The 124,347-nt window shown below is 32.4% G+C and overlaps 12 protein-coding genes across 12 annotated transcripts; 4 read left to right on the top strand and 8 right to left on the bottom strand.

Annotated features, from left to right (window-relative positions):
- Positions 1–8,790: 8,790 nt before the first annotated feature.
- LOC132746966 (octopamine receptor-like) lies at positions 8,791–9,944 on the bottom strand. Its single transcript, XM_060736258.1, has one exon. The coding sequence runs from the start codon at positions 9,930–9,932 to the stop codon at positions 8,988–8,990; it is 945 nt and encodes a 314-aa protein (XP_060592241.1). The 5' UTR covers positions 9,933–9,944; the 3' UTR covers positions 8,791–8,987.
- Positions 9,945–13,625: 3,681 nt separating this feature from the next.
- On the top strand, positions 13,626–19,884 carry LOC132746976 (anaphase-promoting complex subunit 16-like). The gene is made up of 3 exons (XM_060736268.1): positions 13,626–13,790; positions 16,196–16,273; positions 17,228–19,884. The coding sequence occupies exons 1-3, from the start codon at positions 13,712–13,714 to the stop codon at positions 17,329–17,331; spliced, it is 261 nt and encodes an 86-aa protein (XP_060592251.1). The 5' UTR covers positions 13,626–13,711; the 3' UTR covers positions 17,332–19,884.
- Positions 19,885–21,365: 1,481 nt separating this feature from the next.
- Positions 21,366–42,424, bottom strand: LOC132746989 (uncharacterized). The gene is made up of 8 exons (XM_060736296.1): positions 42,413–42,424; positions 41,698–41,771; positions 41,422–41,611; positions 40,042–41,148; positions 32,030–32,237; positions 28,233–31,733; positions 27,271–27,923; positions 21,366–24,401 (listed from the first exon to the last, which is right to left on the bottom strand). The coding sequence occupies exons 1-8, from the start codon at positions 42,422–42,424 to the stop codon at positions 21,975–21,977; spliced, it is 8,172 nt and encodes a 2,723-aa protein (XP_060592279.1). The 3' UTR covers positions 21,366–21,974.
- Positions 42,425–42,687: 263 nt separating this feature from the next.
- On the top strand, positions 42,688–45,413 carry LOC132746974 (DNA ligase 1-like). The gene is made up of 2 exons (XM_060736265.1): positions 42,688–42,777; positions 44,105–45,413. Exon 2 carries the CDS (start codon positions 44,114–44,116, stop codon positions 45,170–45,172), a length of 1,059 nt encoding a protein of 352 aa, XP_060592248.1. The 5' UTR covers positions 42,688–42,777; positions 44,105–44,113; the 3' UTR covers positions 45,173–45,413.
- Positions 45,414–49,643: 4,230 nt separating this feature from the next.
- LOC132746973 (protein Daple-like) lies at positions 49,644–52,522 on the bottom strand. Its single transcript, XM_060736264.1, has 2 exons — positions 52,284–52,522; positions 49,644–51,661 (listed from the first exon to the last, which is right to left on the bottom strand). The coding sequence occupies exon 2, from the start codon at positions 51,637–51,639 to the stop codon at positions 50,137–50,139; it is 1,503 nt and encodes a 500-aa protein (XP_060592247.1). The 5' UTR covers positions 51,640–51,661; positions 52,284–52,522; the 3' UTR covers positions 49,644–50,136.
- A 1,263-nt stretch (positions 52,523–53,785) lies between these two features.
- Positions 53,786–56,010, bottom strand: LOC132746975 (RB1-inducible coiled-coil protein 1-like). The gene has a single exon (XM_060736267.1). The coding sequence runs from the start codon at positions 55,967–55,969 to the stop codon at positions 55,046–55,048; it is 924 nt and encodes a 307-aa protein (XP_060592250.1). The 5' UTR covers positions 55,970–56,010; the 3' UTR covers positions 53,786–55,045.
- Positions 56,011–59,377: 3,367 nt separating this feature from the next.
- On the top strand, positions 59,378–60,448 carry LOC132746988 (cilia- and flagella-associated protein 58-like). The gene has a single exon (XM_060736295.1). It carries the CDS (start codon positions 59,378–59,380, stop codon positions 60,446–60,448), a length of 1,071 nt encoding a protein of 356 aa, XP_060592278.1.
- Positions 60,449–64,439: 3,991 nt separating this feature from the next.
- Positions 64,440–67,018, bottom strand: LOC132746965 (uncharacterized). Its single transcript, XM_060736257.1, has 2 exons — positions 66,736–67,018; positions 64,440–66,305 (listed from the first exon to the last, which is right to left on the bottom strand). The coding sequence occupies exon 2, from the start codon at positions 66,263–66,265 to the stop codon at positions 64,541–64,543; it is 1,725 nt and encodes a 574-aa protein (XP_060592240.1). The 5' UTR covers positions 66,266–66,305; positions 66,736–67,018; the 3' UTR covers positions 64,440–64,540.
- A 1,059-nt stretch (positions 67,019–68,077) lies between these two features.
- Positions 68,078–70,435, bottom strand: LOC132746987 (probable DNA double-strand break repair Rad50 ATPase). Its single transcript, XM_060736294.1, has one exon. It carries the CDS (start codon positions 70,433–70,435, stop codon positions 68,078–68,080), a length of 2,358 nt encoding a protein of 785 aa, XP_060592277.1.
- Positions 70,436–73,641: 3,206 nt separating this feature from the next.
- On the bottom strand, positions 73,642–76,861 carry LOC132746964 (uncharacterized). Its single transcript, XM_060736256.1, has 2 exons — positions 76,732–76,861; positions 73,642–76,037 (listed from the first exon to the last, which is right to left on the bottom strand). Exon 2 carries the CDS (start codon positions 76,004–76,006, stop codon positions 73,670–73,672), a length of 2,337 nt encoding a protein of 778 aa, XP_060592239.1. The 5' UTR covers positions 76,007–76,037; positions 76,732–76,861; the 3' UTR covers positions 73,642–73,669.
- Positions 76,862–77,536: 675 nt separating this feature from the next.
- On the bottom strand, positions 77,537–81,269 carry LOC132746963 (serine/arginine-rich splicing factor 4-like). The gene is made up of 4 exons (XM_060736254.1): positions 81,084–81,269; positions 80,245–80,338; positions 78,439–78,834; positions 77,537–77,836 (listed from the first exon to the last, which is right to left on the bottom strand). Exons 2-4 carry the CDS (start codon positions 80,329–80,331, stop codon positions 77,558–77,560), a joined length of 762 nt encoding a protein of 253 aa, XP_060592237.1. The 5' UTR covers positions 80,332–80,338; positions 81,084–81,269; the 3' UTR covers positions 77,537–77,557.
- A 3,819-nt stretch (positions 81,270–85,088) lies between these two features.
- LOC132746972 (F-box/LRR-repeat protein 16-like) lies at positions 85,089–114,778 on the top strand. The gene is made up of 3 exons (XM_060736263.1): positions 85,089–86,904; positions 111,765–111,913; positions 113,904–114,778. The coding sequence occupies exons 1-3, from the start codon at positions 85,811–85,813 to the stop codon at positions 114,050–114,052; spliced, it is 1,392 nt and encodes a 463-aa protein (XP_060592246.1). The 5' UTR covers positions 85,089–85,810; the 3' UTR covers positions 114,053–114,778.
- Positions 114,779–124,347: the final 9,569 nt, after the last annotated feature.

Below are 124,347 nucleotides of genomic sequence, written 5' to 3'. Positions count from 1 at the left end.
GTTCCATATATTGCTACTTTGGTTCCATATACATGTATTGAATAATTGGTATAACCAACTCATATATTGCTACTTTGGTTCCATACATTGATAAAATGGTTTCATATATTGTAAAAATGAATAAATATATTGATAATTCGGTTTCATATAAGGATATCTGGTTCCATACATGGCCACTTTGGTACCATATATTGAATAATTGGAATCATATTTTGAGAAAATCAACTTATATATTGCTAACTCGGTTTCATACACTGACAGTACGGTTTCATATATTGTAACTGTGGATTAATATAATGGATTCCGGTTAAATAAGGAGGTGTTTTCAATTCATATATAGTCGAAGTGAACTCATATATTATCCAAATGGTTACATAAATTGAAAAAGAACAATATCAGACAGCCATGGCAATTATTTTATCACACACCCGTGCCCATTTTGCGACTCCGTAAATATGGTATTGCACGGCCGTGCATATATTTTGACGTGACGTCATTAGCGTTATACAAACATAGTGTAAAGACCCGCTAAATGTTGGCGTTATACTATAGGCGCGTCAATGAAAAATGACTATTATTTCACTTTAAACGGTCTTTATTTTGGGTATGTGATAAATAGAATATTAAATTCGTGTAAGGTCATAACTGAATTTATTGCACTCGTTGACTAAAATATATGTTATTTTGGTTTTGGAGTGATATATGTGGATATATTACCTGTTAAGATTTTATATCACCCGAGCCGTTAGGCGAGGGTGATATTTTATCTTAGCAGGTAATATATCCACATATATCACTCCAAAACCAAAATAATAATTTTATTACCCTTCCTCTGCCGAGTTTAGACGATTTGTTAAATAATCATTACTGTTTCAAATGAAACGTCGAAATAAGATTCCCTTTAGGATACCTCTTCGTCACAACATGACGTCACATAAATACATGACGTATTTTTCCCGTACCTTACGAAAGTAAACAAGAGAAAAGGAGTAGTCTATTGAACGCACTTTTTTGTAATTAATATCAAGCCTTCACAAGGTCATATTTGTTTCCGATACTGATGGTTATATGTATCATAACTCTACTTTGGTAAATATTTATCATTTGACAGTTAAAAAGTGCTTTTAAATCGGAATTTACACCGCGTAAGATCGAACCGTACGCGCATCATCTCCGCGCATGTTGTTTACAACGTTGGGTACCAAACGGGGAAATTTAGTGTGTATATTACCCGTCTGGCTCGGTTATATCAATTTCTTTCGGGTGATCAATATCCAATCAAAAAGGCGGAAAAAAATCTGGAAGGGTAATAATATATGTTATTTTGGTTTTAGAGTGATATATGTGGATATATTACCTGTTAAGATTTTATATCACCCGAGCCGTTAGGCGAGGGTGATATTTTATCTTGGCAGGTAATATATCCACATATATCACTCCAAAACCAAAATAATAATTTTATTACCCTTCCCCTGCCGAGTTTAGACGATTTTTTAAATAATCATTGCTGTTTCAAATGAAACGTCGAAATAAGATTCCCTTTAGGATACCTCTTCGTCACAACATGACGTCACATAAATACATGACGTATTTTTCCCGTACCTTACGAAAGTAAACAAGAGAAAAGGAGTAGTCTATTGAACGCACTTTTTTGTAATTAATATCAAGCTTTCACAAGGTCATATTTGTTTTCGATACTGATGGTTATATGTATCATATCTCTACTTTGGTAAATATTTATCATTTGACAGTTAAAAAGTGCTTTTAAATCGGAATTTACACCGCGTAAAATCGAACCGTACGCGCATCATCTCCGCGCATGTTGTTTACAACGTTGGGTACCAAACGGGGAAATTTAGTGTGTATATTACCCGTCTGGCTCGGTTATATCAGTTTCTTTCGGGTGATCAATATCCAATCAAAAAGGCGGAAAAAATCTGGAAGGGTAATAAAATTTTATTCAACTCGTGCAATAAATTCAGTATTGAACTTACACTCATTCAATATCCTCTATTTATCACATACCCGTGCCGATTTTGCGACTCCGTAAATATGGTATTGCACGGCCGTGTATATATTTTGACGTGACGTCATTAACGTTATACAGACGCGCTAAATGTTAGCGTTGTACTATAGGCGCGTCAATGAAAAATGACTCTTATTTCTCTTTAAACGGTCTTTATTTTGGGTATGTGATAAATAGAATATTAAATTCGTGTAATTTCATTACTGAAATTATTGCACTCGTTGAATAAAATAATATTATGCTCGCCAGAGGCTCGCATAATATAATTTTATTGAACTCGTGCAATAAATTCAGTTTCAGTTTCAGTTTTTATTAAACCAAGGCATATAATATGCAACTGGTTATAACAACAAACAAACAGTAAAATAACAGTCAAAAATCACTAATATCACAATATAAAAATACAAATATGACTAGCTTAATAAACAAAAAGGAGATCATATTGTTCATTTCAAGTTCTGGATTCAATACAACATGTATTTTATATTGTAACAAATGAGAACGGAGAATGAGAAGTATTACTTATCTAAATTTTAACATAATGTTTTTACAAAATAAAGATAATTTTAGAAGAATATTTTTATCACAACTGTTCATTAATGTGTCAAGTTTAAAAATATTGGGATGAGTGTAAAACCTGGGAAGAAGAGATTTACGTCTTATGTCATTAAAGTACGAACATTCAAATAAGTAGTGAAATTCATCACCAATAGCTTGATACGGACATAACGAACAGACCCTATTATTATGATCAATTGCCAAATGTCATATGTTATTCATTGTTCTAAATGTACATAAATATTTGCCTATGTCAAATGGAAGTACATCTATATATATTTTCCAAAACAATGAGTATTTTTATATGTACGATACACTCAACACTTAGAGGATGTATCAATAGTACTATGCCAATCTTGTAAAAATTGATCTTGTAGTCTAAGCTTCACAACATTTTTAAAGTGATTAATATTATCTACCTTCTGTAAATGAAAATATTCTGACATGCCAAGATTACTAAGTGTTTCTTTCACAAAATTTATCCATTTAGAATTAACAATATTCCTAGAGGACAAAGACAACATTGTTTTATAAAGAAGTTTACACATCTTATTTTCCTTAGCATTTATAATTTTACTCCAGAAACACAAAACTCTTGCTTTCACTTGTAAGGCTAATGGGAATATGCCTAACTCACCATAAACCATACAATTAGGTGTAGAAGCTTTTAAATTCAAAATAAATTTACAAAAAATACAACTGAAATTTCTCTAGAATTTGAACTTGTTCGAATCCCCAAACTTCACTTCCATAAAGAAGAATAGGTACAACCATAGAGTTAAATAAATGTAGTTGCAAAGAAATTGGTAAACACAATTTACGTGACTTTTGGATCACAGAAAACATTGCTCTTCTAGCATTATCAACAAGAATTTTCTTTGATTTCAAAAATTTACCATTATAATTAAAAAAGTACTCCAAGGTAAGTAAAGTTATCTACCAAATCAAGCTTTTTACCATTGTACATGAAATCAAAGTCATCCTTAGGTTTTGACTTACTAAAAACCACTACTTTAGTCTTAGCTTCATTTACAACAAGATTCCATATATTACAGTACTCACTCATAGCATTTAAGGCATCTTGCAAATCAGTTTTGCTTTCTACTAAAAGCACTGTATCATCAGCATATAACAGAAGAAACAAATTAACATAAACATCAATGACATCGTCACTAAGACATTCCCGAGTTGCGTTAGAGATATTTACAAGTCCTGTATATTTATTAGATACAAATTCTGACAAATCGTTCAAAAAGATATTGAACTTACACTCATTCAATATCCTATATATTCTAGCACCGTAGTAAACGGAAGATAATCCTGTCTGATATGCAAGAATAATGCACGGTTTGAGTTCAAATGCGTAGTAATATAATCACGAAGGCCGATGGTCTGGATCCATGCTGGTCGCAAAAGCATTATGTTGGTTTTGTCACCTTTACCACCCACTAACTATTTGACGTAAAGTGGAGAATGGACAAAATGTTCTTTTTCTTTAACAGGTAATGGAGCGGGAAGTATATATGTCCGATGGGGAAAATTTTCTTGTCCAGGAAAAACGCACAACCTCTATCTAATACAGGTAATCCATTAAGATGGTAAAAAATACTAAGTATATGAAGTAATTCGTAGATAAAACAAACAACAAACAAGATATCGTAAACAATAGCACTATACAAGTATGATTATCGCTGTCAATAATTCAAGACTTGCATTCATATATTAAACATTATATGTTTTTCTTCATCGCCCTATTCACACCGTAGGGAACGTGTTACAGTATCGCGCTTTCTGGTAACAGTATAGAATTTTTCAAGATGGTTTGATTTTTATTCCGGTCCATACTACAAGTAGTTCAGTTTCTAAAGGATGTGCTTGTGCTTTGCTTGTAAGGAACTGGATCCGGTATCTAGTCATATATTCTTCAGACCCTACACCGCAGATTTGTCTTTATATTTCCTCATAAATATGCAGATTTCGCAGTTTGAAAATTTGAGTCGAGAGACCAACGCACTTTTTTCCAATTCCGACATTATTTAAGCATGTCTACAAAAATAATCCTACAAAACGTTAGTCTTTTGTGTTTAGAAACGTTTATAAAAGTAAATGACCAGTTGAACGTTAAATGCGTTTGAAAATAAACAATGTTACAGTATACAGCGAGGTGAGTTTTGCAAGGTTACAGTATAGACCGAGCGACTTTGATTTGATTTTGTTACAGTATATACCCATATTTCGGTTACAGTTTAGATACTTGCCAAATTTCAAATAAAGTTTGTGAATCCATTATTTTTATAAAATAACCCATACCTTTCTATTTAATTAATATATTCTTGAAAGTTATGTTATTGCCATTTTTCTTCAGCAGAAAAGTTACAGTTTGAAATGCATATTTAATTTAGTTTTAAAATAGAGAAAAGGAAAGTACAACACAGCAAAATTGAAAATGTTGCAGACTCGATTTGTTTGAGCCTGTCCATAACTGCAAGCTACCGTCCACGCCTCCTACTACCAGCTAAAGCAGAATTTAACATGAACTGGTAAACTTAAGAATTATTTTAACATCTTTAGATGTGTTAATATGGGGCCTATCATGGAACCTTGATTTGGACACATTAGTGCCATTTCATGAAAAGCGGCATATTATCCCAAAGATTGAAAATTGCGTGTGCCCTAAATGAAAACACAATATAATTTTTGAAAGGGGATCTGAGGTTATGAAGCCTGCATACCACAGATAAGCTGTCAAAAGACACAATTAAAAAGCAGGAAACATACCCTAACTTAAGGGTGATTAAACAGTAATCAAGTGAGAAATACTGCAACCTTAAGTCATTTTAAGTATTTAAAAAGGGTGGTTACTTTTTTTTCACCGATATTAAGGTCATGTGAAAACATTCCTGCTTTACTGTATATTAATCCTTTGGGAAACATTTCAGACAAAAGCGGGCACCTGACTATAGCCACCGACCTTCCGTAAACTAGCATACAAGGAATCCAACGTCATCCACAGCAGTAAAAGAAAGATGATTTGAAGTTGGCGACCTTAACCCGACTCTGCCACTATTTTGTACCTCCATCAGGCTCTATGGAAAATATATTGTAATTGTCTGACCTTTTTTGCTCGATATCTTTCAATATTATTTTCCATTTCAGAAACATGAAAACTTCCATACAGAATGTCTGAAATAAAAAAATGACTTTTAATTCAACAATGACAAAATAATTCCCATTTCAACAAGGAAGCATTCGAAATCACGCCAGGGTCATGATTTGATCTTTCTTTGCAAAATGCTTCACAGCGAATGCTTTTGGTTCGGAAGAAGAATGATTTATATTGCCTTTTTTAAAAACCTATATTTTTGGTTTTCGTACCCAAGATTGCAACCGAAACCATATGAACAACTTTGGTAGAAATGCATGTGCATTTCATCAAATCTGGCCAAGTAGTTACTGAGCGGATGTCATTGAACACACATGTGTACGGCAGACGGACGAATAGTCATCGGGCCAATAAGCTTAGATTAAAAAGTCTATAATATCATTTATACATTTTACCTAGTATATATAGAAAAAATACCGAGGTCTAAACTGTAACCGAAATCTGCCATGGGTATCGCTAGGTCTGCACAATTCACCCCGCTCTATACTGTAACATTGTTTATTTTGACGAACAAGAAAACAGGTTCAACTGGTCATTTAATTTTATAAACGTTTCTAAACACAGAGGTCTAACGTTTTGTAGGATTACTTTTTGTAGACATGCTTAAATAATGTCGGAATTGGAGAAAAATGCGTTGGTATCTCGATTCAAATTTTCAATCTGTCAAATCAGCGCATTTATGAGACAATATAGAGATAAAACTGCGGTGCAGGGTCTGAAGAAATATATGACTAGATACCTGATCCAGTTCCTTAAATTACAAAAACATCTTTTAGAAACAAAACTACTTGTAGTATGGACCAGTATAAAATCACCTACCTGTCTTACCCACAAAAAATCCTCCATCTTGAAAATTATATACAGTAACCGGAAAGCGCGATACTGTAACCTTCCCTATGGGGGTTTTAAAAGGGAAAAAGGAGCATTCATTTAAAAAATATTTACGCTTTATATTTAAGGGTATTCTGCTGGTTCAATTACGTCTCTCGGCGGGGCTTCAAAATTTAATCTTTTTTCCATTTAGACCCCCGTGGGCGCACTATGATATGGAACGTCACAGGGGGTAAAAATTATGGGTGGAATACATTTGACAGCAGCCTCACGAGGTTAGCTTTTTTAGGGGGTGAACATTTTTTTGATAGGGCCTTTTCCCTTTCCGTCTTCGTTCCCAAACCGGAAATCCGATATTTCCCGGGGCGCCTTGACTGTTACCAGGGTGGACAAAGGGAAAAGCGGGATCTAGGTCCCAAAAGCTGGGCATGCGCTAATTTTGATAGGGTTTTAATTTTAGACCAGATGCATCATTGGGGGTCATGACAACAAAAATGGTCGCCTGTTTTATTTTGTAGAAGGCGTCTGCGGATCTCTGAAGTGTCCGCCTTACGTGGAAGGGCGTGAACTTACATGTGTTGTGTGCACGCGATAAATCTAAATAAAACGAATTAAGGAAATGAATATTATACTTTTTAATTATGTACCGATATTTGATAATTTATTATTTACAAAGGTATTTGAAGACAATACCGAAAATACAAATAAATCAAATGCTATTATCTAATAATCATAAATCATGGATGAAAACTCTTATATAACAGACATTTGTAAGCTGCCTCACACACAGGGGTGGGGTGGGTCAGGGGTTGGGCATAAGAGATGGGAGGATGGTGAGAGCAATATGACATATAAACATGTATATCTACAGTATAGTGATGAAATCACCTCGAAGTTTGCAGCGCTGAGATACAACGATTGCACATTTTGTATTACATAGCGGAAATTATTTCGAGAGAAATCATTGCAGACGATTGAGTGCAAATGGTAAGGAACACATAATTTGACAGCATTTCTATATAAATGAAAGGGTTAATTTAATTTCCTGTGAAATTGCATTTATTTTATTTCATTTTAAAGCTCCTCGATAAAAGTATCTTGTTCATAAATTTTGCAATGCTCCCAATATTATGATATCATTTTGTGTCACACGATAACATTTTCCAATACGGACTTTAAATAAACTAAGAAACTAACAAGGCTGACTCAATATGGTTGTTTTGATAAGAACTGGCATGACTCAATATTATAAAACATTTTGCAAACAAAAGCATTGATTGTAAGTATACTAATTTTGTCACAGTAATTTATAAATGCTTCATTATTTGACTTGTAAAGAATATCATGAACTTTTTGTTTAAAGAATACATGTAGTTTTTTAGCTCGACTTTTCTATGAAAAGGGGAGCTATCCTACTCGCCCCGGCGTCGGCGTCGGCGTCGGCGTTAGCGTTGGCGTCACACCTTGGTTAAGTTTTTCGTACCACCCCACTTTATTTCAGAAGTATTACAAGTATGGCTTTGAAACTTACCATACTTGTTCACCATCATAACCTCCATCTACAGACAAGAGTACATAACTCTGTCAAGGTTTTTGACAGAATTATGGCCCCTTTTTTGACTTAGAAAGTGTATTGAGCTTGGTTAAGTTTTTGTACCACCTCACTTTATTTCAAAACCATTGGAGGTATTGCTTTGAAACTGACCATACTTGTTTACCATCACGACCTTCATCAACAGACAAGAGGACATAACTCTGTCAAGGTTTTTTGACAGAATTATGCCCCTTTTTGACTTAGAAAATACATTGAATATGGGTAAAATCCACTTATTGCCTTAACCCTTTGAGATATTGCTTTGAAACTTTTAATGCTATTTCACATCATTACCCCCATCTGTACGCAAGAGAAGGTAACTCTGTCAGGGATTTGTTTTAAAAATTAAGGCCTTTTATCGACTTAGAATCTTGGTTAAGTTTTTTGTACCAGTCAACTTTTTGACTGAACTGGTTGAGATATTAAATTGAAAGTTGGAATACTTGTTTACCATCATGGTCCCAAACATGGGCAGGAGAAGGTAATTCTGTTAAGGATTTTATTTGAATTATGGCCCTTTTTGACTTAGAAACTCAGTTAAAATTTTCATTCTTGTCCACTTGTTGACCTAACCATTTGAGATATTACTTTGGAAGTTGGAGTTCTTATGTGCCATCATGAGACCTATCTGTAAGCAAGAGAAGATAACTCTGTGAAAATGTTTCTTGATTTGTACTTAGAAATTCCTAGTTAAAGTCTTGTGTGCCCTTAACTGTCAAAGTTTTGTTTTATAGGCAAGCACTAAAAAAGTCGAGCGCGCTGTCCTTCTGACAGCTCTTGTTTTATTACGTATCAATGAAAGCCGCCAGTGTTATCTACAGATTAGACAATGATCCTCTAAAATGAACAAGGCGGCGACCCTTAAGAACTGCCTTGAATGCTTCTCTGAAACTTCTGTTGGCAAGCCCGTATATTATCCAGTTTGTTGCAGAATTAATGATCCCAAGACATATACACCACTGTCTACTACATCTTATAGCGGGTTTATTTTCAAATGACAGGATCAACGACACTATCAAATATGGCGTCCAACTTAATGCAAACACGCCAAAAATTATCAAGGTCATTTTAGTTCTTTTGAAATTTCCAAGAATCCTTTGATTTTTGAAAGAATCGGATGAATTGTATCGAACTATTTTTCCTTTTTCCACAATTATTTTCATCATGTATCCGCACAGTAATCCATTTACAATAACAACTATTAAAAGTCCGGCAAAGAGTATAATGTCATACTCCCTTGTCCAGACTAAATCGGTGTCACATACTAAAACATCATCGTGGAAATTATTCCAGCCCAGTAGGGGCAACGACGCAAAAAGGGAATGGTAACTCCAACAAACAATAATCAAAATGTAGCTAGTGCGTCTTGTAAACATAATTCTATGTTTTAAAGGAAATTTCACCGCCAGGAATCTTTCTATAGATATTGTCAGCATATTGTAAGACGATGTTCCTAATGAAATCACAAATACTGCATTCTGTCCCAGACAAAAATATTTATTTGTTACTAACTCTTCCCGGAAGTTTCCAACAACCTGCAAGATTATTGACACAGCAATAATTAGGTCTGAGACTGCTAAATTTCCTATCAAAATGTGCATATTGGAGCGGAGATGCCGAAACTTACAAATGCTCACAATAATGAGTATATTTCCAAATATGGTCGGGAAGAAAATCACCGAAAATAAAACGTACGAAAATATAATAAATGCATTCTCGTCTGCACAGTTTTTCCATTCGAATGTTGTCCCGTTATCCATGTGTAATTGCTTTAATATCGTATGCCTGTCACTGCAGAAACAGCTTCCAAAAATCTTTAATATATTTATTTATTTATTCTAACATCTATTTTCACAATTGAATTCCATGCGCACAGTTAGATATCCTCCAGAAATATACTTTATTTCTCCTTGGGTAACCGACAAAGTTATTTTACGAGGAAATCTTTAAGGAAGTTTTTTTTATAAACCATATCATTTAGCGCTCATTTTTTATACATGATATTCTGAAACTATTACCCTCTAGTCTCTTCATTGTTAACAGAAAATATGTCTGTTTATGTTACAAATGTTCGTATGAATATTCCATTTATTTATCAGTTGCAGACGATGTCTTCCTTCACATGTATATAAATCGCTATCCGTCTTAACGCAAAACTCGCGACATCTCTCAAGCAAGAGACTTTGACGAAAGCTGTTATAAAATCAAATTACACAACAAAGAATGTAATGATGAAGTTGTAAATGTATTGTCACTTTACCCTGTAAATAACGGCAAATGTTCAGTCGTAAATATTTGTATTACCGAAATCACCAGATTCCTTTGATGAGAACACTCGGTTATTATCCTTGCCATACTAGAAGTGTTAAATTAACAGTACAGACGCACGTGCGCTCGTGAGCAGCTTATTTATAAACAGAATAAAATATTGATTATTCTCGAAGCAGTCTGGAAATAAATGAAAAGAGGAGCAAAAGTATGTTAAAAACTAAAGTGGGAATACAAGTACATCCGCCATGATATCGGTTAATTTATTATTAGAAATATTTTAAAAACTTGTTCATATTTGTTCAATTATGAAATATTTACAAACTTTATAATGGGCTCTTAGATTTCAAGAAGAGTGTTGATTGAAGCCAAATACAACGTAACTAGTGAAGACAATTAGAAAAAATATTGGAGACATTAGATTTAACCAGATATATAAATAATAAATCCTAATGATTTCAGTTAAAGTCTTCGATCATTGTTTGGTTTTCTTTTAAAATACAATATAGATTTTCAAAATCCAAGCGTAAATTATTTGTTTGTTTGTTTTTTGGGTTTTACGTCGCACCGACACAGTATAGGTCATTTGGCGACGTTCCAGCTTTACTGGTGGAGGAAGACCTCAGGTGCCCTTCCTTGCATTATTTCAGGCATGAACGGGCACCTGAGTAGAACCACCGACGTTCCGTAAGCTAGCTGGATAGCTTCCTCACATGAAAGAATCCAAAGTCCCTGTCGGGATTCGAACCCACAGCGGTGAGGGGTAAGTGGTTTAAAGTCAACGACCTTAACCACTCGGCCACGGACGCCCCTTAGCGTAAATTAAATAGTCAGTACAGGAATATAGAACATTGAGTTTACATATAACGCTTTAGATTTTTGTACCTGTTTATTGTCTCTATTTGAGATATTTCACATAACGCTAAAAAAACCATTTGCTGAATAAATTAGCTTATATTTACTCAAAGTTCTAAACAAATGACCAGCCGTAATATGTATGAAGCCTAAAGAAAATAAACGCTTTAGAGTGGAAAGGCAAGCTTATAGATTTTTGACTCTCCGGCAGAAACTCGTCGAGGTCAGTTTAAGTTTAACTTACAGAGTTAACGATATAGCTGTGATTCAAAAACGTTTCATCTGCACAAAGCTGCGTTTATACTCTTCAAATTGGATTGTTTGTTATCATCATTGTCAATAAAGATAATTGACTCGTTCCCGTATTTGAAGAGGGTGATTGAAAGACAAGTATGTAATTTAGTACTAAAAGTGACAAAGTTATTATACATCAATAAAAGACGTTGTCAATAGACTGACTTACATCGCAAATCTACCTAAGGTCATTTACCAAATTTGCGAAAATAAATAAATGTAACGTTACAAATGAAAATTGAAAAGCCGACAAAAATATGACGTCATACGCAATCAAAGGAAATATATATATGATAAATATTTCATTGCTGCGAGAATTTTTTTTGGAAATAAGTTCTTTTAAAATTAAATACGGGAACGAGTCAATAATCAATTATCCCATCACATAAGATAAATTTTGTGTATTTTTGTCTACTTTTTACTATACATATATAATTGCAATGCCATGTTTCAGAACGTTAAATTTCTTGTTTTTTTTTCCAGATAGATACTATGCATATACAAAATGTAGAACAATAACCTTATGGTATTTGATAAACAGATAAAAGAAAGCAATTTAAAAAGTGTGGAGTCCATGTTGATTTTTTTTTATTAATTTGCAATTTTGTTCCTTCATTAAGTGAACATGATTTCTATTTATTTATTTGTTTTTTATTTTTATTTATTTATTTATTATTTTTTTTTATGGGGGGGGGGGGGGGTATTCAAATTCTATATTCAGAATCTGGGACATCATATTAAGTCCCAGTCGGAATAAATATTATATTATAGAAACATTGAGTAACATCGAGTGCTGAAGTGTAGTTTTTTTAGTTGTGCGAAATCAAATATAAAAGAGACACAAGCCATTTGCTCCGAATATTACTTATACTTTAAGAATTTCAAAGCATTTTGTACTTGGTTGAAGTCCTCATAAGTCCTATCATGTGCTTTATTGCTTACATTTCTTTAAAGTTTTATGAAAAATGTTTCGTTATATATAAATAACCGTTGAGAGTTAGATCTAAATTATCAGTACAATTAGCCTGTGTTCCAGTCTGTTGACTTTTTATGTGCTTCTGTTCGGCAAATCGATACTATCAAAACCAGAAATGTTGTGCGTTATCTATGACGATCGAGTATGAAATAGCGCGTATGCTATAAATAAGCAAAAAATATCAACGCCTGAATCCCAGGCTACAGTACAATAACAATCTCTTATTTAATTTTACCCATGAAATATGGTGCTATATCAGTCATATATATTTCATATTTTTTAAAAATAAATATGAAATATAAATATGAAAGTAGGCGGAGTCAAAACTCATATTTATTTTGGGGGACTTCTTTCGCCAATTTTGTTTGAAAAATCTGATAAATACAAAACAACGTTTTGTTGAATTTTGTTTTGAAAACGGTCTAGAATGATAGAAAATGGTCTAACTAAGAAAATTAATCCGAACACCAATATCTTTTATTCAGTCATAAACGCTTTACAGACGTTTGAAGAGTTGTTTACGTGACGTCACAATCTAGCGCTAAATATCGCGTGCAAAAACAAGACAATAATTATATTTTTACGCGCTGTACAATTGCCGTTGCATAGCAAGCAATGGGGTTCGTAACTTTTTTTCTTTGATAATAAAATTAAATAAAAAGGTTATTTTTTCATTTTTCGTGAAATATGGTATATATTTTCACTTAACATGATAAAATGCCAAATATTTTCACTCGCCGTCCCGGCTCGTGAAAATATGTGGCATTTTATCATGTTTCGTGAAAATATATCCTATATTTCACTCAAACGAAAAAATATCCTCTTAGTAATTGCCTACATTTAGTGATCAATAAGGGTAAAATCACTCTCACACAAAATTGAATAATAAAAGATAAATATACACATGTCTAGCGACTTTTATATAATGCTCAATGACATGTCAGTGTTTATTGCAATTCAGAATGTTTTGGAACTCATTTCACTCAAATAATGCACGAGTAACGAGTTTTTGTAGAAATAGTGGTTTATGACCTTATGCATGAATGACATGAAATTAAGTTTTAATGCACCGTGTAAACAACAACAACAACAACTACTGAAAAAATCTGAAATCTTGACCTAGTCCTACAATAATTTCTTTTAAGAATGGCAAGTGGATTTGATTTGGTAGATATCAAAAAGGCTTTATTTACGTCTCCATGTGTTAATGCGAACGAAACAACAGGTATTTATAATTAAAGTTTTTAGTTTACTTTAATAGTAATCGGATAATGGAATATTTCGGATATATGACGTTGGAGATTCTGTAAATTAAACCAACATGATGAATGAATTAATAACTTTATTATATGGAAACATTTGTGCTCCCGTATTTTTCTTATTTTAATTTACGTTTTAACAATTGTTTAAAACAGAAACTTATGTTTAAAAGGGTGGTACATTTACCAGCTGTTTATCAGTATTAAAGAAAAGTTTCAACTTACAGTTAACTGTGCAGTGATACTGATAAATAATATGAAATTAGGCAAAGCCTATAAACGGGGAAGTCGTTAAAAAATTCCTTTCATTCTTTCCGTTTTAAAATTGTCATTCGGTATTACATGCACCGCTTCCGTTTTCACTCGGAACACTCGACATTTATTATTGATCCGAAAAGTTGAGATTTGTTCCGTTATCGGAATACCCCGCCTTTTATCATTGAGTTACATTGTAAATGGCGGCGCCCGACTAGAACTGACACTGAAAATTTCATTGATAGGTATAGAATTCTATATATTTTTTAATTGTTTTTTATTTGATTTTCTTTAAAATATACACGTGTAGTCTATAGCCGGGCAAGCCAAAGCCCGGACCCGCTTCGCGGGCCCGGTCTTTGACTTCCCCTTATAACAGTAGAACTCATTATACATAAGGGGACCATATACCAGGATAGTTCTGAACTGTATGTTGAGAAAAGGCAGACTGTGAAGGCGATGTAGACCTGTCACCATTAGAATATATCATATTTATAAGTGATTATCAGAAGTTGTAGATGGAAAACCAAATGTGTACTTTTCCATTCTTAAAAATGCAAATTATGCTAAATTTAGACTGGAGATTCCAAAAGTCATACTTTTGAGCCATTCGTGATTTTCTTGAGGCAATTTAATTATTTTGGAGCCAATGTGATCATTGGCTCCTGCCGGCGCGAGCCCTGTGATAAAGTCTTTCTTCAGCTATGTACTGGTCATTCCTTATACTTTTATAGGTTGTTTCTTGTTTGTTTGCATTGTCTGTACTTGTGTCTAACACAAGAAAAAATATTCCAGACATATGGATGCCTAGTGGCTTGTCTTCTAAGATAATGAAGCTGATAGCAGCTTGTAGTTCAGCAACACTTTTATTTATTTTGCAGCAGTTTTGCCCACTTGGTCAGAAGTGTACCATAGTCTGCTCCTACTGCGCTAACAAATTCTAAATGGTGCCTTAAAGCACCTCTTAAATTTACACAATTATATTCAACTCGATCTCAATGAGTTTTTTGTTCAATAATAAGACTTAGGTCATCCTTAAAAAAATGTTTGTTTGCAGTAACCCGACCCAGAATTTTCAAGGTGGGTAGGTAGGTCGATTTTTTTTTTTTTTTTTTTTTTTATTGAACTATACTCCCAAATAAACATGGAATTTCAAAATGCTGGACAATATATGCTTTGATAATCTGGTAATTATAAATTGATAACTGAATTCTAATTTAATAAGAACTACATTTTATTTCTTATATTAACCTTTAAAAGAAGGAAAACAAAACACAAGGCATAATTTTCTGATTCAAAAAAAATAATTTTTTATCCAGACCATGTAAAAAAATTTGAGTAGGGGCAAATTTTGTGAGTCGGTCGCGTTACTGCAAACGAACATTTTTTTAAGGATGGCCTTAGTGTCCAACTTTATTTGTCACCCAATGAAAACGCTGTATTTCTTAAAAATTCTGTGCGTTAATTTTCATAGAAGAACAAAAGTCGATACTATATCGAATTCCGTTCATAGTCGCCTTCTATTTTTCATAGTACTTCATAGAACCGCGTAGTGACGTAATAAAGTGGATAATAATGAGGCCAAATAAAGTTTGACACTAAGTATGTTAGTATTCATCCGTAGCTGTTCTACAGAAATTAGAAACATTCTCCTGTTGCTATCGCTCCCGTCGAAGTTTCTAATTTCTGTAGAACAGCACGGATGAACACTAACATATACTTAGAAAGACTATATTATAGTAATATGACATAAGTTTAAACTTCTGTTAATATTGATTTTTAATGAATTCTAGACTATATAAAATTGAGGTATAGAAATATAAAATTTATAGTAGGCTTTGTCCTAAGTCCATGTCTGCCCTGTGCCAAAAGATGGTCTATCATCTATGGTCAACCGTGGTAATTGGTCTGCCTTGTCACACTGTCCACCTTGACCTATCAGGGGGTTGAGAAGGGGATGGAGGCTCTTGGTTAAAATTTTCAATAGACTGTTGTATAATATTAATGCAAAAATTGAAAATTTAGAGTAGTCAGTACATATAATATTTATTGTAAATATGTGATTACACCAAATCTGACCAGTGCATTATATCATATGCTATATTTTATTTTTCAGATATGAATGCTACCACATTTAACAATCGACTTCAGATTGAACATGAAACAGATGACCAGTATAAAAAGTCCCAGAAAGGTTAATTGAATTATTGGATTATGTTGTTTTATTTTATATTATGTTACATAAACTGAATTTCTAAAGTTTATTATTTATTGTAATTTTTAGGCGCACATATCAGTGATAGACTTTGAATTAAATTGAAAATCGTATTTTTATGCTTTTTTAGCCGGATTTGAGTGAAAAGCATTTAAACGCTTTTCATTTTGAGTCATTTTTTTACAATTTGAATAATTATTCTGGAAAAACAAAGTGCACGAAAGATCTGAAATTTTGCACATAGATTAGTGGTCTTAACCTACATCAAAATTAATGGTACATTTATCTGGAAAATATATTTCCAGTCCCATCATTTCAAAAAAACCTCAGTGGAGTCCCTTTAAATGACTTAATTCATATTAACATTTTTTCTGGCACAACTGTATGTGCACAAGGGAGGCCATCATTGAATAAATTGGTTGAAAGATTGAAGCAGTTACTTGCCCTTGTATGATATTGAAAATTTCAGTGTTGTCACATGACCTGACATTGGTTGACTGTTACTTTAGCTAGATTGAGTATCAGAAAAATGTTGAAAATGTTTTTTGATAAATGTAAGACTAATGATATATTTTCATTGAGGTGTAAAGGTTCAATACTGAATTTATTAAACAAGTCCAATGAATTTAGTAATGAACCTACTCAATTCAAATATAATGTTCTATTTATCACATACAAAGAACTGTTTACAGTCAAAATAAGCCGCTTTTTATTGATCATATGGTGTCTCTTTAAACCATCTTTGTATAATGCAAATGCAAATGATGTCACATCAAAATTATTATATATGCACGGCCGTGCAATACTGTTTTTACATAGTAATAAAACTGGCACTGGTATGTGATAAACTATGATAAAATTTTTATTTAGAAAAAAAAGAAGAATTAGTCAGTATATGTTCTTGATAAGAAGGAAAATCTTGTCTGTTTTCAGATGCTCATGAGAAAAGGATGAAAAAGTTCAGGAAAATGGCTAAACAATTAGAGGAAGATGATTGGTTATATCCACCTGTAGAGAAGCTGATAGGTTTAAAGTGATATACTCTGACATAACTCGTATAATGTCACGATTTACCAGAATAAAGACTGGTAAAAAATGGTGATCTATTAGCTGAAATGCAAATGTTGGATAGACAGTGACTCAGAATCACAGCAGGGGAAGTGCTACAACAAGCAATTGATAAAATTTAATCAGGATTCAGTTGGTTGTTATTCATTTGAATAAACTGTATATATTATGTCGTTAATAACATATTTTAGGCATTTCCTGTTTTGGGTATTTAAATGTTAACCTCAGAAGGGATGCTGACAACAAGAACAACAGCAACAACAACAACAACACTTAAACCTAATCAATATTGTGACTTTGAGACTAGCTACTTAGCAAACAAATCTATCATTAGCTGGTTTCGGGAGAACAAAAATCAAGTGAAGACTGGGGAATTTGAAATAAATATTATTAACATACAACAGAAGTTATTAGTTTAAAACATGTGCTATTTCTTATCAACATACAACATGTTATTAGTTTAAAACATGTGCTATTTCTTATCAACATACAACATGTTAATAGTTTAAAACATGTGCTATTTCTTATCAACATACAACACGTTATTAGTTTAAAACATGTGCTATTTCTTATCAACATACAACATAAGTTATTAGTTCAAAACATGTGCTATTTCTTATCAACATACAACAAAGGTAATTAGTTTAAAACATGTGAAAGTGAAGCTTTCATTTTTGTGCGATTAATAGATCTAAGTAACTATTTAAGTGGGTGGATTAATGGCCACCTAAATATTCTTATAAAAGCTATGACCGGACAAAATTATTTCAAATTTTAATGTTTTGACCTGTGTACATTTTGTTTCAGAATAATTATTGATTATTGCTACCATGTTTACAATTCAAATACTAGTGTATATATAAATGATATGAAAATCCAAAACATTATAATTGCATTGTTCAAATAAGCTGACAAATGCTTTTAATTCATTTAATGAAGAAATACTCAAGTCATTTGACCCATTGCGATAATAATAATAAAACACTGGCTATGATCCCAGACTGGAATATCTAGCACTCCGGTAACTGTGTAGCAAAAAATCAGAGCAGAGCTTCGTTACCGATGTAAACAGTTACCCTCGAGCTAGATATTCCGGTCTGTACCGGCAGCCGGTGTAAGATCCTTATATACATTGTACTCAAATGTTTTAGCCGAAATGTAGTTAAGTTCAAAGCAGAGCTGACATTACTCACATTCAGCACAGTACTGTAATGGTTGTCAAACTGTCAGAATTCTTTTTAAAAAACGAAAAGAAAAAAAATCTTGTTACTCCATATATATAAGAATCTTACAATGGCTGCCAGGGCCTGGCTTACAAGGGGGTGTAAGACAAGTTTTTCATGCACTGGGGAAAATGAGAGAATTCTTTTCAGAATATCATTAATTTGTAATATGCAAGAAAAAGAATCAAATTGGGCAGAGCCTAGTTACCACGGTAAACAGTTACCCTGGAGCTAGATATTCCAGTCTGTACCGGCAGCCGGTATAAGATTCTTATAAACCTAGCTTTGGCATGTCAAAATATTTTGACTACTTCCCCTCTCTGAAGCTGTGGTCATATTGAAGACAATCACCTCTTTTTTCTTGTTTGCCTGCACTACATACAGAGAAGTAATACACTTTTTCATACAGTAACGCCAAAATGCTGCATCGAATCTCTTTTTAAATGGAGATATCATCGCCTTAGTGCCATAATGGAATAAGTACTAAATTTAATAGCAGTTAATCAATTATTGCACTAAGGGGACGATATGTCAAAAGATAATCTATCTAACATTGCGATATTAATACTGCCATATTCGATGCAATATTTAATTTATTAATAGCAATGGGGGGTTTTAATAGATATATTTCTTTACTATTGAACTTTTAACAATATTCTTCTTCTGACTTACCAAAGCTATGTCTCCTCTTTGATCTATTATTGTTTGTCTGGTATTCAGTAAGTTTTTCTTTTTTAGATTTATTTCTTGTCTGCTGGCTTTAGCTAATTTCTGTATTTTTGTTTAATTTGCTTTTAAACTGCCAGTAACACATATTAAAATGAATTCATTATTTCTTTTTCTTTATATTCAACTGATATTTGTCTTTTTATCAGTGCATTTGTACTTACTTCTAAATTGCTTTTATTTAAATGTTTACCTTTATACAATATTGCTTTTCTTTATAATTGAAATAAGAACAAAACCCCAAACTATTCTGCCATATATGTATGTGTAAATACTATTTGTTATACATGAAGAGGAACTATATATGTTCTCTATTTCTTATCCCTTTCAGTTATATGTGATAATTGTTTGAATGTATAAAATGTAAAAATTGATGAAATATTGAAATAAATATGTATTAATAACCAAAACAATTTTGCATGAATATGTTGCTTTCATTTTTTTTCATTGGCCTTATTTATTTCAATATTTATGTTATAAATGATAGATTATATTAAGTCATAAAGTTTCTTGAGACAATTTTATGTATTTTATTCATCTCCAGTTTTATTTTGATAAAAGTCTTAAAAATAAGATATGTCAAATTCTTTATTTGATTTACCAATAAGAAGATACATTTTAGATAAAAGAATGACTGAAGCTCTGGTCTTAATATTTTCCACTTTTAATAAATTGTCTAATAAATGTTAATCATTTGCCAAGTCACCTCCTGTGAATTGTTAATGTAAATCATTTGACCAGTCACTGCCTGTGACTAGTTAATGTAAATCAATTGTACAGTCATTGCCTGTGGTTAGTTAATGTAAAATTCCCCCTGTCACTGTGACTAGTTAATGTAGTTGACTAGTTGACCAGTCACTGCCTGTGACTAGTTAATGTAAATCATTCATACAGTCACGGCCTGTGGCTAGTTAATGTCAATCATTCCCCCAGTCACTGCATGTGGCTTGTTAATGTAAATTATTCACCCAGTCACTGCCTGTTGCTAGTTAAATGTAAATCATTCGTATAGTCACTGTCCTTGGCTAGATGATGTAAGTCATTCGTACAGTCAGTGCCTCTGACTTGTAAAAGTAAATCATTCACCCAGTCACTGCCTGTGACTAGTTGAGGTAAATCATTCACCATGTCACTGCCTGTGACTAGTTGATGTAAATCATTCACCATGTCACTGCCTGTGGCTAGTTAATGTAAATCATTCGCCCAGTTACTGCCTTTGACTAGTTAATGTAAGTCATTTGTACAGTCAGTGCCTGTGGCTAGTTAATGTAAATTACTCAGCCCAGTCACCTCCTGTGAATTGTTAATGTAAATCATTCATACAGTCACTGCCCGTGGCTAGTTAATGTAAATCATTCCCTCAGTCACTGCATGTGGCTTGTTAATGTAAATTATTCACCCAGTCACTGCCTGTGGCTTGTTAATGTAAATCATTCACCCAGTCACTGCCTGTGGCTAGATGATGTAAATCATTCACCCAGTCACTGCATGTGGCTTGTTTATGTAAAGTATTCACCAAGTCACTGCCTGTGACAAGTTAATGTAAGTCATTCGTACAGTCACTGCCTGTGGCTAGTTGATGTAAATCATTCACCCATTCAGTGCATGGGGCTTGTTAATGTAAATTATTCACCCAGTCACTGCATGTGACAAGTTAATGTAAATCATTCATACAGTCACTGCCTGTGGCTAGTTGATGTAAATCATTCACCATGTCACTGCCTGTGGCTAGTTAATGTAAATCATTCGCCCAATCACTGCCTGTGACTAGTTAATGTAAGTCATTCGTACGGTCAGTGCCTGTGGCTAGTTAATGTAAATTATTCACCAAGTCACTCCCTGTGTCCAGTTAGTGTTAATCGCCCAGTCACTGCCCGTTGTAAGTTAATGTTAATCGTTTAATATGTTCACAATAATCTTTAGTGAATGTTTTGTCATTGTCACATTATCCAGAAACGTTTAGTTCATATATCAATTAAACTAACTTTTAACGTAACTTGCTGAAAACTTAATAAAGGCATTCGGCGTTGAAATTATAACAATAGTAGCCAAGCCAAAAGTAATTATTTTATTAAGCTTTGTCATTCTATTCACATATGTTATTTTTTACAGTATAATGAAGCATTGCTGTCTTACAGTAAACATGGTAAAAGACTGAGAGGTACAACAAACAAATCTCAAATATGTAATATACGGTTGCAATGTTGTCTGTTTGAAGCAATAAAAATCGTTTACTTAGACTAACGAAATACTTTGTCAGCCCGCGTAGCTTTTAAAGGAATTTAGTTATCCAGGGAAGCCAGTTAGATCGATCGATTGTCATTAACCAAAATATGCAAAAAATAAAACCAACAGATCAAACAATTTATGCTTTAAACCTGTACTTTTCATACCTGAATCTTAGACCTAGTTATTCAAATGTCTATCTGTACCAAGTATGAACTTCATTGTATAACTAATTTAACCGCATAGCTTTTTTAAGTATTACAGTATTTTATATGGATAAACACTGAAAGTCATACAAATATGGGAAAGATGATATCCTTCAATAATTTAAATACAAAATAAATACGAGAAAATCGCAGACTATGTTTCAATGGTTCAGAGAAAATGGGTAGTGCAGTACCGGGTTCAGCAGTCATCAAGTCTGCATTCAAAACATACTAAAGTAATTCTAGAGTGGATGTTGGTTTGTATCTGTTTTTGTGCAATTCTCTATATCCTTTACCGAACATAAGTCCGGATTCTACCTCAACTTTTGGTAAAACTGGTTTCTTTGATCGCATTTTTGAAATGTCTTCCAAAGTTTTTGTTGATTTCCGTTCGAATTTTCGTCTTTCCTTGGGTTGTGTCAGTTGTATTTTCCTTGCTAAAGGAATGCCAACACTTCCATCAAGTGCATGCTTACTTTTTCTTAATTCTTCAATTGGCTTCAATGCATGTTTCTTTTTTTCTTTGTTTTCGTTAGACTTGATTTCTCCTCTTTTCTTGGCTACTAATCTGGGAGAACGCTTATCTGGCGTTTCAATATATGTTGCCCGCTGTATCGCCTTTTGGTCGTTTGGGTTATCCTCAACTTTGATATGCAGTTTCTTAAACCTCTTTTCCAGTGATTCGACTTTGAAGCTTGTACCATCCAGATCTCCTCTTATTCTTTTATTCTCTTCAACAAGTCGACGATTATTCATTTGCAAATCTGTATATTTCTCTTTCAGAATCTCCCACTGTCGCTTTTCTTGTATGTGAACCATTTTCTCTTTTTCAAATTCCCGTTGACGTTTTCTTAATTCTTTTATTTCATCCTTCTCTTCATCAATTTTAGCTTGTTTTGGTGGAAGCTTTCTAAGTCGATCAGACATTCGTAATCTATTCATTAATCGCCTTATCTCAGAATCCATGGTAGTGATTCGATGCTCATAGTCTTTTAACTTTTTTACTTCATCTCTCAGCCGCATTGTTTCTTGCCGCATTTGCTCTGTTTCTTCTTTTCTTTCGTCTCTGGCTGTTTGCATTTCGTTTTTCAAAGTATTAAAGTTACCGGCCTTTTCCTTTCTAAGATCGTCTAGCTCACGTTGTACAATATGTAGTTGTAATCTAGCTTCTCTAAGCTCTTCCTGGTTTTCCTTTTCAGTTTTTTTCATCTCCTGATATTTTTCACTTTTATCCTCAAGTATATTTTGAACTTGCTCAAGTTGAGCTTTCATATTTCTGAGCTCTATTGCCTGTGCTTCACTGACTTTTTGTAGCGTGTCATTTTCATTCTGTAATTTATTACTTTCACCTTCCGATTTCATTTTTACTTTTTCTGTCTCATTCAATTTATCTTTTGTTTTTTCTAAATCTTTGTTAAGTTCCATCATTTTTAACTTTGATATTTTTTTCTCCTGAATGAGCTCATTTTCTAATGCCTGCTTCATTGCGGTAATGTCCTTTATTTTATCCTGTAAAACTAAATAATCTTCATTGAGACTTTGTCCTCCTTGAGCTAGAACAGATAAATCTTCCACTTCCGCTCTTTTCGTCTTTAGCTCTTCTTGAATCTCGTTTAAGTTTAATTCCAAATTAGCAACCTTGCTTTCCAAATCAGCTGATTCTGTCTTTAACCGGTCATTGTCTTTGAGTAAGTTTATAGCTCTCTGGCGACTTTCTACAAGCTCGGCTTCAACCTCAGTGTACCTTACCAACTTCTGTCTTTCGTTTTCTTCTTCTTCCTCGTCAACTATAACACTTGATGCTCTATCTGTCATTTCAACTTTGACTCGTTTTTGTTTACTTAGTACTCGTATTTCATCCTTAAGCTTGTGGATTTCTTTGCTTGCATCTGTATTGCTGACTTGAAGCGCAACAACTTGTGCCTGTAAAGATAGAAATTGTTGTTCCTCTTTTGCTTTAACGTCTGGATCTGGAACCTTTTCTTCCAAGTCATTGACTTTCTCCTTTAACTTTTCTCTATCGGCTTGTAGAACATCACATCTAATATGCAATTCGTGTTTTTCTTCAGCGAGAAAATCATACTTGTTTTGCAATTCATTCCTTTCTTTGTCCATCTCAGAAATTCTATATTCATATTGTTCTCTTTCTTTTAAAAACATTTTAAGTCTTTTTGATATTTCTTCATGTTCTTTTTCCATTTCATTGATCTTCTCATCTCGGGTTTTCGTAGCAAATTCTGTTTCAAGTTGAGCTTTTTGCGTGACAAGTTGGTGGTTCTGGTAGAGTTGGTTATAGGACTTCTGTGCCTCCGCAGCGTCATCTTCAAGCTGATGAATTCGTCGTTTAAAAGCTCGATTTGCTTCCCTTAGATGTTCCCTGTCCTTATACACCGAGTTGTATGATTCAACACTATCCGCACCCACTCCATCAGGTGTGTCCAGTTTAGATCGAAGTATTTTGTTCTCATTGTATAAGATGTCAAAACTCTTTAGGGTATCACTATTTTCTTTTTCCAACTGCTCTATCCGCCTTTTATACCCTAATTCAGCTTCTAGTAAATCATCTCTTTCAGCAACTAAAAGTTGATATTCCACATTGATTACTTTCTGTGTTTCAACAAGGGTAACGTTTCCACTTCTGTCCTTTTTCCCCATGTTTATTTACCCTTTATATGCTTTTACCTTACAGACATCTGAAATGCATCAACTAACTGCATGGGCTTTTTTACAAGATAAATGACACGTAATTTTGATTTAAAAAATGTACTCTATATCTATGAGATGTCGTTTTAGTTAAAGAAGATATTTATGATATTTTACCGTGAAAAAATAAAATAGTCAGAAGATAAATTTTAAATGTATTATTGGAAAAAGAAAGATCATGGTCAACGTGGCTGACGGATATTATTCATATTAAGAATATTCATAGCAAATATGATATAATATTTACCTTACATATTCCCCTTATAAAACACACAAACTATTTTAAAATAGTCGCGTACGCTTTTCGGCCAGTTTAGATAAAAACATATGTTTATATTTGGGTAAATCTTATGCGTATCAGTTTCGCTCGTTTAAGCCAAAACATAAGTAGTATGTACTTACTAACTTATTGTTTTTTCTCGTCGTTAAGGAACAATGGCTGAGCGATTACTCTATTGTTTTACGTCTATCAGAAAATAAAGGTGTTTTAAAGGACACTTTGACATTGTGTAAATCAACTTTCTCTGGAGAATAGATATGTACCATCAATTAAAAAACATACAGTTACAAAATGGCTTTAATTCAAGATATAATGTTCAAATTTTATATTAAAAAAAACCCTCATAATTACTTAAAATGTAAATAAACATCTTTTGAATAAACACAGAAAAATATGGTACGTTTTAAACTCTACACACTTCAGATAATCACAATGTGATTACATAGTGTCATAAAAACAACAACAAAAACTGGCAGTTTTTATGAGAATAAGCAAAATTATTTTGTCAAGTAATAAGGAATGCATCTTCCATAATATAGTTTATACATTCACTTTTTCAAATGAAACATATTCAAGAAGAGTTTACAAGATATCAATACAATTATGCAATAAAAGTATTTTACCCAAAGATGAGAATAGTATATCTTAAATTTAACGTGTGGTTCCATAGAATTCAATATTTGAAAATGTAATTTAATCGTCTTGCCATTATCGGATGAGATGCTTCTAAAATGTGCATGCTAGTGCTACTAAACATGCTTTATAAAACGTTACTCTGATAATAACCAACATGTAAATGCTAAAAGCGCATGCTAGTGCTACTTAACATGCTTTATAAAACGTTACTTGTATAAACTTGAAATGATAAAAACTGCTTCTTTTTAACTTTTTACTACGGTATCTACAGTGTGACCGTTTAAATATATTATATATAAGATATGAATTGAATGTTAGTTTTATCTCTATATGTCGGTGCTCTGTATACATGTAAATCATTGTCTGCACGTGTAATTCGATGATGATGATGATGATAGTAATGATAATAACCAGCATGTAAATGCTAATAAAATACATTGGTATGGTATCATACAAAAAAAAAAAAAAAAAAAAAAAAAAAAAAAGAAAAGAAAATATGAAACCCCATAGTATCGACTTTTTCATCAGTTCTTATCAAATTTGCACTAAAATGTTTTCAGAATTTTGATATCGTTGTATTAGAGGCTAATCAGACAGTTGCAGCTTAAAGCACATGATTACTTGTTATACGAATATCCGCCAATTCCAGCTCATCCAAATAAAATAAACGGCATTTCCCAAGAGCATTTCGTTTAAAAGCGAATTTTATGATTTTCGTGCCTAATAAACGACTCCCTTCTTATGTCTTTATTTGTTGTGCTTATGAAATGTTCACGAGTCTGTTTAATGACATTTTGAATGTCATTTATACACTTCTCTTAAATGATGCCGCATTATATTTGAAGTGACACATCATTTGACAATATGACATAACGCACGCATAACATTGTGATATAGAATATAGTAAATTAAGAAGAAAAAATAGCGCGCATTTTTGTACTATCGTGTGGACATTTACATTGGCAAGTCAATATCAAGTTTTGAGTTTAATTGTCATACATGTTTGCCATGTCACATTTTCATGGGTCGAGTCTTATTGGCCTACAGGATGCCATGACACGTTTTTACGAGTTAATGTCATGCGTCTATTTTAAAAGGCGACACATGTCATTTGACAATTTGATATTATATCGACCAAATGTGCAATTGTCAAGCATCGTGTTTTATTTTTATTTAATGTCACGACTAAATATAGGTCACATGAGAATGCGACACATCATAATTATTAATGTGATACGATAATTGATAATGATTATGTCGTTGTTAATGGAAGGACAAAAACCCGCAATATTTTGATATTGTATTGTTATGCCAAGTATTATGCTTTACATTTGTTTGATCATATGTGTCGCTTTAAATATCATGCGTCGATCTCCAAAAGATACAAAATCAAAAATGCAAATTGAAAATTACGCTAATCGAATTATGTACCTTTGCTATTTATGCATCTGACATATAAATCTTCTTATGGAGTAAACTCTTTCGTACTACAACCATTCAATCAGGATATTAATAGATAACTTGAAAATTAAATTAACTCTTTTTTTTTGAAAACAAGATGAACAATACATATACAAACAACAACTATTTTACAACAAAATGTTTCACATAGTTCAGGTTTAAGTGCATCATATGAATTAAAAATGTAAGAACTGACACGTGCATTGTATAATGCCCGGATGCTTGAGATGTAAAAGTCTACAAAGTGTTAATATTTTTGTTCTTTTTTTGGCACATATAGTTTGAAATTCAAGAATGATTTTATAACCTTGATCATGTGATCCATGGCGGTAATTTTACAGAAGCAATAACAATCTCCTTCACATTCATTAACTTTAAAATTCATTTTTCATGTTTGAGGTGTGTTATAAATGTTTATAGCAACTTTGTTATTAATCAAGTGGCAACCTCTTCTAGCATCATCAATTTATTATCATCAGTCTCGTTGGAATTCTTCTTGATTGCTTCTTTCTTTTTCATCTTACCCCCTTTTTGCAGCGTTGCCCATCTTTTAGTTTTAGCGTCTTTAAATCCCTCAATCATTGAACCGGTAACTTCAGGATCTGTAAATCTACTTCCGGTATCATTCACGTGGGTTTCATCTAATGCCGCACGTAATCGGCCACATTCTTCGTGTAGTCGTCTGTTTTCAGCAATTGCAAGTTTTAGTTTCTCTTCAGTGGTTTTGCTTTCATTGTCAACATAAAATGCTTTATTGTATCCTGGCGCGCCTCGCTCACTGAGTTGTAAGTCTCTGACATTAATTTCCTCTCGCAGTCTCTGATTTTCTTGAACAAGACGCTTGTTCTGTTCTTGAAGTTGTGAAGTCCTATTCATACTGTCTTCTGCTGACTTTATTGCAAGTTCTTTTCTCATTCTCACGATATCTGATTTAAGACCGTCTCGTTCATTAACCAGACGTTGAAAATCGGGTTCTCGTGTGCTAAGTTCTTCCTTTGCAGCTCTGATTTCTTTGTCCTGATTTTGCAGTTTTGCCTTCAGCGCTTCTATCTCTTTGTTTTGGGCAATGATTAACGCTTCTCCTTTCAATCCTTTGGTTTCTGGAATAAGGTATAAACGTCTCTTAAGATGTAGTAAGTTTCAAATAAATGCTCTTTTCAAAATAATCAATAAAATGCCCTATCTTAGAAAAGTGTAAGGTTTGGAGTTCAGACGCGATATTTTTATCACGAAATCAAGATCGTAGCAGAGAGAACCAAAATCAACGTATCATTTAAACACCTAATTGAAAATATTTTAATAAAATACATATGTGATTTTAAGATTAAGATTAAGGGCTCACTTTGCTTTGCAGGAAATAAAATATCTATATGCATCAAACAAAATTCTTGTAAAACTGTTATACATACTTTGATGCATCTCTGAGTAGTTCAGTCCCGTCAGTAGCCCTGTTCCTTCCCTCTTCGTAATGTCTGGAAGCTTAGTTAATCTCTTAATCTTCAGATTTGAACTCGTTCTTGTGTCTTCATCATATGTCGGCGTAGTTCCAATCCCTCTTTCGTCAATGGTATCTGTTCTATCTTTAGAAAATCTAGTGTTTTTATCAGCAGAGTTTTTATTCTTGTTTGAGTCAACGTATACAGCAGCGGTTGGTCCTGATGCATCTGAAAACCTATTTGCCGAAAGTGTTTTAGCGTTTTGAAAATTACTTTTCCAGCCACCAGAATTATTTTCTAAAAGATTTCTCAGTCGCTGGTTCTCTTCATACAAGCGCAATGCATTTATAGAAGCATCTTTTAGTTTTCCTTCCGCTGTTTCAAGTGCCCTTAGTTTTATTATCAAATCATCCTTTTTCTTAATGCTTTCTTTTAGTTTTGCAACTTCCTCGGTAAGTCGTTTGTTCCGAGCTTGAATTTTATTGGCTCTTTCTTTATGAAGTTCTAGTTCGCGTTTAAATTCGGTTTCCTTTATATTTAGGGTGTTCTTTAAAAGTGTATTTTCTTCTTGGTACTTCACTGATGATGCTGCTGTTGCTTTTTCCTGGTCCCTGGCTTTCGCAAACTCTGTCTTGTAGTCTTTTGATTTTTCGATACTTTCCCTCAGCCGCTTATTTTCTTCATATAGTCTTTGATTATTTGCAGCAGAATCTATGTATTTTGCTTTTGTGGTCTCAAGTTCTTTGAGACTACTTATTATGTTATCTTTTTTCAACATATCATCTCTTAAGCGTTGGTTCTCCGTAACAAGTCTTCTATTCTCATGCTGGACTCGTGTAATTCTATCAACTTTCAAACCAATTCTTTTCAATTCATTCTCTTTTTCTTCCATAGCTTGTTTAAGATTTGCATTTTCTACAGTAAATTCTTGATATTTTGATTCTATCAGTTTCAGTTTTTCATTTTTGGCCTGTAAGTCTTTTCGCAAATGTTCAGTTTGACCACCTTCAGCTACAGCAAGAAGTCGAGTGTTTTCATCTTGTAATCGTTTGTTTTGTGCTAAGATCTCATTCATTTTATTTTTCTTCTTTGTCCATTCATCTTGTGCTTCTTCTGCGGCACGTTTATCTTCAAGCAAACTGAGTAATCTACCGTTTTCTTCTTTCAGTTTTCGTATTTCAGTAATCGCATCCTGCTTTATTTCTAATTCCATCTTATGCTTTTCAAGCTCGTTTTGTTCCCTCTCAGCTGCTCGTATACGGTTAGCCAGGTTTTCACTTTTCATTTCTTTTACTACCTGCTGTAAACTAAACAGTTTTTGGTTTGTGACATCCTTATTTCTTTCTTCTGATTCTCTCAGCTTTTGTACAAGTTCTTTTAAATTATGTTCCATATTTTGAATTCTTTCTTCAAATACTTTGAGACGAGCTACCTCTGAGCGTAAAGATTCGCTTTGAGTTTTTAGCTGTTGTGTCTCAATTTCTCGTTCTGATTTTAATTTATCCATTTGCGATAAAAGTTTGCTGACTTGATTCTCTCTTTCATTTTTAGCAATTTCTATTTCTTGTTTAGCTTGAATGAGTCCAGTTTCTGCTTCCTTTAATTGTTTTTTTGTTGTCTCTAATTCCTGTTTCAACGACGCTGTTTGTGAAGAGCCTTCTCCTGAAACTTTATCTATATCACTTTTTAAATCTGATATAGTTTTAGCTTGTCTTTCGTTAGCCTTAACTAATTTTACATTTTCAGTTTTATAGTCATTTTTCTCTTGTTGCAGCATATCCAGTCTTACTTTGTGCTCTGATAATGCAGTATTCATAAATTCTTGATTTTTCAAGAGTTCTTCCAAATCAGCCTCTAGTTTCAGCCTCTCTGTTTTAAATTTATCTTCCAGTCCGTCTAATTCTCTTTGTAAGGTCGCATTTTCTCTTTGGGCCTTTGACAGTTCATTGTAAACGTCTTTATTATTTCTTAGAGATTCCTTTAGTTTTTCGAGTTCTTGACCCTTTTCCTCATATTTTCCATTCAGAGATTTGTGTTCAGACTTAAGCTCCTCATGTAGCTTTTGAATGTCTTCGTATTTAGGTTTAAGTAATTTAAGATCTACTTGTAAAGAATTCAACTCATCTTGTAGGTCCTGTATTTTTCCTGAAGTAGTTGTAGTTGATTGGTCAATATTATTTTGAAGTGTTTCTTTTTCTTGTAATAATGCGTCTTTTTCTTTCTTTATGCTTTCTAGTTGATCTTGAAGCTTTTCTTCAATATTGTTAGAATCTGATTTAAGTTTGAGATTTTCTTCAGTTAAAATCTTAATTTCGTTATTTTGTGCAATAATTTTGTCATTTAGGTCTTTCATTTGAATATCCATCTGGTTTGCCTGACCTGAAGCAAGAGCTTTTGATGTTTGCTTTTGTGCTTTTGCCTCTACTTCCATTCTTTTTGTTTCTTCTTTCAAATCAGTGTTTTCGACCTCTAGACGCTTGATCTTGTCTTTGAAGTTTTCAATATGCATATTTAAATCTCTTATTTCTCTTTCTGTTTCCATTTTCCTACGGATAGATGATGCTGTCTCACGTTTGCTTGTTGAAGCTTCTTCTAGTCTTTGTTCAAAAGACTCCTTTTCTTTTTCCATTATCTGTGTTTTTGTTTTCAGTTCAACATTTTCATCTTTGAGCTCTTCAATTCTTCTCGCCATTTCTTCAATCTTTTTATCCTTTATATTAGATATTTCTTCATTTTTCCTCTTTACTCCAGACGGTGTTCTTCGTCCAGTCTCCCTTGCTAACTCAAACATACGTTTTTCAAATTCTGCTTTGTCATTTTCAAGCATATCGTTTTTAGTTTTCATTTCAACGTTTACCTTCTCTAGTTTATGCAGTTCTTTGTTTAATATGATTATTTCCTTTTTAAATTTAGCATGTTCTTCTCGCATAATTCTTTCTTCTTCCTCTTGCCGTCTCGTCTTTTGTTTCAATTCATCTTTCCATGAATCATCAACATTCTTTCCAATGGCCATGAACCCTCTTTTTAAGCCTTCAGTTTCTTTTTCAAGCAAGTTATTTCTTTTCCTTAGCTCCACAATTTCTTCTTTTTGTCTATATTTTTCATTGTCAAGCTCGTGATTTATACGTACCAGTTCTTCTCTTTCATATCCCATTGTCCTTACATTCTTTTCCAATGCTTTACACTTCTTTTCCATTTCATTCAATTTCTTGATTTCATCAAGTCTGTCTACAGAATTTAACCTTTCTTCCAATTTCTTTGCTTTATCCCTTAATACTTTGTTTTCACCGTATAAAGTTTCGAAGTTAGTAAGCATTTCTTTCGCATCTTGCTCAAGCTGGGTGATTCTTCGTTTATAAGCAGTCTCGGCTTCTCTAAGTATCTGCCTGTCTGCAAATACTCTTTGGTACGACTCAACATGGTTATCATCTCCTTTATCTAGTTTGTCTCTCAATATATTATTTTCTTTAAATTCTTGTAAATCTAAAAAAAAATTTGTGCTTTTCTTCCTCTACTGTTTGATTTTTTCCCCTATACCGACAGATTCTAGAAGAGGTCGCTTTCTGCATAAAGCTTTTCATATATTTATTTGAATTACAACCCCCTCCCCAAGATTTTGTAGTGAAAATTTTCGTCCGGTTTTTTCATTCGATGTGTTGTGAAACGTACACCTGGTCTTTTATTGTCATTTCCTACAGTCTTTTTAAGAATTCCTGGCTTTTCATTTTTCTTCTTAAATGTGTTTAAAGTCCTGCCCGTGAATATTGTACCTCCAGGTCGTGTCGGGTCATATTTAAGCGGTTGGGCTTGAAAAAGGTCAGGACTATTTTCACGCATGTCTCCATCTTCGTTTTTAAGTCCTGGCTGAGTGACATAATTGGGCGGTTTTGAAGAAACCCATGACCGCCCGGGCATAGTTGTACCGGCGCTACTCATATTCTGTGGTTTATACCTATTGCCATATGCCCTAAATACTCCCTAAAATGACAAAGGAGCAAATGAATAAATGTAAATTATCATTATATCTGCTCATTTTTAGCTCGACTATTCGAAGAATATGGAGAGCTATTGTAGTCGCCCCGGCGTCGGCGTCCGCGTCGGTGTCTGCGTTGGTTAAAGTCTTTTGTAAAGTCAAATATCGCAATTATTGCTTGAGATATTCAATTGAAATTTACAATACTTTTTATAGTCACAATGTACATCAGTTTGCAAAGTTGCATAACTCTGCCTACAATATTTATAGAATTATGCCCCTTTTTAACTTAGAAATTTTGGTTAAAGTTTTTTGTTAAGTCAAATATCTCAATTATTGCTTGAGATATTCAATTGAAACTTACAATACTTATTTATAGTAACAGTGTACATCAGATTGACAAGTTGGATAACTCTGCCTACAATATTTACAGAATTATGCTCTTTTTAACTTAGAAATTTTGGTTAAAGTTTTTTGTAAAGTCAAATATCTCAATTATTGCTTGAGATATTAAATTGAAACTTACAATACTTATTTATAGCAACAATGTACATCAGATTGACAAGTTATATAACTCTGCCTACAATATTTACAGAATTATGCCCCTTATTAACTTAGAAATTTTGGTTAAAGTTTTTTGTAAAGTCAAATATCTCAATTATTGCTTGAGATTTTCAATTGAAATTTACAATACTTTTTTACACCTTTGCAAGTAACAATGTACATCAGTTTGCAAAGTTGCATAACTCTGCCTGCAATATTTGCAGAATTATTTGCCCCTTTGAAACTTAGAAATTTTGGGTAAAGGTTAAAGGTCTTCAAAGATATTTACTTGAAGGTCACATCAAGATTCATTACTCTGCCATGTATTTTGACTGAATTATGCTCCCTTTTGTATTAAAAAATCTCCTTTTCTTGGTTAAGTTTAACATGCAAGTTTTGCATATCTCTGAAACTATTAAAGATACAAATGAAACTTCATATGTATATTTGTGGTCAGAAATAATGATCTCTGAACAGCACTCATAACTGTGTCATGTATTAAGGCTGATTTATCTCCCCCTTTTTTATTTAGTCTCTTGGTTAATGTTTACATGTAAGTTTTACATATCTCAATATAACTATCAGACATTTTGATTTAAAACTTCACATATGCATGAAGGGTCATAATTGTATGTCACTGAACAAGTTCCATAACTCTATCTTGCATTTAGGCTGATTTATCTCCCCTTTTCTACTTAGTCTCTTGGTTACATGCAAGTTTTACATATCTCAATAACTATTAAAGATATTTATTTAAAACTTCACATATGCATTTAGGGTCATAATTGTAGATCACTGACAAAGATCCATAATTCTATCTTGCATTTAGGCTGATTTTTCTCCCCTTTTTCAACTTAGAAATTCATGGTAAAGTTTTGCTTGTAAGCTGTTATCTCCATAACTGCTAAAGGGTTTGTGCCATTTTTGGATAATTTTATGCATTCATAATAAAAAAGCAGTGATTTACTTGATAAAACATCTTAATAACAAGCCTTTGTACATTTTCTGTCAATTTTATGTATTCATAGGTAAGCATTATTATACTCAATAAAACACCCTTGTGACAACTTTTTCGAATAGTCGAGCCTTCTGTCCTAATATTTAAATAAATCTATCACTTTAAAGGTGAATGGAAATATTGAATGAATATAAGATAATACAAATTTAAGTAATTTAAATGTAAATGTATTATTTACACTTACCTTTTACATCATAACTTTTACATCATAACTCACTACATCCGAAAGTTAAAACCCCCAACTATAACAAAAAATATAACTAAGTTGTATTTTTTAAAGCAATTATTTAATCGATATCTCAACAAATATTAAACATGGTCACGGTAATTTTTTTGTAATACAATATCCGATCTGATAGGAAATTTAAAAACAGAAGTGCCCCATTGTCTTAATGCAAGGCGCTTGAGTTGTTAGACAAATTTTAATTGTTTTTGAAATTCGGTAATCCTTCATACGACTTGTAGTTAGCTTTTCTTACTTTAAATAAAATAGATACAAGCATATGTATTAAAGGGACTCCACTGAGGATTTTAAACATGAAGGGACTGGAGATGTTTTTTTTCAAAACTTTACTATTTAATTAGATATCGAATAATAACGTGCACGCACAATTTCAGATCATTTCTTTAACTCCGTCTGCCCAGAATATTTACTTTCGCTGTGCAAATTTTTTTTAAAGCGTTGCAACGCTTACAACTCAAACATGGCTACAAATAGTTTTTAAATTAAATCTGAGGTAATTCCTGTTATTATGTTTTGCAGATTTTTCCATTTTAAGTGCACCACTCGATTTAAGCAATAATTTCAAATTGTATCTTTTTAGGCTTTTTGACCTCAGTGGAGCTCCTTTAATAAACAGCTAAACAATAATAAAACATTCTGTTTGCAAGTAATTCTGCATGGAATCAACCGTTAATAAAGCTTGTCCGGTTGGTAATTATTTAGTTAAGATGTACTTTAGTTTATTCTATGCATTAAAGTAACCGACCACATATTTTTGGATCATGATAGGTTGAATTTTTAAACATCACAGATACATTTTCTTGCTAAGCATTATAAGTTATAAACCGCTTAGCTTTAATTATATCATTCAGGTTTGCCGGCTATTAGATTTAAGTAAAACCTAAATTTGAATGCTACATCTTAAAATAACTTAAGAGGTTATTAACAGCTGTGTGCAGTTGTGTAAGTGAACATATTTTATAAAAACCAAAAAGAAGACGAACTTTCGAGCAAAATTTATTAAATGTAGTTTATATTTTTCACGGTGCACATTATAAATGATTTTTACTGGCTATATACATGTAGTGCACTGTAACACCGCACTTTGGGGGTCAAACGCACTTTGGGGTCCGACCCCAAAGTGCGTTACGTACTTTGGGGTCCGACCCATAGTGCGTTTACGCACTTTGGGGTCCAATTTCGACCCAAAGTGCGTTAAACAGGTACATATGCATTTTTTTTAACATCAGGCAACGACCGCACTTTGGGGTTCATAGAAAATTAAAGTTCATTATGTTTAAAAATAAGCCAATGGTAAACAAAAAATCAAGGCATTGAATAGACACAAACATGTGCCCTGAATTATAGTAGAATCAATAGGGATTTAAATGATCTTGATTAGTAAAGTGAAGAACTTTCACCAAATAAATCACTAAATAAAGAATTTGTATCAATTATTAAGCCTAAAATATTTTTTTAAATCAAAATTTCCATTTATTTTAAAAGAATGTACACCTTTTCATTAACTCCATTGTTTTTAGCTAAATGCATTATTTTCCCGATTTTTATTTACACATTTTTAAGAAATATGATAGTCTTAGCATAGACAAAGGTATAAATTCTGGGAAATCTAGGTAAGACATTTCAGTAAAAATGTGCCTGATAATATGGCTTTGAAATAGCCATTTAATTTAGCTAAATGTGAACATATAAGAAAACTTGGTGTAGATGCGGCTTTAAGTAGTAAGTCCGTACAGGCAGTACTAAAAATAAACTATTTAAGTAGTCGGCACATTAAGAGCGGAGCTTCAGAATAATGTAAAAAATTCCTCTTTGGGGGGTATAAGGGGATTGTGGGGTATTGATCCCCCGAGGGTTAAAAATAACGTTTTAAAGGCACATTATGCTTTTATTTGTTTTCTTAAAAGCTTTTTTATTATGATGTTTCTTCTAAATTATCTCAAAAAATACACATTGGCCAATTACCTGAACCATCTTTTTCATATGTTGCTTTTTGGCAATGATGAGTACAGTTATAGTGAATTAGTATTTTATATGGAAGTCAAATACTACAGTGTTCGTTTCTTTTATGACGAATAATATCACAGTTATCGCTACTTTATTCAGATAACAAGCATCTTACATTTCTCAGATACCATTATTTAAACATTATAAAATTCATGTTTGCTCTTTCTTAAGAAGCATGTAAGATTTCCCATAAAAAAGTCCCTGGCGAACGGTTGTTAACGGAGCTTACAAAAACCCTTACGTTTGTTGATAAGCTTAATAATGTTTTTGTAAAAATCACTATTTTTAGTCCGATCGAAAAAAAATTTCACCAGAACATTGCAATAGAGTATATTTATAGTTCTTTGGAAAAAGACATTAACTGCATTTTTTTTTCATTCCAAACATTTTTAAAATAGGGCTCAATATGGCCACCAAAAGTTATCAAGTAAAATGACCGACAGAACGGGAATACTTTTTTCGCGAGCATCTTTTTAATTCTAGGGAATACACAATTTCTGTACTAGAGTATTTTGAACGGTGGCAAAAAGTGACATTTGTATTTTTTATACTTTTTTTGTTTTTCGTACATATTTTTGTTTGTTTGTCGTAGATATTTTTTTACATGTAGTTTTGAATACATACTTTTTTTAGTTTTGCATACATATTCTTTTTTTAGTTTGCATACATATTTTTATTTTAGTTTTGCATATCATATTCTTTTTTAGTTTGCATACATATATTAAGTTTTTTGTACATATTTTATTTTTGTTTTTTCGCTACATATTTTTACATGACGCCATTTGCAAAGTAGAGGTTTTGATATTAACACCATTTGTTAAACACCATTTTCAAACATTTCGCCATTCTGTAAATTTACAGTACCCTCGCCATTTGCAAATGCCATTTGCAAATACCAACATTTTCATTTTTTAGTAGATCCGCGGTAACCCAAAGAAAGTTCTGCATATGGTCTCGTTGTGGTTAACATTTGTCACAAAGGTGCCTTAAAATCCTTCATGGGGGTTTCGGAGATAAGGAGCGGACATGAAAACCAAGTCTTTTATCCTTTGACCTGTAGCTTGTGACCCCGAGCTTTGGCTGGGCCGGCACACCTGGCATAAAGTTTCTGCACATTTATCTGGATTGTGCTAAGGAGATTGACCTAAGTTTCAAAATTCTCAATTTCTCAGGGGTGGGGTTGAGTGGTGCATATTCATGGAATAATAACTGATCACCAATCAACAGCCCTTTCCAATTAGACACTAATATAACAGTATATAATAATAAAAACAATAATTAAATAAAAACATATAATATAAAAAATGGGCCGAAAAGGGTCGGCCGAAACCAGACTTGCCCTGTCGAAAACGACTGGGCCGATTCCAAAAATGGGCCGAAATGTGACCTAACCACTCTGCTAGTTTTATACTCAACTATGGGCTGTTATGAGATTTGAAGGCTGTTTTGATTGGCTAAAATATGTATGAAAAACAAAAATAACATATGTACGAAAAACAAAAATAAAATATGAATGCAAAACTGAAAAAAAAAATATGTATACAAAACTAAAAACAAAAAAATGTAAATGTTACTTTTATGCCACCGTAATTTTGTTATATGAACACAATTTTTAGATATTACAAGTGGTAACATTAATGAAACTTTTATCACTTAAGCATCATAAAGTATTGACCGCCATCTTGGACTCCAATTCAAATATTCCAATGTCGCAGATAGAAAATAAGTCAGTACTCAGTATTTAAGCAGAACTCAGATGACACCTCTGAACCCAAAGTGCGTTGATATGTAGCATATTAACGCACTTTGGGGTCAATTTCTCGATTTTGATCCCAAAGTGCGTTTGACCCCAAAGTGCGGTGCGAAGTTTGACGCACTTTGGGGTCGGACCCCAAAGTGCGTTTGACCCCAAAGTGCGGTGTTACAGTGCACGATTGATAATCTGTAGTTTATACATGTATCTGATCTGAGCTTAGCTGCACAAACCCAAACGTCCGATTCACTGATATTAAAATTGTACATTGTAATTTAAAGTTACTCCTTTATAATTGTGTGATACTTTTTTTTTGTTTTAATAAAGTAAATTGTGAAGGGTTATTAGAGCTATCTCGTTGATACGTATATCAACCTACTTGATTATTCGGACATTTTCATTGCTTTTCCTTTCGCAGCTAAAAAGCTGTACCTAATAAAATTATAGTTATAAAAGGTTCTACAGATCTATATAAGTAAACGTTTATGAAAAAATAAAGGAAGGTGTTTATGTTTATACATATGTAGTTTAATTGTATTGACACTGCTAAACAAAATAAATAGCAAATAAACCGTAGAAACAGTAAAAACTTTTAGACAATGATTTATTTTTGCAACATGTAAGTAAATCTGTAATATTTGTAGGTTTGCGCTGCGAATGCAAATTAGCAGTGTTTCGGATAACCGAGTTATCCGCGAGAATTCGATGAAGTTATAAGTTGTTTCACTTTTTGTAATGTAACATTACATTCATATAACATTTATACAACATTCATCTTATTTTTTTCATATAAAATAATTTCCCAATAGATCGAAGTGTATATTTATAGAATAATTGCAGTCCGTGTTATGTATTGTTGTGATGGACACAGGCACAGTAATTTACAGTTTCACGAGCATAATGGCAGTTTAAACCCCAAAAACGCAGTCATATAAAGTTATAAATACTGCAAACACCTACTTGTGGTTTTGTCACTCTTCATATCATTTGTATCATAGTTTGGTTACTTTCTGTTGAAAATGAGTCAGGATTAAATCGTATGCATATACATGCACAGTGCGTTAACTGGAGTGCAGGTTTTAATTACCCGCACTCCAGAGTATGCCCATGGTTTGGCTCTTTTTTGCTGGGGTTTACTTATTTTGACGGCAGAGCAAGGGAAAGCGATAGAAATATCATATTCAGATGCTCGTTCATTGGTTACTTTTTTCTGGGGTTTAGTATTGTGACAACGGGGAACGTGTTTTTATGTTTGACTATGATACAAAAGAGAAAGAACATCAAAACACTCGGCAATCTGAATGATACTCGGGGGCTATGCCCCCTAGTACAAATCAGATAGCCTTGTGTTTCGATGCTCTTTCTATTACTTAACCTACTGCTGAACATTTTTCATAGATTTACCTTCACTGGTTGCATTTTTGACTTAATCAGGTTAAGGGTTATCGTTGTTATGCATAGAATTTGTAGTTTATAATTTACAAATGAAGAAAAGGAATTTTGACTATTTATTTTATGTGTGTTTTATTTTTCTTAAAGTTATGATGCAAATACACATTGATATGTCAAACATCTTACACCGATGATCTTTTTCGTTGTAAGATTAAGAAGAGTTCACAACTTTGAAAGCAGTCAAAGAAGTTTTTGATCTTTTACATGTCTATAACGGTTCTTTTAAAATATCTTATTTATCCATACTCTTGAGTTACTGTTATCAAACTGCATGTACCTTTTTAATTACTAACACACATATGCAAATAATTTTTGCGATATACAACATTTTGACACTAATTCTTGATATACAAAAAAGACAGGGTAGTTCAAATATAAGCATGTTTTAATTTTATGTAGATTTTGACTATACATATAAAACAAATAGATCCACTAATATAATATCAACACATGAGACGAATTTGTATCTAACAAAAATAACAAATATGACTGTATTTAACATGGAATGTTGTAACAGAATGAAGATAACAAAACAATTTACATGTCTTATGTACGAGTATAACTTGTTAAGAGTGGAGTGAGTATCTTTCACTATAACGACTATATAAATTTGATAACTTTTGAAGGATGTGTTGTTTAACTAATAAGTAAGTTCTAAAATTAAACTAAAAACATTCCATGTTATGAATGTTCAATACGACATTTATAATCAATTTTGTTTTGCTTAAAAGTTAATACATTCTTCGATGTTGTTTAGCAGAACTCTTAATGTCCATGTCTCGGGGAGCGGGCAGTCCGAGATCCTAGTGGAGGAAATGAAAACCTCGAGTCATGACCTTGCCCGGAATGTATGCTTGGAGGTGCCATCATACTTGGCTGTCTTGAAGGAGCGTTAGCGAACGGTGGCATGTTATTTTTGTAGTAATCGGGGCTTTTTGTTGGAACACCTGTTCCGTATTTTGATTTTTCTCTGTATTCGTGAAACGACATCATTTTTTCAGATGGTGGGCGCTGGTCAAGGTGTCTTCTTCCTCCTTGATCACGACCAGATAAACGATGCGGGTTTCTATCGCTAGGAGGCTCTCTTGTCCTATCGTTTACCCTTTCCCGGGAACGTGGAGTTTCTTTGTTATGATGATATTGTCCCCTTGCTGTGTCTCTATTTTCACGATCATGTGACCTTACGGTATCTCTATTATCTCGACCCCGGGACCACGGTTTCTCTATGTAACTGCTGTCTCTACTTCTATTAGATTCTGGAAATGTGGAATATTTGTCATACTTTTTTGAATAGTTGACAAGATCTGCTGACTGTCTTTCCAATTCTACAACTCTTGTTTCAATTTCATTATTTTCTTTCTCCAAAAACTTTACTCGTCTATGTAATGCGCTTTTCTCGCGTTCAAGCTTTTTAATCATCTCATTACCCATAAGAACTACATATGAACTTTTTTTATTTTCGTTTTCTTCATTTGTTCTGATCGCCATGTTCTGATAATATAAATCATCGATAGTCTTTTTTAAGTCTTTCATTTCATCCTCCTGTTCTTTCACTTTCCGTTTTAGAGCTGCTTCCACCTGAAGGAGCATCGATCTTTCTCCTATAATTTGGTCATACTTTGATTTCAAAGTTTTATTTTCAGCGAACAAAGTTGTTCCAGACCTGAAAAGTTCATCCTTGTCAATTTGGAGTTGCTTCACGCGTTTCTTAAGCTCATTCTCCTTTGCAATCATAGATTCTTTTTCCAGTTTAGCAGCTTCTAAAACTCCGACAACATGTTCATCCTCCGAGTCGTTTTCCTCCTTTAAAGATGATTCTAAACCCCTTTGGTGCCTCTTTTTAGCAGATTTGCTAACTAGTACAAATTCTGTCCTACTCTTTTCCTCATCCCATTCTTGCTTTATTTTATGATATCTGAGTTGTTCTAGTTGCAACTCTTTTTTTATACTGGCAACTTCTTTTTGAATTTCATTTATCTCGTCTTTCTTTGCTTCGTTAGCGCGGAATAAAGACTCATTTTCAGACTTCAATGCTTCACTTTCTAATAAGCATTCCAATCGGAGTTTGGTTTCGATTTTCGTTTTTTTTCGATGCCCTTAAAGATCCTTCAATGTTATTGCCCTGTTTCCGTTTCAATTTGGTCATTATTTTCTCTTCTTTTTAATGTTTACTAAAACATCTTCCTTCTCAGCCTTTATTTTGGCAAAATCTTCTCTCATTTTGATAAATTCATCTTCAAATTCGTCATTTTTCTTTTGTAGCTCGTCTTTCTGAGTTTCGAGTTCTTCTCTCTCAGTTTCAAGTTCCTTTATTTTTTCTTCTTGCTTTTCTCTCTTGTCAGTTTCAAGTTTTTTTAATTTTATCTTTTTTGTGTTTTCTATGTCTTTAAGAAGGTCTTCTCCTTCCTTCTGTCTCTACTTTTTCGCTTCAAGCATTTCTGATCATTTTTTTCCCTCTTTTCTCTTCTCAATAGTTCGTTTTCAAGGTGTTTAATTTTTTTAAAGTGTTTTTCCGCGTTTTCCTGACATAAGCTTGTTTTCTTTCATTGTAAATTTTCTCATATGGTTCTTCTGTATCAAGTTGATTTTTAAAAAAGCTTGATTTTTTTTAAAGTAAGTTTGGGAAAACAGATTTTTTTTAAATAAAATTAAAATTATGCTCAAATTTTCCCTGTTTTTTCCCCCTTTTTTCGGGCATACTTTTGTTTAAAAATTTTTTCTTTTTCTTGTTTTAAAAAATCTCAATTTTGGGCTTCGATTTTGGGGCTTTCTTTCCTTCCCAAAAAACCTTTTTTCTTAATTTTTTATTTTCGAAGAAACCCTGAAAATGCAAATAAAATAAAACAGAAAATGAATTTTCCATTTAGTGAAAAACAATAATAATGCATGATTTTTTTTTATACTTTAGACGATGGTTGACAATCACAAAATTTCTTTTCGTATGACATCCTTTACGAGTTCCACCTGTATTTTTTACAAGATACTTATATATAAAAACGTTAAATGTAAATACCTAAAAAGTTAGAAGAAAACAAGAAAAAAATGCATATGATAAATCCACAATTATATATTAGCTGTTATATCTTAATAGTTATACAAAATCATGTTAAAAATACGATATATATTATAAAATTGCTTTACATATATATCAAAGTAAACTTACCCAAATTTCCATTAGTAATAAGATAACAACTTATGAGGTTTTATATCTTAAGATTTAAACTTTAAACTTAAAAAATATTTGTCAAACATATCTCATTCTTTAACGATCATTCAGGTATTTTTATTTCTTAAGTTGTTTTGTCTTAAGGTTTTTCTTTTTTTTAAGATCGGTTTATTACAAAGAAAGTTTAACGAATCAGTAGCGTTCAATTAAAAGTATGATATCAAATTTCAAATTTAAAAGGAGAAGTATAACGATTTCATATATCAGTCGATAGTTTAAAAATAACTCAATGTTTCATTTTTACATTATTCCGCGAGAAAGTTAAACGGGCTGCCATTGTTGAGCTTGGATGTGAATATCAAGTAAGATTTTCATATGTAGCCTTACATTTGGTAAAAAAAATAACAATATACATATCTTTATTAAAGTCATTTTGTTCTGTAATTAGGTCGATTCTAGTTGATCAAACCTTACGAAATTCAAAAGAAAACACCAAATTACTAAACGTAAGATAGAAAACGAGATGTATGAACTACTTCAATAGCAGTATATTTAAAACCGCCTTTAGATACACGAAGTCATTTTATCATCAAATCTTTTTGTCAAGCGCTTGTCACGGTTCAGAACTGTTCACTTTATAGGGAAGAATATATGTAAGCCGCCGGATAGATCAGTCTGTAGAGCCGCGGAACGGTGTCTTGGGGGTGCCGGGGTTCGAGTCGAGGTCACGCATCACATTTACATTTGGCGCCCAACATTCGACCGTGACTGACTATAGCTCGGAGTTTAATTCTCATTGCTATGTAGCCGTAAAAAAATGAGGACGAATTTCGATATAGCAGGGGAGTGTGTCACGGTTCAATGGGTCCTAGTTTGAGTCCCGGTCTGGCTGCCCATTTTTCTCACCCTGTGACAGCTCTTTATAAAGTATACACCTTGTAGAAATCTTTATGTTTCAATTAATTTTTCATAACTTTGTAATAAAATAACCAATTAAGATACACCGATATTGTATACTCATTCATATAATACAGAAAAAGCTTTTGTCTTTACACTTGAATATTTGGAGGATGTTTGTTTGCTTTGCAGGTAAGATTGAATATATTTAACTGAGTGAACACCAGATGCAATATTTTCACGAGTGCGTAGTCACGAGTGAAAATAGAATAGCTGGTGTTCACGAATGAAATATATTTCAACCTTATATGTAAAATAAATTGTTGCGTCTATTTCACCCTTTTTAGTGTTTTTAAGTATTTTTTTACTGATTTTGACGCGTAACGTCGCGCATTCTCCTTTATGTCGTCATCACTTTATGACGTCACATCATCAGTTCTGTTAATTCTCTCTAATTTTGTTACATTTATAACATGATATATAGATCTAATGACATCGACTTTCTTTTCCTAAAGAAGCAAAATTTACGTATGACTGCATTTACTTTAGCCTGTTATTCCAATTAGTTATGATATTCTTTTCATCCGCATTCGTCCGGCTACAGTGAAAATTATATTTTATAAAATTCACAAATGGTATGTCAGAATATAATCATCTGATATATTACAGTAAAACACTGGAAAGAATAAAATAAACTATTATCTGTGATTTCGCTTTGATACTGTCGAAGAATTGTTAGCATTCTTAAACTCATATTGCCTTTTCAAATTGTCGTCACTTTTTGAATTTCAGATCGTAAAAATGAGCAATGCTGCAAGCACCATACCTGCAAAGAGCAAAGTATTTCGGGCAAAGTTTAATAAAATACCCTCTTTAGAAGACAACAAATTAAAAACACAACCGAAGTCTAAAAGAAAACCGATACCAAAAGATGTAGATGTTTTAGTGATTAAGCATAAACACGAGGAAAACAATACTTCACACGATAAACATGAGTCAAACAATTTTGAAGACGAAAAGACTTGGATGGAAAAATCAAAAGATCTCGAATCAGGGAAAGTTAAAAAGAACCAAATAGCTTTAAGTAATCTGAGGCAGAAGAATGTGAAAAAACAAACTTTAGAGAACGGGGCTGAGTCAAATAAACCAACAATCAAGATCATGAACGTGCAGCAATATGAAGGGTTTATGGATGAGAGGGCGCATCTTCTAGAACTAAATGAAAAATACGAGAAACGTATAGCAGAGCTGGAACAAGAAGTTGAACGAGTACTTGGAGAGTTTACAAAGTTGTACGAGGATAATGAAAGATTAAGACGGAAAATGGATACAGGTAATGACCCGCTTCTTGAACCATACAGTAGAGTTTTCGAAGATCGAAGGATACTAAGGGAGGCAGAAGGCGGTTATAAGAAAAGAATTATAAGGCTGGAAAAAGAAATAATTGAAAAGCAAAATGAAAGTGATAAGTTTCAAGACAAACTTAAAGCTCTTCAAGAAAAATTTAAACCTACAAGTCAAGCTGAAGAAAAAGATAGAATTACAAAAGAAAAGAGGTCTAAAGCAGAATTAAAGAAACTTAGGACAGAAAATGAATCTCTGAAACACACTCTTCGAGAATTTGAAAATTCGAATGAAAGAGAAGCGGTGAAAAAAGTTCAAGCTGAAAATGATACATTGAAGAAAGTAATCAAGAAATTAGAACATCAAATTGCACGTAAAAATGTCAAAAGTATGGGACTCACAAAGGATTTTAAAAGTATTCCAAAGGGAAATAAACAACAACATGTAAATTTTGAAGAGAGGCCTGTTAAATTTGACTATGAATATTTGCTTCCTGATTCACAAGTCTATGACTAAGGGCAAAACTTTAGGTCTTTATCTAACGGAATTGCGACCAACCAGATACGTACGTTGATCCTTGATTTTACTACATACAGAAGTCTTTCAGTAGAATGCGATACCATCTATACGCCGACAAAATTGATTAAATATACGCACATGTATATTTAAATGTTTTAATATTATATAGTTCAATCATTTTCATGTGATATGACCAAGTATAAACTGTTATGACAAAACATATATGACCCGTGCTGCTACGATTTATATACTGCACACTTGTTTACAGTTTCGTAATAATATTTCATTACATAAGAAATAAATTCATGATTTCTTAAACGTTTCGATTGTCCAATAAAAATCGGCGTTACAAACGTGCAGTTTTATTGTATCTAATCTTATCAATCTTCTATATTTAGATGAAGGTGTGTTGTCAATTCTTTTTCTTTCATTGATAGCGCAACTGATATATAATGAACGAGAGGTCATACAAAAGATCGTAGACAATGTCTATACAACCGATGTAAGATAATTGAATTCAATACAAATTTGAATTTGAAATGTCATACCGAAATCAGTTAACACGGAACGGATACGAATGGTGTCTGGTGACCTGAGAAAGTTTACAATAACATAACTTTTTAAATTAAATGAAATTTTACACCTCTCTCGCCAATCAAGGCGACGCTGGACCCACCCTTGTATCCGAGTTATCCCGTTTTATAAGTAGCCAAAATGACACTTCTAAGAAGAGAGAATAGGAAAGAAGCTATATCAATATAAAGTATAAAAATAATGTTGATTTGGTTGTATTATTTTTTAGTGCAAGGGAGACAACACATAGGTAGATATAAAAGAAAATATGCAAAGTAATAAGCAAAACATGTCGTTTCGTAAAATTGATGTAAGTAAAAAAATTGTATGTAATCAGACACTTAATTATTAGACACTTAATTTGAGCGCAGCATTTTTAAAACAAAGAAGTATAATATGTTAATTTTGTAGTTTTATTTTCGAAAAATCAAAGTTAGACCCTGAACTTAATTAAAGCACAGGCGTTGGCGTTCATCAGAACGATTGCAGTATAAAAAATTGTCATTTCGGTATATCTTTTGCTTTATGCGGAAAACGGCGAAATCATTCAAATTGCAGCCTTTAGATCAATATCACTTTTGGGATATGAAGTATATTTTCATCCTTAAATAACAATTCACAATACATTTTACCGCTGTAAAGCAAAACTTTCAGTAACAACCCAAATATCTACCCCCCCCCCCCCAATGTTTTTGGTTGGGTTTTACGTCGCACTAACACAGTATAGGCAATAAAGCTATTTTCCAGCTTAACTGGTTGAGGAACCAGTGCATTATTTCAGGCACGAACGGGCACCTGAGTAGAACCACCGAAGTTACTTAGGCTAGCTGGATAGCTTCCTCTCATGAAAGAATCAAAAGCCCCTTTGAGATTTGAACGTAGTAAATATATTTAAAAAGGCATTAGAATTGATAACCTATAAGTATAAATATTACTTTTGTGAGCTTTCTTTTGACCACAAGTTTAGAAACACATATAATACATTACAAATATGTTTTTGTTTTTAGAAAGTTAGATTATTAAGTTTTAGCACTTTTATACCACTGTCGTGACAAACCGTCGCAAACTTTGATCTCACATTAAATCTATCTACAAATTGGACATTCAACAAATTATCTTCACTCGTTTCACGTGACGTTAGAAAGGAACGTATTGCGGAATTCCGTGGAATGTAAAGCCCGTGATTCTTTTCCAGCGTTGAAGGATGTACAGTATAACCTTTGATGAAATACCTTCTATAGAGCAACTACCTCTTTACAACAACAGTGTGTTTTCTCACGAAATTGGCAATGCCTAAAACATTTACCTTTGTAGAGCAAAATTTTAACAACCAAACTCCATGCCCTCCCCCACACGTGTTTTCGGGTTGGATTTTACGTCGCACCAAAGGAGTAAAGATCATATAGTCAACGTTTCGTAAGCTTTCTGGAAAGCTTACTAACACGAAAGAATCCAAAGTCCCTGTCGGGATTTGAACCCACATCAGTGACGGGCAAATGGTTTGAATTCAACGACCTTAACCACTCGGATGCCCAACAATGTATATACTGTACGTGTTTCATCATATTTTGTTTAAATAAAGGATATACCTGGGTATATAAGTGATATTCATCTTTGAAATACAGATGTTTCCTCTGATCTATTTTGATATCTTTTGAAAAAAGCAAAAATCAACAACGCGCGCGCGTGTGTGTAAGAAGATGTTTTGCGATACTTTAAAGAGAATGAAAAACATTTAGATTATACAAAATTTATTTCATGCTTTCCAGTGTTTTATTGTAATATATCAGGTGATTATATTCTGATAAACCACTAGTGAAATTTATAAAATATAATTTTCACTGTAGCCGGACTATATCTGAATGCGGATGAAAAGAAAATCATAACTAATTGGAATAACAGGCAAAGATAAATGCTGTCATGCGTAAATTTTGCTTCTTTAGCAAAAGTAAGTCGATGTCATCATACATCATGTTAAAAATGTAACAAAATTAGAGAAATTTAACACAACTATATTTCAAAAGGATTTAGCTCAATACAGGATTTGAGCAGTACCTGTAGACGCTTGCAGAAATCATGATCACAAAATAGACAAATATTGTTTTTTTGCCGAATTTTACATTTTTCCTTGATTATCGTACTTGATTCGATGTGAAAAGATGAATTAGACCTGTTAAAGTTCATTCCGTTGGGTAAAAAGACAAGATTTAAGCATTTTATCACTCAAGCGCCTTGTCCGGTAAATACCGGAATACGGTATTTAGTGTGGTACTCCAATCCTTTTTTTAGTCACAGCCATTTCAAAATTGATGATGTGACGACATGATGTGATGACGTCACAAAGGAGAATGCGCGACGTTACGCGGCGAAATCAGTAAAAAAATCACTTAAAAAGCATGAAATGAAAAGAAAAATTTATTTGTTTTACATATAAGATTGAAATATATTTCATTCGTGAACACAAGCTATTATATTTTCACTCGTGGCTACGTCACTCGTGAAAATATTGCATCTGGTGTTCACTCAGTGAAATTATATTTCAATCTTACATGCAAAACAAACAAAAATCCTCTATTTATTTACTTCGTTTGTGTAGGAGGCTACATATTTATTAACATGCTCTTCTGACTTGAATTGATAATGCCATCATGATTGTAGTATTATCGTTTGTTAAATCAAATATCAACAAGTAGAGAATTTGATGCTTTATAACATCAAGTCGCCGGATAGAAAAATGATTGTAGATCTATTATCATAAATATAAGAAAATATAAGTTTAATTGTTCAAGTATAAAAATAAGATGAACAACGAGTTGAGGAGGCTTGTAAGGCAAGCGCTATGCTTGTAATTCTTCTTGAAATTGTACTTTATACATATACTTTTGTACCATACATTGAAATCTGTATAGGTTACTAGTTCTGATTCAGATAATTACCGACAAATAATTACCGATCATCGAATATTTGCAAAGTGACTATGAAAATATAGATCTATATGTTTAATTATTTCATGAAACAATACAATTTTACTGTAAAAGTGTTGCACATCATTATTATAAGCTATAGAAAAATATATAATTTAGTTGAAATCAATACATGTATTTCCATTGTTACATACGATATATCAATTGCCTTTCAGTGCTATAAACTATCAACACAAAGATAGTTTATTATTTTCTTTATATGTATCTAATACGATTCGGACCCCCAACGTCAAACCTGCGTGACGTAAACCGACGGAATATACCGAAATCAACTATTTCAATAATGTGCCTCTTAGGCATAAAATTGTTTTGGGATGATCAACCTTAACTAAACTTTTGAACTTTCTTGTCGAAAGTTTGACAGAAAGGGCCAAGTTTAACCCTTTACCAAGAAGAAAGGAAAAGGTTTTGAAAATTTATTTTTAATGTGTAAATTATGAGTAAACAGGTTTTTCTAATGATATAAAGTATGAAACTGATTAATGAAAAATTACTTATGTAATAGAATTTGTTTACAATTAGATAAAATAATGTAATATAATAGGTCTCATAAAATATAAACAACCAAATAATTTTAAAGTGTCATTTCAAATATCGTTCATGATTTATATATTATAAAGTAGCAATGCTTGACACATAGAAAAAAGTAAAAGTAACCCTAATATTCAATGACTGATCCTTGGGGATACGTTATTGATTCATTTTATGAAAATTGTAATGTTGCTTTTTAAGATGTTAATATGTACATATTTCATTTCACTGAGCAAAGTTACCATATTTTTGAATTTGTGAGATTACTGAAAAATAATTTTTGTCTTTAATTGTTCAATGATTGATATGCTGTTGTTTTCAGATTTTAAGGGCTTCTCCTACCATAGGTATAATATTAAACTGCTACAAATATATTCGCCGGTTTCTACCGGCGACTAATAAAGCGTAAATCCCAAACACCAAGGCATTTCGGTGTCTTTAATTCATTGGATGGCAATCTAACTTTCGTATTGTTTTATATTGTGAAGAAAATGTCAGGTTAACGCCCGTTCGAGTACTTTTTCATGCTCTTTTTGGTAACAAAAAATATACTTTTATTTTCAAATCATATGTCAAATTTTGCAATATCAGTTAAAGATAATTATAAACGAAGAATTCGCCAGACATTGCGTGATAAAATATATGAATTATGCATAAATAGATAAACAAATTGATATATTTTAATTTATTCGACAGTTTGGCTAATGCAATCTCTTCAATTCACTTTTGTTGAATATTGCATTCCGGATGATTCAAAAGCTTAAAAACTACAAAAAACATTGTTTGTAGATTCGGGTCAGAGCAACGTGACGCCAAAATATAAAACATAATGATATCATTACAAGTGTAATAACAATGAACGATAATATATGTTCAAACAGAAGGAGCTGGAAGTGATCTAGGGAGTTTGGCTTTTCGTCGATATGATGATTTTGGATCTCTATTGGACAAAGTTGGCATATCGGCATGAAGCACGTGGTCCGATGTTACTCTCGATTTGAAAAGACGAGATGCATTTTCATTATCAAAGTCATCAATTTCCATTCCATTTTCTAGTTCTTTGATACGCCTTGCATAACGCCTATTCTGTGTCTCGAGGTATCGACATTTTGCAAATAGAGAAGCCTTTTCTTTCTCCAAGTTCTTGATATTCTCGTCTGGCATTTTAACAACCAGTCCCGTTTTGCTTTTGCTAGACATAAACTTTGTTCGCCTGTCCAGATCAATATTTGCATTTTCTAATACTTCTATTCTTCGTTTTAAAGTTGTCTCTGCAAAAAGGAGATTTTCCCTTTCAATGATTGCTGCTTCCATTTTACGCCTGTATTCGTTTGCTTCTTTTTCTAAGTCATTATTTTCCCTAGTTAATTCTTCTACTTGCAATTCTAAATCATCGATACGTTTAAATTGCTTTCTTTCTTTCTTTTTCAGGTTTCTTCTTTCGTCAATGACAGATTCAAAGCCGAAATTCCTTGCGTCAACAAGCATTTCTTCAACTGATTGTAGCTCTTCTTTCATTGAGTTGTATTCACGTTCAGATATTTTCACGTTCCTATGCAAAAGTTGAGATTGGGTTCTAAAAACATCTAATTCTTTATTTTGATAATCTATTTGTTTCTCGGCCGCCTGGTAATCCAACTTTACTGAATTAAATTCTGCCTGCAGTTTAGCTTGTCTTGTTTTAAGCACAATTATTTCTTTAGCCATTTCTTTGTTTAACTCTTTCGTTTCACGAATTTCTTCTTCTGCCATATCCTTTTGTTTCTTGAATTTCGTCTCCATCTTAAGATTGTCTCGTTTAAGTTCTTTGTATCTACTAAGTAGCCCTTCAGATTCCTCGTCATAGTTCTTTACTCTTCTTTCATATTCTTCTTGTTGTCTTTCTAATCTCTCTATCTTTGCGTATAAATCTTTATTTTCTTCCTCAGCGTTAGTCGTTTTCTCAATATGCAACGATCTTTCCATCTTAAAGGCATCATCAATTCTTTTCTTTTCCTCAGATATGATATTAAATTGTTTTTGCAACGATGCAATTTCTTCACTTAACATATTATTTTCAGTTCTTTGTGCTGAAACCTTTTCCTCTAATCGTTTAATTTCATTTCGGAAATTGCGAATTTTCTGTGCATTTGGACCATGCTCAACTTTACTACGCAGTACTCTGTTTTCATCATATATTCCTTGGTAGGAGGATAGCAAGTCCGCAGTCTCTTTTTCAAGAGCTTCTATTCTACGTTTAGAGGTTTTTTCAATCTCCTTTAGAGCATCTCTTTCGGATTTAACGGCTTCATAAGCAGCATAGGCAGCCTTATCAAATGTACTGCCATCTCCGAATTTTTTAATTGGGGGTGGATAATGGCTGTATGAGGTAGTCATACTTTAATCTCTGTTAACAATCCTGAAATATAACAAGAAAAAACACGAGATACAATACATGCATAAAGTTCTATAAAACACATTTTTCATTTAGTTCAGATAATGCCAAAATTACGCTGACATTCACCACTTTATATCACAGGAATATAATACCGTTTTGAAAGCGACTTTTATATGTAAGTCGTTACTAAGTATTAACAAGTTCTGCCAACCAAATGTATATTCATATGTTTTGTATACAACATAAAAATTCTTCTAATTAAAAATTAACTCACCGTAATTTTTAACATATTCAAGTACATGTACATACATTTACACACTGCCATTATTTAGCAAATTAATATTAGGATAAGATCTATGTAAGTACCACCTAACGGTTCTGTGAATGTGTATACTTGTTTGAAATAAACGATGTTTAAACTAAACTACTAATTAGCAAGGAATGCAATAATGCATTATAAAACTTTTAGCGAAAATTTATACGAATTAATATCATATGCGCGTATTCATTTCTTTCCATTTAACTTACTGATTTTTTTTGCTTTTTGTGTATCATAGCATCATTTTAAAAAAGTAAAATATCATAAATTTATTTTATCAAATTGAATAATTCAATTTGTTATTTACTAAGTGTTTTCACTTACGATATTTAGCGATCCTTTATGGTCAGCGACTACTGTAACATTGTGGCAGTATCCGTGGCTTGAATAATTCCCTAATGTTTCGGCTTTTGATGAACAAGTTCATTATGAGGTAATCATTCTAATTGATAATTAAGTATATTGTCGACAAACCTTGAATTAAGAATCCTTGTAAAATTTTAAAATATAAATAAAAGGAAAACTTCATGAAGCAAAATTAAAATCAAGTGCATGACGCCATTTTGTTTAAAAAATTGAAACATGACTCCTTTCATTTAGACAAAATGTCAGCAAACAATTTGAATGGAATCACTCTTTCGATCTTTGATTGCATTGTATTTTTTTCTGTTCAATTTTGAAACGTATCTGTTGAGTGTATTATATTTATTTATTCAAGTTTATAGTGCTACTCTTTAAAACAATATACCGATCATGTTTGTAAATAAGTGAAATAAAAAGTGGTGAAAACTGATTAATAGTAAACATTGAATACATTAAAATGTTCAAAGGGAAATAACTTGATTTTTTCCCGAGGAATCGAAATTACCATTTATTTTCATCAAGAGCGTATCATGCTTTGCAAACAAATTATTGAAGCAGTTATTTCTATATTTATTCAAGGTAACATAATAAGTAAAACTGTAAAGCAAAGCAGTACAAAGCAAATACAAATAACACACATACTAGGCATATAATCGCAAACTGACGTGATGGAAGACTTATGTTTTTTCTTTCATCATATTTAGCTCTGAAAGGAATGTTGTATTTTGTTCAAATAACTTTTGAATCAGCTTCTGTCATACCAGCACTGGTTTCAAATAAGAAATATTATTGTGACCCACTGATGACTCCAACTCAGATTTCAAAATTGCTTTTTTAAGTACTTCAGATATATAATTTAGTTAAGGCCACACAACAGTCATGTTATAGAGCTTATTTCTAAGATATTTATTTATTCAAGAAAATGATTTTTCTAATCATCTTTAATTTTTATATCAAAGAATGACATGAGGTCGAAGAAAAGATAATATCTATGCATGGGAGATAGTATGTACTTGCCGGTATTAACCGGATTTATGTATATTTTACAAAGTATTTGATATAAATCAGTAAGCATCCTAAATTAATTTATACTTGTTTCTGAACTGTTCCGAGTAGGGCTCGAAACCACTATCCCTAGTATCAAAATGGAGTTTTACCTTACCAATAGATTGTGGGCTGTAGTGGCATTCGACGTTTTATGCACGTTTTGCATTTTTTAAATGTTTTATAAACTTTATTCAACATTGCATTGATGAACAAATATGCAGCGTACGTAAAACGTTTTTATTACATTTACGTTAATGTCTGAAAATATTTAACATTGAAATTTAACGAAATCACTGATATAAAGATTTTAATTCACAGAAAATTATTGCAAACAACTCAAACAATCAAAAGTTGCTTTGAATTTCAAGCGACAAATGAATTAATTATGAATCAATTTTACAAAATCCTCTCTTTTTAAAACTACCAAAGGCGTATTCTCAAATATTTATAGTCAATTTATCTGTAACAGAGCTCCTAATCACCACGTCAATCCCTCATTTAAAAATCATTGTACGTCTATATCAGTGCTCTATTCAATATTTTTTATTGGCTCCATTGATTTAGATAAAATAGCTCTACAGGCTCCTGCCACCAGCGGTTTTAACATTTATTGTCAGGCATGTAATCGGTTGTTTTCATAGACTCGTCTGAATTATTAATACTTTTTAACATTATTTGAACAATGTGCTATAAACCATTTACATATACAATGGGAAACAGATTTATGTATCTGATATCATACTGGGAGAAGTGTTTCGATTATTTTTTAAACAAAACCTTTTTGTTCAGCTTTTTATTCTTTTATCATTCGTGTCAAATAAAAAAAAAACAAGTTTTAAAAACAAAATAAAATTAAATATATCTGTATGAAATAATAGCATCTCTAGGGTTTGTTGAGCTTATAACCTATAGCAGCTTTTTCAACCAGTACATGTATAAAGCTAGGCCAAAAGCCATAACCATAAAGTCTAATTGAAGATATTCTTAGGATCATCTAGTTTGATATAATAATAGTGTCTAATACTAACATTTACCACACTCCCTAGTAATCAGAAAAATATTCATTTTACATTACCATGTAATCGGCTAACAGCTTTATTGGCATGTTTATTCTATTTTGTCTTAAAGATATAATGATTGATTAATAATGAAGTTATTGAACGAGTCCAATAGAATTATATCATGCGAGCCCCTGGCGAGCAGAAGAATCTTTAATTCAACGAGTTCAATAAATTTTAGTAATGAAGCTACACGGTAGTATTCTGTTTATCACATATCCAAAATGATGAAAATGTATAACTTTATTATTGATGTGATTATAGAATGACGCTAACATTTAGCGCGTCTTTACGCTATGTTTTTGCACGTCAAATCAAAATATATGCAGGGTCGTTAAAACCCGTTTTATACGGAGCCGTATATATGTGATCAAGATGAATAGAAATCGAATGACATACATGCTTTATTGTAGAATCACTTATCCCTAGCCAGTAGGACGATTTTTTGCTAAATGTATGTCTATCTAAAAGTTATTTCCAGGCTAGTATGGGTTCATATACAACAAAACCATGAACACTTTTTTTTCAAATTGATATCACACTGATTTTTTTGTCAGGTTCAGTTGTTATCTCCCTTATGGACATAAATCTTTTTTCATATTTGTTTTGTCAATATCTTTAATATCTCCACATCATGTGATCTGGCTTCTGTCGTATATCTGGAAAATAAATCGGTTCACTTTCTTTGTTTCTTTGCCGATTTCTCCTAACGTTATTTTCAATAACCTGCTCCCTTCTTTCTTTTCCCTGTACTTTTTCGTTTGAATACGAGGCTGAATAAGTAAAGTTTGCTTTAGATCTGACAATTTGTCCTCCTCCAAATTGTTTCGCTTCACTAACTTGATGTTTCAGGAGAGTGTTATTTCCATCAGTTTCAGTTTTGACACTCTGTGAGTAATGTGTTGGAAACTTGTCCATTTTTGTTTGAGTTGAAACGCTTCGAAGTGCAGGGTTTCTTGCATGATTTGAATTTAACCTCGTTCTCATAGTAAGCATTTCCTTTTTAAGCTTTTTGATCGTGTCACTATTTTCACGAGAAGATATAATTAAATTTTCTCTTTCAGCAGACAGGGATATATAAGATTCCACGAATTCCTTATCATCTGAAGGCAGCATGTTCTTTTTTCTTAGCACTTTGATTTCAATTAACGCCTTAGAGTATCTCTGTTGTAATTTTTCATCATTGTTTTTTAAAGTTGCAATTGTTTGTTTATATTTTTCCTCAAGTTTTTCCAATTCTTCAATTCGTCTTTTGTACCATTCCTCCCTACGTTGTATGCCTTCATACCAAAGCAAAAATCTAGTCTCCGCTTCCTTTCCGCTTATTGTTTCAATGTTTTCTTCTTCGCTTGATTGACATTCAACATCCGAATCATGCAACACTTTCATATTTTGCTGCGATATCTTATCATCTGTTCCGTTATTGTGTTCGTTGTCATCTTTATTCAATTTTTCTGTATTATCTTTCTTATTATTTTGAACAATATTTTCATTATCTTCTACACTGTTTTCTTTTGATTTTACATTTGAAACAATGTCCATCTTGATCAATATCTCTGTTAGAGAAACAACTTTAACTGCACATATCTTATAGGATTTATACGTGGTTAAACAAACACAATCTACATTGCTCCTTGTTTTATCATATCGTATCTTATATCTTCAGTAAATCTATCCGCGCGAAATAACACAATAACAAGAGACTCGCAAAATTCCCTATCATATATCTCGTGATGGCTATTAAATTCAACAATAGAATAATAGAACACTGTTATTTTACTATTTAACTATTCATTACTTTTATTGTAGGCATATTATAGATATGAAACTGAGTCTAGTTTACAATAAGTTATTCTAGAAAGGGATGGTCTATATGTAACTTCAAACATTTTCTGTTTTATTGGCTTTAAGTTCTAAATCATACAGACGCTGTCAATGTCATATGGCGACTTTCAAGCTTAAGAGGAAAAAGAAGACGCATGTACCTCTTTTTCTTCCATTATTTAAGACAGAAGCATGTACCTGAGTAGACCACTGACCTTCTAACACCCAAACATAAACTCAAACAAATGATCCTTGGGAGACAAAGACAATTACAACTTGATACTTTACCCCTTTGGTTTTATAAGAAGTTATGAACATTTGATTAAGTGAATAAGATGCAAACTATCATTAGAGTATTCAAATACAATTTATCAATTACAATGATATTATGTATAAATTCATTTCCCGGTTTAATCAATCCAAATTAAACAGAACAAAGAAACTCGAAGAAGAACCAAGAAAAAAAAATATATTGATAAACAATGTAATTATGTCAGCTAAAAACCATTAAAATATATGCGCTAATCAATTAAAAAACCAGTTTCCAACCCGATGGAAGTGAATGGGAAGTGAAGTGAAGTAGGGAAAATAAGCCGAATTTTTTTTTATCCCTTAAGCCCGAAATGACGTGTCAATGAGACAGTTTTGTTTCTGTATCTGGCATTGGAATAGTCGGGAATATGAGGATTGATTTAGGGAAGATTTAACTTTCCGCTTGGCTTTGCAGTGCAGATCCCCTACTAGGGGTTAAGCAATGCATATGTCAAAGTCCCACTAGGATTGGTGTCGTTGTGACAATTGTCTGGACAATTAACATGTATTTAGTTATGTTTATATTTTCATAGTGTTTATTGATCTTATTATCGTACATAACGAAGAATATCGTTTAGCAAATGATTCTGGATAATTTATATATGATCAATTTATTGGTTAGACGACCCTCACTGTACCGGGTATTGTATGTTTTACACCGCTATTATTGCTAAAACAAATTATTTCTCAAATCACTTTAAACTTCTTTATAGATGTATAACGATCAATGAGATAAATTAAACTGTGACAATTGTTACTAGACTCGAACTAACGACGTAAAACCATCAACTTTTGTAATTAAAGGCCTATTTTTTCCTAATTTGCAATATATTCTGTTGTGATTCTTTGTTTGCGCCTATCATGTGAGATATAAACATGTTTTTTTCCATATTTATTCTCGCAAAATAAATGTATTTTATCAAAGTTTTCTGAGCGCTTTATGATGCATGCGTAATTAACAGGTCATTAAAATTGAACAATGAGTTAAATACATAAAACAATTATGGAATGGATGTATAAAACGCCGCACTCGCTATCTAAAATCCTCTATAAGTGGTTTCTATTCATTCTACGTCAATGGTGTCCTTAAGATATAAGTTGACTCATTCAGAGAAAGGAAACATTGCGTGCGAAATAAAACAAAACTATTTGACAATGGCCTTTAAACTAAATTATATCAACACTAAATCGTTACTTATATTTGAAAAATATACCACTTAGATTTTCAAGGCCCCAAATTAACATAATGATGTAGGTTAACATTTTGTTAGCTACAGCGGAACAAAAACTGTTTTGTTTATTTTACAAATTTTGACCCACTATGTTCACTAGAGGTATATATAAGTTTTTCCAGACGGGATTTCATATTTTCACAAAAGGATAATAACAATAATGTTATTGTTTGATTAAAATAGTGTTTGGCTTTGTTCACATAATGTTTTACTGCTTTTTTTTATCATGTTCTACTATGTTTTACGGCAACGATATTGCATTTTTCACAGTAGTGTTATTGTTATACTCATGGGAGTTAATTGTTATATTCACATGTCTGGAGGGAATTGTTACATTCAGAAGAAGGTATTGCTATGTTCACATAAAGTTTTGTTATATTATCTTCGGTGCTATTGTTATATTCACAGGAGGAGTTAGTGCTATATTCACAAGAGTGTGATTGTCATATTCAGAGTAGTGTTATTGATATGTCCACGAGAACGTTATTCTTATATTCAAAGTAGTTTTTTTGCTTAATACACAGGAGGGGGTAGTGTGGTATTCACGGGAGTGTTGTTGTTAGATTTACAGGCGTGTTATACTAGTTATCTCGACAGAAGGGTGTAGTATAATCTTCACAGGAGTGTTATCATTACATTTACAGGAATTTTACAATGATTATATTCATAGAAGGGGGTAGTGACAAATTCACAAATGTGAAATTCTCACATTCACAGGAATGTCATTGAAATGTTCTCGGGAATGTTAATGTTAATATTCACAGTTGGGTATTCCCTTATTCACAACAGGGGGTAGTGTTATATTCACAGGAGTGTTATTGTCATATTTACAGGCGTGTTAATATGCTCACAGGAGGGTTACTAATATATTTATCAGAATTTCTATTATTTCTATCACAAAAGTTATTGTTGTATTAACAAAAGATTTTACAATTAACGCATGCAAGCTAAGAGGACAAAATATTCGCAAGAAATTGGGTCATCTACATAGTTTAGCCTTGTTGTTGATATGAATTGGTCAACGAATTGAAAGCATGCTGAAATTTAAACAATCACAATAGCGCTATTGATTCCAGTTAATCGAGTGTCCGTGACTTTAGACTGTTTCCGTAAATTATTGTTTTTTTGCTATTGGTAAATAGACCGATAGGAAGCGACTTTAAAGGGCAAATAGCACACTTTGTTAAAATTAACGGATTTTACATCAATACAACATTCTCCTACATAAATAGATATAATGCAAATATTTTTTGTTTTTGCAAGGTTTAAGGTGTATTCAAATTGTTATCATTTTATTCATAAAATCAAATGATTTTATCAGTTAATTGAGAAATTTTAAATTATATCAAAATATTTGTAAAAGCAAAACATTAATCCTTATTATAAAACAGTCTTTAGTTGAACGATGAACAGAAACGGTATACCCATTTTACAACAAGGGACATGTATTAATATGCGTGTATTTTTTTAACAGGCATATAACAAACAGAAGAAATTGATTGGAGTTAAAACTTGTGCTTTATTAAAATATCGAATAAGTTCGAAACTACAGGGTAGACAGACCTATTCTAGAAGGAAGAAAATGGAACAGGATTATAATGATAGCACAGATGATCTTCATCGTGAACTTGATATGCTTGAAACGAGAACTGGACTCTCTGACAAAGAAGCGGAAGAAAGATTTATATTGTGGTATGAGGATATATGCAAGGAACGTTTGGAAATGCTTAACTTGGAGGAAGAGTACAAACGTAAGATCGAGGAACTAGAAATATCGGAGGATGGTTACAGAAAGCGCATTAAGGAGTTAGAAAATGGTACTATTTCTTTACTTAAAACATTTGAGGAATCACAGTCGGAAATAGAAGGGTTGCGGGATAAATACGAAAGAAATGGAAGTGACGTTGATATTTATAACGAACCTTATGATATAGTTTCTAAAGAGAGAAATAGACTTAAAGAAGAGGATATTCGGAATAAAGAGAAAATAAGAAAATTAACAGATGAGAATAAAGAGCTAAGAATTTATGAAAATAATAGAGAAAGTAATCGAAATATAAAGAAAGAAGTAAAGACGTATAAGGATCGGATTAAAAGGTTGGAAGATGAAGTTAAAATGTTAAGACATTATGTAAAAGATGTAGATTGTTTTCGAAATGTCAAAACAGATAAAGTAAAATACAAAGACCCATTAGACAAGCTGGTGGTCATAACCAGTTCTGAGAGACTTAAAACTCTCGAAAGTGAAAATGCAAGGCTTAAAACTTTACTAGATAAATTAAAAAATAAAAACAAATGGCTTATTTCTAAGTTGGAGGTTTTAGAAACACAAGTACAAGCCAGAGACCCGGAGATAGCTAAAACATCTACTTGTGTAAAGTCCAAAACAGAAACAATAGTGATAAATAAGAAAAGTATTCCAACTTTTCTCCCAAAGATTGAGAGTGATTCTTTTGTTCATGTGACAGAGAAAAAGCGTTCGGGGTTCATTTCATCATTTTCAAAAGAGTCGCCAGAGATTCCATTTTTAAGATACGGTCTCGGGTACAGAGAATTGTACAAGCGTATGTTGAAAAGGCAGCAATCAAAAGATAAGGATATGCAATCTCTGTCATCCAGTCATTTGGAAAGTCTTTCAAAATATATAGTTTGATAAAAAACTATAAATATACGGAGATCAAGCACATACCGGAATAATGTCGAACATGTTTGCAATAAATTTTTTTATGTATGTGATTATTTTTCAAGTAAAGTGTAGTATTGGTATCATTTTAAGATGTTAGTCATGACTCCATTCAACGAATAAATATTATAACGCTTCTGTTTCATCCCCTTATGATTCCAGTTAATTGTCTTGAAAAAACTTCAATTAGCGAAAAATGAAATAATTGAATAAACTAGTTGATCTAAATTTGTTTTAAAAGACTTAGAAATTGTGTACCGACTGTATAATTTTACATAAAAGTAGAAATGTCATGGATACTTAGTCAAAATGTATAATAACGAAACATTTTCTCCGTACAATAATAAGTAAGTATGTCTTAAAGACTGTAAAATTTATTTTGAATGGGTTAAGTATATATTTTTTTAACATTACTAGAAGCTATATTGTGTAATTCAGGTAGAGTGTTTGGAATGTTAAAAGATTAAAAAGAATGCCTTCTTAATAAATTTGCAAAGAAAACACTGCATTCAAAATAATGATAGTCATCTAATACATTATGACCCATACGGATATTGAAGTAAAGTTGTCATCAAAGTTCATCAAGATACAGGATCTTTGGTTTCTCTTTATTACGTGATGTTTTAATATGATTGCAAATGATAATATAGTCATTTCACTTGTAATGGGAACGGCAATTGCATGAATGTGGGCGTGTAATAATTCAACATTCATTTGCAGTAGTCCTCGTGTATATAATAAAGATCAATTTAATTTATAAACGAGTCAATATTTTGCACGACAACTCAGCTATTTTATACATGATAAACAATTCACCTCTTGCTGTTCTTAAATGGACATGTCCATTATCCATTTTATCAAGTTGGTCAGCCAACAGTTTACATTCTAGCCAGGCAAGACTGCATGACTCTAATCTGGCGGAATAAAATAATCTCTTTCATATCTTTTTATATCTTTTTAGATCCTTGATTGTGTAATAAAAGTAAATACATTTTTTATCTGGTTATTATATACTATTGTGCAACAAAGTTGTTAGAGTCGATGACTTCCAATCCAGTTACCTCTCTTGCGTGGGTTCGATCCCCGGGAGATGCTTTGGTAGTTTAGCGCGGAGGAAGGTAGTCTAGTACTGGTGTTACTCTCCGGAAACTATACCCGCCTATATGACTGAAATACTGTTGGGAAAAGGCGTAAAATGAATCAAACAAACAAACAAACAAACAAACAAACAAACAAACAAAAGTTGTGTTCTTGTAATGCTAATCATAACAAACAGTAAAATAAAAGAAAATGTCTATTTCTTTAAAATACCATAATCTTAGAATTTTAAGTATTACTATTTACATGTCTTTAAATATTTACTAGATAATTCAAGTTTATGGGAGATAACTTGAAAAAGTGATCGATGAACTCCATTTTTCGCTCAAAATACTCAGAATTGATATCATTTTTATTTTTGAAAACAAACAGCGTATTTTTGGTATCTTGTTACAGTTTCAAAAAACATGCTCATTTGCGATATACATGAACTATCTTTTGTACTATTAGTTCTGTTGGTAATAATTATAGTGAAATAGTATTTTGTATGAGAGTCAAAATACTAGCACTTTATTTACGTTTTGCTACCAATACGACACATAACTGCATGTTAAGCACTACTTTTTTCAGTTGTAAATCATCTAACATGCACTTAATTCATTATTTGAACATTATTAAACACTTGTTTGACATTTCAAAAGAGTTAAAAAATGTGAATTTTGAAATTAAGATCAAGTAGAATTAAATTAAATTGTAAAATACAGTTTTCATTCTGTCTGCATTCCTATATGTTATTATAACATACGTCTTTCACTTCGTTTATCGATCGAAATTTAGTTCTTAAAGATAAAAGAAAGTCAACTCTGCAATGAACATTGATATCTTCCAGTCATGTAAAATGTAAATAATATTTAATATGAAACAGCAACATACAAAAACTACGCTTCAACATACACATTCTGGTCATTCTGTTTAATACGTAAATGAAAATTTGGCAGACGAACAATTTTACTATAAATGATTAACACTTTTGTTGTTATTGATTTGTTGTTGTTTATTTAATCGTGAAATTCAAAATTTCACCTTTTTTCACTCAAGCTGGTCTATAATTTTCAGTTTTTCTGTTTTTTAATTATCTCCAATGATACGAATTACACGAATTACAACAACAAATGCATCAATATCAAGGTATTCAAGAGGCGTGCAGATAAAATTTGTAATGAATTAATTCTAACGACATTGAAGTATTTAACTATAATAATTCGTTTATGTTGTTTAACAAATAAATAGAACAATATGAAAAAATGAAGGTTTTATCAAATGAAATGCTGACATTTTATTACATGGTTTCAGATTCAGATACATAATTCAAGTAACTATTGTAATAATAATTGCGCATTTTTGTTTCAATATTTGTTTTCACTTTATAGCTTTGTTAAACCGTGCTTATATAAAGAACTTTGTTCTATAAATAATATTTTAGTCTTGCTGTATTGAACATATCAGAACGTGCAAATAATTTGTACCAATTTAACATTAGTACAAACGCAAAAGAATGTGGCAATTCCCCCTCCTACCTACTTACGATTTATATAAATTATATGCGGCATCGATCAACACTTACAGTAGATTTCCTGTTATTGCAATTTCAAATATGAAAAAAGCAATTGTATAGAAAAAAGTCACACCATAACAATGTATATGTCTGGTGTAAGTGTTAGTAGTTTTCACTCCAGGTCACGGCAGTAAGCCACATTGAATTTACCAGAGAGTATTTCAGCCACCACATCGTTCATGGGCAGACTGTCCACTAATTGCCTTTACCTCCGCAAGGAACTGATAACTTAAGTTTATGCCAGAGCAGAGAGGTACAGTGGGAATGGCCGTAGAATTTTTTTTTTATGATCAATCACACTGAAAGTAACCTCTTATATATGCATGAAAAAGAGAAGATTTTTTTATGCATGTAAAATCATAATAGAGATTATAAAAAGCTTATATCTCGTGTCGCATACCGGTCATCTTGCACAATTATGCTGGCAATAGTATACAGCTAGCTGATCATTTTCACGGCTTCATGTATAAAAAACACTTCATATATTTTATTTACTTATGCTATTTTCCAACAATATATATTTTGTATTTAGCGGTTGACAAGCTTGTATCTGCTTCGTAAAAGGTACAAAAGTTTATTATGGCGACTCTAAAATTCCTATACGATATTACACTTAAAGTAATAATAATGGCATATTATATATTTTTACTATATTACAAAAATGACAATAACGTACTCAGTGATTATCGTATACGCTTAATTAACTTTTAATTAAATACTATATACGAAGGAAACTAGAATTTAATTATTGTAACAACACTTGATTTTTCAATCAACCAAAAATTCTGTCGTCACATTGCATTTTATTAATACAAAAATGCATATTTCTGAATAAACAAAAATCTTCGTCTCATGTCAAACTAAATTTTTTAAATTGAAGCTTTTTATGTTGTAATTGGTGATTAGCAAAGGTACGTACCTTTTAAAATATTTACAATATAATACTGTGAACTTTGAAAAATGACTTATAGATATATCTTCTTCCATATACAAGATGTACATGCAGTTAGATCTATTTTGAAAACGTGTCTCTTAGTTGAAGGGAAACAACTCAAGTCTTACCAAGATATATGAGATAAATATTACGTAAATAAAGTAAACAGATGAAGTTGTACTTCTAACGTTAAGTAACTTATAACATCTTGATACTTTCTCGAATATTCTTTTCAACTTTAATAAATTCTGAAAGTTACTTAACGACGTGTATTTAACTACATGTACTAGTAATTAAATCAGACCTTTAAGCGATGATAAAAATGAATTTTTGGCTGCTGTCGGTATTTTGGTACATTTAAAATCACATACGAATATGTAACACTCTTTGATAACATTTCTAACAATTCATATTTAATTAAGTGGAAAATCACGCACAACTGTAACATATTGTCATTAAATATAAATTCATTTCTTTACATAACAAATTTCACCGGTAAGAAGTTTTTGTCTCTTATCCCAGTATTCCCCATAGTATACATATCCCCTCGATGCACATTGCGCCCATCGCCGTTAAAGTCAATAGGTTCAGGAGATGCAAAATTTTGATCCATTTGTTCACGAACGGAATACGTCTGACTTTTTAACGATTCAAGCACATCGTCGTATGTCTCATTATCTTTAACTTCCGGTTTACGTTGTCGGTAGACAGGTCGGTTATTTGGGAAGGTTTTATTAGTCCTTGCTGTCAACTGAACTCTGTTGTTTGTCTCATCAAACCTCAGATTACTATCTACAGTCTTTGAACTGTTTCTTCTCTTAGCTGAATTATTGTTGTTGGTCTTTGGACCACCAGTTTTGTTTGAAGCATCCTTTGTTTTGACCCAGGAATCACGCATAGATTGAGCTTTTGTTGTTCGTATGAGACTTCCTTGGCTTGAAGTTTTTATTCTATGCCTTGGTTTTTGTATTCGCATGTCATCTCGGAAGTTAAGGTTTACTGTTTCTCCTTTGTCTAATGAGTCGTTGACATCGGATGAATTCAATGAAACATTTTGCGTAGCTTTTTGATCTAATGGCGGGCCAGATTTTTGATGGATTTTTGTATATGTTCCTGGTTTTTCAAACTGCTTTGGTGGTATCCAGTTATCTCTCTCAGGTACAGGCTGCTTTTTGTTTTCAGGGGGCGATAATTTCGTAGATAAAGACCAAGGAACTTTTTTCTCTTTAGGTGGCGTATCATCTTTCTTTTCATTTTCGTTCAAATTTGCAGAATCGGGTTTTAGCGGCGTTACTGGCTCAAGATATTTGACCTCTATCGGTAGACTTGCAAATGACCTTCTGATTGGATGTCCAAGGACAACTCTCACATCTTCTACGTACATCTTTGCACTTTTATGCTTAAGCTTAAGCTTTTCTAGGCGTATTGCATATTTATTCAAGTCCCTGTTTAATTTTTCACTTATTGCATTTGCAACAACAGCATTTCTAACTACATGTCCTTTACCCATAATCAGCGAATAATCGATTTGTTCCTTTTCGCGTTTGAGTTGTTTTACTTTATTTAAAAGAATTTGTGTTTCTTTTTGAACAGAATCTAATTGTAGATCGTAGGTATCAAGTTCTACCTGGGCATCATCTATTGCAATGCGCTTCTTCTTAAAAAGTTTACCACCAGCAAATGGACCTTGCGTTGGAATAGCCTCCTCTTCCTCTCTCATCTTTCTCACTTTGTCCAACGCTTTCTTCCAATTTCTCTCAAGCATAATATTGCCTGGATCAGTTAGTTTTTCAATCTTTTCTAACCGCTTTAACCTCTCTCCCAATTCGTTGTTTTCTTCCTGAAGTTTTTCTATCAGACCTTTTTGCTCTTTTTTATCTTTATTTAGCTGCTTTAACTTCGCTGCATCTGGACCATGTTCAAGAATGCTTTTCAATTGTTTGTTTTCTTGATAAGCAGTCTCGTAGGTAGCAACGAGTTCATCCCGTTCCTTTTCCAACTCACGAATTGTCTTCTTGTATTTTATTTCTGATTCTAAAAGTGTATCACGGTGTTTTTTCAGTGTGTCGTATGGGAGTTGTTCCTTTCGGTGACGATTTTTCCACTTATCTCCCTTCCTATGATCAATTATCAATGGTAATGGTTCTCCCGGTTGTCGTTCATGTTCCTCCACCTCAGGACGATTTACCACCGTATACATGTTTCTTTAATTGACCTCAGTAAACATGAAGATGAGTTACCTAGAAATACAATAATTTAAAAACTATATTCGTCAATCATATTATGTGAGTGACACACTTTTGATTTTACAATCATATGTAATTATTGTTTTGTTATAGAGACGTTTTTTAATTACTCGTGTAACTACTATAATATAATCTTTCCACTTATCCGGTAATCTTTTCACAATATTGTGAATATAAATATATATGTTTATTCAAAAATAATTATTACCCAAACCCTACTAGTCTATAGTAAAATTAAGTATAAGGGAAATCTGATAAATTAGTCCGATGCATGAATATTTTGAACTTTAACCAAAGTCATTAAACAGTAATACATGTGCATGTTAGTAATTTAGTTAGATGACATGATTTATGTATTTACTGTTAAATGATTGAAAAATTTTGTCTTATGGCATAAAATATAACTAATATTGAAAAGTCTTACCAATTCTCAAAACAAAAATTTTCCGGCGTTAAGTCATTATTGTTATTCTTTAAATGTCCCATCTTAAAATGGAGTATTTAAATTTTGCGACAACTCAACCATATGATTGTGTTTTATTAAAAGAATGCCGCAAGTGAAGATCGAATGGAATCCGATATACCGCTATTGTTTAAATGAAAAGAAAATTGTTTGTTTAATTATATTAAAACGAGATTGGTAATTCAAGACTACCGCTACCAGGCAAATTAGTTCTTTTTGTTAAATTTTAAATACAACAAAGCGCATCTTTTAACATATGTCATATTCTGAGAGCTCATTTAATTTCTTATTTCATAGCGAGTGTTTGTGTAGCTACAAGGAGATACATAAAAATGCATACTTTCATGTCGTTATAGTAAGTGCCCGTAGTTATGTGCGATTTATAAAGCATCATTACCTAAAAGAATATTCAAGTCCAATTAAAAAAAAAAGAATTAAATGTAAACTGTAGTCTGTATCAGCAAGAGGAATTTCAAAAAGACGGGGGTGTACTACTAAACGATCCTCTCCGGTCTCCGGTCTTCGACAGTCACCGGTTACTCCAAAGACTTTCTTCTATTGATACTATATTTTTGATACAAACGTGTTTTTTTCCAAACATTTTAGAAAACACTTACACCAGATATCTTTAAATCATTTAAACTTATCCCCACAGGAAAACCTTTTAACTTGTTTGTTAATTTGTATGCGTGCGTGTTGATTCCGCTGACCAACTGGCTGCTCAGCCTTTTGGTTTTTAAAATAAATATATCAACAAATCATGACAGATATGTGTATATTTCTTTAAGTTATAAATATAGTTTTGACCTGAAATGAACTGTTCGAATATCAAAGTTGTATTACATTCCAAAAGATGACATTTACATGTCGTAGAGTATTCATATGCTAAAATTGTGAAAATATCTTCTGAAGACTAGAGGATAGTATCCCTTGAATCGGCCAATTCCAGACAAAATGAAAATCAAGACCATTTAATGGAAGTTTAAATTTAAAATTCATGTCAAAACGAGTAAATATCTAAGAAAACATAACATACACAGATTACATATTTTTTTTTTACATTTTATTTCTTTTTCCCCTGTAATATAAAAAATTGCTGAAACAATATATAATTTGATAAAAGAAATCTTAAAATATAGTTGAGATTTCGACCAAATGGAAAATGTATGCCAGTTTGATTCTTGATATTGATTTACAATTTTGAAACACTCACACGCACGCACGCACACCCGCGCGCACGCACACACACACACATCATCCCACGCACGCACGCATTCACACGTTTTTTATTCAATAGAAGTCATCATAACAGATCTAAATTGTAAATGTATTCACGGGATTTTCCACTGCTTACAGACGCGCCTCCTTGTCCCTTTTCAAATACTGTTTTCTCAACATGTTTAACCCCGTAGTTAGGCAAATCAACTCCGTGTTCATCATTTATATTTCTGGTTTGTTGCGTCCGGTCATAATCGTTTTTATCCTCGTTTTTATATTGTACTCTCGACTGAAACATTTGTCTTCTTTCATGATCTTTGTATTGCTTTGAAACATCGGCTAACACTTCGTCATACGCAGAAATGTTTCGTGAAGAAACCATTTCCTCATCCGGTGCCTCTCCTGCATGTCTTCGATTATCTTCTGTCAATCCCTTTGCCCTTGGAACTTTTGAATCTCTTGTGTTTCTATTTTTAAATCTAAGCTCAGAAGGCATCGCCTGTGTGTTTCGTTTTATTTTATCACCAGAATATGTCCTCTGCTTAAACCTTACATCTTTTGCTATTCCACTCTCATTAATTGCCTCACTTTGATCATCTGACGTACCTTTTTCATTTGAAATCATGGTTTTAGTTTCACCTTCAATAAGTTTAGCATCATTAGACTTTTTGTTCGTTTTCCTATAGCGACTGATCGGTTCAAAACCGTTGGCGTATCTTCCATTTTGTTCATTATTACATCTTGCATTTCTCCCCGTTTCCCAGCTACGTTGCCTTGGTATAAACCGGATTTCTTCGCCCAAATTAGTTGTTTTTCTTTGTGCCTTCTCTAGTGACTCAACAATATTAATTTCCTTTTTAGTGTCCAACATATCGTCAGCACCACATTCATAATCTAGTTCGTCAATGTCAGACATTGATTCTAAATTGGCTGAAAGTTGCGGGGATAAATCTCTAGAACTAGATTTAGAAATTTCTGAATTTGCACTTCTGCGACTCTTTGCTGAGGCAGACAAGATTTCTTCAGAGTTCGGTCTAGTTGACGGTATTCTTTTCGGAACATAAGACATAGATTCTTGTCTTCTTGAACTACTTGACTGAACAGATGCCCTCCCTTTAGTCTTATCTCTGTATGCAAAGGGTGTTTTACCGCCAAACTTTTCCACTTCATTTAGCTTTATGGTTAGATGGCGCCAATGTTCCGCAATAGGTGAACCAAAACCTTCAGTTTCATCCGGAGTTCGTCTTATATTCCTTGACCCCTGTTTCGTTGCACTTTGATCTTCATACGATTCATGAGTAACTTCTTTCGCGTGAGGTCTAGTAAATGTACGTATATCATCAGATGCATGATATTTATCATGAACTATGTCATAATCTGGAGTATTTCTTTTAATCATCAACTGTCTTTTCTTGCTCTCCTTTGTCGAAATGTTTCGTGTTTCCGCAATCGGCTTTGATATGCCTTGTTTATCACCTAAATTATTATTGTTAGAGGGAGGATTCGTTCGTATTTGTTCATCAACTAAATTAGTTTGTGTTTGTCGTGTTCGAAAATATTTGTTCCCAGTTTGTTTAATTTGTGCTGTCTCAACTGGTACTTCCAAATCCTCTGAAGAAATATCCTTAAGCTGTTTAGTTTTCTGTCTCAAATTTTCTAGGCGGTTTTCGAATTCCTCCAGATCTTTATCTAGTTTTTCGTTGATGGCCTTAGCTACTGATGAATTTCTGGTAATTGCTCCTTTTCCGATAAAATAAGCATAATCTATGCTTCCTTTATTTTGCTTCATTCTTCTTATTTTATTCAAAAGTATCTGTGTTTCTTTCTCAAGTGTGTCGATGTGTAAATCATGAGCATCCTGCTTTTCGAACTCTTCGTCAGTAACAGATTTCAAATCTCTCTTATTCGGTTTTCTTGAAGAGGCAAACGGCCCTTGTGTTGACAGTAAGGTATCTTTTTCTTCGCGTCTCTTTCGTCCCTTTTCGATTGCTTCCCGCCATTTCTTTTCACGATAATAATCTTTTTCGGAAAGGAACATTTTTTCTAGTTCCTTTACTCTGTCTTGTAATTCAGCATTTTCTGTGTTCACTATTTCTAATTCGCTCAAGATTTTCTTCTTCTCTTGTTTTAACTTTTTTATATTTTGTGATTCTGGTCCGTGCATCAAATGACTTTTGAGCTGTTTGTTTTCTTTGTAAGTTGGTTCGTACAGCTTAAGTAGGTCTTCTTTCTCTTTTTCAAGTTCTTTTATTCTCTTGATATACTTCATTTCGGATTCAAGTAAACTATCTCTTTGTTCCTTTATATCTTCGTATGTTGCCTTTTTCTTTTTATGAGTTTGATTTTCTTGGCGGTGGTTTATTATTTGTGGTGCCGGTTCCCCTTTAGCAGGCTGGTAATCTTCAATATCAGGAGCCTCGGGTTTCGGCACGACTGTGAACATCTTGTACACTTTAAACTGGAATGTTGAAAAATATAAATAATTATTGACTTTATATAGATTTAAAGTCGTGCTGTTTCGTTTCTTCAAAGTGAATCTTTCTATGATCACTTCTTTTATTCCATTGACATTTAAATTTAATATAAATAGGGCGTTGTTTTATTCTTCAAAGATAATGCAGTATATACGACCAGGTGAGCTGAAATACATGTAATCACTTCAGAATAAAAATTCAGAAACTTGTTATAAAATAATCCTGTAACGGATGATGACTAACAGTTTTCTCTGAAAGATTTTCATAAAAAAATCAATTTACATTTACGGTATCAACAGTATGAATATTTTTGACATCAAATCTGAATTTGTTCATTTGGTTTTCAAATAAACGTCGGTCATCATATAACATACAACACAAGTGATGTCAGCTTATAAACATGCTATATTTAAGAAACATTTCATAATAAAAAATAAAAACATGACTACAAAAATGTGCATATAAGATAATGATTACCTTTTCGCGTTTATTTCCGATTAAAATCAACGAATATTTGTTTTAACATACTAATTATACTATTTGCCTCAATGGTTCGATTGACACGATATCTGCTTTCATGCTGTTACAGTTAACACAAGTGTAACAGAACTTGATACTCTCCAATAGATATTCATACATGATTCCATTGTCTTCTGTAATGGGTAGTTACAAAGACGTAACAAAGATATTCCGAAATGGAAAACAACAGTTTTGATATATTGTTTTTATGTAGGTTTATATATGTCACCAGTTAATGTAGCAAATGGATTTGAAACTACTTAACTACATCACCCCTGTTCAAGATTTTTATATAAAATGATAACAAGGGTTTTATATCTAATTATACTAGACATGTTTTATGTTGAATGATAACTGATATATATAATAAATTAAGATAATATTGATAATAAAATTCCCGTTTAATACATTAGGAAGAAATACCCCTAATAAAAGATTGAAGAAAAGTTTAATATTTGCTATCCTATTGTAGCTTTGAATATATCGGGAAAAGGGAGATAAATGTGCAATGGATTGCACATACGACTGTTGATGATCTCCCTTGTAATAATTCAATCAATGACAGAAGAACAGGAAAAGATAGATAAAGAAAACGTGTTATTTGTTTCATTTTATTATATTTATTTGTATCAATCAATCAATCAATCAATCAATCAATATGCAATGAGATACACATGCATTGTACGTGTTACACAGTAGAAATATCAATTATAAATTTCAGAAGTCTTTTTTGCTATGAGTTTAATGTTCGCTAGCCTATGTAACGTACTATTGTTTAATACAGGAGTGGACACATGTGTTACGTATATGTGTGTTGTATACTGAACTTTTGTGGTGTGGTACGGTGTTGTGTTTTCAGTTTTGTTTTACATTAAGTCTCTCTTTCTTTTTTCATCCGAAAAAAAATCCAGCGTCTATAATTAGTGTCGAATGCTCTTACTATATTTAGCAGTGTATTGAATGTATGAGGTATACGATACTGCATTGTTTTGCGTTGTACATTAGTAGTATTCTTTTACATTATTTTTTTACATTGCATTCCATTGCAAAACAATGTATTACATTTTTTTGTAGTACCGAATGATAAGGTATACGGTATTGCATTATGTTGCGTTATGTTTAGTATTATTTTAAATTGCATTTCATTGTATTCCTTTCTATCAAATTGAATTGTTTTATACTGATTTCTATTGTATTGTATTGTATTGGAACAGAACAGAATATTATTTTATTTTTGACTTGTTTATAGTTATCATACATAATGTGATTTTGCATTGATCATAATGCATACACAATACATTTGAATAATAACAAACTTAAAAGACAATGTCACGTTACATTTTTAAGTCGTTAATAATCATTCTAGAACTTTACAATGTATTTAAATCAACAAAATTGATATCATAGTGTTGAGAATAAACTGTTTTAAACGTTATTTAATATACATATTTACATAACAGATATATGTCAGAAAAATTTACACTTTCCCCATAGATTTTACTGAATATCTAAAAAATGATTCACGTGACATCTATTGTATTGGATGTTGCATAAAGTTGTATGAAGTATTCGAGGGTTGATCTCTACATTCGTAAACTTTTCATGTATTTTTAATTATTTCTTGTTCTTGGCATAGTTTCAATCCGTTATCTTTTCCCTATGTTTATTGGAACAATTACTACAAAAAGAATTATCAAATAACCATAATTCGTATTTACATTCCATGGTAACGCGCCACCGTCCCGTCTGACTGAATGATTGAAACCCAGAGAATAACCTCTTTATACATTTCGATTTTCATTCAAAACACCGTTACATCAAGTAAGAATTTGACGTATTTTGATGTTATCTTTGACAGAATGAACATCATTTTAAAGAAGGCAGTTGTTAACGTCTATGGAACCATAATGAATTGTCTTGAACGACCTGAAAATCGCGCGGACAAACAGTTTGTTCAGGATTAAGGCAAAGGCCTAGGGAAACTTTTAAATGTTGAAGAAGAACAGATGCAATGTTTCAATGAGCCGCGCACTGGTACTTAAATGGCATAAAAAGGCTAATAAATGGAAGGACTGACCTAGAGGATGACTACAGGTATGGCCGAGAAAGAACAAAGAGGACATCATCTTTGGCGTCGATTCAACGAACTTTTAAAGTCGACCGAAGACTGACTTTTCGGAAGTGTCTGATATTATCGGCCTTGATTACGAAACTTTACTGCGCATAATTACAGATGATATATATGATAAAATATGATAATAATGTTTTGGTAAAAAAGCCACGAACCTTGCAATTTGATAGAATTAAATTTGTTTTGAAGAACTCCTCAAACTTTTGTGGGAAAGAATCTTTTTATTTATATGTGAAGACACCTTGGTATAGTGTGAGTCTACGAATATCTAGATTATTTAGTTTTAAGAACATAGTATCAAGTATTACATTGAATATTAAGTATTGTATTATATTATTTTGTACTAAATCACTTTAAATTACATGACATTGAATTGTTTTGCATTGTGTTGAAGTTATGGAAGTTTATAACTATATTTTTTTTTTCACTGCGTTCGTTCACTTTAATTGCTGTGTTATTAGTAGCATACACACTTACTGAATAAAATATCAAGATTTATATGGTGCTTAAAAAAAAAGTTTTATCAATTTATTGGTGTCTTTTTCTACTTCTACTATAATTCCCTTTCCAAAGATGGTCTTTCTATAAATGTTAATGGTGCCTGTTCTATGATATCTGAAGGAGGTTCGTGTCTTTTCTTCGTATGTTTTTGCTTCTCATTAGCGTTATATTTTTTATCGCGAAAATTATGCACCGTGTTATTAAATTCTTGATAAACATCCCTTGCAGACTGCTTTTGTTGGTTGTGCAGATCATGCAGCACCTCATCATACGCACTTTCGTCTCGTTTCTCAATAACCTCTCCGTCAAGCACACCTCTTAAATGCATTAAATTCTTCTTCTTTTTGATGACTAATTTGAAATCTTTTATCGGTTTGATTGAACCAGTTTCACTCTCTGAGAAGACGGGTAAGTCGCTTTCGCTTTTCCACGAGTCTACAGATCCTGACCTTATTGAAATCCTATCTATAGGTGGTAAAGTAACAGGTAGCCTATGTTTCCTAGCAGATGCTCTAGAATGTGTCGATGCTTGATTGATATCTAAACTACTTTTTGATTTAAATCTTGACTGTTTTATATTACCAAGCCGGTTTCGATCGAGTTTAGGTTTTTGCAGTCTTCCTGCTGGATTCGCAACATTTGCTTTTGGGTTCATAATCATGTTTTCATAATCATAGATATCCTGTTCCCTCTTCAACTGATCAACACTCTTTGGTTCAATCTTGGATTTTTGAAAATTTGATTGTGCATAGGACATGTTTGTATTTCTAAGTCTAGGCAAATGTTCAACATGCGTATTTCTGTTCATTTTACTTAGTTTCTGATTTGATTTCATTGGAACTGTTTCTTCTGTATGGCTTACGTCTTTAGTCGGTAGCTGCTGTTTATCTTTGATTTTCCCTTGACTGTTAATTTGTTTCACAACTCTGTTAGCGCTATCACCACCAGTTGCAGCAAGTGACTTACTTCTTTTCTTCTCCTTGTTTGCTGACCTGTCGACTATGTCCACATTCTCTTCTTCCCTCGCATATAAAGCCTCGTCCATTCTCTTCTGTGCGTTAGTTGGCATCTGAACTTTCTTGCGAGGTTGATCTACTCTATTAAGAAATACCTTATTTATTTGTTTCATACTATCATTTGACGTCCGATCCATCATTGGACTTTCTTGTCGCCTAACTACCAATTTCTTTGCATAGTTTTTACGCGTTTGAGTTGAAGACACTTTCTCTGACATACTAAATTTAGCTTCATGTATTTTGGATTTCTTGATTTCATACTGTTCTATATATTTCATAGCTTCTTGGTTTATGCTCTTTAAATCTAAAACGTTTGGGAAATCGGTCTGTACAGCAATATTTGAATTTGATTTTATTGTTCGCTTTTTCTTTACTTTATGTTGGTCTGTTTCAACAGGTTTCTGTTCAGTTAAAGTTTCCGTTTGTGTTTCTCTTGTTGTGTACGTTTCAGGTTGATCTAAAACCATCGTTTTTTCACTTCCTGTTTTATTATCAGAATTAATTACAGGATCTGTTTTAAGTTTGGCCTTATCTTCCTCTTTTTGTTCAATTTGTTCCTTTATATCATCGTGTTTACTTTTCGCAATATCCAATTCGGTTTTAAATTTTGTTAAATCTTCATCTAGTTTGTCATATATTGCTTTCTCTAGAACAGAGTTTCTGACGATCGCACCTTTACTCATCAAGATAGCATAATCCAGTTTTTCTTTCTGTTTCTTTATATATTTCACATTGTTTAACAATATCTGAATTTCTTTTTCGACAGTATCTAATTGTAAATCATACTCGTCGTCTTCCTTCATATTTTTCTTTTCCGGGACTTTCTTACCCTTTTCATTATCTTTTGCGGGAAAAGGTCCCTGTGCGACTACAGTTTCATTTTCTTTCGTTTTCTTACTTTCGGAAAGGACATCGTGCCAATTCTTTTCTAATAAGTTATCTCTCATGGGTTCATTTTTCTTTATCAGCTCTTGCATTTGCTCTGTTAACCTTTTATTTTCATCTTTTAGTGTATCTACTTCTTCACCCAACTCTTTCCTGGCCTTACGTAACTTTTTCATCTTAACAGCATCCGGTCCGTGCTCTATAATACTTTTCAGTACTTTATTTTCATCATATGTAGGTTCATAAATTTTGATAAGCTCTGCCTTTTCTTTCTCCAATTGTTTAATGGTCTTTTTATATCTTATCTCTGATTCTAGAAGTTCATCGCGGTGCTGTTTCAGATGTTTATAAGTTGTCTCTTCATTCCGCAACTTCTCGGACCATCTTTTACTGTCTGGATCATTCCGATGGTTGATAATCTCAGGACGAGGCTCCGAGGCGTCCCTCCGATGATAATGAACTTGAGGATAATTTACAATTGTAAACATGTCTGTCGTTGCTATTATATTCCTTACATTCCTGAAGAAATACAAAATAGATAACTATCAACAAAAATATCAATTGTTATACTATTTTAGATAATACGTTTAAAATTTTTATCCTATTTTCTTTCTTTACATGCTCTGCGAAAAAGTCAATAGGACAGCGTTTAATTTATAGACCTTAGATTTCTGAGATCGAGACTGCCTTTCCGTAATATTTGGTTCACGACCATTCGTCCCAACCAACCACATTTCAGGTAATTTATTGGCAGAAGTTGCCATGACAATTTAAAGCGAATAACCCGTTAGGTAACGCCCAAACCTATCCTGATACTATTCAACCCACGCTTATAAAGAAAACGTCAAAATAAATAAACTTTCCTTCCAAATAGTTTTTAAATATACATTGTGTTGATATTATGAAAAGGGATTTATTTGATATCTAAGTAAGTGATTCCTCATCTTACACCCAGCAACATGACGTTACAGATCATACATGTGTATTAACAAAACAAAACGTTTACCCCTCGCCCACCCCATCCCCAAATTTTCGCCTTGATATTATCATTAATTATTTAAAAAAAATACAAAAATAATTAAAATAAATACGAATATCTCCTTACAATAATACTTAACAATATATCTATGACAACATACCTTCATGACCCGTACTTTATCTACTAAACTTCATCTTAATCAATAATATTAATAAAAACAACAATAAAACTTACCCAAGATTGATTTACAGTATATCTCGCATTCCGACTGTTTCCGGTCTGCTTTTTTACAGTGGTCTAACAGACTAAAGGTCAATCAGTAACGATCTGATTAAATACCAGTACTTTTGGTGCGATAAAAAAGTCATTAGAGCAGATACATATCTTTTGTGTAGATCTTATTTTGTAGTGACAACGTGAAATCCTATACTCCTCAACAACTTTCATTGTTTCATAGCCTTTATAAAGGTAGGCAACTCTTCGGTGTATCACATTTTTAAGATTTACTGTGTTACCTCCCTTCTAAGTTATTCTATTGTCATAGGTCTAGATAGTTTTAAAGTCTAGAAAAAATATTCATGCTAGAGTTATGAACCTTGTCACACATAATGTAGGTGATAATAAGCAACACATATTTGAAGTTTGAAGTAGATACATTTAGAAATGAAGAAGTTTTAGTAAGAAATAACATTTTTTAACATAAATTCTAAGTTCAAAAAATTAAAAGATAGTTCTGAAAAATGTGTGCTAGAGTTATAAATCTCATCACATATCCTATGTGTGATATGGAACATATATTTGAAGTTTGAAGTAGGTAATGGTAAGAAATATATTATAAAGTTATAGTAAAAAATAAAAAATAGAATAAAATAAGATAATTACTACACAAAAACTATAATTTGAAATCTTGACGTTGACGCGAAGATTAGGACAGCTTTCCATAATGCTTCGTATAGTCGAGCTGAAAATTGAATAAAACAGTGAGAATGCTCTTAGAATAAATATAACATTTATTGAGTAACAACAAGAAATCAACAAATTAATTCAGAAGCACAGTTTATTAAAAATGATTTCGAAGTCTTTTAGGCTTGACCTTGACCTTGACCTCACAAAGCAATGACGGTTCCTGCTGTTTGTTTATTTCCCATATAGGTATAAATCTGTGTGTGCTATATATAGTCATAACGTTAACCTTTCCGCCTCGCCTTCCAATTTCGCTGATTATATCACAATTGGTTGCTAAACGAAGTTTTAATTCCATACCTAGAAATCTCAGATCGTCTGTCTCGGGCACTTGCCGGTCTTTAATGGGAATGGCAGCAATTCGCTTCTTTAATTCCTGGAATATATATGCGAATATACCGTTTAACCTTTATAAAGCTTAACCTTGCTGAAACTGAAAGTGATTAGCTTTTGCCGTTAGTAAAGAGGTCGACCAGCCAGCACATCCGTGAAGTTTGACCATGGCAGACTCTATTATGTTGGCTGACTATCTTCAAATTTTCATCTCGATATCCCGAATATTAATAAATGTCTGTTAAACATGTAAGCTATATAAGTCCATTTAAGAATTCTAGCGGTTTTTGGGTAAATAATAACAACCCATTTATTATAGTTGAAGATCGGTGCTTTTCTGGGAGAAAGGGAGAGTGCGAAAACAGAAAAAAATACAGATAATTATCAAAGTACTTTTAATGAGACTGTGGGTAAAATATCAGTATCTATTAGATGTCAGGTGCATAAACTTATTCTGTTGTTAATTCAATTGAATATGAAATTGTTTTGATAAAATCTAGTTAATGACTGAGGTAATCTAAAAAGAAAAAATCAAATCGAATGTAGTAACAAAAAAAAATGAATAAAGGGGAAAAAACAAGAAAAATAACGATTATTTTTTTTAAAGACAAGCTTTCCGGACATGTGAACATCTTTCAATATTACCTGTGCTAGTGCAGCTTTTATCTTGCGATTTGAAGAACGCAGTGATCTTCTTTCTTCGAAATTATCATCTCCTCCTAATGAATGAAACTTACACCCACTTCTCGTGCGTGACTCATCTGAACCGTTCCCATGCCGACTGTTCGTGCGAGAATTCGCCATATCTTGTTCACGCCTACTCCTTGAGCACGATTCGGCAGGAAAGTATATAATTCCATTGCTTGAGAGTGATTCGAATGGGTGGTTCTTGCTCCTACTCCTAGCCCTTGACTTAGCTTGGTGGTTCTTTCTCCTACTCCTAGTCCTTGACTCGGCTGGGTGATATTCGCACCCACTCCTTGTCTGTGACTCCTCTTTCTGGCATTCACGTCCACTTCTTGAGCGTGACTTACTGGTACTCTGGTTTAAAATAATCACATTTTATGTCTTATACACATTCATAGAAATTTTAGCATATATATATATATATATATATATATATATATATATATATATATATATATATAATATATATATATATATATATATATATATATATATATATATATATATATATATATATATATAAGTAGGTAAGTCGTGTTTGTATTCAAAACCAACGTAATGTGTTTGCGACCAGCACGGATCCAGACCAGTCTGCGCATCCGTGCAGTCTGATCAGGATCCATGCTGTTCGCTTACAAACCCTATAACAAGTAGAGAAACTGATAGCGAACAGCATGGAACCTGATCAGTCTGGATCCATGTTCGTCGCAAATGCATTATGTTGGTTTTGTCATGACGTGGCTCATTTGTCAGTCAAATTCTTAAGCTTATCGTCTGCACTAAAATGTAATAATTTCTACCAATACAGAGAGAATAAGTGAGCTGTTTTTTTTCCCTACAAATATGGAATTTATTTTCATCGAGTGGTTTTTTATTATGTAATTATGTAATTTTTGCACTTTTTTTACCTTACCATTTGAAAGACTTAATGAAGCTAGACACCAGTGAAAATAGAAAAAAATGTGTTTCACTGAAGTGGAAAATATATTTACATTGAAAATACGGAAAACGAGAATATGCAGTTTATTTCCTGTCCTGAATATTTCTCAATATTTCTTGTATATGTATATAATAAAACTGTCCCTTGTTAACTGTTATATGGCATAATCTTTGCCATTTAAAGCTCTCTACAGAACTAAATGACAAACAACATAACTAGTTCATTAGTGAACCTTCGTCTGTGATAAGAGGAGGTTGAAAAAAAAATATGAAAATTTATCAGCATGTTCCCAAGGTAACGATGTCAGCTGATAGAATAATTCACTTGTAGAAAACACGTTTTATGTTCAATTTGTGCAGACATTCATAGTATAAATGTCTTTGGGGAAAATGAGGGGAGGTTTTAAATATCAAAACGGAGACAAATAGTGTATTACCGAACAATGTAAAATCTCATGAATTTTTGAGCTTATGTATTCGTAATATGCAAGTAAAGTTTTGAATGGTATGGTAGAAAGTGTATATAATGGCACAACCAATAAATGTTAACTTCTTTAAGAAGGCCAAATATGAAATTTAATAACGTTGCTTGCAACCTGAAGAAAGTAGCGATGAATGTGAGATGATTTGTCATAATAGTAGCAAAATGTAACAAAAATAAAAGCTATTCTTTGGCATAATGGGCCTTTAAGAAAATTTGTTGGAAAATTGTTCATTTTTATTTTTATGAACATACAAAAGGAAAAAAAGGTACACACTAATAGGCAGATGATTTGAAAAAAAATCACTTTAAATAAACAGTTCTCGCGTAATTGCTATATATACCGGTTTCCGTTTTATGTGACCACTTTTTGACTGCTTACAAGCGTGCAGCGTCTCTGTGCGCGACCTTTGTCGTCTTGTCGTCGGCATTTGTCGTCTGCAAAAAAACTAATAGTAAAATTTGATTTTAACCATGCAAATTGTTATGATATTTATATTACATGGTGAAAAAAGCGTACATACATGCCCTTGAACAAGGCATCATGTGTGTGAGACCAGTTTTGGCAACGGTCGATTTTCATCAATTGGTAAATGAATGACTTGAAAGGCGGACTTAAAAGGAACAGATAACAATTCTAAAAATTGAGAGCGTGTTTCTTAATTAAGCTTAAACACGATTTGAGCCGTGTCACGACAAAACCAACATAGTGCGTTTGCGACCAGCATAGATCCAGACCAGCCTGCGCATCCGCGCAGTCTGATCAGGATCCATGCTGTTCGCTTACAAACTCTATTACAAGTAGAGAAACTGATAGCGAACAGAATGGATCCTGATCAGACTGCGCGGATGCGCAGGCTGGTCTGGATCCATGCTGGTCGCAAACGCACTATGTTGGTTTTGTCGTGACGCGGCTCATTTATATTACTTACATTCTATAATTATATAATTATCATAACGATAATATAGGAGAAGAATTCCATAGGACACTTTGTCTTTCATTCTAATCCTGTTTTTTTTAAAGAATAGATCTACTTAAATGCTTTGTGTACATTGTAAATTGTAACTTATATTATATATATATTCTACGAAGTAAAATAAGTTTAAACTAACAATAATATAGATTTTCGTTATATATCAGATTTAACATAATGATAATTTTAAATTAGAAACGTATACAAACTTGAGCTATCGTCCTGCAACCCAACTTTGTTACTCAATCCACCGACTGACAGGACAAGGTCGCCACAAGACTGCAAACGTCAAACTTATGTTGAATTTGCTGTTTCTCTTTTAACTATTTCTTTTCAATACTTGTCATCCGAAAAAAATAAGTCTGGTGTGTGTAATCTTCTAACTGTAGTTGTCAACGTAACGACGTTAAGCTACGACGTTACAGACGTCATTTGAACCGACGTCCATTGAGCGTACGTGATTTGAACCGACGTCATTGAGCGTACGTGAATGATCAAAAATAGATTTTTTAAAATATATCTGTGTCATAATCATTGTTAAAAAAGAATGGTCATAAAATTTAATAATAATGCTGGAAATTTCTAAGTGATTTTATTTGTAATCTCTGAATATGCTTTGGACAATAGAAATGAATAAGTGTGATGATATGATGGATACACGCTTTCAACAACAGTTTAAATTTGTAAATTTGGACCAAAAGATGATTTCTTTTTATAAAAGATAATTGAACTTTGTTCTTCGTAAAAGTTTGCTTAGATTTCAGCAGTGTAACAAGATACATTTCTGAAGTTTTCTGAAATCTTTATCAGACTTTTGACTTCGATAGCGATATATTTTATATCACATATAAGGACAATAAGTTGAAAGTCAAAATGCCACCTTTCTTTCGTAATATTGCTACGCATACTTTTAAATTTGTGACGAGGGGTATTGTACTCTCTAACAGACAATGTACGTAGTCTCTAGTGGCCATGATATTCTACACAATTGACAGTAATGATAACATTTTTTTCCAGATATTATTACCATTGACAGAATACGTAGTCCGTGTTTTATTTCTTGTGTAATTACTTTGTAACGACTCTGTGTCTTTTATGCCCCCAGCTGTCTAGATATTGAAAAGAGAAAAAAAACGACTTTATCATTAACCTTTACCAGAATATTAACATACATAATATAAAGAGTATGTATGGTTCCACGTTAGGGCCATCGGGTACATTTTATTGATTTTATCAATGGAATACGAAAATGTCGATGGCCATAACGGAATAACGTTATGCTGAGAGTGGTAATATTTACGTAATATTGTTATTTGAACATATAACATCAACATTTATCACATAAACCATGAAACTGAAGATAATAAAGTGATTTAATAGAAACGATAATATACTAGTCATTTGCTTATGTTTACCTTGGTATTTATATATTAATACATTCCATATGTAAACATATATAAGTTGTTTATAAAAAGGGGTTTTTAACTAAGAGTTTCTACGCAAATTAAGTATTTGTTCCATTTTGTTCTCAGTATCATCTTAGACTATATAATTATATAGAGTCCCTCCTACCTCAAACCACCCCCAAAAAGACATTATTATACATATATAAAACGATAAAATTATATGTAACACATGTAAAGATGTTTTTTCCGTATATAAGAATTTCCGTATATAATACTTACGAAAAAACGGCGGGTGCCTTTTCAACATCATGAATTCCCGATTTTACCTTCGCGCGAAGTCACAAATTACGATTTCAACTTCACAAATTCACCATTTCAACTTCATGATTTCACGATTTCACGAATTCATTTTTGCGAATTCACGATTTAAACTTGATGTTGAAATTGTGAATTCATGAAGTTGAAATTGTGGATCCGTGAAGTCAAACGAAATTGAAATCGTGAATTTGTGAATTTGAAATCGTGAATTCACGAAGCTGAATTTATGAAGTTGAAAAAGTGAATTTACTAAGTTAGAATTGTGAATTCACGAAGATGAAATCGGAAATTCATGAAGTTGAAGTGTTTTTAGTAGATACTGCATACTTTTTTCGTTTCTCAAAGTCACAGTGTTATATAAAATCTGACGCTATTAAGTGCGTACTTTACTCGTGACAAATAAAACCATAAGATACTTCTTAAAGGTCGAATCTGATCACGCATAATATTTAAAAAATCGTTTTTTATTATAATTTTTATTTCAAAATGCAGATTTTTACGCTTTAACGAGTTTCAATTAAAACCTCGAACATGCTGACAAACGCATTTTCACAAAAGCGTTAATCAACCCAAAGAAAGGAATGACGCAAAATTCGAAAAAAGTAGAAATTTCTAACAACAAAATAACGCCAAAAGGGAATTTATTTTAACAGGCGGGCCTGACTTTTTTCTATCTGTTACAACTCAATATTTGTATTGATAAATTACATCACTATTTTATCTTGTTCTTTTAATGGCAGAAAAAGCTCTCAGCAAATCTCAGTGTTTTCTCAACGATGCCTATATATTTTCGGAAATAACAAAATTGGTTCACATTAATTTTGCTATGATAAGAAAGAATTTATGGACGCGTGAAAATGTCGCGTTCAGCAGAAAATTAAATATCGAATCAATAAAATGTTCATTTACAGGATGTTTTTAGTAAAAATGAGCCGCGTCACGACAAAACCAACATAATGGGTTTGCGACCAGCATGGATCCAGACCAGCCTGCGCATCCGCGCAGTCTGATCAGGATCCATGCTGTTCGCTTACAAACCCTTTTACAAGTAGAGAAACTGATAGCGAACAGCATGGATCCTGATCAGACTGCGCGGATGCGCAGGCTGGTCTGGATCCATGCTGGTCGCAAACCCACTATGTTGGTTTTGTCATGACGCGGCTCAAATGTTCAATTACAGGATGTTTTAAGTAAAATGTTTTAACTTGGAGAGTACAAGCTCCTGTAAAACCATACACAATTATTGATTCGTTTTGGTCGCCTTAATAAATACAGCTCTTAAATCTGACATTAATTAAAGCTAAAAGTAGTTCCTAGGTTATGACAGTTCGGCTTACGAAAGGATTTGTGCTACGCATTGAAGCTTATGCTGAGATAGTCAAGATATTCTCTAAATCACACGGCTAGCACAGCCGGTTATTTTAACAAGATAATAAATAACGATTTGTGGTAACGCAAAAACATGTTCGTAAATGAAAGAAACAAAAGAAACATAGCTTTATTATCATATTGCTAAAGATCTTTTACAAAACTTTCACTGAATATATTATTAAAACATTACAGCAGCAGCAGCAGGAAAACAACAAAAAACAAAACAAAAAAAAACAAAAACAAAAACAACAACAACAAAAGAGTTGTTTAACGCGACTTTAGGTCCGTGCTGTAATATTTAACATGGGAGATAATGCTAGTATACATAAATGATACTAAATCAAAACTATGGATCGCGGGACGAAAACATTTACCCCTCCAGCCAATCTGCCGCCCCCAAGCTACTTAAAGGAAAACAAATCCAAGACACAACAACAAAAAAAGAAGAACAATAACAACAAAGCAAACAAACAAACAACAACAAACACAATCAAATACAAAAAAACCCAAACTCCACTTCATCTCGCCATATCATGTAAAAACCTATTAAATACTTACTGGTTTTAATCAATCTACCGGAGTTTCTTTTAAAGTTTTCATCTTAAAAGTTTCATCAGCATGTATTGAGTACGCATTGAGTGTAAGATTTCCGACAGATTTATATGTAAGCTATCTTCCGTCCATTACTGGAAATCAATTTTGAAAGGCAAAACTTCGGAACTCTCAATAATGGCTAACGTCTCCATGGTCTCGGTTGTGAGATAAAGGTCCCGCTTGTCAAATACATTATTACAAATTCAATTGAAATATCCAAATTACATTGAATGTTCTCTAAGAAACTTTGAAAGCATGTCAATATTTCTCTTTAATGTCATTGTTTCTAAGAAAGGTTAAACACGGACATTTTACATGTATACGGATTCGTGGAAAGTGCACTTCAGTTAATTATGTTGAGGAAAAAGCTTGTAAAATTTTGCTGGTTGTGTATTTTTTAAGTATAACAGTAACATACGATAGATAGCGATAATTTTTTTTTAATTCTTGTGGTTTTGATATTCAATTGTAAAAATTTCCCATTGATAAAAATATTCGGAAAGTACTGTGCAGACGACATTTTAAGTCTGACTGTTGGTGATGATACTATTAAATATTTATATAAAAAATGTGTTTGGCTTTCGAGAATTAATGTAAATTGACCGGAAACATATCGGATTGATTTGCAGATATTTTGTTTTTGGCCAGAACGCGCAGACGTCTTCTTTTTATGGAAGAACGCCAGGAATGGAAAACATGCCAGCTTTATGATGATTTATCACCCCTCTTATTAAATAAGATCTGTAAGACCTTCCCAGTGGTTTCCATCGATAGATTGACTTCTCAATATTTAGTATTAGTGGTCTTGGCGGCCTTATACGAAACCAGAGTACAGCTAACATCGGAATGAGATGTTTCCAGTATGGATTTTCCTTACTACAGATACATAAAATTCACCTTAATTTACAGAATTTCTAGCGGCAGGGATAGGTTATAGTACAGAAGGATATCGATATTTTCTCGTTGGTACACGAGTCTTCTTGAAGCAGCAGTGTTTATATTGCTAAAATGCTGAGTTATTAAAAGCAATCGAATGCATGAATGAGTGAACGGTGGATGTAACAAAATGTTATTGGAAAATCCGGGTATTTGTGTGATGTAAACGTGAACTTGCTGTATCAGAAAAATGTGATTTTACCGAGAGTTGTCCCCAAGCCTTCTCGGACACAATGTTACCGCTCGGGGTTAATTGTTTACTAAATTAGTTCTCTATCGGCCAAGGGAATTAAAATATCGGATAATTTACCATGTCGACCATTAGGAAGGCCTATATGGAAATATCAAATGGCATTCGTGGATTGAGATTGCATCGAGAACAACCACAGCCAGCTCAGGCGACAACTTCAAAAGAAATTGTGAGTAAACAGACGACAAACGGGACCACGGTATCGTCAGCTCAAGGTGGCAGGATGGTGCGGTCACCGAAACCTCTGATCGCTAGGAAAATACGTAGTTTGTTTGGTCGGACTCAACCGACTTCTGTGAGGGATTTATTCCTGGATGAAAGATTTCTGTCAAAGTTTTTTATGTTCTTCTCAGCAGAAGAAAGAGGAAAATTATCTCAAGTGTGTAGAGCATGGAAAAATATTCTTTATCAGCCAAAATTCTGGATAAATGTGATTCCTATAATTGCATGTAGGGAGTTAAGTAAAAGAGATGAAACGCGGCGTTCTTTTTATGAAAGCTTGCAACAACGAAGTTTTGATGCCGTCTGCCTTTTTGGCGCCACTGACGAGGATATAGCAGATTTTGTAAACCATTTCTCAAACTGTAAAAAGCAGATTCGCTCTATAAGTCTCAGGTGTTCAAATGTGACCGATTCAGGGTTAGAAGTTCTGTTTAAAAGGCTTTCTGGAATTTATCGTCTGGAAATTTCGGGATGCAATGAGTTAACAGAAACTGGCCTTTGGTCATGTTTGAATCCAAAAATAGTATCTTTGAGTGTCAGTGATTGCATAAATGTTGCAGACGATACTGTCGGCGCCGTGTCCCAGCTTTTACCCTCATTGTACGAGTTTAATCTTCAAGCCTACCACGTGACTGATGCAGCTCTAGCGTTCTTTAGCGCTAAACAAAGCTACACATTATGTATTTTGCGTTTACAATCTTGTTGGGAAATTACAAATCATGGCGTGGTGAATATCGTTCATTCATTACCAAATTTGACCATTTTAAGTTTGTCAGGATGTAGCAAGATTACCGACGATGGTGTTGAACTTATCGCGGAAAATCTTCGAAAACTGCGTGTCCTTGACCTCTCGTGGTGTCCACGTGTAACGGACGCTGCGTTGGAATACATTGCTTGTGATCTGAACCAATTAGAAGAACTAGTTCTTGACAGGTGGGTAGTGTCAGTATTGTAATGCGAATGTTATGTCATTACTATCTCAGAATTTGATCCGTTTTTTAACGCTTCCCTCTTCCTACGCATCATATAGGCTGTAACTTTATAATTCTTTGAATGAGATGACGGGTTATAGGTTTTTGTCATTTTACATTTAATAATTATTAGACAAAATAAACACGTGGTCTTATTGATCACCTACATGAATCATTTATCTACACCCTCGTAAATCATTCAAAGTTCAAACATATGATTTATGAATATTTAATATCTGCGTGCACTCTTATTGATAGCGGGCTCGTGCTGCGTTCTTCACACTTCTGTCGTGCTGCGTAATGTTTTTGCAGAGTATAGAGATTATATTCCTAACCACAAGTACATTATTTACGGGAAACTAAATCGTTTCTGCGGTTTCCTGTACATATCTACCCACTCAGAGGTTAATACCTTTTATAAGTAACTTAATGTTTCGCTTATATCCTCAACCACTTCTCAGTGATCTTTTTCTAAGTAATAATTTCCGCAAGTGCTTTAATCTCAAATTTGCTGGGGTTTTTTTTAAATAGAAGGGTTACCACGTGCACGTGTTATCAAAGGTGCACGCGTTTCTTTGTCAGTTGGTGTAACATGTTTACGAATTTAAAAAAGAACTACTTTTATGTCGTAGTATGTCAGTATGCTGTCGACTCAAAAATGTTATTATGCCGATGATTGTATGTTTATGAATAATATTTATTTACTCGAGACGAATTCTCGGACTATATATATCAAGGAAAGTGTAACTTATTCGTGTTCTTGTAAAACGATATTCATTTTTTCATTTTTAAAGCCCCTTTGGAATGTTTTAGCCATTTATACGCCTTTAAATTCTTTCCAGATGTTACATACTGCCTCATAAACTAAATTATTCTGGCTTTAACAAAATATTCATGGCAAACGCACATTTTATTTTATCTACAGTTGAGTATTTCATTGTGAAAGCCAACCTAACATCCTGAAAGTATTGATACTTTTACAATAATCATTGATATTGACCTCTGAAGAGTGTGTCATCTTGTTTTGTTTTAATCGTTGAAGCGAGAGTGACTCACGATATTGATTACGGCTGCCGTATTGATTCGCCGGTCTAAAAATAGACGCACTATTTTCTCTCCTGATATTCACTAATGACGTATGAACATGAGTTTTCATCATGAATAATCGATTATGTTTTGAAAAAATGTCACGAGTTAATGTGACAGCTAATTGAAGGATCAGTACGACAACAGTCACAACTAACTACGAATAATAACCGATATTTTTGATAACCTCTATACCCTTTCCACCCACTCTTCCGCTTGGAAAAATAACAACCAGAATTCATTTTTTTTCAGTATATTCGTTAAAAGCGGAATTTCTCCTTAATGTCATAGACAGATCTCATACAGTCTTAGAAAATAGCTATCAATAGCATATAAATTTCCATCTGCAAAGTATAAAAGCCCCGGATTTAGAAAAATCCATTAAAACAACAAAAAAGCAAATAAATGCAAAGCAGACACAAGCATCTGTTGAGTATTAAAACTAATAAAGAAAATGATTTAATTGATTAACATTGTTCTGCACTCGAAAGTTTATTGGACTGTATTGAAGTATGTTCAGGTCTAAGACTCAAAGGACGCATGTAGTTAATTTTATCGTCTGCAGTTCATTCCCAATGTCAATAGCTCAAAACGGTTTGATAGTTATTTTAAAGAGGCATTTATTTTGATTTCCTTGGTTGTTCTTCTTCTCCATAAAAATAATGGAAAAAATAATATTAATAAACTTTTATTCTAGTTCTATCATTTGATGGAGAATATGAAATGGAGAAAGGTAACAACATGGTAAAGATCGTCATTTATCAAGATTTTTAAACGTTATAAATAATTAATAAGCTGATGTGAATCCTTTAAAACCTACAAAAAATGGTCATTTTAAATTACCAATATCTGTCATAATAAAATTTCTCATTTTCAAATTGGCAAAAAAAAAGTTCAAAAAAAAAAAAGAAAAGAAAAAAGAAGAGGAAGAAGAAAAAAACGAACAGTGAAAAAGAAAAATAACAACTTCGTCCATCCAAAAAGAAACAACAACAACAAAAACATATGTGTCATTTTTATTTAAATTAAAGTCTACAGTACATAAATTTTAATTTTAATTCATAAATATCTACATTTACATCAAAATGTTGATATAAGGTATTCAATTAAGTAAGTTCTATATAAACAATAAGATCTTAAAATCTTTGATCTTGATACTGGGACTTCAGTCTACGTTAAAACCTGTCTATAGCGACCAGACTTGTGAAATGAAAGACATATAGTCTTAATCGGCAGTTGATCTTTCGAAACAAAACATATTTTGCATTTTTGAAATTGTTCAATTGTGAACATGAATGAACATCTTTTTCATCCAAATATTTCAAATATGGATACGATGGTTCACTTTGCATTTCTTTAATTCAACATTTTGGCTATGTATAAAGGATGTCTCATACAAAAGGCGTAACCATATCTTCGACGTGTTTGGAGAATTTTTTAAACATACTTACGCAATGCACTGCTGGGTAATCATTTTTATTAAAGTTCCAAATTACAGAAGAAAAGTATTTAATTCATGTATCATGCGCTGTATTGTTCAACATTCCTTATAAAACAATCTCCTGATACCGTTTATTGATACTATGTAGAGTTGTAATATTCAGCAGCGTAATAAATTGTAAGCAAAAAAATCAATATTCAAAACTTCATAAAGTACAAAACTGAATTATACTGGACAAGTACACATCTGCCAAACCTGTATTAAACGAATCGCTAGAAGAGGAAGCTGTGTACGAGTCCAATATATCCAGTATTGTTCTTAATAATGTATGGTGACCTCTTTATTCTGTTTTGACAGAACTTTGTTACTTCAAGTACAATAAGGACTTAATATGAAAATTTGACCCTGAAATGAAATATGAGGCAAGGTGGAATGCGGTATGCATTTGATAAATGCGCCGCGTCACGACAAAACCAACATAATGCGTTTGTGACCAGCATTGACACATCCGCGCAGTCTGATCAGGATCCATGCTGTTCGCTAACAAACCCTATAACAAGTAGAGAAACTGATAGCGAACAGCATGGATCCTGATCAGACTGCGCGGATGTGCAGGCTGATCTGGATCCATGCTGGTCGCAAACCCATTTTGTTGGTTTTGTCGTGACGCGGTTCAAATATATTTTGGACTCCGAAAATGAAAGGAAAACTTAATGGAGTATGATATGGATTTGATATTGATTTTTTGAACTATGGAATACAAAAACGGGAATAAATTGATAGGATTAAATCCGATGATGATTTGTATTGGAAATCACGTGGTTTAAACGCTGCTAATTCATTGGTTAAATTTTACGAGGTGTGAAATGATAAAGATAAGTCACATTGAAAGTAGCTTATTTCCGAAATATTTTACTGTATAAACTCTATTCTAAAGCTTGGAGGGAAATTAATAAAGTTGGGAAAAACATGTATTTAGAAGCATAACTTGAAAACAACAAGAACAAAAAAAAAAAAAATAAAAAAACAACAGCAAAAAACCCAAACAAACAACACCAACAAAAAAAACAACAACATTAAAATAAATTCAAAATGTTAAAAATCATGCGGTATCTCACCAAGAAACATGAGTATTGAAAAATCATCTTTTTAATAATTCTTCATCTTTGCAAATTGTTCAGTTATTTCATGTGAGACAATGTTCAATTATGAATTAATTGTAAATACAAGATTAATTGGATATAACATGTCGTCCTTTATGAAGATGTATTATTAGATTACATCACCATAAAAGCTGAAGGACAATAATCCGGAGACAAAATATTATGAATTAAGTGAATAATATTGAATTAGATGAATATAAAAATATGATAAAGATTTAAGGAAATATTCTCATATTCAATTAAAAAAAAAGACAAAGCCCCAAAGCAAAACTTTAGACATATAATTTGCTAATTTAAGTCTTAGACTTAAAAATTATCACTGTGACGTTTTTCATTTTAATTTTGAAATAGTGAGTTGTTTAATTAATTAAATTCAGTTTTAGAAACAAGCAGCAATCAAACTTATACCTGTTCAGACTGCATGGATGTGCAGGCTGGTCGGGCTCTATACTGGTATCACAGATAAGACGCCCCCGCCGTCGCTAATACTGTAAACGTTTGGCGACAGGTCCGACTTATAACTGAAAACTTCGTATAACTCATCAGAAATAATTACATATGAGCCGCGACATGACAAAATCAACATAATGGGTTTGCGACCAGCATGGATCCAGACCAGCCTGCGCATCCGCGCAGTCTGATCAGGATCCATGCTGTTCGCTTACAAACTCTATAACAAGTAGAGAAACTGATAGCGAACAGCATGGATCCTGATCAGACTGCGCGGATGCGCAGGCTGGTCTGGATCCATGCTGGTCGCAAACCCATTATGTTGGTTTCGTCATGACGCGGCTCATATATAGACTAAACATTTGTTTGTTTTCACATAGTTCATACAGTAACCACAACAAAATAAAACGTCATGTCAAAAGTGGTAATGGTGTTTCTTTGTATTATTAGCACCAACTGCGGGCTTTATTACTACTTTGATAGTATCGCTAATTACTAATCATGTAGTGATAATACTGTTATTGTAACAGTTCCTGCAATGAATATGTTTGAAATGACTGGACATTTTTTTCACTACCATTTACATGGTTTGAATGTTACATTTTTTCCTTCACTATAATCAACATGTTTCGGATGTGCAATTTTACACTATTACTATAATTTCTGATGTGTCATTTTTCTCCTTCACTACAATCGTAACATGTTATGTTTCACTACATCTGCATGTTTCAAACACGCTATTTTTCACCTTCACTAAAGTCTGTATGTTTCAAACACGCCATTTTTCACCTTCACTAAAGTCTGTATATTTCAAACACGTCGTTTTTCACTTTCACTGCGTTCTATATGTTTCAAACGCGCCATTTTTCACCTTCACTAAAGTCTGTATATTTCAAACACGCCATTTTTTCACCTTCACTACATCTGCATGTTTCAAACGCGCCATTTTTCACATTCACTATAGTCTGTATGTTTCAAACACGCCATTTTTCACCTTCACTACAGTCTTATGTTTCAAACACGCCATTTTTCACCTTCACTACATTCTATATGTTTCAAACGCGCCATTTTTCACCTTCACTACATTTGAGCCGCGTCACGACAAAACCAACATAGTGCGTTTGCGACCAGCATGGACCCAGACCAGCCTGAGCATCCGCGCAGTCTGATCAGGATCCATGCTGTTCGCTATCAGTTTCTCTACTTGTAATAGAGTTGGTAAGCGAACAGCATGGATCCTGATCAGACTGCGCGGATGCGCAGGCTGGTCTGGATCCATGCTGGTCGCAAAACCATTATGTTGGTTTTGTCGTGACACGGCTCATATGTATGTTTCAAACGCGCCATTTTTCACCTTCACTACAATCTGCATGTTTCAAATACGCCATTTTTCACCTTCACTACATATGTATGTTTCAAACGCGTCATTTTTCACCTTCACTACAGTCTATATGTTTCAAACACGCCATTTTTCACCTTCACTATAATCTGCATGTTTCAGATGCGCCAGTTTTCTCCTTCACTACAATTTGTGTCTTTCAAATGTGCCACTTTCATTTTTAGAATATTACATTTTTTATTGCTTCAGAACAATTTGTACGATTCAACTGTAACATTTTTCTCCTTCACTACAATACAATCTTCATGCTTAAAACATGACATTTTTTCTCCTGTAGTTCAAACTTTATGTTTCAGATATGGCATTTTTCTCCTTTACTCCAATCTGCATGTACAAAACGTGACATCGTAACATTACACAAGACAAAGATTTTATTTAAGGATAATGATTCAATCCGTGGACGACAGGTCATGTTAATGTGTGCAACTGTCTGTAAGCAATCATGAAACGACATTTCAACTTTAAGACACAGAAACAATAGGCAGTGACAATATGGGCGATATAAATTTTTTATTTATTCTAAATACATCTGAAGTAAATGTATGTTGTGTGGAAATTAGAAGTGCATTCTACGATTTTATAATCAGATGACAAAATTACATTCTCGTACATACTTAAAATCTAGGCGTGAAATATATACCTTTTTAACAGAATACAAATGTAATTACTTTGGTTAAAGTAATAACTATACTAAAATATACTTACAACCTTTCCTAGAAAAAAAACAACATTTTTTCTGGAATTCAACTTAGCAGGAATTCGACTTAGCAGGCTCCTGTACATAATTGAATATACGCTGTTAAATCTGTTAAACAGTTGATCCTATTTCAGTTTGCGAGGACACGATTTAGTCTAAATTAAATCATTAAAGCCCTGGCTGACTGTTAACAACATAATTATTGTCTATCTGAACCTTTATTTTATAACCTATAAGCGAACTTTGATAGGCACTTCAATTATAAGATTTAATGTATTGGAAAGTACCAGAAAATGACGAGTTGTGAAGCCATATTATTATACGCAACCATAATTGAATAGAGGAAAATAGAAATAACGTACAGAAGTAAAATAGAATAGCGGAAAATGAAAGATTAAGAGGTTAATACACGGCAGGAGAGGGCCGGAAGGTGATAATCGGCCCGCAAAATGAATAATGGACCCGAGGGCTTTAGCCCGAGGGCCATTATTCATTCAGGGCCGATTATCACCTTCTGGCCCTACTCTGACGTGTATTAATGTCTTTAATACACTTGGTAAATCTAATAGATCTAGTAGCATTTAAAAGAAAAATAAAATAAAAAAAAAATAAAAAAACAACAACAACAAATAGGATCTACTTTTGAAATTCTTGTCTACTGTACTCTTCTACTGTTCTATACAGAGATGTTTACTGTTTGTGTGTTCAAAGCAGTAGAATCTAGAAGCAAGTTTTATTTTCATTTTTTTTTCGGAATGAATTTGTCGTATTATTTCTTCAAATTTCAATAGTAACAAATATGTGTTTGTACTAAATACGCTTAAGCTCTCACAATAAAAATAAAGCGATTCGTGCTGACAACCTACTTTCACTTTCACAGTTAACTGTTTGATGACGTAAAATATGACGTCATTGTTTCAGTTTGTGCACGTGCACATGTTCTGCGGGCTGATAACTAGTTCTCGGCCCCGGGCCGCAAACTCATAATAGGTCACGTGACACTCATAATCAGTTGAAATCATAGGCAATTCTGTTACTATATATAGTAACAAGTGTATTAAAGTATATTGCAGCACAATAATAATAATAATAATAATAATAATAATAATAATAATAATAAAATAATAATAAATTGTAGCACGTCAAACGAAATAGCGGACGGTCAATATATATTTATTACGGAGAAAATAAAGATAGGGAACCTGAAATACGGGATAACACAAGCGAAAAGCCAAACTTTTCCACGGAAAAAAAATAGCGAAATGTAAAATATTAAACGGAGTGATCGTGAAGTATCGGGAGATAGCCGCATTTTCCCCATTTCATCTTAAGTAAATACATGTATAAAAAAATAAAAATATCATATTGAAGCTAATGAATACCAGGACTATCAAAATACTTTTTTGCCTTACTGCAGATTTTTTTATTGCATGTTTAGTTTATGATCTATATGAATAGATTTAGGATTGGTTTTACATTTAATTAAAATTCCAAGATCAATCTTATAATAATATGTTCTGACAATGATCGTATAATGAACGCTGCCAGAACAGAATTAATTCAATTTATGATCCAGCGAATTTAGAAGAGAGGAAGTTTTTTACGAACGATGAGGCGATAAAATGTTATCATCATTCTTTTGTTCATGAAATTGTTGACAGTATGAAATAGCTCCGTAGTAACTTAAGGGTTGAATTAAATTTCATCTTACCCAAAATTGTAAGAAAATTGTTTTATTGAACAAGACAAAATACATGAAAATATTGAATGTTAAGGAAAATATGGAGAGAAGGAAAATACGGGGTGAATGTATTTAAAAACTGGATGTTCTTTTTTTATCAAAAGATAGCATATACGAGTACATGTATATATAATATCAGTTCAGATAGTCCAAAATATCAATATCAAATGTATATCGTACTCAATTTAGCCTCGTTTTCATTTGTCAGAGTTCAAAAATTCATAGCAAATCCTTAGTGTACTTGCAGAAACAAAGTTCTGTAAATGTGTAAAAAATGGTGGTGTGAAATAAAGATGTAATTCTACATTGTTGAGAACAATACTGATTCTATTGGACTCGTACACATCTGATGACCTATATCAGTTTCGACTAGTTCCTAGTCCAAAATAGATTTGACAGCTGTGTACTCGTCCAATATAATCCAGTATTATGCTCAACAATGAATAATAATCTCTTGATATTAAACAAGTATTGGAGAATGAAGCAATTTTTGTAAAATGTCTAGGACAAATGTTAATATAACTTTTTCTGAAATTATAAAGAATCTTAGAATTCTTTGACTATTTCATTGTGCCATAAAGCCAGAAACGTGGAAAAACAGCATTATCAACGTTTTGCGAGTCATTTTACATTAAGCTTGTGTGATATTTAAAAGAAATACGTATTGGTTATTTAACAATGAAAATAAATGGCGCCATGTGTTAAAATAAACATACAAATGAGAACAATTATTAAATTACAGATACCTATCCTCTATCAAAAATGTCACTGTGCACATGATATCTTTCTTTTGAGACTTATATGACTGGAGCATATTTCCATTAAATATAATATCAATGTGCGACACACGTCATTGGGGAAAAATCCAATATGAATAACACTTGTAATTCGAACGATAAATAATAATATCTAAATTCATAAAATATTAAATTTGTTATACCTAGTCCATTACCGAAATGTGACGGAAACGGCCGAATGGTTGCGAATGTAAACAAGACTTGACGAAATACAATCGCATCTTCTTGGCCTTTTTCGTCAAACTTCGGATAAGTAGCCGAGATGTTCCGATAAGACTAAATATTATATATTATTATAAAAAATGGATAATTTTAATCTCAAAGTTTTGTGTCTTTCTGATAAAGCAATCGATTTAGCAATTCTTAGCATCCGGATTCTTTATTTCATATATTGATTTAACATTTCTGTTTAAAATCTTACTTCTGAATTATCATAATTGGAATCGCAGTTTTTCTTAAAAATATAATTATATCCTTTTCTGTATAGTCATCCAATTTCCTTCTGTATATTCATCCCCTTGTACTCCCTGTATATTCATCCCATTTCATTCTGTATATTTATGCCACTTTTTCTGTATATTCTTTCCATTTCACCCCCTGTATATTCATCCCATTTCACCCCCTGTATATTCAACCCATTTCACCCCCTGTATATTCATCCCATTTCACTTTTTTATATCATCCAATTTTTCTGTATATTCATCCAATTTTTCTGTATATGCATCCCATTTTTCTGTATATTCATCCTATTTTCTTTATATCCATCCCATTTTTCTGTATATCCTATTGTTACATTGAGTATTGTTGTATGTTTTGATGAAATGAGGGAATTCATAATTCATGAAGGGCTGATTTAATGATTAAGATACAATTAATTATTTAATTTTGTTCAAATTATAGAATGTCGTAAACATTTACTTTATGATAGAAGAGTGGGGTACTTTGTATACCGGTATTATATATAAATTTGTTTTTATAATGCTAATTAAACTAGTAAAACAGATGCCAAAATGTTATAAGATCATCATCATCATCAACAACAACAACAACAACAGCATCAACATCATCATCATAATTAATATTTATTCATTTACTTATTTATATGTTTATCATATCATTATTATGATTATCATAATCATTATTATTATTATTATGTATCACCACTGTTCATATATAAGTTATTATATTTTTCATTTCAAAGGTCGTTACAATATACATGTACATGTATACATTAGGTCTGATATAATGACAATTAAGGATCAATGTAATTTCTGTAGTGTTAAAAATTTCATGTTTACATGTATAATCCTAGACTTAAACGCACGAACATAAGGAAAAATTAGTCACTACGTTTTCACATTATGATTCTGGTAAATAATATCCACTTTAAGCTGTACAAATTATTATAGATATGTGTCTAATTTAGTTGTCATATTTCAGACACATAAATTTCGAAGTTTGCATCCGGTTATTTCTTCCCGACACTCTCCAATTGCTTCTATCTCGACGCTCTCGTATTGTTTCCATTATAGTGTAATATCTATTCTTATAATGAGCCGCGCCATGACAAAACCAACATAATGCGTTTGCGATCAGCATGGATCAAGAACAGCCTGCGCACCCGCGCAGTCTGATCAGGATCCATGCTGTTCGCCATCAGTTTATCTACTTGTAATAGAGTTGGTAAGCGAACAGCATGGATCCTGATCAGACTGCGCGGATATCCATGCTTTATATTATCTGAATAAGTTGATATACTATCACCGTAGGGAACGTGTTACAGTATCGCTTTTTTCGGTTACAGTATAGAATTTTCAAGATGGAGGATTATTTATGGGAAGAGATGTAGGTGATTTTTATTCAGGTCCATACTACTAGTAGTTTAGTTTCTTAAAGATGTTTTTGTGCTTTGCTTGTAATGAACAGAATCCGGTTTCTAGTCATATATTTCTTCAGACCCTGCACCGCAGATTTATCTCTATATTGTCTCATAAATGTGCAGATTTGAAGGTTTAAAATTTGAATCGAGAGGTCAAAGCATTTTTTTCCCCATTCCGACATTATTTAAGCATGCCTAGATAAAGTAATTCTACAAAACGTTAGCCCTTTGTGTTTAGAAACGTTTATAAAAGTAAATGACCAGTTGAACCTATTTTTCTGTTGGTAAAATGCGTTTGAAAAAATAAACAATGTTACAGTATAGAGCGAGGTTAATTTTGAAGGGTTACAGCATAGACCTAGCGACTTTGATACAATTTTGTTACAGTTTATACCCAGATTTCGGTTACAGTTTAGATACTTGCCAAATTTCAAACAAAGTTAGTGCATCCATTATTTTTATGAAATAACTCATACCTTTCTATTTAATACATTCTTGAAAAGTTGTATTACTTTTTTTCTTCAGCAGAATAGTTATAGTTTGCTATTTTTCTTACTTTAAGTTTCAGATTGAGACTTTTTGCAGAATAAGTAATGTCCTAAGTAAGGACTGTTTTAACGACAACAACAGTAACTTTTATCGAATTGTATTGAGAGAAGAAAGATTATTGCTTGATTTCATTACACATTTTAATAATGCCTATTAGTAATAAAATAGAGAAAAAAGAATCCTTAACAGAAGTCCAACACGGAAAACATGAAACTGTTGCAGGATCAGTTTGATTAAACCTGTTCATGGACGGTAGTGGTAACTGCAAGCTCCCGTCCACGCCTCCTAGCACCGGCTTCAGCAAAATACACATTAAACATGAACTGGTACACTTTAGATTTTTTAACATCTGTGGATGTGTTCATATGGCGGTTATCATAGAACCTTCTATGTGACACGTTATTGCCATTCTATGAAAAGCGGCATATTACACCCAGGTTAAAAATTTCGTGTGCCCTAAATGAGAATACAATGAGTGAAATTAAATAAAATGTAATTTTGAGAGGGGTCGGAGGTTATGAAGCCTGCATACCATAGATAAGCTGTCAAAAGACACAATTAACAAGCAGGCAATACCCTAAAAATGATTAAAAAGTATTTAAGTGAGCAATATTTCAACCTTAAATTTTATTTTAAGTTGGAATTTCCATCTACCATAATGTATTTTGTAAGTATTTAAAAGGGTTTGTTACGTTTGGCTTTCTTGGATTTTAAGTTTCAACGACACTGAGGTCATGTGAAAACATTCCTGCTTTAGTGTAAAGAAAGACCCCAGAATCCCTTTGTGAAACATTTCAGACACGAGTGGGCACCTGACTAGAACCACCGACCTTCTGTAAATTTGCTTGATAGATTCCTCACATACAAAAAATCCAAAGTCATGATTGGATTTCAACTACAGCAGTAAATGAAAGATAATTTTTGAAGTCGACGGCCTTATCCCGACTCTGCCACTTCTATGTACCTCCATCATTCTCACTAGAGAAGAAATTGTAATTGTCTGACCTTAATTTATACTCTATAACTTTCAATATTATTTTCTTTTTCAGAAACATGAAAACTGCTATACAGAATGTCTGAAATAAGAAAAAACGACTTTTAATTTAATAATGACAAAATAATCGTAAATTCAACAAAGAAGCATTCGAAATGACGCCATGATCATGATTTGATTGGAATGCTTTTGGTTCGAGACGAGAAGGGTCTTTAAACATTGCCTTTTTTTCAAAATCTATAATTTGGGTTTTCGTATCCCCGATTGCAACCGAAACCATTTGAACAACTAATTGGTAGAAATTCATTTAAATTTCATCACATTTAGTCAAGTAGTTACTGAGCGGATGAGATTGAACATACATGTGTACGACAGACGGACGAATAGCCATCGGGCCAATAAGCGCACAGAGATTTAAAAGTCTATGTAATATTCAAACATTTTACCTAGTATAAATAGAAAACATCGAAGTCTAAACTGTAACCGAAATCTGAGTATAAACTGTAACAAAATCGGATAAAAATCGCAAGGTCTATTCTGTAACCCTGCACAAATCACCTCGCTCTATACTGTAACATTGTTTATTTTTTCAAACGCATTTAACGAACAGGAAAATAGGTTCAACTGGTCATTTACTTTTATAAACGTTTCCTAACATAAAGGACTAACGTTTTGCAGAATTACTTTTTCTAGGCATGCATAAATAATGTCGAAATTGGAGAAAAATGCGTTGGTCTCTCGATTCAAATTTTCTAACTGTCAAATCTGTATATTTATGAGACAATATAACGATAAATCTGGGGTGCAGAGTCTGAAGAAGTATATGAATAGATACTGGATTCTGTTCCTTACAAGCAAAGCACAAAACATCTTTTAGAAACTAAACTACTTGTAGTATGGACCGGAATAAAAATCACCTACCTGTCCTCCCAAGAAATAATCCTCCATCTTTAAAATTCTATACTGTAACCGAAAAAGGCGATACTGTAACACGTTCCCTACGGTGACTATATGACTAGCAATATTCTCGTGTTACGAACAGTCGAAACGTGAACACACTATAGTCAATATAAAGTGACATTGACCTTGACTCTAGGTGACAGTAATGTTAACAATAGGGTACTAGTCGAAAAAAAGAAAAAAAGAAAGAAAAACATTACGTAAAATGAACATCCATTGCCAATTGCATATTCAGGCAGCGTTCTTGCTGTCTAAAATACAGCGATTAAATATGTTTCGCATTTCTTTGAGCATTAACACTCTCTTGAAAATGTTGGAAATGTCAAAAACAGAAAAACAACTTCCTTCTGCGTTGTTCGTTCGCTTATAAAGGGATTGATAACGTAAAAAAATAAAATCTAGATAAGTTGAAAACTTTATCAAATAAGAATATTGTTTTGGTCACATAATGAAATAAAGATGAGGTGAAGGTGATTAGTATGAAGATTTAGGTGACATCAGCCAGGTCCATAGACTTGGATATACATGTAATACAAATCATCGTCATACAACCATTGTTTAACGTTGAATAGGACAATGCAAACAACAACGAAAATCCCAATTTCTTTAAAACGGGCAACAAATAAATTTCATGCATAGTACAAAATCACTCTGACGCACGAATCGTGTATCATTATTTTCGCCTAATGAAAAATCTTTTCTAGCTGAAAAATTAGCAGGTGGACAGTAAGTTTTAATCCATTGTTACGAAAGTTGACGCACTAATCTTGTATCGTTATTGTCTCCTAATGAAAAATCTTTTCTAGCTGATAAATTAGCAGTTGGACAGTAAATTAAATATGTCAATTAATCTATTGTTACAAATGTTGAGGTTTTACCATATACATTTAAATATCTTAAAATATATCGTCGATTTCACCTGTGTAACATTGTATTTTCTTAGCGTCTACCTCACCTTAGACCTAAATATCATCCAAGTCACATAGATTTATAAGCACTTCTTTCCCGCTGTTGTTTGCTTACGCTTAACGTACTGAATTTGTATCAAGGTTTTCCCTGATTTGAATTTGGAATAGTCTGTTCGAATTATATTGTAAAGGATTTTAAAAATTGAAGAGCTTTTAACATTTGACCTTTATGTGTGACCTTGACCTTTCAAGCCAGGCCAAACTGCTGGGTTCCTTTAATATAGACACTTTATTTGCCACATACTAACTAAACGTTCTCAACTAGATTGTTAACATGTGAACAAATTCATTTTTTCAAACTTTTCATATCTCCAATTTTAAATAATTGTTGGGGGCGTCCATGGCCGAGTGGTTTCAAACCACTTGCCCTTCACCGCTGTGGGTTCAAATCCCGACATGGACTTTGAATTCTTTCATGTGAGGAAGCTATCCAGCTAGCTTACGGAACGTCGGTGGTTCTACTCAGGTGTCTAAAATAATGCACGGAAGGGCACCTTAGGTCTTCCTCCACCAGTAAAGCTGGAACGTCGCTTTATGACCTATACTGTGTCGGTGTGACGTAAAACCCAAACAAACAAACAAATAATTGTTGCTTTTTAATATTTATATATATTGTAATATTAAATCATAAAATTGTTTTATTGTAAATCTATTTTGTATATACAGACACATATTTTTGTAGAAATATTATTTTTTTTAAATAAACCGTTTACAAAAACAGTCTTGTGTCAGCGCAGAAAATCACAAGCGAAAAACCTTTGACATCACGAAAGACAGGACAACTTTTCAACCAAAACGATTGGAATCCACTTCACCTACCATTATAGTTTATTCTAATGTTGAACGTCTTGCTATGTGTTTAAGGTATAAAACAAACTCGTTAGATTCCGAAATACCTGTATCGAATGGCCATTAGCTGTTGATATAGCGGTTTTAATTGATGATTTTCAAGAGGTCGGAAACAGGGTTTCGGACTGATTCGTTTGTTACTTATAATCTGTTATGAATTTAAAAGGTTGGCAACGGATACTATGTAACACATATAATGGAAGACCTTTTAAATGTCGGTACAGTATACTAAGTATTTTGTATGAACAAGTCGGACGTACTTTTGATTCAATCATAAAATGATCAGGAATTATATAATCTTTAGGAGGGTTCATCATTTTGTATAAAAAAAGAAGCACGAGACCTAATTATAATTGAAACAAGGGAGCGTCTTAATTGTTTAAATTGTAGAGAGAATGGCTTATTTATGGATTTGAAAGAATATTTTAATTCCTCCTTGCCTTAAAGAAAAGAGAACGTTTTCCCCTTAATTAGAACGTTGACTGTTGTTTGTTTCTTGTTAAATAATGGTTCTGAATTTGTTTTGCAACTGCTTTTATTTGATTATAAATTTAAACCCATTGTCAATTGCGTTTAATGAAGGTAATTTTCAAGGAAAACTTTGTTTATTGTCGTCTTGTTGATATTAGATGCAGAAGAAAACATTACAAGGAAGTTAATTAAGAAAATATCTCGTTGATAAATAGGCAATTACGAGCTCTTGTAAACATGCATGAGGCTACCTCAAAGACAAAATAAAACAACTTTCTTGTTGATAAACAAGACGATTTTATAAAATCTTCCATTCTCGAAAAGCCTGAATGTTGCAAATAATTTTATTTTGGTTTGATTTCTTAATAAAGCGTTTTTTTTCTCTCGAATCCTTGTACCTGTTTTATTTATAACTATATAGAATTATATCTCTTTTATCATAAGTATTTCGCAGAACAATAGTTGGGGTGCGATTTTAAGCATACTTGGTAAAATTTCAAACAACAATCTTCTTAAAACTTACACCAGTCCAGTAATTCTAGTTTGTTTGAATATGGTAGTAAAAAGGCGACAACGTTGATTAATTTTTTCATAAGAACTTTGAAAATTCGTAACTGCATTCCTTGAATAATGTAGAATTGTAGCCTTTGCCAATTTATCTTTATAAGAAGCTTCCTTTTCCATCAATGTCAATCGAATAGCATGTAACCCTACATGTAATCCTACAATCGGACTTACAAAAACAACGATGTTTGTTTTCGTCCCGAATTAAGTTGTATCTTTCAGTCTTCCATTATTCATAAGCAAGTGGTAGAAGATCTAATAATAGTCAATCATCTTATTGATTATTTCCGACATTCTATTGGCAGTGTATTGTTTATTGAATAGACAATTGTTGAACTCGTTGATGACTGGCACTAAACAATACTGTAGAATGTTCAGCTATTGACAAAATTGGCAGAGCTTTCAGTATGCTAAATGAAAGGTTCCGAAATATATTGACGCAAACATTGTCCTGTTCCGGCTTTCTTCACTTATACTTTAGAGTTTCTGGTGTAAAAGAACGCGGTAATAAACTTTCCCGTTTAAAAAACGATCTTTAAAAAGGATTAAAAACATTACTTATCAATATTAGTTTTTATGTTAAAGTGTAATAATGCTAATTTTTTCGCAATCAAAGTTGAACTAAATTAGCAATATATATATATTCCAGAGTTTGACCATTATAAAAGTGATTGACCAATATTTGATACTGGAAATTGTTTAGCATAAAATATAAAAACCACCTAACTTATAAAAAGACCGCCCCACTCTTTTAAAAAAATGAACGATAATGTTATCGACAAGTATTATTGATTATTTTTGGTTAATAAAAATATAAAATTGAATACATTTTTTACCTGTACACTTTAATGAGCATAATGTCACTTTAAATACCGTATTTAAAGTGACATTATGCTCATTAAAGTGCTATGACGCAAATAAAGAAGAAAAAAAAACACGTATTATACGTGTTTTTTCTTTATTTGTGTCATAGCACTTATTCATAATTCACAGCTGACATGAACTATTTAATAATTGAAGCACGAAATACTTTATAAAATTAAAAATTAAAGACATAATATAAGAAACATATTTATTGATTATTTTTGGGTAATAAAAATACAAAATTGAATACAATTTTTACCTGTACACTTTAATGAGTATAATGTCACTTTAAATACCGTATTTAAAGTGACATTATGCTCATTAAAGTGCTATGACGCAAATAAAGAAGAAAAAAAAACAACACGTATTATACGTGTTTTTTCTTTATTTGCGTCATAGCACTTATTCATAATTCACAGCTGACATGAACTATTTAATAATTGAAGCACGAAATACTTTATAAAATTAAAAATTAAAGACATAATATAAGAAACATATTTATTCAAAGCTTAAAAACTTTGCTTATACATTATAAATTATTTGCTTTTTTATCATGATGAACAGAGAATGAAAAGTTGACTACACATATTGTTGTAAATGTGATATTTTGTTTTTATACCACACTACCATATTCGCAAAAACTAACGTAAATTTTACTGTGTTCTATCATATAGGTTTTCTTTGATAAGTGTATATATGGAACACATCAACTTCAAGACGTAAGAATAAGAAAACAATTAATGAAATATATATAAATATATTCATACGCGGTGAACATAAAAACTTGTATAGATATACTCGTATTCTACTTGGTCAATCAATCCATAACATCCTTGTCATTAATTAGGTTATGACAGAAGCGAAATTTATAACACTTTAAACTATAGATAGATAAAGTATATTAGAAAAGTGCTTGTTTTGACAACATTGCTTAGAAGACAAGTGCTCTTTCTTTACTGTCAAAAAAACATGAACATTTCATAAAAATTGGGGATAAATCCTTTTAAGATACGTTTTATTTGTTTTGTATAAAGACAAACACTATAACTAGACTCTATTGACCCAATTTGTTTTATGATACTTTAATGTATTTTTTTTCGATATATTGCTTTACGATAAATTAATCTTTGCCCATTTATTTTTTGTCCTACCGCTTAACTCAATAGGGAGAGCATCTGTTTAGGAACTCTGTGGTCGCTGGTTCATCCATGAACGAATCGAAAATTTCCCTTACCATGCGATCTCTGACATTGTGTCTAATGGTCATTTTGTTGTCATGGCTGATTCAGAATCGAGCACCGAGATGTGACAAACAGTGTTTATATCGGCGTAAATCCCAGATAAAAAAATTCAGATTTTTTATGATTTTACACTTCTTGACACAAAATATGACCGAGAAGAATTCGTCACTATGGTAACATCTTTTATGAATTTTTTACATAAAAAGATCAGCTGTAGAAAATATTTTACAAATAATTAAAACTGGAATTAACTGTAACTTTATTAATTAATTAATTGAATTTGTATCGCAATTATTAAACGTCAACTGTTGTGAATCATTGCCTTCTGAAAAAAAAAATTAGTTAGATCTTAGAGCAGACGAACAGTGTTTGTTTCCTTCCGGAAATGAATTACATCTTTCAGTCTTCCATTATTCATTGGCAAGATGTAGAAGATCTAATAATAGTCAATCATTTTATTGATTATTTCCGACACTCTATTGGCAGTGTATTGTTTATTGAAAATGCGGTTGTTGTAATTGTTGATGGCTGGCACTAAACAATTTTTTGGCGCACGCATATTTAAAAAATAGCAATTTTTGCCTATAATGAACAGAAAAAATCGAAATGGTATACTGTCTTATAAATGTTCGACTTAAAGCATTGGCCAGGTGGTGTTCAATATAGTTTTAAATACCACACAGATGTTTGATGCATCCGTTTCTCAAATTTATGAAAATACAAACAAAACAAAAAGAAAATTTGATTTAATGTTTTAATGTTTTGATTGGTTATTTCTAATAAAAAGTGGTCTCTCATCAACTGACCAAACTAAAGTACTTTACACGTTTTCAGCATGCTTAATTGTGATTTTAGGCTACATGTCTTTTCGTTCTTGAAATGAAAAATTGAAAGTGTACCTTATTTAAAGATATACTATGCTGATTTTTGTGTAAAATACTTTTATTGCAGAAATATATTGAAATCTAGTTAATTCTTTCTGAATATGTCAAATTTGAATAAGTGAATGTATAAACTTTGTTTGGGTTCTTATAAAAACTGTCTGTCTTACGTAATGGTATTGTGATTACCTGCAGTGTATAGAGTTTAAAACGTAACCTATTTTCGCTGTGTGTATTCAAAAGATGCTTATTTTACATTTCAAAATAGACCTGATTTTTCAAATATCAAATTTGAGTAAAATATATCTTTAACATTTACCAGTGATGAATGATTGTTGATCAAAGCTACAAAACTCATTTTTATCCGTTGATGTACCTGTGATATTTATTGTGTGAATGTCAAACCAACACTTTAAGAAGAAAAGCAAATAGTAGATATCTATCTCGACACGTTACTCATATCGGGAACAACTTTAATATTCCCCCTTAGACGCCCAGTCCCGCTGACTTTATTCCTTAAAGCGGTCTCCAGATTTTCTAAAGGTTAAATAGGTTATTTTAGATAAATCGTTTCATATGATTGTCAAATAAAAAAAAATCAGTTGGAAAATGAATTTTTCCGGCGATAAAATACATAGTCATTATGGAAACATCTCGAAACCTCTGATCTACCGGTCTGCTCTCAATATGTATATTCCTGATCTTCTATTTTTAGAAACTAACACCACCGATGAGTTATAAATAGTTCTCTGGACACTGTTTTGAAGAAGTCTTTACAGTGATATGATGCACTTTTCCAAGATAAAAATATTGAAATACTAGTTTGATACAACGCAAAATTGTTTTCCAAAAAAAAAAAGCTAAAGGCCTCTTTAACCTATTTGTTAAAGTGCGATAGACGGAATAGTACATTAGTACATAGTACACAACGGTATCATTTACTAAAGCGATACGGCTCTATAAATGTCCTACTTTGTACATTTAATTATATATCTACATAATTTGATTTCTTAAGTAGGCCATATGTAGATCGCCTCGTAATGTTTGTATACATGAGTAAATACTGACTAGCCATTACATGTACTTAAATATTCCCTTTGAATCAAATCTTTTCCCCCGAAAGAGATTGGAAGATGTTTTGTTTGTTAAATGATACCACTAATGACACTGGCAGGTCTGATATAGTTTATTATAAATTGTTACATGAATGAACTGTTTCAACAGTAATTAAATAAATCTATCCATTTGGCATCCATTGAGGCAATAAACTTAAAGTGTTTTTTAACATGAAAACCATGTTTTGTGAACATGACATAACCGGTGTTGATGTAATTTGTAAATATATCAAACTTGAATCAGCAGCAATTTCAGGTATTTTTCACGAATAAATAGATACATTTAAAATGTTTATGTTCTCCTTTAAGCTTGATACTGCAATTTTACTAACAAAATGTAAACTGTCCCAAAATTTTATGCAATGTATATCTTCCGTCAAATTAATTTTGTTTGCAGTAGATTAATCAAAGTAAAGTACCGTATTTAGAATTCAAACACTGTTCTCGTTCAATGTTATTCATTATGATATGTTTTTTAAGTACATCCTTCGGTGGAAAACCATTTTTCAAGTGTAAACTTTTTTTTACTATAATTGAGGGCAACAGGAAATTAAAATTTGCAAATACAGACTCTTTCTCAATAACAAAAGGATGAGTCTTAGCTGCATATACTTTGAAAGGTTCTAATTTCTTTTTATAGCATACAATTAATTATCACACACCCGTGCAGCTTTCACGACTCCTAAAATGACATGGCACGGCCGTGTATATATTTTGACATAACGTTATTTGTGTTATATAAACTTCAAGGCCCTCAGAATGTTAGCGTTACACTATAATCAATGAAAAAAAATGATATTGTGTTATTTTCCTGAAAAATAGAATATTATATTTGTGTAGGTTCATAAACTCGTTAGATATTTTTTCCAACTTGTTTTAATAAATTTAGTATTGGAACTTACTCTTATTCAATATCCTTTATTTCTTTAGAGTTAAACTTATTTCAGATTTAAAGTGGCTTTCAGCTTTTCCCTAGTCTTCTATTTTTAGAAACAAACATCACTTGCGCGTTTTTTGAAGAAGGCTTAACAGTGATATGATGCATTTTGCCAAGATTAAATTACTGAAATACTTAGTTTGAAACAAGACAGAATTGTTTTTCAAACAAACAAACAAAACAAAAAAACAAAAAAAAACAAAAAAAACAAAAACAAAAAGAAAGAAAAAAAAGCTGTAGGCCGCTTATTTAGACTTGACGGGGACTGTCAATTATAGATTTTGTAAATATCAAGATACACATTTTAAGTTAGTCAATACTCAATATTGTAGAGCCTGGTCAAGCTGCATGTATATGCAAGCTGACCTGGCTCCTTTTAGTGGGAACGGCCTGTCACTTTAGGTTCAAGCAGGGTAGGGGGTCACTAGGTACCATTATTTAGATTGCGTGATAAAGCTTCCACACCGAACACAAAAATAATTACGCAACTTTTGAACAGAAAAACAGTGTCCCATAGGATTCATATAAAATATATTTTTCTTAACTGCCATTTTTTTAGTAAATTGTTAATTTTACCTGAATTTATATATTGTGAACGAAATATATCTATGTATTCATGGCTACATAAAATCATGAACAATAACTGTGTCAACTGCTAGTTGGGTTCAGAAGCCGAAATAAAATATATATAAAAACACTCAAGCTCCTCTGGTTTTATCTTGCTGTAAACATCAATGCATTTTATACATTTGAGAATTCACTTTAGAGAAAGCAAAGCCACATTCTTCCACATTTTAGATAATTCATCAGATATTAGTGAGACAATTGGATTTATAAAGTATGGTATAAGGATTGAAATGTCGAGCAAACAAGACATCTTAGAGCAACGGGAAATAGCTGGTATTTCGAGCTTTTTAACAGGACTAAATTCTAATTCAATATTTCAATATACTCTCCCTTTTCATTTTAGTTATAAATATGTCTGACATGATATTAGCCTCTGTGTAAACGGTAATTAAGTTATATAAACTGAGCCACTAGCCAGGCATAATTACTTTTTTTGCAGAAAAAATAAAACAACATAAAATTAGTTTGTATATTGACAAAAGCCTTGTATTTAGATTATATAAATGTCACGATTATCCAATGAAAAACGGCGTTGCAAACGTGCATTATCATAAGTATAACTAAAATCGATGTTATTTATCATTTATTTAAGTTGTACATTACATTTATTTTAAATTAACAACAAATCTGATAACAAACCGAGATATTTCGTGTATAACATTTTGTCAATATAAACCATTGGCAAAATGCTAATGTAATGAATAAATAACAACAAAGTACATGCATTATAAATATGGTCTTATTTCGAGACAACATTCTAAAGCAAAACAGATCTATATACCTTATATGGTATGCAAAACAAAGTCAATACTATTAGCGAACATTAGCAACTTAATCACTTACAAAATGTTTGTGTATTATAAATTAGAACATTTACCAATTCTTGTTATAGAACCCTTTAGTAAAGTACACTACTCATCATTTGCGGCTGGAAATTTGTTTATGACGAGGAAATTATTTTCAAACAATTTTCATATTCTAATGATCATATCTGTTCGGGCAATGGTTTGCATTTATGTGTCGTTAATGGATAATTACTGAAAGCGTATATTTGTGTTGACGTTTGCTTTTTTTTAATAGTACTTTACAATAAAAATGCAATACATTATATAAGCTTTAACCCGACTTAAATTCACCATGGTTGAGAGTTTATTAAAACATGCATTTTGAACGAGTAAATATATTGTCAAGAAATGTTGTAATTAGAACTGATGCTATCCAGCCAGCTTGCGGAACGTCGGTGGTTCTACTCAGTTGCCCGTTTGTGCCTGGTATGAGGTTCGTGAAGATGGAAAGTCGCCGGTATCAACTAATGGCCAATCACCATTATTGCAGTCAATCTTTTGAAATACATGTATTATTATTCAGCAGAACTTGATAATAAAAATGAGCATAACGACACTTTAAAGATACAACAATTTATAGTCATCTAGAAATAGATTCCCAGCCTTTGAGGCATGATGAGTGTTGTCCTGCAATAACTACCTATTCGCTTAAATTAAATAAATTAATCTGCATGTGATGGTTCAATCATCTCAACAATAAAGGTACTGACAAGTTACATTACTAAAAGAGATACCTTGTATTCCAATAAGAAGGACTGATAAGTTTGTAGTATAATGACTATTTTGTTGTGAACAATTTATTTTACGATCAATCGAACTTCAACTTCAAAGTAGCAATCTACTGATTAAAGGGCCTTTTTGAGGGATCATCCTTGACACGACAGGAATGGAAATAGTTTTTTTGAGATTTACGTTTCATTTCATGTAGATCTGACCAAAAACTAAATTGAAAAATACCAGGTCACTTTTTGGGTCAGTTTTCGTACTTTGATAAATTACCTAAAACGAAAATCCTTTTAAGTTTTTTAATCTTTTTTTGACCGAGTTTTACGTCGCACCAACACAGTTTAGGTCACATTGCGACTTTTCAGCTTTACTGATGGAGAAAGACCTTAGGTGGCTCTCTATGCATTATTTAAGGCACGAAAGGGCACCTGAGTAGAACCACCAATAGCTTCCTCACATGAAAGTATCCAAAGTCCCTGTCCGGATTGGGGCCACCACCGGTTGGAGGTGGGGGGCAGGGGGCAAGTCAACGACCTTAACCTCTTGGCCTAGGACGCCCTTCGCATTTATCTCATATCTGGCCCAAATCGTACAAATCACAATTTTCAATTTCATAAGTAAATTTGATAAATAAATTTCTTTTGCATATCATTTGGCATTTGTGCCTCAGTTGTTCTATATAAGAAATTTAAATTTTCTGGACCTTAGTAGAATACCTTTAAAAGTATATTAAAATACTGGTACGGCATGATGACTATAAGTGAACTCAAACAAAGTAGACGTATCTTAAACAACTCGTGCAATCAAACGATAATAGACTATAATAAGACTATAATGAGATTGCACGTAAATAGGCCTGGACATCTATTTCAATATCAACTATAACACAGTATTCGATTTTTCCCCCTGTTAGACCATAACGCTTAATTATACATTTACACTAATTCTTTATGGATTGGTAACTTCCTCACGGGATTTTTACTAGACATTTAGGTGATTAGTAATGAGTTGAAAGCATGCTTTACTAAGTATATTAACTGACATTCTGTCTGTGCCAATAAACATTATAGCTGTAATGTAATTTGCCATTGGCTACTGGATATAAGTTTGTTTTATACAATTTTTTTATTTCACTTTGAATGTGATTATTAGCAGTTTCTTTGATACACAAACAAAAGAAGGAATATTAGAACTAGTTTTTTTCTCAAGTTTGACTTGAAACCGGAAATAATGTTTGCATAAAAGCATAGTTTTTTTTCCTGACAAATATCTGTCGTCTGCTATTTTCCCGGGCATCTATGATAAACAATTAAAAAACAAAAATGAATGCTAGTTTTAACATTCGAGACGAGTAGATGAGTGACTATTCGCTAACCATATTGCCAGATATAGACTTAAAAGTAATATGATCAATCCTTTCTTTTGCCTCTTCGCCAATTAGTTTTGAGTGTTTAGATATTCGTCAAATTCTTCCTTCTTTCCTTGCTCTCTTTTTCATATGCTTTTCATAGAAATTGATCGATTATGATTATTAGTTACGTACTTATTTATAAAAAAAATAAAATTCTATATTTACAGGTGCTCACACGTGACAGACATCGGTGTTGGCTATCTATCTACGATGACGTCATTATTAAAACTATTTTTGCGATGGTGTACACAAATACGTGACTTTGGTCTCCAGCATATGTACTCTATGCGTAGTCTACGGGTTCTTTCTTTAGCTGGTAAGTTAAGCAAACTGTAGACATAACCTTTTTAGTGTCCAACTTTATTTGTCAGCCAATGAAAACGCTGTGTTTCTTATAAGTTGTGTGTTAACTTTTATAGAGCAACAAAATCGATACTATATCAAAATCCGTTCATAGTCGCATTAAAATTTCCATAGTGCTTCTTGTATCATAGTTTGGAGACCTTTCTGTTGAAAATGTGTCAGGGTTAAATCGTATACATATACATGCACAGTGCGTTAACTGGAGTGCGGGTATTAGTTACCCGCACTCCAGAGCATGCCCATTGATTGGCTCATTTTTGCTGGGGTTTACATATTGTGACGGCAGAGAAAGGGAAAGCGACAGAAATGTCATATTCAGATATTCGTTCATTGGTTCATTTTTGCCGGGGTTTCATATTGTGACAACAGGGAACGTGCTTTTATGTTTGACTATGATACAAAAGAGAAAGAACACCAAAACACTCGGCAATCTGATTAATACTCGGGGGCTACGCCCCCTCGTACAAATCAGATAGCCTCGTGTTTCGGTGCTCTTTCTATTACATAGAACCGCGTTCGTTCAAATAATCGTGACATAATAAAATGTATATTAATTTAGCCGACTAAAGCTTGACACTATGTGTGCTAGTATTCATTCGTAGCTGTCGTACAGAAATTAGAAACATTCTTTAGCCGTCAATGCTCCTGTGGAAGTTTCTAATTTCTGTAGAACGGCTACGACGGACTCTAAGATATACAAAGAATCACGCGTGTCATATATGCATAACATTTTATTTGCATAAAATCATTTTCCGTAACAAAAAATCTTATATTAAATGTAAATGAAATGAAGCAATTATATGATGTGACAAGGTTTTACCCAAGGGCACCACTTTTACAGTGTTTTGTTTACAACAAAATCCATGCAAGAACCGAGTTCATTTTCAGTGTAAAAAGTAAAAGCAAAAAAAAATTATGCAGGAGTTCACAAAGGAAAATAACTAATTACACGCCTTTGTCAGAGCTTGTGACTTAGTATAATGATGTTAGAAAATGTCAGGAATATTTTTTAATTCACTTAATTAACATATGGTAGTAATTTGGTCAAAAACTGTGTTTAAATACAGAAAAAACAGAATCCCTAAAGAAAGCCCAACACGGTAAAATTGTAAAATGTTGCACGCTCGGTTTGATATGGCCTGTTCATGGACGGTACTGAAGAGTGCAAGTTACCGTCCACGCCCCTCAGCACAGGCTTGAGCAGAATCCAACATTTAAACATAAAAGTGGTGAAGTTTAAGTCATAGAGATACAATTTTGAGTCCAGAAACATGTGTAAAATTTAAACTGACTAGTCGTATAAATGAACAAGCATTCTTAACCTTCACCATAAATTGATTAGTCTACGGAGAGAAACAATTCGGTAGAAATGCACGTTAGAATTTTAGAATTTCAGTCTGTGGTCTACAATTTATGACATTCATAAAGTCTGCAAGAGAAAGAAATTGCAATAACCGTAACAATATACTTATTCAATAGTAGACTAATGCACTGAGACATTGAAAATCAGCTTTTCTGTTAAAGGCACATTCTGTTTCAGAAATGAATATATTTTACCTTCTTAGAAAAGGCAAAAATGAGTTTAAAATCTCCTGAGCAGGTAGCGCTGAAAATGTTTGTCATAAAAGTAGCAAAATATAAATAAAGTATTTTTGACGTCCATTCAAAATACTAATGTACTAATTGCCAATGGGAACAGAGGCAAAAGATGGTTCAGGTAAATGGCCAATGAGTAACTTTTAAGATGCTATAACAGGGCACCAAAATATGAAAGGCTTGTGAGAAATAAAAATAAAATAATTTAAAAAGCGACTCAGTACTGGCGCTCAACTGAAATGCCTCTTAATTACAGAATGAACAATGTTGTACTTACTAGAATAATTAATACATTGATCGATCTTTGTCTTTGTCTATAATATTTTTGTAATATTTTCATTATTCAGGTTGTTCACTCATATCAGGCCAGGGACTTTGTGGTCTCACACAGCTGCGGTTCTTGGAGGAGCTCGAACTTACAAATTGCCCTAGTGCCACAAAGGAAGTGTGTCTCTACTTAAAAGAAAACATGCCACGTTGTATGATTCTTGAATGAGGAACGCAGTGATGAGTATAGTCATGGATATGAAAATAATATGCAGTGTGAACGTACTCCGTTTTGCATGAGGAGGATAACAAAAAAGGCTTCGCAAATGTTTTTAGGGAACATATTTTACATTACGTAGAACCCAAAATTTTGCGACTTAGATATGTTTTATGTTTAACTTAAAGGGCTCACACATTCCCTGAAAGTTACAAAATATTTAGCATTTGTTTCACTCATGTTTCATGCCGGATTAAAACATTCCAACGTGTAAACTAACCATGACTTCAAATGGTTTCATGGATTTTTTTAAAAATTTAATTTTATTTGTGAATATTCCATTCTTTTATTCTTTAAATAGAATCTTATTTTTTAGATTTATTGAGAATTCTTTTATAAACAACCGTTAATTTTACGCCGACTATTTAAATTACTTTCATATTTAAATGAAAAGTTTTTGTTTTGCCTTTCCCTCACCTTTCTTGTATAAAGCGATAACTTACATGAAATTAATTTAAATTCTAGGTATGCTTTATCTATCTAAATGTATGATAGCATTTCCGATTGATATACTATTTATGTCTATCACCCTTTTCTTCTTCGATCAAATATTTAATTATGAAATTTTCATTCCCAGCCTAATCGATAAGAATAACAGATTCACATATAAGCTAACTCATATATTTTAGTATTTCTAGATCAAGTTAAAGCTTACAATAATGAATAATTATTATCCAATCTAAAAAGTAATGGTGAAGCATGATACATATTTTCAGCATTCCTACGTCACGATCTCATTATTTTGTCTGATATTTGTCTTGTCAGATGGTATTCAATGTACTGTATTAATCAAATGAGCCACGTCACGACAAAACCAACATAATAGGTTTGCGATCAGCATCGATTCAGACCAGCCTGCGCATCCGCGCAGTCTGATCAGGATCCTTGCTGTTTGCTATCAGTTTCTCTACTTGTTATAGAGTTTGTAAGCTGGATCCTGATCAGACTGTGCCGATGCACAGGCTGGTCTGGATCCATGCTGGTCGGAACCCATTATGTTAGTTTTGTCATGACGCGGCTCAAATGTTTTCAGACCGGAAAACAAATGCACGTGAGACATATATGAATATTACCCCTGTATTTCAAAGTCATTATACACTGTAGATTGTTTTTAAATGCATAGGTTTTTTCTTAGAAAGATCTTTGGTAGCGTAATTTGTCTGAAATATATATTTACTTCACGAACTTGACAATGCATAGATTATTTTATTTATTATCGATATGATTTTTTTACCAAAACATGTATTTTTTAAGACAAGATAGAATATAGAGAGACATATACTAAAATGTGAAAGTATCTGACTATGACCTCATGACATTTATTTGATGTCATATTTCATATTCATTTTGTCAGAATTTTTCAGAAATGCTAGTAAAAACTAAAATGTAATTTGCTTTTATTGTGCTTTCAAACGTTTTAACAAATCTTTAGGGGAACACATTTTAAGCAAAATTTTCTGAAAGTCATTACTTTTTCGTAATACATTGCTCATCAAGAGATTATTAAGGAGAATGAAGCAATAAAATATGAAAAAAAAACTATTTTCCCCATTATTTAAACGATAAAGATAGCAATTTCAAAATGTCGTCAGAAGACATGTTAATTTAAAGCCGCCTTCATCTTTTCTCAAGATTAAATATAATATTTTTAGATAAACTGTATCATATAATTGTCAAATCAAAATACTTAAGGTGGAAAATAAAATTTGCCGATAATAAAGTACATAAACAATAAGGAAACGATATTAAAATAAGTAAAGCGAAACATTCGTTTCTCGATTATCTATTTTTAGAAACAAACGTCATTGTCGCGTTATAAATAGCTCTCGGGGAAGACTTACAGTGATATGATACATCTTTTCCATGATAAAATTACTGAAATACTTAGTTTAATTTAAAACAATACAGAATTGTTTATTTTTTCAACAGAAAATAAAAGCTGAGGGGCCGCTTTAACACTGCAATGCATTGAAGGAAACAAACATTTCCCCCAAAGAACTGTTATGGCTTCTGTCATATGATCATGATTTAAAAGTCAATCTTTATTAACGACACTTTTAAATACTCACATATGGAAAAAATAAGTTGATAAACCTCACTTAAAACCACGATACATGTTTTAACAAACACCTATCACTATGCAAAGCTGGTCATAGAATAAGAAATATTTATGGTGTTTATATAATTATAGTAATAGAGACATGAGGTTAATTATCTTAAACATAATTACATTTTGTAGTATAAAAGAAGTATTAATTTTAGACAGATCGGATGTACTATTTTCAAATTCTGACAGATTTTATCATATTAATACATGATTGGACTTTAAGGACTTACCCATTACCGATCATTTACATATTTGTTCAATATAATATTCAGTATAACACATTTCTGTCGATAAACAAGTTTTAAATGTTATCCTTAAATAATAAGAAAGATATAAAAGAAAAAAACCCTGCTCTTTGTGAAAAGAATTCATTGAGAAACATTGAATGTAAGGTAACATGCACGTTTCTTAATTTTATAGTATACTTTGAGTTTGATTTATATCTACTTTGCATTGTAATTATATTTATTTTATTGTTTAGGTGTTGTTTTGTACTGAACATGATTATAGTCAAACCATGACCAAACATTTTTTTCAATAAGATAACTCCGACAGCCTTAATGCGATAGATATCCTTTATGATTAAAGGAAATGCACATTTTTTATCTTTGCATTTTTTTCTATTGTAATGACATGTATAAAACCCCACATAACCTACGATGTTTTACAGTCATAGTCAAGTTTTATCTTATAGGCTATAAATGTTAAGAATATATTTGAAATACTTAGAAAATGAATTTATATTTTCATATCCTTATAGGTTGTTAAATGTTATTGGTACTTTATAAATACATATTTCACATAGAGCATACCAAATTATGTGTACCTATTGTCAGAACTGCACGCAGTTATTCGTTCTGCAGCTGAGCAATTTCAGATGCTTTACCCATTATAAGACGTGTTGCAGCTGAACAATTTTAGATGCTTTACCAATGATAAGACTTGCTACAACTGAACAATTTCAGATGCTTTACCAATAATAAACTTGCTACAGCTGAACAATTTCAGATGCTTTACCAATAATAAGACTTGCTACAGCTGAAAAATTTCAGATGCTTTACCAATAATAAGACTTGCTACAGCTGAACAATTTCAGATGCTTTATTCTAATAAGACGTGCTGCATCTGATTAACTTTGAATGTTTTACCAATGATAAGTAGATTTTTTCAATAATGTCTTAAATGCAGGGTAACATGTAAAGAATGCATTGCCAATAATATTTGCTTTTTGAAAAGTAAGATACTAATATAATATTATGGCACGGTAAATATTAAGAACTTGACATTGATTTTTGAATTTGATATTTATCTGACAAAACCATTCCAAATACTTTGTGATTCAATGTAGATTGATACATAAATTGTGTGATCTTTAAACTAACAATTTACTATGTTGTTTTGTGTTTTAAACAGATTACATGTTCAGTGTTTTCTTGATGTTTGTACAAAAAGTACAATAATAATGTAAATGCAGTAAAATAAGTGTTTAAAATTGTTGGTTTTGTTACATATGAATAAAAAGAATACAATTTTTTATCAATTAGTTTGTTTTTTTTCGTCAGTATTTTTGAAAAGTTCTATACAAAAAAAAAAACAACAAAACAACAACACGAGAGCAAATAGTACTATATTTTCACAATATGAATATATTTCAATAATATAATTGTGCTTTAATGTGTTGGTACTGTATAAGTTTATTTGTTTTATTTGACTCCGAATTGAAGATAGCATTTCATTTTTATTGTTAAATGTTTTAGTATTGTCATGGTAAAAATGCAAGTTACATAAAAAAGAAATTGCAAATTGAAAAACCGATGTAAAAATAGCAAACCACTTTCTAAAAATAACATATTTTTCACAAACCCGTTCTTAAACAAGTATCTAAAGTTGGTAGCAGTATCTGTTTCTTGGTTATCTACATTTTTATACAAGTATACAAGTCTATCTGATTAACTTATGTTAGATGCGTATTGATATTGGATACAAACTATATAACTAGTTTTCTAATGTTTTATATTAAAGGAGCATCATTTACATATAATTTCCAAAACTAAGCGTGTCACGGTCATTGTATATTTGGTCAAAATTAACAACAAGTAAAATTGATATAGAGATATTTTGAATTTAAGACACTGAAATAATGAACAAACCTCAATGTATTGTCTACTAATTTATAAGCTAAAAGGAATTGAGCTCGTATAATTGGCATTGCCTGACAACGTTTTGATTAAACGCCCACAGAAGTTGGAGAGATATTTACTCCTGTCCGTGATAAGTGGATTTACATGCCATATAATATAAGATTGATATCGCTAAATAGCAGATGAAATGTCGCAAGAACCAGTATTGATTACATTTGCAAGACATTAAGAGGAGTCTTTGGAATATTTTGAATAAGAGAGAACAATCACGTATCGGTATTGTTTGAGTTTCTCAAAATAGATTACATTCAAAAGCCTTTGTCGCTTATTTAAAAGAGCTTCTTACCATCTTCACGATTTTCCTTCTTAAATAATGTATTTTATCGCAAACATTTTGAATAGTTACCCCTCATTTCTTTTGTAATGTTGTTTTTTTATAGGCCAATGGGATTTATTCTTACTGTTTGTTTGTTTGGGTTTAACGGAACCGAACACTATAATTGCTAACAAAAGGTTATTAAACGTTAAAAAAAGTTAGTACAACGTTATAAAATGAGTTAATTAAAAATAATTTTCTCTACGTATCCGATCAATGGTTTGGAAGGAACAGAGTAAAAAGTTCCGAAAGTGAATTTACTCGGTAATATGTATCAGGAACCTGTGCAACGGCATTTAAGAAGAAAAAAATGTTTCACAGTGTAATGTTCATCGCACCCTATACAAAAAGAGCAGCAAAGCCTGTTAAAAGATAAGAATGTGTAACTATTCGACATACAAGATCATGACGGTTTAAAAGAGATAGTAATGGCGAAATGTAAAGGCATGGATCGTTTATATCATGAAGTTTGTTAAATATAGCTATGTCAAAATTTGATTACCATTCAGTTGATTAAGTTTACTTGTGAAAGGTTTAAAATCACTGATTAGTACCAGTGTCTCTAATGGTTGAGATACTTTAGCAAAAGCATGCAATTTTTATATTTTCTCTTATTCCAACGTGGCTTATATCCTCTCTCCATTTTAACTCTGCTGCCATCTAGGTGCCCCGCTGGTGTGGCTTTATTGTGTCTGCGGCTGCGTTCTGTGAATTATTTAAGTAGAGGATTTTGATCCCCAGTCTGTACTAGATAAAACCTATGATATATATGAAGCTTTCAGAATTATAGCTTTTAGGTTTTTTATTTGTGGAATGCAAGAGTTGTCAGCTTATTCGTGAATATCAACCAATTTCATTTATGTTTTAAATAAGCCTGTTGTTGATGTAAAATTTCAAGGTAAAGCCCTAGATAAAATACTTGATCCAAAATGTCACGGAAGAAAACTCTATTTACCTTTCTTGAGTTTCTGCCTTTTTGTCGTCACATCTGTTATGTTGTATTAAAAGTGTCACTATTTTCATGTTTAAATGCAGATTCCAGCCGGTACATAGTTGATGAGCAGAAGGATACAATACACACTGTAAAAACCATCAGCTCAAAATGTAAAATAATCATTACTTCAATTCTACCTAGAAGAAATGACAAACTTGTCAAAACCATTATATCTGAAACCAACAACAGGTTTAGAGATCTGTGTGCAGAAAGTGATCACCACTATATCAACCATGACTCTTACTTTATCCTGCATGGTACTCCAGACAAGTCGTTGTATAAAGACTATTTACATCTAAATAGAAAGGGTGGAAAACTCTTTGGAACAACCATGAGGAAGGATATAAACTATGTCCTAGGAATATCTACGATGCCATCTGATGACCACAGCAGTAACAAAATGGACAAGAAGTCTCATTTTCAGAAAGGGAGGTTTATAGGGAGGAGAGACAAGAACATGGTCTACATGCCAGTACCAACATCATGGCTGAGGAATCAGAATTCTTGAGATCGCCGTCGTTAAATATTTGTGAAAGAAATCCATTTCAATATAGAGAAAATATGTTAATTTGACTAATGAAATTAATTGTAAATGACAGAACTTTAAACTATGACTCCAATAAGAATAGTAACTCTTGGTACACGCATAAAAGGTTAAACATACTACATCTTAAAATTCACTATTTTTACCAAAATTTAGACGAACTCAAAATTATAATTTCAGAACAAAAGATTGATATACTCTGTTTATGTGAAACGTTTCTAAATGTAAATTTTCTAGACAATGAACTTCAGTTGGACAATTTTACACTTTTTCGCAAGGACAGGCCTTCCAATGGAGGCGGTTTGATTATTTATGTTAGAGACTGTTTATCTTTTGTACATAGATCTGATTTAGAAAGCATTTCTATTGAATCCATTAGGCTTGAACTTAAACAGCCTAAATGTAAATCGTTATTATTGTGTTATGCATACAGACCACCATCTTCTAAAGTTTAGTTGCTTAATAATTTTGCTATATATATATATATATATATATATATATATATATATATATATAATATATATATATATATATATATATATATATATATATATATATAAATCATATTAAGAGGAAATTATTGTTATTGGAGATTCTAACTATGATATTTTGAAGCATGATAATTGTTCGAAATCTTGGTTAGATCTAATGCATTCTGTAAATTTTTCTCAGCTTGTTGAATCTCCTACCAGAGTAACTTCAAGCTCTGCTACATTGATAGATAATGCATTTTCAAACATGCCTTAAAATATAGTCGATGGTTTTGTACCTTATTATCCATTAGTGACCATTTTCCCATTTGTCTTACACGCAAACTTTCAAATATCAGTGTTAAAGGTCTCATGCGTAATTAATAAGACAATAACCTTCCGGTCTCTTAAGCACTTTGATGAATATCGATTTTAACTAAATTTTCAGAGCAACCCTGGTCAGAAATAGCATCTGTAGAAAATCAAGATAACTCTATAGATTTGTTCCCTGATAAAGTTTTGTCTGTCCTTGAAAAACATGCCCCAACCAGAAAAAAGCGAGTAAAGAAGGTCACCCAACCAAACTGGATTAATAAAAACATCCTCGTTGCTTTTTAAACAAAACACCAGTTTCATAGGGTTAATGACACATATAATTACAACATATGGAAACAACACGTTAAGTCTCTCATATATGATTCTAAGCAACAATATTATAATGATACCATCAATCAAAACAAACACAACCCAAAGAAATTATGGACTGGTCTAAATGAATTATCTGGTTACAAATCCAAGGTTCAAACACATTTTATTGATGATGATGATGATTGCAACCCGGTTTCTGACCCTTAAATCACTGCAAATTTATTCAAAAGACAATCTCCACCAATCCCATCATACCATTAATCAGACTGGTTATAAAAATCCTGAGCTTCTTGAACTAAATGCATCTAAACTTCAGCATACACCCCCTTTCAAAATACCTTAAATAGAGCTCTCTTATGTGTTGAACCAATTAAAATCGATTGATATTACAGAGTCATGTGGGTCAGATGGTCTCAGTGCAAGGTTTCTAAAGTATTGCTTCCATATTTACCACTGTATTCAATAACAGTATTCTTAGCAATACATTTCCTAAATCATTCAAAAATGCAAAAGTCCTACCTATGCATAAAAAGAGTTCTAAAAGTGATAAAAGAAATTATAGGCCAATTTCCATACTTCCCTCGATATCACCAATTCTTGAACGTCATGTCAGTTCACATTTAAAGCAATACCTTGAGAAAAATCAACTTCTTTACCAACGTCAGTCTGGATTCAGGTCAAATCATTCATGTCAAACAGCATTGATTAGCATTATTGATGATTGGATTACAGCTATTGACAAAAATAAAATAGTTGGTTAAAATTTCCTTGATCTCTCTAAAGCTTTTGGCTATGTGGATCACTCTATTATTATTGAAAAGCTTAGAATGTATAACCTAGACCCTTCATCAGTTGCTTGGTTTTCCTCCTATTTAGATTGCAGAACCCAACAAACTTACATATCCGGTTTATATTCAGAGTCAAGTTTCAGTAACTACTGGAGTTCCTCAGGGCTCAGTGCTAGGTCCTATACTGTTTTTAATCTATATCAATGGACCTGCCTTTGTCTAATGAAAAAACAGAAACTGATATATTTTTGCTGATGACACCACCCTTTCAACCTCTGATGTATCCCTAAACAGAGTAGTTGAATATTCTCCTCTCATGATCTTTTAAATGCCAACAAATGGTGTGATTTAAATCGCATGTCTATCAATGTTAACAAAACTAAGGTCATGTATATTTCCTCAAAACACAAGCAAAATTATATTCATGAAAGTAATCCTTTTATTTCATATAAAACAGAGCAAATGTTTTGTAGCTCTGAAGAAAAATTATTGGGTATTACAATTAATAACACCTTGTCTTGACAAAGCCATATTGATAATGTTCTTAAAAAGTGTAACTCATTGTTACATTTATTATCACGTATACTTAATTCATATTTATACCTTGCATAATTTACGGTAACTGTACGTCCTTTCTAGAGGATAAACTTATTAAGTTCCAAAAGAGAGCTGCAAGACTAATTCTAGATAAAGATTGCTGAACTTTTTTCCGCTGGATGACCTTTTCACAGAGTGTTGTTTTTCAAAAATCTATTATCATGATGTTTAAAATAATGAATAATCAGGCGCCTTCCTATTTATTGAATAATTTCATTTTATCGCCAGATGTTCATACTCGCATTTTGCGTTCATCATATGATTTCAACTTTATACCCCAAACCAAATTCTGAACAATTTCGTAAGTCTTTTGTTTATTCTGGATTTGTATTTGGAACGGCCTTCCTGATTATATTAAGTCTGCTACATCTGTTAACCATTTTAAAACCTTATATTTGAGGTTTTGTATACAAATTGATAATCTCCTGTATGTTTTACATTTATGTATTTTAATAGTTTGAATATGTTAAATTTATATTGTTCCTTGTTGAGGGTCTCATGGAAGATTGATATGTTTGTTCAAACGAGTTCTTTCGTTAAATAAAGTCTTTATTATTATTATTATAAATATTGAATTTTACTTAAGACGGTAGCTTGCATTTTTAGTACCACCTGTGAACAAGCTAATCAATCCGAGTCTGCAACAGTTTCAGTTTTGTCATTTTAGGCTTTCTTTACGAAATCTTATTTTCTCTATTTGAACGTGTTTTACAGATTCTTACTTTTTTGATTTGTTAAGTTTATAACACTTTTCTATGATTCTTTTGACATTGATATATTTAGCAATTGCGAGGTCGACTGATTTATTTAAACAGAAACGTGTCGAAAATGATTGGAGCCCAGTAAGTGAACAATTGATAACAAAACAAGCCCACATATTGTTAACATTTGTAATCAATGAACTGTTGTTAGAATTCTGTCAATGATGAAGTAGATCATGGAAGCATAACAAACACTTCAGTAATAGTAACATTTGACAAACGAAAAATTGTTAACAACGAAAAACTTTACAAGTATATCAAGACAACGATTACAGAAATATTACACTGTTTTCTGATTAAACTCGGATCGCCTTTTATAACCATAACTTCTTCGGCGATTACTTGACTAGTCACTCTTAAGTTCATCGCGTATTTATGTTTTTTCTGTTAATTAGGATTTCTCGTAAAACTGTACTTGCTTTAAAAGATCTTGTATGTACATTTTGTTAGAAAACACGACTTAAAAGGGATTAGAAAGGGAAGCAAGTGTAAACATTACAATAGACTGATAACAAAAACAGTATTATGTTTTCTACTCACTCGAACTAAACATTAATTATAGAATAATCATTTCAGACGCGAACAAAGACCGTTTTTGTATAACACAAGAATGTTTCTTAACAAATATTATAAAACTACTTTTATTTCAGACATGCGCGAAGAATACTTTCCTATACACTAAGAGATTCTAAAAATAATGTTAACACGCACACATTCAGACATTACATAATAAAGAACAAAGTCTCTGTCGCGTCTAAGATATGTGTTTCGCGTTGAAATAGTATCCATTCTTTAAATTTAAATAATCTTTAATCTTCTTC

This window comes from Ruditapes philippinarum, unplaced genomic scaffold (genome assembly GCF_026571515.1).
Source record: "Ruditapes philippinarum isolate M1 unplaced genomic scaffold, ASM2657151v2 ctg85_1_1_1_1, whole genome shotgun sequence".
Classification (NCBI taxonomy): domain Eukaryota; kingdom Metazoa; phylum Mollusca; class Bivalvia; order Venerida; family Veneridae; genus Ruditapes; species Ruditapes philippinarum.
Note: the sequence above shows the minus strand (reverse complement) of the source record. Positions and strands in the feature narration are given on the sequence as shown.

Bases quoted from the DNA above. Each gene is read 5' to 3' on its own strand.
- LOC132746963 (XM_060736254.1), bottom strand. From the start codon at position 80,331: ATGCCGACGACAAGACGACAAAGGTCGCGCACAGAGACGCTGCACGCT. The intron at 78,835-80,244 runs GTATATATAGCA...ATTTTAAACCAG, and splicing joins GTCACATAAAACGGAAACCG to AGTACCAGTAAGTCACGCTC. The intron at 77,837-78,438 runs GTAATATTGAAA...TATATATTCCAG, and splicing joins TAAAAGCTGCACTAGCACAG to GAATTAAAGAAGCGAATTGC.
- LOC132746974 (XM_060736265.1), top strand. From the start codon at position 44,114: ATGAGCAATGCTGCAAGCACCATACCTGCAAAGAGCAAAGTATTTCGG.
- LOC132746965 (XM_060736257.1), bottom strand. From the start codon at position 66,265: ATGTATACGGTGGTAAATCGTCCTGAGGTGGAGGAACATGAACGACAA.
- LOC132746966 (XM_060736258.1), bottom strand. From the start codon at position 9,932: ATGGATAACGGGACAACATTCGAATGGAAAAACTGTGCAGACGAGAAT.
- LOC132746964 (XM_060736256.1), bottom strand. From the start codon at position 76,006: ATGTTTACAATTGTAAATTATCCTCAAGTTCATTATCATCGGAGGGAC.
- LOC132746972 (XM_060736263.1), top strand. From the start codon at position 85,811: ATGTCGACCATTAGGAAGGCCTATATGGAAATATCAAATGGCATTCGT. The intron at 86,905-111,764 runs GTGGGTAGTGTC...CTATATTTACAG, and splicing joins GAAGAACTAGTTCTTGACAG to GTGCTCACACGTGACAGACA. The intron at 111,914-113,903 runs GTAAGTTAAGCA...TTCATTATTCAG, and splicing joins ACGGGTTCTTTCTTTAGCTG to GTTGTTCACTCATATCAGGC.
- LOC132746989 (XM_060736296.1), bottom strand. The intron at 41,612-41,697 runs AAATGATCAGAA...CACAAAAAAGAT, and splicing joins AGAAGAGAAAAGAGGGAAAA to AAAATTAAAAAAACTTGAAA. The intron at 27,924-28,232 runs GTATGTATAACA...ACCTTATTCCAG, and splicing joins CTACTCAGAGATGCATCAAA to AAACCAAAGGATTGAAAGGA.
- LOC132746973 (XM_060736264.1), bottom strand. From the start codon at position 51,639: ATGACTACCTCATACAGCCATTATCCACCCCCAATTAAAAAATTCGGA.
- LOC132746987 (XM_060736294.1), bottom strand. From the start codon at position 70,435: ATGTTCACAGTCGTGCCGAAACCCGAGGCTCCTGATATTGAAGATTAC.
- LOC132746975 (XM_060736267.1), bottom strand. From the start codon at position 55,969: ATGGACATTGTTTCAAATGTAAAATCAAAAGAAAACAGTGTAGAAGAT.
- LOC132746988 (XM_060736295.1), top strand. From the start codon at position 59,378: ATGGAACAGGATTATAATGATAGCACAGATGATCTTCATCGTGAACTT.
- LOC132746976 (XM_060736268.1), top strand. From the start codon at position 13,712: ATGGCAAGTGGATTTGATTTGGTAGATATCAAAAAGGCTTTATTTACG. The intron at 13,791-16,195 runs GTATTTATAATT...TTTATTTTTCAG, and splicing joins TAATGCGAACGAAACAACAG to ATATGAATGCTACCACATTT. The intron at 16,274-17,227 runs GTTAATTGAATT...GTCTGTTTTCAG, and splicing joins GTATAAAAAGTCCCAGAAAG to ATGCTCATGAGAAAAGGATG.